This window comes from Aulonocara sp. 'chitande type north' Nkhata Bay, linkage group LG7, assembly GCF_057382095.1.
Source record: "Aulonocara sp. 'chitande type north' Nkhata Bay isolate Kocher_YH1m ecotype deep benthic linkage group LG7, A_spYH_male_GT1.1, whole genome shotgun sequence".
NCBI classification, from domain to species: Eukaryota; Metazoa; Chordata; class Actinopteri; order Cichliformes; family Cichlidae; genus Aulonocara; species Aulonocara sp. 'chitande type north' Nkhata Bay.
Genome location: NC_141350.1, coordinates 66,184,454 through 66,328,632, shown reverse-complemented (window position 1 = coordinate 66,328,632; position 144,179 = coordinate 66,184,454). Strand labels below are relative to the sequence as shown.

Genomic DNA, 144,179 nt, shown 5'->3' with positions numbered 1-144,179 from the left:
GGATTTTTATTTTGAAAACTTGGATTTTATGGCTTTAAGTGAATCCTGGTAAAGGTAACCACTGGGTGTCGGTGGTCATGTTTATATCCTGTGATGAATTTAAACATCTGTACTTTTGTATTCTGTTCATTTTTTCTAGTGGGATGCTGAGTGTCTCAGTATTTCGGTTGGATCTCAGTGGATGTTTTCACAAAAAATTGTCTTTCTTCAAGTTCTTTGAGAGGAAAACGTGTGGTTTTCTTCCAGCTGACAACTGATCTTAAAACAGAGGTTCTGATATAATAACTCCAGAAAAAATACATTGTTAGTTAATTGTTAATGGTTCAGATACACTGGAGATACACAGATACTCAATCCCATGATGCATTGAGTATTTCTTCTTCAGTCACCTTTCTCACTCACTATGTGTTAATAGACCTCTCTGCATTGAATCATACTTGCTATTAATCTCTGCCTCTCTTCCACAGCACGTTTTTTATCCTGTCTTCCTTCTCTCTCCCGACTGGTCACAGCAGATGGCCCCGCCCCTCCCTGAGCCTGGTTCTGCCGGAGGTTTCTTCCTGTTAAAAGGGAGTTTTTCCTTCCCACTGTCGCCAAAGTTCTTGCTCATAGGGGGTCATATGATTGTTGGGTTTTTCTCTGTATGTATTCTTGTAGGATCTATGTTACAATATAAAGCACCTTGAGGAAACTGTTGTTGTGATTTGGTGCTGTGTAAATAAAATTGATTTAATTGGAGTATAAGTATTCTATGTGACTAGGGAAATTTGTGGCTTTCCAGTTATTGCATTGATTTTTTTTCTGCTAGGGACCGACTGCAAGTAGTTGCAGTGACTTAGTTAAAGATTTGTTAAAGACAGCTCCACTCAGTAATGTGTGGAAAAGTTCAGGAGTACATGAATGAAAATAGCTTAATGGCTTTTGCAACTCAGTGGTGAACACAGAAGCAGGCATGGTTTTATTACTGGAGACAATGGCGTTACTAACATGGAGTTCAGAAGGCATTCTTTTCTTCGTGTTCTGGCTTCATGTCAGAGATGGTGGGTTCATTACCGTCCCAACAGTAAAGTGGAAAGAATGTCTATGTTGGAGCGTTCAGCCTCTTTACCGTGCAGAATCGGTGAGGTAATCCTGGTTTTTAACAAGCACTGACTCTACTCTCGAAGCACGAGGGTGTTTCACAGCGATGAATTGTAACTCCAGAGAGGAGACAAATTGCTGCAACAGATTATTCTCTAGAGTCCCACTCACTGGAGGTTTTTACTGTGAGTCATGTGCCGAAACCGGCGTGCTTTCAATCTGTAACACGAGGGTGGTGGCTGAAGGGGGGGGGGAGTATCATCGGGCCGATTAAAGTTGAACAAGTAATCTGTAAGTGGAATCAAAGCTCTCTAGAAGTCTCAGTTCCAAGACATTTAATGTCTTTAAATTTAAATGTTAGGGTTAGGGTCAGAGTCAGCGGGCTCAACAGTTTATTTTATATTGTGAGCTTCTATTGTTTACTTGCTTGTACACTTATTTCCTTATGACTTGTATCAATCTACTTTGGCTGGTATCAACTCCGATGTCCCCTCTGTCAGCTGAAAACTGATCACCACTCAACATGACTCAACTTGCCACAGAGGGCCAGGACCGTGAACAAGGAGAGTGTGCCCAAAGCTGTCACCTGACACAATAAGTATAATATTAGTCTGTATTTGGAACTCAAACAAGTTCATATAATGTCATAGAGTGAACTAGTTTTATTATTTTAGTATTTTCCTTTGATCCCAGTGAACATCATCCCTTGGACGTCCTCCTTGGATTTTCCAGAAAAGAGGAAGTTTATATGAATCAGAATCAGAATAATTTATTAATGATGTGGTTACAGTTGCTCTAAGATGGTAAGACCAGTAACCAACTAAACTAAATTAAGTAATACATTACTTAACAAAGCTGCAAAATATAACAAAATGGCTCTGATATGAATTTTTTTCATATTACCATTCAGATGATAATGGTGATGGTACCGTGTCAGATGATCCAGACACTCTCACTTGTGGGATGAACAAGAAACTGATGAAAACATCCAGGTTTGTTGTGTTTACAGGTGAGAGTTGCTCCATGAAGTTTACAAAGTGTCTTATTTTCCTTAACATCAGATGTGAAATGAGTTCATATGTCTGCTGTTTTCTTCCTCCCAACCACTGACATGTTGTTGTATTTTCACGAGAAACTGCAAGCTAGGCAGATCAAACCTGGACATCTAAAGAGAGAATTGTAACTGGATCACTTCCAAACACGTCCTGCCTTTTCTACAAACCTTAATTACACTGATCGGCTCTCATCTCTCCAGAATATTTCCTTCTTGTTTTTATTTGTTGACCAAAGTGTTAATACATATTATTTAGTTATTGTCTTGTTTTCGTGAGACGAAAAAGGTCCTTGACAAAAACTATTGGTCAATGAGATTAACAATGCAGTCCACACAAAGTTCATCATGAAAAAATGAGACAAAGTGTAGATGTATAAATGGTATAAACAAGGTGTAATAGTATGTATTAGAGATGGCACGATACCACTTTTTTATGTCCGATACCGATACCGATATCATAAATTTGGATATCTGCCGATACCGATATGAATCCGATATAGTGTTTTTTAATCAACAAAACTGTTTTTTAAAATATCTTGCTGCATTTTGCAAGTCTGCAAGTTCATACTCAAGTTTAAAACAACAACTACACTAAAGCTATTCTGTTATACCTGTATACAAAAAAAATATTTCATAGTTCAGCAATACTGATCAATCTAATAAACTTAAACCTACACCATCCTCACTATTCTGGTATTTTAAAGAGTACTTAGCGTAAATATTAAGAAACCTAACTAATAGGGTTCCAACTCCCAGCAACAACAAAAATAAAAAAATAAAAAATAGGGAACCACCCCTCACGCTCCACCTCATGATGCTTAATTGACGTAATCAACCTTAATTTGATGCAGTGTGAAAAAAATGCACAGAAATCAATTATTTTTCAAGAAATATTAAATAGATTCAACATCTTTCTTCAACAAAATTGCAGACTGCACAGATGGTACCTTCCCAAAGGAAAAAGTACTATAGCTTACTAGGGTGTATATATTAGACTTAATAGTCACTATATACAGTAATTGACTTCTATTCATTTTACATCAAATTAAAACTTTCGGTGTAAGATTCGGATAATTATTTATTAAAAGCTAGACATTTTAAATGAGAATAAGAAAGAAAAGTATGTCTTTGTGCCCCCTTTTCCCTGTTAACGCCCTATCGGCCCCCCTGGCTAAACTTTGCTAGATCCGCCCCTGCACAGTTACCAGCGTCAGCTACTAGAAAAAGATCCTCGAGTAGAAAGTAATATTAAATAAATTCTAACAACAGCTGATCAAGCTTAAACGTGCTGCTGTTGTTCAGCCGCTGGTTTCCTCTTTCTGGTGCAAAGTGGGCCAAAAACAAACAGGAGAGACGGACTCGCGACAGAAAAGCCGATCAGCTGATCATTAAGCAGTTTCACGATTGAAGTAGCAGCCGGAGAGCGAGAGGCAGTCGCTTGTTAAGCTTAACGCAGGAATGCTTTACAAACATTCAGAGATGGACTTACACACTTGCTTTACTTCTCTCGGGGATAACTTTGTCGGAGATGAAATGCCAGGTTGCTAGCGAAGCTCCAAATGCTATCCAGACCACCGACAGGTCCCGCATGCCACAGCTGCTCTATCACGTGATGCATACTGCTCCGACGTGCTAACGTTCTGAGGTGAGTTACGGCGTGTTGCAAGTTTTGTGAGGTGCTTTCGTGATATTTAATGGATCGGATTACATTTTTTATTTTTCTCCGATATCCGATCCAGTAATTTAGGTCAGTATCGGACCGATACCGATACGTAATATCGGATCGGTCCATCTCTAGTATGTATACATTGAGTGGATGTTGCGTGGCCTTTCGCAACCACCCAATGACCAAATTAGTTTTGTGCTTTGCTCCAGTGGGGGTGCACTGTTGTACTTGGAAGTATTTTAAACATCTGTCCATTTAAGGTCCAGTTTCAGCCACCAAACCTGCAAAGCTCCCCCAGTAAAATAACTGTACTGTATAAAGTGCAGTATATGGCCTCAGCAGGAGGTTCTGTGATCTTATTGGATGGGGTTTGCCTCTCTCTGCAGCTCCCCATTGGTCATTTGTGATGATACCTACCTTCTTTATATGTATATTTTTATACAGTACATTTGCTATTTATTTAGTGATGCCTACTTAACAAGGTGAGGACCTCTTTCTGTACTGCATTGTATGTTTCATTAAAATTCTCTCTTTGTAATTTGAATTACTTGCACAGCAAGAAAATCTAAACTGCGTTGTGTGTTTTTTCCAAACAGACGGTGACTTTTTAAAAAGCATTTTTAAGACTTTGCATCTCAGTCTCTGATTCTAACACGGCTGCTTCACCATGAAGGTTTAAGATTTAAGTTTGGGATCTAATGAGAGGCTAACCTAAATGTTAAAAACAATACATTAAAAATAAAACCATGATGTATGATCATAGCTGGAGTTATGAGATTCTCTGGAGCTGAAATCGTAACAGATGTGCAATTAAAATCAAAGAGGTCATGTGGAAAAATAAAGCTCTTTATCAAACCTTTTTTAAAGGCCTTTATAACCAAATTTAAATAGAAACATTGAAGCGAAGCATTAACTGTACTGTAAATAAAAACAGTTACTGCTGTTGAGAGAACTCGACTTCTCTCTTAAAAAGAAGCAAAAAGAAGTAAAGAAATTCCTTAAAAGTTGGATAGTGTTTCATTGTCCAACCAAGCCCTCTTACCTCAGCCTTCATCTTTTTTGGGGGTCATGACGGCCTTGGCCCGGCACGCCGTGGCTCTGCCTGCCTGCAGGCGTTTGCCCCGCGAGGGATTATCCAACCACACCCGGAAAAGACGTGTGAAATTGTGACGGGCACGAAAATAAAATGACAAAGTTTGCGAGGCAGTACATAAAGAAGCGTGTTAGCTGTTGGCACGCACACGGCTGCGTAAGCCGATATGTATCCGTGTGTGTGCAGATGCCCCGTTGGTGGTTGGGCCAACTGTGAGGCCGGTGTGAGTCAGTGGGTTTTCAGCTGCAAAGAGCTGTGATCACAGCTAATAGCAGGTGCTCTGAGTGGGAAACGTGATCAGATCAGCACGCTGCAGCTGTATGCTGTAATTGATTAGAGTGAGTTTTACGACAGTAAGACCTCAGGCATGCAATCAGTCGGTAGCTCTTAATACCAAGACTTCACCCCGTAAATACCTTGGACCTACTTTTAACTCATTGTGAAATGTAAATGATGCAAGAAAGACTGAGAGGGTGCTGACTGACGAGCGTGTGAGTCATGGCGAGACCTTGTTAGATTTTATTCATGTTTAGGAAAGAATTGTGGCAGAGGTTATGGATTTTGATATGACTCGTATCTTATGGTTAAAGTGTGTGTGTGTGTGTGTGTGTGTGTGTGTGTGTGTGTGTGTGTGTGTGTGTGTGTGTGTGTGTGTCTGTCTCTCTAGATGTTTACATTCAGTTTCAGTTCAAGGTTTAAAATTTCCCCGACAGCAGCACAACATCTCTTTGATCACAGACGAAAAGCTGTCCAAAGTTTTTATTTTCTAATTTTTAATAACTCAGACACGCTGATTGTGATTTCTTTTTTCTTTTTATTAGCATGGGGGTTAGTTGCTAGGAGAAACATTAAAGCAAATCACACACTGAGCAACTTCCTGAAGCCTTTCTCTAGAGTCATTTTTGAAGTTCTGGATTTGGCAGTGATTGTGATGTACAAATCTATAACTAAGGTCTTCCAGCTTTCAAGTGACAGCTGTGTTTATACAAATACAATCCAGCTTAAAATCACTGAAGTACATTCAAAACACCAGTTGTAGTGGGAATGCTGTGCTGTGGTCAGCTTCTTGAACAATGTTGAACAACACTTTAAGAGAAATTTGTCATGATTCGACTGTGAGCAGCAGGTAAGTCCCAAACGCAGACTCATAGGCGGAAGGTGAACTCAAAACACAGCTTTAATTGCCGAGAATGGAAAATAATACAAAATATACTGAGAAAATAATATCAACTAAACACAGGGCGAGGAACACAAGGAAATGCACAACCATCAGGAAGATCACGACACAGGACCGAGGGAGACGCTGACATAAATACACAGAAGGATAACGAGGAACGTGAGAACACACGGGGAACACAGCTGACACGAATTAACAAGACACCACAGGGGAAGTACACCGAACATGAAAACATGAGACTTTCACAATAAAACAGGAAACGGTGGAACATTACACAGGAGTGGGGGGAAAGGCAGATGAGCGAGGGGACATGAGGGAGCATGAGAGGGAGGACGGGAGAGAGACATGACACAAAGGGAGACAAAACATCATAACATGACACGAGAACAGAACACTCGGGAAAACAAGAAGGTCTAGGAGATAAACATAGATGGAATGACACACACAAGGACGGGAGCATGGGCACAGGAAAGGCACACACATACACACAGAAGGGGACACAGAGGGCAAAGACACATGGGGAGCCTCAATGTACAAAAGTTAACATGGAAACAACTCAGGATTACCAATGTAAACCATAACACAAGAGGTCATAAAAACACAAGAAACACAAAATGCTGTGTCAAAATGATCCAGAACGATGACAAAATTACCACAAAACGCAGATTTTTATACAGTTTTATCCAACGACTGGCAGAGCTGTTGGCTGCTTTGCTTTTCATGTACTGAAAGGCTCTGACAAATCAGTTGCACCATCATTGTCCCCGGAGTAGAGGGTCACAGAGACACGAAGCTATGATGAGTTTATCCTCAGGGATCAGGGAAATCACTTTGATATCAACATGATGACTCACAACACTGCAAAATACCAGTCAAGTTTCTGGCACTTTACATTGTCACCACATCACTATGTGTCATCATGCATACACGGATCTCATTTCAGTGTCTGTGTTAGTCATTTTTCTTTGCTTCCCTATGACAGCCTTTGATTTTTTTTTCTTTCTCCAACTGTTCTCATAAAGGTCAGGTGGCATGTGCTCAGAGATGACCACGAGAGCGTCCTGAAGTAGTGGCCATTGCAGTTCCTCTAATGGCCACTACTCCAAAGAAACTCTTGGGTGTTCTGACATGAGCTGGAAAAGAACTATGTTTTCCAGTGAAATTTAAATACATGGCATTAACCGGCATGGACTTTTTTTTATCTGGCCTACGATGCCGATCCATTTTTTCCCAGTCCTTATTTATATATGAGCCTTATTTATGTTAGTGATCCGTGTCACCATGCATTTGTTTTTGTAGAAAGAGCTCAACTCTATTGGAATTTTGTTTTTGAAGATTTCTATAAATACTTGTGAATTGTGGATGTTGGCATACTAACAGACTGAACTATGATGATAAATGTGTGAATTACAGCGTCTAAACACCACTGTGTCCAAGCACAGTTAAACAGCTAGCACGCCTGAGTGTTGATATAGTTGAACACTGATGCTAAATTGGATCAGGTGGGGAATGCTTTGATATACCTGGCTACCTGCACTACTCTGCCTGGTTTGCACTCAATGTCATTTACCCTTATATTGTATATTGTATAGCTTTCTTGTTATATGTAAAATTGTATTATATTATTTAATTTTTTTTACTTTAAAATATTTTACTTGCATTTTTAATCACTCTTATATTTAAATGTTCATTTTCTATTTTATCTAGGGATTGAGAGTAACGAAGTTTCTATTCTCTGTATGTCCTGTACATGTGGCAGAATTGACAATAAAGTTGACTTTGACTTTGACTTTGACTTGACTTCTAAAGCAACTTGTAACCTTTGTGATCAGACTTGTGTCCTAATCCTGCTAATGCACATTACACAATGCACAGACCAAAACTCCAACTGACTTCTTTTATTATGCTAGTACATCTGGATTTTTGCATAACGACCAAAACTAGCACCATTAACCAACAATGCACCGTGAGGTCAGTTTCATAATAATTAATATGTAAACCGTGACAACAACATTACCATCCTTCCAGCAGACAAGGGTAGGTGCACAGTTTTGCTAAACCAGGAAGACTATCATGTGAATACTTTGTTACTGCTCGGTGACAAAAACACTTATGAGCCCCTGAATCAGACCCAGGTAGCGGTTACCTGAAAAGAGCCATAGATTATCTAAAGCGGTTAGAACAGGGCAGCGCTGTTGACCGGCCCTCGTACCACAGATTGTACCCAGACGAATCTACATCAAGTCTGTACGGTTTTGACTTTGAGGTTTGAACCACGATGAAGCTTAACTGTCAGTCCTGGAATATTTTCGCAGGTTTTCAAATCACTTCTCCCGTGGGGGTGCATCAGTCTGCCAAACTTCGCTAAGAGGTTATAAAATCACAAATCATGGGAAACACGTCAGCTACAAAGCATTTAGGGGGGGAAAGTAATATGCACTGACCTACCCATTTAGCTGCCATTAGAGTTAGAAAATACCTTCAATGCTATTAGTTTTGTGACAGTAAAAGGAAAAAAGCCTTTCTTGGCCCATTTCTCTACAAAAAACAAACCTAATTACTACTACTTTTTTTTTAACTTATAGTGAATTTGTGGTGTTGAAGCTGGAATTCATGTTCACAACTTGACCCTGCAGGTGTTTCTTTTTTTACACATCATCCCTCACCTTTGACCCAACACGCAGACTCTGTTTATCCCCTCCTAATGAAGCTGTACTTGTCACAGCAGATGACAGTTAACAGCCACTAGAAGATTTAGTGCAACAGGTCTTTCCTCCTGCTCTCGTCTCTCTATAGAACATAGTTTTCGTCTCAGTAAGCCAATTACAGGAGCAGAAGAGGACAAGCTGTGTTCTGGGACTTGCCTGGAAGTGTCAACAGGTCTGTTTTGATCAGGGGATGAGAGCATCTTGGTTGCTGAGCTTAAAGGATTGGTGAAGAATGTAAATTCAGCTCTGGTCCCAGGAGGGGTCACGAAGGACAAAATGGGAGGGGTCAGCCAGGGTAAGGTTACTGAGTTGCACAAGCACCCAAGCAGGCAGTGAATGCAGCACGAAGATACTGAAGGTTTCCAAAGGAACATGCCATGGCCATTTTGCCACACGGTCATGGGCACAGTTAACAAGTTGGCATTGTTGTTGGGTTTTTTTTGTCAGGTATGAGAGCTACCCTCCACACCCTGGGCAGGTTGCTAGTCTATCACAGGGATAGCAGGGACAAAGGGAACCCTGTCCAGTTCAGAATTTCCAAATTAATCTAACTTTCTGTTGGCTAACGTAGTGTCCAAAAGAAAGTTACAAATAAATATCTAATACGAAAATTAGCCAAATTAACTTTGGTGACCCCCAACATGCCTGTGTGACCCAACCAAGTAATAAATTACACTTATCCTCCCAGGAACTGGCATCCACATATGTGGACATCACATTTTGGGTTATTTAGACCAAAATACTCAATTTTGCTCTACAGGGGCCTGATATCCACTTACGAGGACATTATACTGTTGCTGTTCTATCAAAACTTTAAACAAATATCCTCATATGTGGATCTCATCTTTCTTAAAAACAAAAGTCAGGTAAAAAAATCTGGTTATTCTTTGTTTTTACATTCATCAGGTCCCAATCAGCCCAAATATCAACGAGAAATTAAAAATGCATGCCGTGGAAGAGTTCGGGTCTTAGGAGGTTAAATAAATGTAATGTCATGATTAACTGTAATATTTTTTCACACAGTTGTGGATGAAACCTGTCTTCAAAGCCAATAGTTCGATTGCATTGTGCAATAAACAGAAAAGCCCTATTCTGAGCTCCAACATGGTGCATCTACTCTTTAACAACTCAGTCAGCCTGTTGAACTGTTGATATTTCGTCTCAGAGAGCCTTTCAGCAGCTTCAGCTTATCCTGCAGAACATCTGCAGTTTATCAAAAGTACTCATTCCTCTGTCTCTGTCTTCAGCAGTAGATGGTGAAATATGCACCCTACTCTACAGCTGGAGCTGAGGACTTGACTTTGAAACCTTAGATGCTTGCGTGGTTGTTTGTTTTACGTTTTATGAGTGGTTGGCAGAGGAACATGGAGGCCGTTAATTATGGGACAGGTTCTGTCTGTGTCCCCGGAGAACAGGACTTTCTTTCCTGTCCAGCAGCAACTTCTGTTCTCCGTCTTCTCAGCAAACCTTTAAAGTGGTTCAGCCTCTGCTCCGCTGGGCACGTGGCTTTCAAACACTCAACTGACCAGTACAAGTACTCACTGGGTCCCAATGCATGCTGAGGAAGTGAACACACTGTTATACAAATTTCCACTATGAGAACTGATGGGAGGAGATTTCTGGAAAGGTTTGAGAAACTTTTGAGTCTTTGATAAGTGTGGTGTTGTTGTTTTTTCCTTGTTACATTTCCACTATGAGTGACAATATTTCAGACACTCAGTATTAAACCAAAATTCAAGGCTACTTTCAGCCTGTTCCTTATTCACTACAGGTGTCGCAACAGCAGATCGCTTGAGAGAGGCGTCTGTCATCCCACCATCGCCATCACCCATACTGTCAAGGTCGGGCATTAACCTTTGAACTGTGATTAATCATTAATATTTACCAATTCATGTCAGTCATTCTCGATACTACTGCAGGTGAGTACTGTAGTTCTTTTGGATACAATGGCTGGTTTTCATGGTATTTTATGTCCATAAGTTTGTCCTTAAAGTTCCTCTTATCTCTTTTTCCTAACCTGTTTTTCTTCAACTCAGTGAGATTTTCATGGAGGGCAAGGGTAGGAGAATTGATAAGAACTTGGGAAAAGAGAAGAGAGTTGTGCTGAGAGTCCTTTACACCAGATGACTGCTACAAAGTGCAGAAAATAGACAACAAAATTATTTAAGGAAGTAACTTAGAGGTGAATTACAAAGTCTGTGGCACAAAACTTACTGCAAAATGTTTATTTCATCAGTGTGATGTTCAGAATTGAGCTGTGTGTTTAACATGCACTTATTGGAACATAAAGATATATCATGAAAAGGGTGTCCCCTGTGTATCCTATGCTAAAGGATGTGTTGAACCCAAGCAGAGGCAAGAACTGACTGAAAAGATTAATTCTAATCACTCTATTCTTGTTAACATAAAGCCGACATCAAACATAGAGGTCAGTGTATGTCCAAGTAACCTTTTGTTTGCTATTCATGAACTGCGCCAAGGTCCTGCAGATAAATAAAGAACTGCATATCATCAAAAGTTACTCTAGGAATGAGCAGATAAATCCAGCTTGAAAACATCTGATGAAGGAACCTCACAAAAATTTAGTAGGATTGGTAGAATCTGCATTTGCAAGGTTAAACGTTACACTTGGGTTGAAACCAAAGCTAAAGAAGCAAAAGAGCTAATATTCACCTGCTCACCAGAAATGAACCTCTGAGGGGTTTTTTTCCTGGTGACGGCTGGTAGAAGTAGTTCTGTCCTTTCAGCCTCTCAGCATCTTGTTAACATCCAGCTGAAAGACGTTAACCAGCAGGGTGTCAACAGATGACACACGGCTGCACGTCATCACCGACAGATCAGACTGTTAGCATCACCGCAAAACAGTTGAGCCCCCCCTCAGTGTTACAAAAACAAAAAAATCACAGTATCTGTTCATTTTAAACACATGAAAATCCATAAAGTAATGGTAAATTTCCTTCAATTCGCTTAGATATCAATGGTGGAAAATACTTCTGAAACTAAGAATAATGGCATTTTTAAGTTGGCGTCACAGTAATCACAGTAATCCTGTTAGAAACATGAGCTGCTCATGGATGAGTCCACATCCTGTCAGTTGTGATATTTGTGCAGGAGTGGTCACATCCAACAGGTCTGATTTTAATGTGCACATTCTGTGTGTGCAGGAAGAAAACTTGCAGAAGAAGCACTCGTGCAAACCATGTTTCAGTTAGAGTGCATCCAACCACAGCACTGGTTACTTTCTTTGGGGGCAACTCAAAGACATCACGTATTACCACACTGGTGACCAGCTGGCAGGGAAAAGGGAACACTGTTGATTTGCAATAACTTAACTTTCAAAATAAGAGCAAAGGATTTTTCACTATCAGCGTGATTGCATTCTTCTCTGATATGATAAAAATGCATTGCAAAACGTACTTGGGAAGTCATTAATAGACCTGGATTACTTGCCAAGTAAAGTGTGTGTGGAAAACAGTGACTTGAAAATAATCAGGATTATTATTATTACGTTATTCATGGAAATGCTTTAATAAAGGGTCTAATGGTGTTTTTATTTGCAGCCCTGTGAGAAAAGATGCTGCCTCTCTGTGAATGTATTTCATCAGTCTTGGCTGATGTTTCATGTGTGTTCCAGCAGTGCCAAGGTACCACTGCAGAGTTACAGGCCCCCCTCCTCCTCCTCCTCTCATTATCCCATGCAGATGTTCAGCACCGGACCCTCGCCATATCAGGTGACCACAAATCTAATTGATATCAAAACTCTGGCTGGGGAAGCCTAAGCCCCTCTGCACTCTCAGGTTACGGCCTGTTATAAACCCGGCCCGACTTCTGACAGCCATTTTCAGCGTGAAACATGCACTGTCCTCACTTCAAAGGAGGTGGGGGGAAAAGAAACAGCCTGCTGCCACCTATGAAGAGCCTCACCAAGGGCCCCGTTCTGCCTGTTTCCATATTGCTCTGACCCACTTGAGACTAAATTGGATTCATCATGCTCAGGAGTTTTTATCTGCCTGAGCTGAGAGTGCTTGTTTCAGCACGGCAAAACAAAAGCATTAATAAGCTCATCGGCAAACAGTGAGTTTAATATGGGAAAGTGATCCGCTGTCGGGTATTACAATGCAGCTGAGAGGGGGAATTGGAAGCTTAAGGAGAGGATGTGATGGTAATGACTTTAAGGCGACATAATCCTCTCCATCTGGGCCCTGCGATTGTTTGATATTTATGGTTGATGATCAGCCCTAATAGGTTTGTTGTTTTCTTATGGGATGAATATGAATGGAGGGGAGCATGGGAAGAGGGTAGTGATTTGTTTTGTTTTCATTTTGTTTTGGGTTCAGACCAGAGATCAGTTTCAGACGGAGCCGTGTCTGCTCTTTGTTTCGCTGTACAGACGCGGGGAGGGAGGGTTTTCTCAGACTGGATGGACTTTCAGACTGAAGTTTTGCACCTTCTGTCTGTCTGTGTGATGTCAGATTATGGTAGATGCCGCGCCTGATTCTCACACTGAGTGAAGCTGAGTGGAAGCAGATGGAGTTCTGTGCTGCATGTAATCCCATTTGGCTTTCAGTGTTGATGTGTTTTATGTGCAGCAGCATTCTTTGAACTGCTACTGATAAACTTAAAGGGGACCTGTTGGGCATTTCGCAAAATTCTGTCATATACACTGACCCGCCACTTCATTAGGTACACCTGTTCGACTGCTCATTAATACCGAGGTATAACCAGCCAATCGCATGGCAGCAGTTGACTGCATTTAGACATACAGATGTGGCCAGGAACACCTGCTGAAGTTCAAAACGAGCATCAGAATGGAGAAGAAAGGTGACTTAACTGACTCTGATTGCAACATTTCAGTTAGTGTCAGTGAAAGTATTTTGAGAATATTTAAATAAGTCACAAACGTGTGAATTACAAAGACCGTGGCACACAATGCACTGCAAATTGCATGAACTCTAATGCTGAAAAAATCATGTTTTATGCCTGTTGCAGTTGTAATAGTTGCTGCTGGCAGTGTTTATTTTTACTGTCATGTGTACTTTGCGTGTTTAATTACAAAGAGCAATGGGAATAGTGACATGAATGGAACAAAAGAAGAACAAAAGACAGTGCCAGAGGTTTGAGAATACCTGTAGATGGGAAGAATGGGAGTTCAGGTAAGTGGGAAATGGGGGACTGGTTGTTTTGATAACTGTTTGCTTGCCTTAGTTGGTGTCCAGAGACAGAGACAAGAGGACAGCCTGAGTTGGGCAGGTGAGCTTTCAGTGAAAGGAAAGTTTCCCAGTGCAACACTGGGAAGGTGCAAGCAGAAGGACTGAACTTGGCTAGTGAATGGAAAATTCAAGAGGTGGAATAGATAAGGTTTTCATACACATTATCTGGATACGACGCTCTGCAGACAGGAAGCTGCCCCATCCAAAGGCGGGGCCGGAAATGAAGCTACTCAGAGCCACCTAAAGAGAGAAGATGGAAAACAACCAGCCAGCCTGCCCCAAACCTTGACCCTGAAGGCAAAAAGGGTTACTAGTAAGGTGTAACTACAAAAATCCTGAGTTTAGTACGAACGCTTGAGATTTTGATTGTCGGCTCCTGTTTTTGGGGCCTTCTTTTGGCTGTTAAGAAAAAACCCCAAGAAGATTGGTGCATTTTTTAAATTTTATTTCATTTTTAATGTACCAATACTCTTGGTTGGTAAGTCAAATGTTAACTTCATACAGTAGGGACATTAAATGGCCATTGTTTATCTGTTACTGCACAGATTAGCATAGCTGTTGGTTGATGGAGCCAACAGTTTGATCAAGCTAACAACATCAAGTTTGCAAAAGGACAAAATAATTTAGTTTGGTATATTCCCCAGTTCTGCGGTCACTGAACCTAACCCTTGTTCCTAAACTTTAATGATGATCAGAAATGTTTTTCAAGAAAGTAATTATAATGTTCCTTTAACAACCAGAAGGCTTTTATGTCTGTTTTTGTGATTTTTATATTGTGATGCTATGTTGCCTTTAAATGATACACTACCTGCTGTGTTGATAGGAGTTATGTGGGTAGTTCAGCTTCACCACTAGGGGGCTGTCTAACCAAATTGTGATATATACTGTGTCGTAGAAGCAGCGGCAGGTTATGTTTACGTACATGGATGTGAGCCACGTTAAAATAAAGAAGCTTGCTAACTACTACGGATGTTTTATTGAAAACACGACATGGTACCAGGAGTGAACCAGTAAAGCAGGTCATCATGGACAGTGTTAAGCCACCAGATGCCGTCAACTGAAACGGAAATGTGGACTATGAGTGGCGAACTTTTAAACAGCGGTTTATGCTATACCTGCAAGCTGTCGGCCTAGATAGTAAGCCTGATACACGGAAGATTGCACTGCTTCTTACCGTAGCAGGTCCACAAGCGGTGGAAGTATATAACACGTTTGTGTTCGCAACTGCAGAAGACAAAGAAAAGTTTGACGAAGTAGTGAGAAAGTTTGATGAACACTGTTCGCCCAAAAAGAATGAAACATTTGAGAGGTACGTCTTTCGGTCACGTATACAACAACCTTCAGAGAGTTTTGATACGTTTCTGACTGACCTCAAGTTAAAGGCAAGAACATGCAATTTTGGACAGCTGCAAGAATCTATGATAAGAGATCAGATCGTATTTGGAATAAAAGATATAAAGATAAGAGAGAGGCCTCTGAGAGAGGCGGATCTGACTTTAGCAAGTGCTGTGAAAGTATGTCATGCCAGCGAGCTCGCCATACAACATGCAAAAACCTTCAGCGGGTCGCCGAGGGAAACAGACACGGAAAGCACAGCTGTAGCTGCAGTTAATACACGGCAGGCAGGGCGCACGTACAAAAAAGAACAGAAAGAATCAAAAGACACTTTCTTGTGCAAAAGATGTGGCACAAAACATGGAAGGAAACAATGCCCAGCTTATGGTAAAATATGCAAAAAATGCAATGGACAAAACCATTTTGCCAAGCAATGTTTTTCAAAGAATAAACAAAAAGAAAGAGTACACACAGTAGAAGAAACTGCTCTCAGTGACACGTTTTTTGTGGGAATGGTAATGCAGCAAGATACACCCATGGACCAACCTGCAGTCAGTACAGTGAAGCAGGACAAATGGACAGAGATGTTACCAGTGAACGGAGCCCTGGTAACTTTCAAACTGGACACAGGAGCCAAGGCTAATCTGGTGAATGAGCTGGATGTGAAAGCGATGAAAACGAAGCCACACATATTCCAAAATAACAGTTTACTCCAAGCATATAATGGAGAACCAATCAAAACCAAAGGTAAATGCAGGCTCCGGGTACAAGTAAAAGGAAAATATCACAGTCTGATGTTTATCATTGTGCCAGAGGGACATGAATCTCTGTTGGGAGATAAAGCATGTGAGAGACTCGGCCTAGTCAGACGGGTATACAGTATAAACAGCTCTGAGCCCAAAAGTGTGAAAGAAATCGTGGATCTGTACCCAGACATATTCAAGGGGTTTGGAGTGTTACCCTTCACCTACAAGATAAAGCTGAAAGAAGGAGCTCAGCCTGTGGTTCATGCACCTCGACGTGTTCCAGCTGCTCTTAAAGACAAGCTTAAAGAGGAACTAGAGCGGATGGAGGCACTGGAAGTTATAAGAAAAGTTGAAGAACCTACTGAATGGGTTAACTCCATGGTGTGCATTAAAAAACCAACCGGCGCTCTTAGAGTCTGCATGGATCCGAAAGACTTAAATGCTAACATACAAAGAGAGCATTACCAGATACCTACAAGAGAAGAAATAACAAGTGAAATGGCTGGTGCAAAATTTTTTAGCAAACTAGATGCGTCCCAAGGATTTTGGCAACTCAAGCTTCATGAGGACAGTACAAAATACTGCACGTTCAACACGCCATTTGGGCGTTACTGCTTCTTGAGAATGCCTTTTGGAATTTCTTCAGCTCCTGAGATATTCCACAGGACCATGGAGCATATGATCGAGGGAATCGAGGGAGTCAGAGTTTATATGGACGACATCATTTTGTGGGGATCCACACTACAGCAGCACAATGAGAGACTAGTAAAGGTTTTGGAAAGGGTGAAACGTTATGGACTTAAACTGAACAGAGTAAAATGTCAGTTTGGCGTGGGTGACATTACCTTTCTCGGTGACAAGCTGACAGCCGAAGGCATCGAGCCGGACAAGGAAAAGCTACGAGCTATACTGGAAATGCCACGTCCTGAAGATAAAAAAGGTGTGTTGAGAATCCTGGGAATGGTTAACTTTATTGGAAAATTCATCCCAAGCCTGGCGGCCAAAACAGTGCACCTGAGACAGCTTCTACACAATAGCTGCGAGTTCAGATGGAATAAAGAACTGGAAAACGAGTGGCAACAACTGAAAAAGACACTTACAACAGAGCCAGTTTTGGCGTATTTTGATCCAAAAAGAAAAACAAAAGTGTCAACAGATGCATCGAAGGCCGGGATCGGCGCAGTGTTGTTGCAGGCTTATGGAGACCACTGGAGGCCAGTGGCATATGCCTCAAGAGCAATGACAGAGACAGAATCTCGCTATGCCCAAATAGAAAAAGAGACATTGGGGCTTGTTTTTGGATTTGAAAAGTTCCACACCTATGTCTATGGTTTGCCAACATTTGTGGCAGAGACTGACCACAAGCCATTGATAGCCATAATCAAGAAAAACTTAAGTGAAATGTCTCCACGCATTCAAAGATTGATGATGAAACTACAGCGCTATGATTTCAACTTGATCTACACACCAGGTAAACACATTGTGTTAGCAGATGCACTCTCTAGGGCCACAACCCCAAACAAAGAGCAAAGCTCCACAGAGATGGATGTAAATATACATGTAAACCTGGTAGCAGAGTCACTTCCTGTGTCAGACAGAAAATCACATCAGATCAAGGCTGAAACACAAAAGGACTCTAGTCTGCAAAGAGTTATAACACTGTTGAATGGGAAATGGCCAAGAGGTGAATGCAAAACATACTACAACATAAGAGCAGAACTAAGTGTTGTGAATGGACTTCTGCTAAGACAAAACAGAGTAGTAATTCCACACTCACTGAGAGGAGACATCCTGAAAAGACTGCATGAGGGACATCTAGGCATAGAGAAATGCAAACGGAGAGCCAGAACAGCAGTCTATTGGCCAGGTATAAATGCAGACATTGAGCAAATGGTTTCCACTTGTGATACGTGTATCAAACACCAGGCAAAACAACCAAAAGAGCCTCTGACCATAACAGACATACCGGAGGAACCATGGCAGAAAGTCGGAACAGACATTTTCCACCTGGGAGGAAAAAACTACCTGCTGGTTATTGATTACTTGTCAAACTATCCAGAGATGGCATTATTGTCCAACATGTCAGCTACTTGTGTCATAACGCACATGAAATCAATATTTGCTAGACATGGGATACCACAGATTGTTCATAGTGACAATGGACCTTGCTATAGTTGTAGAGAATTCCAACTATTTGCTCAGGAATATGACTTTAAACATGTGACCTCAAGCCCCCTGCATCCACAGTCCAATGGGAAAGCAGAGAAAGGTGTGCACATTGTGAAACAGTTACTAAAGAAAGCACAAGATGGTAAGGCAGATCCTTATTTGGCACTACTGAGCTACAGAGCATCACCAGCAGAAATATTAATGGGAAGAAAACTACGGACCACTCTTCCTTACACAACAACCAGGAAACATAAACAAGTGAGAGACAAAATGAAACAGTTGCAGAAGAGACAAAAGGTCAACTTTGACAAGTCCTCAAAAAGTCTAAAACCACTCGCACCCAATGAAGCAGTCAGAGTGGAAGATGCAAACATCTGGGAAAAGAGAGCAACTGTACTGGAGGAGGTAAACCCAAGATCGTACAATGTGAAAACTGAAGATGGACTGATATTAAGGAGAAATCGGAGGAGTTTACTGTACACTCAAAAGACAATGGGACCATCGGAAGAACAGTGTGATGACAACAACACACCACCTGAACCAACAACACCCGTGAAGGACAGTGTGGAGCAAAGAGACCAGTCACCCATTGTCAGAAGATCAGCACGCTCTATCAAGCCACCTGATAGACTAAACCTTTAAGCATATATATATATGTATATGTTGGTGTATACATATATAGCTAGATATATATGCATATATCAAAAAGGAACTTTCTGCATTATTGTGTGTTCCGTAGTTTACACTGTCACAAGTGTTTGTGATGTTATTCAAGCTATGCAATGTTAGGTATGTTTCCATAGTGTTGTTCAGCAGATAACATCTAAAGAAAAGGGGATGTGTTGATAGGAGTTATGTGGGTAGTTCAGCTTCACCACTAGGGGGCTGTCTAACCAAATTGTGATATATACTGTGTCGTAGAAGCAGCGGCAGGTTATGTTTACGTACATGGATGTGAGCCACGTTAAAATAAAGAAGCTTGCTAACTACTACGGATGTTTTATTGAAAACACGACACCTGCCAGGCTTTTCAAAATGCTCTGTATAGTGGGGCATTACAAAATAATTTTACCAGAAGTATAAATGTGTGTTGATGGCAACAGATTCTCTGGTCTGCCATCATGGCCTGGAAGAAAGTAAATCAATCTAAAGTACTTTGTAATTTGGAAATGTTCAGTTTGAGTTCCAGAGTATATTTTCCTATTTTATCACTGAGGTTACTCTCAGCTGCCAGCTCATTCCTGACCCCTGTCCCACTTGTTTGATGGATGACTTTATGACACTATTTCAGTCCAGATCGTCACAGAGGGCCCGGGCATGAGTATGTGACCTTTCTCTGGGTATGTCTTGTCAGGGAAAGATGCATCAGGCCCTAGAGTTCAGTGAATGTGCAAGATCATCTTGAGCATGCAGAGTTTTTATTGGAGGACGGCGGGTTGGATATTCCACCAGCCTAGAGCTGCGTCAATGAGAAACTGCTGTTGGAAAAACAAAGAAATACTTGCTACCTTCTTTCCATGGTTCTATTTCAGTCCCAAACACTTGCATATGAGTATGAAGGCCAACTGCAGCAATCCACTTGGATTTCATTCTGATTTCCTAACGTGGTCGCCAGAGGACTGTGGCATGGCCTTTATGAGCATCTTTTCCCCTGAGCGTCCCAGTGCTGAGATGGTATCTGCTCTTGATACTGTAAGATATATCTGGGATAAACTCGTCTGGCATTGAGAGTAAAACATGACATGTGTTTTTATCATTTTCCTGTTGCCCTAGCGGGAGTCATTTTGTGTGAAGAGTGTCAGCAAAATGCCTGAAATGTAAGATGAGAGAGCAGATCAGAGCCAAGTGGTGGCATCACAAATCATCTTTCCGAGAGTCGCTTACGTGCCGTTCGTTTAGCACGACGCACACATGTTTGTGGTGGATGATTTGCTGAGTGCATTTTCCAAAACATCTCATTTGGTAAAGGGGTTATTTAAACAGAAAAGATGCTGGAAGGTACCAACTGGCAAATAGTAGAGTCTGTTTTCTCTTTTTTCTTTGAAATTTTCTTCATTTTTAAAGGGTCTTTAAACTTTTTCCATATAATCTTTCATAAAGATATAACATTACAATGGTGGCTCATTGGTGTTTGGCAAAAACTTCAGTCTTGGAAGTTAAAAGCTGTTGCAGATCAAATTTGACCCAACACATTCATCAGCACCTTAACACGGGTTCTTGGTGTTCCCTGTCATTGGAGCATGTTCATTTGGACCTCGCCACTGCTGACCAGGACTACCCAACATGCTTTGCTGTTTTCAGTGGTGCTCTCGCCCAAATCTGACACACAGACTAAAAAATCTGTTTACTTACCTTCTCATATAACACAGATCCTGATACTTATGAGGCAGGCAAGCTGCAACCTCACATCTGGGATCAAAAGTCTAAGCCAATGCTGAACTGGTAAAAACTGCAGTTCCTTTAATGACCATTAGGGGCTCCAAAGTCAGTCGGTCCCAATAGATCCCCGTGTTAATATGTCCAAGATGACAGCAGAAATAGGCAGGTTTACAGCTGTTGGTGTACAAAAAAGGTCTTGGCTGCTAAAACCAATTAACTCATTTATAACAACTATCAAATCAAATTAAATCAAATTTTATTTCTATAGCACATAAAATACAACAAAGTTGACCAAAGTGCTTCACAGTCGGTCAGAGCAATAGCATAAGACAGAATTTAAAAAAAAAAGAAACAGTTAAAAGGCGGGCAGGAAACAATGTGACAATTTTTTGAAACAAAAATTAGCCACGAAATAACAAACTAGTTTGAATCAAAAGCCAGACTAAAATAATAAGTTTTAAGACGCAATTTAAAAGACTGGATGGACTCGGAGGAATGAATATAAGGAGGGAGGTTATTCCAGAGTCTGGGAGCTACGACAGCAAAGGCCCAATCACCTCTGGACTTCAGACGAGACCTCGGTTGCATCAGGAGCATTTGATTGGAAGATCTAAGTATGAAGCTGGGAGCCAAATTATTTAGAAGTTTAAAGGTAAACAAAAGAATTTTGAAATTGATACGATAATCATGGCTATATGGGTGTTAATGTTTATATAACTAATTTATGGTAAATGGACTGATTCCTATACAACACTTTGAGTAATTTATGTCAAATTAAGGTTTAAAATTCTGCATTGGCGACTTAAATGTGAGGTGCTGCACGTTAAAAGGGTACAAACAGATATCACTGCACTTCTGCCTTTCATTACCTGCATTAAAACAAATGTAATTTTTGTTTTATCAAATTTTATTTTTCAAATATGCGAAATGAGCCATTACGTAATTAAATGTGCACACATTTTGCTTACATAACGAGAAAAGGAATTTCAATATAACAAGCAGCTTCTATTTATATTATTTAAAAGTTACATTTTGTTTTAAGTCTGATTTCTGCTGTCCAAACTTGTGTATTTTATTACATATTAAATATATCAGAAGATTACAGATGCTAACCACCACTACACAGTTCAGTGGTTGCCCAAATATGGCCATGGCTGGTTTAAAGAAGACACCAAGATTGCAGCAGTGAAAATCTTCCTAACTGTAATTCACAAACCAGTAGGTGACTTCAGAGGGACTACATCCAACAGTTTATTGTTATAATCTGTAAAGTGGGAGCCAGTCTATGAAAAGGAGACTTTTCGTGGACTACTACATGCTACTGAGCATGCAAAGCTTTGGAGAATTTGGATATTGAAGATGGAGTTCCCAGGCTTTCTTAGATTGCACAGATGGAACACGGACTGCAGACAGGTTGGATAAATGGTGATTATTCTTTATTGGGTGGGTGGGGGGGGGGGGGGGGGGGGGGGGGATCTAACTTGATCATTTCCATCTGAAATCTTCATCAGGTTTTTTTTCATTTGTTTCCTCTCTGTATTCCTAACCTTTCTCTATGTTTGTCGGCCTGTCTGTGTTTGTGGGCGGGACTCATTGTGGGTTCCAATCTCTGGCTGAATACACCTGCAGCAATCAACCACCTGTTCCAGATGAGCTCATCATCAGGCCAGTACTTACGGTGGTGGCTAAGGTTCATTCTTTGCTGGATTGTTGAGCTATGCTGATAGTAAAGCCCTGGCTCTCTAGTCTAGTCTATGCTATGCTCCTTGCAGCTAATCTCATTGTTCTTTCCTTTGTGTAAAATCCTCCTTGGATTTTCCCCTCGCTGGATTGCTTGAACTGCCCTTTTCCCTGGATTGCTGGAGCCCCTGTTTCCTCCATCACAACCCATATATATCATCTGGTGTTTCACTGTAAATAAATGTAGTAAAGTTGACCTCTGCCATTGAGTCCATGCCACCCAGTCTTCCTGACATAGAGGACCTTCTACAACTCTCTCCACAAGCTGGCTTACATTAGCAGTGTCAGGTAAACTACCTCTCATGTAAAAGAAGTTTAGCTCTTCTCTGAAAACCTGAGTTGGATGTTTAAAACCTATTTTTAAAACTATTTTAAAGATGTTTAGACTTTGTTGTATCCTTTGTTTAACCCAGTTGACTGAAGCGGCGAGAAACGTATCAGTGCATTTCCTGAGTTGTCTGGTATGTTGGTAAATGCGTTCACTAATGCTCAGTAAGACCACAGACATGCTGGGAATGTATCTCACATACACACACGCACACGCAGTCTTCACTCTGGGATGAGGAGACTTAGATGCACAGAGGAAAGATATTCAGTCAAATGTGAAACCGGTAGAGTGGAACATTTGTCTCCTCCTACTGGTAGTGAGCATTATCGCACAAACACACTACTGACCCGCTTATGTTTGCGTCTAACAAAGAAAAGCTACACCAACAATGTGACTGCTAATTTTTTTTCTCTTCTTTTTTAAAAATCTGGAGCGAACAGACTGTATAGAGAGACGCATAGAGAGACGCCACTGTGCCGTCATGCAGTGTTTCTGGACTTTTTGATATAACAAACTCAACAAATATTAACGATTCATTCACCAAAACTGACAATAAAGTTGCTCTTTTACAATTTAAGTGCTCACACAATGTTGTTTTTAGAAAATGGAATTCTTTGACAAGTAATACGCTGGTTTGTCACCCTGTCTTCCATCAAGATTAAAGCCCAGCCATTCAGGATGGGCTCAGAGTAGAGCTGCTTCACAGTTGAGGTGGTTTCAGAGAAGTATGACTCCGAGGGACCTTCTAGCTGAGATGTTTCAGGTGTGTCATACTGGGGGGGAAACCCTGGACACACTGGAGACCCCACTATTCCTCCTGCCCCCACAGAGGAGTTGGAAGAGGCTGGGAGTGGGAGGTCTCTTACTGCTTCAATTTCTGCCCCCTCAGTCTATGCCAAGATGAGCAGCAGAGAGAGAATGGATGGGTGGATAATTCCATTCAGAAGTAGTACTTCCAGAAGTGCTTCAAACAGCATTACAGCCCAAACATGGTTGGGATTTAAAGTTCCAGTTAACGGAGACAGTGATCGGGTAGAATTGCCTTAGCTTTAGGCCTTAATATAAGTTACATATCTAATTTTATTTCTAAAGTTTTTCAAGTTTGATAGAGTGTTGTGAAAGCATCAAAATACCGCATGACATGACATGTAATACGCCAGTAGACGGAGATCAGGAAATGTGCGGCAGCCCAGTTTGACACCAAGGTTAGTCACCGTGGGTTTAACATACAGCTGCAGACTGCCCGGGCCCAAGAGAGGAGCAGACATCCCTGCATCTGAACACAATAACCTAAGTTTTACTTTCATTGAAAAAAAAAATTTTTAATGCTTTGCTTTGATATCCTTCAGACACTCCAATAGTGGTTTAGCTGATCGGACATTACTTATTTTACGGGCATGTTTTTTTAATGTTTCAGCACCAGTGGAAGAAGGCAAAGAGGAACAACGATGTGTCGATGGCCAGTGGTACCCCTCAGCCTCCTAGTGGTAGATACACCTATTATGTCAATTTGAAAGTCCTGCCTCATTCTCAAATCATCATGTTCACAAGACTTGACCTCTGACCTTGAGGTCAAGGTCACTGATCTCTCAGATATTTAGTAGATACACCCATGGTATCAATTTGAAACACCTACGTCACTTCATTCACTCACAAACTTTTTTCATTCACAAACTTGGATGTATACGTCACCTACCTTGCAGAGTGATGACCCCATCAGCCTTTTATAGCTGAGGGTAAAACAGGATTGGCCAAAGAATTGATCCTCGTGGGATTCCACTTGACAGAAGGACTGAGGGAGATGCAGAGTCACCAAGGTGGACTGAGGTCCTAGCGTCAAATCACAACAACAGCCACCTTTGCTTTAAATTTCCATCCATCCATCCATCCTCATCCGCTTTATCCGGGGCTGGGTCGTGGGGGCAGCAGCCTAAGCAAAGAGGCCCAGACCTCCCTCTCCCCAGCCACCTCCTCCAGCTTATCCGGGGGAACACCAAGGCGTTCCCAGGCCAGCCGAGAGATGTAATCTCTCCAGCGTGTCCTGGGTCTGCCCCGGGGCCTCCTCCCGGTGGGACATGCCTGGAACACCTCACCCAGGAGGCGCCCAGGGGGCATCCTTGTCAGATGCCCGAACCACCTCAGCTGGCTCCTTTCGATGTGGAGCAGCAGCTGCTCTACTCTGAGCCCCTCCCGGATGGCTGAACTTCTCACCCTATCTCTAAGGGAGAGGCCAGCCACCCTTCGGAGGAAGCTCATTTCTGCCGCTTGTATCCGCGATCTCGTTCTTTCGGTCACTACCCACAGCTCGTGGCCATAGGTGAGGGTAGGGACGTAGATCGACCGGTAAATTGAGAGCTTCGCTTTTACACTCAGCTCCCTCTTCACCACGACGGACCGGTGCAGCGTCCGCATTACTGCAGCTGCAGCCCCAATCCGTCTGTCGATCTCCAGCTCCCTTCTCCCATCACTCGCGAACAAGACCCCGAGATACTTGAACTCCTCCACTTGGGGCAGGAACTCATCCCCGACCCGGAGTGGGCACTCCACCCTTTTCCGGCTGAGAACCAGGGCCTCAGATTTGGAGGTGCTGATCCTCATTCCCGCTGCTTCACACTCGGCTGTGAACCGTTCCAGTGCGAGCTGGAGGCCCTCACCCGATGGAGCCAACAGAACCACATCATCCGCAAAAATCAGAGATGAGATTCTGAGGCCACCAAAGCGAAAGCCCTCCGCCACTTGGCTGCGCCTAGAAATCCTGTCCATAAAAATTTTAATTTAAATTTTTTAACTCTAATACAGAGGTGACAATGATTTAAGATTCAGTGTATCTTGGGATCAGTAACCAACTAAAATGAAGCAAATGAGCATAAAATCACCCATAAAATATTAACAGTAATCATTTCTAATGTTTTGATCTAATTAAATGTCATGAGCACTGACAGATGCATCTTTGTTTTGGCTTTAAATTCTCTCTTAGATCCCAACTTTTCTCCACATCAGTTATACATTATGCCATCACTGACATGCTTGTGTTTCTGCTGTGCGTCTGTGAGTGTGTACTTGGAGGAGGTAGAAGTGTGTCTCTGTGGAGGTGGACGGGCGTCTTGGTTTTTTTTTCATTTGCCCTGATCTCCAACATTTGTTCCTGCAGCTGAACATGTGCAGGACAATTTCTCGATTCTTCCAGCAGTGGACAGCTGCAGCATGAATTACACTAAAGCTGCTGCTTTGGGAGGGATTAGGTTGTGCACACTGTGTGTGTTTGTGCGTGTGTGTGTGTGTGTCTCCTGGGACGTGTTAACTCTGTGTAGTCGGAGCTTCTCCAGGCCAGGACCAGGCCCAGGATCGCTGTGTTTACTGTTACTTTTATCATTTTCTTTTGGGTTTTTTTTTTCAAAATAAGGGCCTGTTCAATATAAAAATATTTCATTGTTTATAACTGCAGAGTTTATTCTTGAAACTTGTGAATGAGAGGTGCAACTTTCACACAGACGGGAGACTTCAGAACAACTTTCTCTTTTTCTATTTACTGCTGCAATGATTTTGCTTCCTCTTTGGGATTAGTTTGATACATTGTGACAAATCACAGATAATATCATGGTTATGCAAATAGACGGTGGAAGCTGGCTGCCTGCTGGTTGAGTGTTTCAGATTAATCTGAAAGTCTATGGATGACGACTTTGAAGTATGGCCTTTCAGCAGCAGCGGGCTGCCACTGAGCTCAGAATTCGCTTTGGTCAGACGTTCACTATGCATCTTCTTTTTTTTTTTTGCTACAGAGAATATATTGATCTCCACAGGAAGACTCTAAACCCCCTGAAAATCGTGCTGGGTAACAGGACACTGTGCGGCAGAGAGGGGATTTCTGCCACTCTGAGAGCCTCTTGTGCGTTAATGGTCTGCTAAATCTGTAGAATCTAAGTGTTGTGCCAAGTTGGAATCCTTTTATTGATAGTTTGAAGAGGCAGAGCGGGAGGCCATGCCTGTGCCAGAGGTTTAAAGTTCAAGCGTGGTCTGAAGCCAAGATTGCTATACTGGAAAAGACCTCTGACCTCTGAGGGGGACAATGTAGGGTTGAATCGGACTTTCCTGAGTTTGTGTATATTTATCTGTGAACTGCTTTGTGTATAGTTGTTTTCATCACAGAGTCTTATTTGTTACTGTTGAACAACAAGTTTATTAAGTCAAGTGGTTACATCATAAGCAAGGCGCATATAGAACATCTCACCAAAGCAGGTTCTTGGAATGAGGCAACTCTTTGCCATCATCGGGTTGAGGTCATTTAAAAACTCTTTGCTGGCTGGTTGCTTATGATGGATGAGATTCAACCAGAGTGAATCTGAATGTTGTGGTTCGTGGACTTGGAGAAGTTACTTCGCCGGTCGGTTATAGGCACAGCCGTGGCTTTGTAATGCCAGCAGTAACCCGGACTCATTCCCTGTGAGCGCTGAGCGGCACCACGGCCGCCCTTGATCAGAGATTCTGTTCGTGTGGACAGAAGCGTCGGCAAAGCCTCCTGTTTGGTGCTCTCAGGATCACATCGATGTTAGTAAAGATTGATAGAAGTTAAAGGTCAAAATGCATGTATGAGAAAAGACATCTTGGGGGTTTTTTCGGGTGTGTACAAAGATACAAATTGTACTTTGAAATAGCATTGATAATTCTCCCCCAAAAAACCTTCAACAAACTGGCGTCAAACAGGCTTGAAAACATTAATGTTAACATGGTGGCTATATGTCCTGCTCTAATGTACCACAAACTTTTTTCAGTAGTTGCATAATCAGACAATAAATGATTGTACGGCACAAGACAAAAAGCTGACTAAAGCATCAACTGTTACATGGCTCTGTTTGAAATACATTAGTTAAAGGGAACTGTTATTCCATCTGCAGTATTTTTATTGTCTCTGTGGCTCTGTTTTGGGACCTTCCCATCCAAAAGTGCACATACATGTAGAAAAAAAATGAAAAAAGGTGCAGATGGCGGCAGCAGCAGCGGGACCCATTCACAGCAGAGGACAGAGCCTGACATATCAGAAACTGCATGGAATAAATGAAGTGGGTTGCAAAATAGCTTGCACAGTAGCACCCTAGTAGCATATGAGACTGTCAATAGGATAAGCAGCAGGATGATCCAATACCAGCTTTCACTGAGATCTGTGAGGATGAGTCTGACCCTGTGGCCAGAAGAACTAATGTGATGCTTAATTTACAGCCATATTTTTCGCTCATAACATGACAAGTTTGCTGATAAAGTGCCGTGTTCAGATGGATAAAAAAAAGTCCAGAGTTAGCTTCAGCTGTCACCTCTAAAAATACTTTAACATACTGAAGAGGCAAAGCTTCTCTGCCCTGATTCTAACATCACTTTTACAGTTTAATGGCACAAATGTTGCCCAGAATTTTGCAGTTTTCTTAAAGCAGTTTGTTTCCTTGTGGAGAATAACTGCATTGGGCCCACAGCACTTTTGATATCAATCCTCTTCTCTAACCAGGCCTCCACTGAAAATAATACCATCCATCTTAAGTGACACTATTAGCCTGATTGAGACACAGTATGACTGTTTGTTTCCTTTAACAGGTGAGAAAAATGGTATTGATCAGCAGTGAAAGCTTTGTCTTGGGGCTAATTTGTCTTTCAAAGTTCAAAACCATCTCTGTGTGTCACCAACACACACATATTGTCCAATGATGGGCGATCGTGGCTCAAGAGTTGGGAGTTCGCCTTGTAATCGGAAGGTTGCCGGTTTGAGCCCCGGCTTGGACAGTCTCGGTTGTTGTGTCCTTGGGCAAGACACTTCACCCGTTGCCTACTGGTGGTGGTCAGAGGGCCCGGTGGCGCCAGTGTCCGGCAGCCTCGCCTCTGTCAGTGCGCCCCAGGGTGGCTGTGGCTACAATGTAGCTTGCCATCACCAGTGTGTGAATGTGTGTGTGAATGGGTGAATGACTGGATATGTAAAGCGCTTTGGGGTCCTTAGGGACTAGTAAAGCGCTATATAAATACAGGCCATTTACCATTTACCAATGATAACACACTCTTTAACAAGGTGTTTTTATGCATTGGGCAAGTGGTAGCCTCGTGTGCCGCCACGAGGCTGAGTTTACAAGTGACCACACAAGCAAGCCACGGAGGGGCCCCAGTCTTTACTGAAAGCCTCTTGGGGGGCCTTTATACGGCCTCTGAAAACACAGAGAGGATAGGTAGATACGAGGATTAAGTAGACCAGGTGGAGTAGTGTTGGTGCCTTTAGGTAAAGGTTAAAGTTTAACAGATGAACAACTGCCACAATTTTACATGTTTAAACTCAGCAGATCATCATTGCTATAATGACCTTTCCTCCTTTGTTGAGAGAAGTATATGTGACCCTTTTTGCAGCTTAGACCAGCGTAAATTTTTTCTGATAAATATCTATTTCAAATTGTCAAAACCTACAAAAATAAGTGTGCCGCACATAATCAATTTCAATCAGCTTAAAATTGAATACCCCATATGACTCCAGTATTTCATACAGCAGTGTATCAGTAGCAGTGTATATGCTAATATAATATGTCAGTTTATTAAAATTATTTCAGTTTTATTTATTTGTAAAGTGCCAAATAACAACACCTGTCGCCTCAAGGTAATTTACATTGTACGGTAAAGGCCCTGCAATAATACATAGAAAATCCCAACACTCACATAACCCTCTGAGGGTTATCTATGGAGGAACACGGCCTCAAGACCAGACAATACTTCAAACCAGGCATTTGCATTGCACACCAAATCATGTCTACCACTGGCGAGTGGAGCTTTTTACTCGAAAATCCTTTGAACTGAATGCACTTTCTGTTTCTCCTGTAACAGCTTCAGTGTTAGACTAAACAGGAAGATAGTTTAAAGAAAAGCCTTCTTAATATTAAGAAAGCCTCTGTGGATTTGAAACGGGGATAGCCAGCATCTGAGGGAGTTCCAGCTGTAACTTATACATTAGCATGATAGGAGGAGCAATTACAAAATAACTGGAGCAAGTCTATAAAAAACCTTGCCTGGTTTAAATTTGTCTGAACTCCTACTCAAGGTTGTCTTCTTGAGCATGCCCAGACAGCTTCCAGTGTGGCTGCTATATTCAGATCCCTTTGTGGAAGTCTAACATTTACTCTGTGGTTTCAGCACAGATCCCAAACTCATGCAGAGAGCAAACCAACTTCTGCTCCATTTCCAAGCCTGAAGTCATGTCAGTTGAGACCAGGATCATACACACGGAGTTTCCTGATATGGATCCCACGTTTCCAGAGGCTGGGATCAGATAGTTAATCAAACTTTAGTATTGTTTACAATTTTGGCTTCAGGTGATTATTTAGTGGATAATTCTGATCATGTTTATAACTGAGTATCCATACCAGATGGTTTTGTTAAATACCAAATCAAGTTAAAATTGATTTATCTTCTTAGAAATTAAGATTAACAGAATTTTAAAGATTGTGTTTGGGAACATGTGATATGAGACTGCATATATACTCCTAAACATTTAAATTCCATTCGTATTGCTGAAGATAGTTTGCTCCAGGTTTTGGATTTTGACTTTTAATGTAAAATCAGTGGCTAAACTTCAAAACCTGCATCAAGTTTGAATCTAATTCATTGTGTTTTTGGGCTAAAGTGGCTCTCTGCAGACTATCTCTGAAAAGCACAAGCAGAAGCAGCAGCAGAAGTGAAGTGACAGCTCCAGGTGGTCATGGGGGGCTACAGAGAGGACAAGAGGCAGAACAGCAACTGTTGGCCCAAGGCCGGCAGATAAATAATAAACCAACTGTGAGCTGAGTGTTGCTTGTCAAGACGAACAGAGAACAAGAAGCGATGCAGACGGAGGAGGAGGGCAGCAGCTTAAACCTCTGCACTTGCGGTTTGGCACAGATTGATCAGGCCGGGATTTTTGATTAAACAGATGTCACCATGAATATATCAACTTTTGAGTAAGACGATATGGATGTTGGTGGTGGAATCTTTGGATCAGCCACAGTCACACTACTGCAGAAATTCTACACATAGAGAGATCTTTCCCTTTGGTGGTGCATTTGGTGCCCCAATTCAATTTGCCCTGGGTCCTCAAGGTTTGCTTTATCCAGTGGACAATGTCATGTGACTACAGTTAGACCATTTCTGTGACTTTAAACAGTATTAAAAAAACTAAGTGTTTCATTAGTACAGAAGATGGAAAAATAAAATCAGTTTCTTTGAGATTCAAAGCGATAAGATGCAGTCTAATCCAGATGAGCTCTGTCCTCATAGGAAAACTGGGACCTTCTCTTATACAGCAGTGTGCCAAATGAGCAAGAGACACAGTGATGGAGTGAGATGTAGTAAGAATGACATTCAGCAACAGCCAACAAGAAAAGGTGCATCTTAGTATCTTTTATCAACTCTGAGGTCAGGAATTGAATCAGCTATCAACTGGATCAAAGGATACCACCGACTGACATATGACTGGGTGCGTTACCAATGCAACGAGGTGCTGGAACCTCTACTGACGACCAGCCTGCCGTCACAGAGTGATGGCTGATGAGCAAATCCCTTTATATGTGTGTGGAACAACTAAGCTGTAGTGCCTCTTCACCTCACTGTACAATACCTTGTGCAATACTTTTTGTAAATAGTCAACAGTGCAATAGACTCAATACTTGAAATGTGCAATTCACTTGTATTTTTATTTTTTATTCCTATTTATTCTATTTATCCCCTTTGTATATTTTATTTATATTTGTCTCTGTATTTATATATATGTGTGTGTGTGTGTGTGTGTGTGTGTGTGTGTGTGTGTGTGTGTGTGTATATATATATATATATATATATATATATATATATATATATAACAATTCTGTAACTGTAACTTCGGTCGTTGCTGTGCTTTTTGGAAGTCGAATTTCCCAGAGGAACCCACCCGAGGGATTAATAAAGTTCTATCTTATCTTATCTTATCTTAACAATAGGCGCAGGTGCTAGGACCAAGCAGACCTGGGGACCGTGCCAGAGACTTTAAAGTTCCCATGGTATCAGTATCATGACTCGTGAGTACTTTCAGTTTTAGATAGATCTACTGTGCAAAAAGGAAAAAACATAATGATGAAAACAGAAATAGTTGTAATATCATAAACTTTTAATAAATATTAAAACACTTATTAAATCTCTTGCAGTTAGTGGGCTTTATGCAGAACTGTTGCTCAGAGAGAGATGACCAGGAAGGCCAAGCTTCTGGTTTACTGGTTGAAACGTTTTCTGGCCTCTTTTTAGAGACCAAAACAATTACACTGAGGGCAGAACACGAGTTTAATTCATAGTTTAGCTGAGCTCATTGTCAGAGAAAGGGAAGAACTTAGAGATCCACTGGACCTTCATTTAGAGGATTTCTGGGCCAGCTTAGAGGAGACCTCAAGTAGTAGGAAAACTGTCTGCAGAGGTTACACACTTGCTGACCACAATTTAACGTGCATCGCTTCAACTGCGAATCAAGGCAAATATTCAGTCAACCAATCACATGGCAGCAACTCTATGCATTTAGATGTCAAGGTGACCTGCTGAGGTTTAAATCAAGCATCAGAATGGGGAAGAAAGGTGGTTTAAGTGACTTTGAACATGGTGTGGTTGTTTGCAGGTCTGAGTGTTTCAGAAACTGCTGATCTTCTAGGATTTTCCCTCGCAGCCATCTCTGTTTACAGAGAGTGGTCCAAAAAAGAGAAAATGCCAGAAAATAAGAAAAAAGAAATCTCTGGGAAATCTGTGACATTTGAATGGTAGGGTTATAATTCAGTTTTGTGTTTGTTAAATGATCTCTGCTCTGCTGTGTCACTGTGTGAGACGCATCCTATAAATATACAACTTGGACTTCCAGTTATCTTTATCCAGAACATCATCAAAAGTGTGTGTGTGTGTGTGTGTGTGTGTGTGTGTGTGTGTGTGTGTGTGTGTGTGTGTGTGTGTGTGTGTGTCAGCTGGACAAATCCAGTCAGGAACCAGTCTGGACAGGACGGTGTCCACACAGAGATCATGTTTTATTCATCAGACATATTTGCTCATGTATCTTGTCGTCTCTTTTTGCACACATTAAATGCAGCACATGTTTTTTTAGTTAAAGCATTTGCTTTTATTTAGCAGGAAGTGAATAACTTAAGATTGTCAGCACCTACTACACTCACGCTGTCACAGCTTCAGTAGACGCTCACATTGTACAGCAAACTGTGGTTACTATGGAACAAACAGAACACGTTCCTACAGAAAACCTGGAATTTTCTCTGGGAAACCTGCCATCTACAATATCTGTCTGCAGTAGAAACTTCCTACTCCCCATAACGTTCAAATTAATAGCCCTAGCATTAGTTCACAAGGCTTTTACTGTGAAACATTAGCAAACTGCTCGACTACCCCCCTCACCCCCGAAAGTTCACAGCAGATGGCCCCGCCCCTCCTGAGCCCAGTTCTGCTGGAGGTCTTTTCCTGTTAAAAGGGAGCTGACTGTTGTTGTGATTTGTCATTATATGAATATTCTTTTTTTTTGGGGGGGGGGGGGGCATCCACTGCTGGAGATGAGGCTTTTTTTAACTGACTGCTTTGTTTTAGTTCAGGAAATATAGTGTGTATATATTTTTGAAGTAATACGCTGAGAAAAACAACCTATAAAAACGAGAATCATTAACTAAAGAAGCATATCATATTTTCTCTTTCTTTGTGGCTCAGAGAAGGAGCTGTGAATCTAGGCTTCATTTTTATTGATTTGTCCTGTTTATTTACCTGCTGTTACAAAGAGAGTTTATATCCCTGAAATATACAAAGTATTCCCTATAAGCTGGCAGGCATGAGTCACCTCATTTGCAAGAGAGATTGACAGCTGCTGCTTTTGAAGCTTTGATTTGACAGCCGATCACGTGTTGGTGATATAGAAGGCTTGACGCTCAAATTGTGACACGTTCCATTGAAGCAGCTGGGTGACGTGGAGCCCAGGGGTTACAGGGGAGCGGGGGGTTCGGGCAGCTCTGTTTGTGTTATAGAGGTTGTTACCCCCACACCACCTTCCACTTTACCCCCCTTCCTCCAGATGCCCTACGATGACAGAGGCCCCCGCCATCGGCCGCACCAGGACACTTGGCATTGATGTGAGTTGTCGGTTCTCCCCGAGACCGGAGCGTGCCAGGCGACAGCTGCAGGGCTCAGGGTCTCAGTGCATAACAACCCCCTCGATCAAAAAACATCCCCGCCATCCCCCCAAACTCCTCCATAACACTCCATCCATGCCAGGCCACGTGGGGCAATGTCCTCCTCAATGCAGCCATTGTTGTGCTCAGGGCTGGCTAAGCCCTCCATATCACAGGGATGAAACCCCCTCCTCACATGCACACACACATAGTGTTGGTCATGAGTGTGCTGGTGTGTTAACACGAGGCCAAAGATGATGGACTGGACTTTGATAGCTCAACAGCTGCCGGGGTGGGGGGCAGGCAATTCACTATTCAAAATACACAAAATTGTGCAGAACGATAATATGTTGACTTTAAAGTCCAGACGTTTACATGTGGAAGTCTTACATAAAGTACAGTGCGCTCTATAATGACTCATCTCAGACTACTCTAGCTCATCATCTCTACCCCCACCTGGTAGAGGTTTATGGTTACCCATCCCTAAACCTGGTTCTGATGCTCTTTTCCTGTTAAAAAGGAGCTCTTCTTCCCAACTTTCACCAAGTGTTTGCTCATAGTAGATCATCTGATAGTTCGTATCTTTTGGCGTTTTATTTCATTTTCAAGCTTTGTCACTTTCTTAAATGTATTTCAAAATCCATTAGCTAATGATCATAGCTTGTAATATACTTGAGAAGGCTGCTTTTTAATAATACAGCTTCTGCCCTTGAAGAATTGGACAATAAGACAGCTTTTGTATCCACAAAAGATTATACTGTATACTGGCCAGGATATAGTTGGACAGCTGCGTGTGGAGAAAGCCAGCCAGCAACAACGGCCTGAAAAGGCAAAAGCACAAATAACCAAACGCTGAACCACTGTGTGTGTGTGTACCATGTTTACAAATCTTTTTGGGGACCAAAAATTGGAAGTTTACTATACCTGTGGGGACCAACAGCCCTTATGGGGACAAACTCTCCATCCCCACGAGTTTGAAGACAGTTTTGATGCTCAAAATGTGCTTTTGGTGTCAGGGTTATTAGGTTAGGCATTGATTTTTGATGGTTAGCGTTATGTCAATTAGATGTCCCCACAAAGATATGAAAACATGAGTGTGTGCGGGGATGGGTTTGCGCAGCATGCTGGGCAGAACCAGCGACCAGCTTATGTTACAGGGGTAAACAGAGCTTTTAATCATAGCACCTGTGCATTTTCTGCACGGAGAAGTAGGCTGAATTTTACGAAAGTTTTTAATAAAGCTTTGGTACTATATCTAAAAAGGGATTTTACCAAAGCGGAATAAAATGAATGGATGGATGGGACTTCATCTTGGCACAGGATGTGCTTTCCTCGTGCCCGGAGAGAAACGTGAACCCGTAACTTCGTTAAGCGGCAAAAACTGCAGTTCCTCTAATATCCACTAACCTGTCCCTTGTTTTTTGTTTAGTTTTTTATTAGGGGTGGGGGGGGGGGGTCTATTGTTGCACTCTGGAGCTTTTTAAAAGAATTATATGACAAATGATTATGGCTTAATGTTAAGATAACTATGAGCCATGAGCCTTTCCAACACACCTTTTAGAAAGCACTTCCTCCTCACTGGTTCAGAACGAACCTCCACAAACCAGCGGATGATGTCAGAGTGGTTATGTTCCATGTTCGGTCAGTAATCCTCTACAGACGTTTGGAGCAAACTGCTGTTTCTTTAAGTGAATGAAACTCACACAAAGAATCTTGACTGATCAGCACTGATCTTAAGTATGTGGGAAGGTTGTTACGCAACTGCCCTCTTCCTGAGGACACCACCTGACCTCTGACCCCAGGATAGGATTTGATGAGCCCAGTGACGCTGTGGCATGTCACACTATGTGTCACATATCTCAGGTATCACATGTCCAACTGCCGCTGGGGGGAGCACGGTTACTCTGAGCATGTGCAGATCTCTGAAATATGTCTACAGGTTTCCTTCACTGGATCCTTTATGATGTGTTTAAATTCATCAGGCATGATGAAAATGTAGGTCTCACTGTCAATTATTCAATGCCACGAAGACAGGAAAGAGTGTAGAGGTAGTTGGTCCAGATTGCTTACTTTACTAGGCTGTTTAGCACAGTCTTGGAACGTGAGAGGAAGTCTGGGGAACTGAGAAGTGTACTGGCACTGATTTTCAAGAAAAAGGTTAATGTGCAGAGCTTTAATAACAGCAAAGGGTTACACTGAATGAGCCAAACCATCAAGATACAGGAAAGAATTGTTGAAACTAGGTTAAGGAGAGAGGTGATGATCAGTGAGCAGCATATCTTTATGCAGAAATTTCACTTCCTGTTTGCGGCTCGAGAAAAAGCATGTGACAGTACCAAGCGAGCAACAGTGGCACTGCGTGAGGAAGAGAATTATGTGGTACGAGTGACAGATGGGTTCAAAGTCTCCTACATTTATCACTTAAAGCATTTATGACAAAGCTAACGGTAGCGAGGACCTGATGTTGTGCATTTTCTCTTGTTCTGAAGTGAATCTTTTCAACTCTGAGATGGCCGAGTGGAGGGCATCTGGTGAACTGACTCGGAATGTGCTGAAGTAAATTTAACATGCATTCTTTTTAATGACCAGCAGGGGGCTATGATTTACTCTCTGCTCTGACACTGAGAACACACTGTTACCAGATCCTCAACACCACCCAGAGGACCTGAAACCCACCTCATCAGCACCTTTACACACACACACACACACACACACACACACACACACTTGCAGAGTGCTGAGGCAAGTCCCAGTGAAGAATGTGCTTATGTGAGGAATCAGTCGTTGGGCATAAAAAATGATGAAGGCAGTTTGTGTTTTAAAACCTGATCCACATCTTCATGACACCTTCATACTCTTAATTTTTTTTGATCAGAAAATCCTCCACAAAATGAATTCAGATATGCTCAGAGGCGATCACCAGCATTCATACATTTCTATAAGTGTCAAGCATTCGATGTCGATTACTTTGAGGAAGGTTACACTTCCCCTCCTGCTGGTTACACATGTTTCTTAAATAATCACACAATTGTGTTTCTGTTTGTTGTGCTTGGTCTCTCAATCTTCATCTTTACTTTACTACTTTACTTTAACAAGCTTATGATGAAGGTCCTGACGATGATTGTAATGCAAACAGGGTATCATACAGCTGATCCTGCTGTTTTCCTTTCTGGAGGCTCCACATCATCACTTTGCTTGAAACTCAATCGTCCTCTTTACTTTCCTCTCTGTCCCCTCACGCTCCAGCTGAGCCCAACAAAAAGCTGGACCTCCCTGAGCTTGGTTCTGCTGCAGATCTCTTCCTTTTAGAAAGGACTTCCTCCTCACTTTCACCATACTTTCTCATAGTGGATCATTTCATTGTTGGAGTTCTGTCTTTAGTATTGTAGAGGTTTTACCTTGTAAAATATACATTTCTTTATCTTAATACATAATAAAGGTATTTCTTTCATTTTTGGAGTTTGTTTTAGCCATTAAAATATAATACGATGAATATGCTGTCAGAATTTGCTGTCACTTCCCAGGAGAAGCACTTTCTTTTAACACCAGTGTAAACTGTCCAGCAGATGACAACACTGAGCGAGAACTGGACTTAAAAAGTCTTCTAGTGCTGCGGTTCCTACACTAGAGGGAGCTGCTGGCTCATTATTATTTTTTCTTCTTCTTAGGGTCGTGTACGTGCATAAGAAGAAAAACTATCTCTTGAAAATGCTGAGACCATTTTGCATGCCTTGACCTTCTTTCAGGTTGATTATTTCAGCAGTCTCTTCCACTGCCCCAACCAAAATTTCATTCTTTTGCTTCATTTTGTTCAGACTCTGCCACCAGGGTTTGAAAAGTGACCTTGTGACCTCTTTTAGCCTCCTGTGCCGGCTCACAGCATTTTTCAGAATTGAATTTAAGACTTAATATCAACTTTAACGCTTTTATGAGCCAGCCTGTGTGATCTGTTCCTGAGGTGAGCCCCAAAACTATGAAATTACCTGCCTGAGCAAATCCAAAACACAGTCTCAGTGACCCCTTTAAAAACTCTTCAGGAAAACACACTTCAATCCGTCAGCCAGATTCTTGATTTTTTTCATCTAGTTAAATTTCCATCATTTCTGTATTTAAATACCTGCTTGTGTTTATGTGTTTATCTGTAGGACTTTTTGTCGTGGTTGCCCTGAGCTTATTTAAACATGAGACTGTGATGGGGAAAAAATTATATCCAATAACTGGCAAGTATTTTTAATAGTTAATTAATTTTAATTAATTTTAATTGTGTGGAGACAGCAAAATGTGGATTGTGAAGTTGTGTTAACAAAATTACCCTCCATTATTTTTATCTTGCCTCTGAAAAGTTTTTACCTACAGTAAGTTGAGTCATGACGGATGCTTTAGAGACATGATCAGTGTCGTTTCTTAACGGGTTAAAAGGGTAAGACGGCGCTGGCACGGCTGGCAGCCTTAACCCAATTTCCCTCGGGATGAATAAAGTATGATCAATCAATAATAATGGATTGCATTTATATAGCGCTTTTCTAGGCACCCAAAGCGCTTTACAATTCCACTATTCATTCACTCTCACATTCACACACTGATGCAGGCAAACTATAGTTGTAGCCACAGCTGCCCTGGGGCAGACTGACAGAAGCGAGGCTGCCATATCGCGTCATCGGCCCCTCTGGCCAACACCAGTAGGGGGTAGGTGAAGTGTCTTGCCCAAGGACACAATGACCAGGACAGAGAGAGCTGGGGGATCGAACCGGCAACCTTGCGGTTACAGATGAGCCTCCCAACCACCTGAACCACAGTCGCCCTCAACACAGAGTGGATGTGATGCGGTCACAGCAGTGAAGGTTTAGCTCTTCTCTGACACTCTGATCTATTGATCACTCTGTGGTTATTCTTGTGACTCTGATCAATAATTAATGGGCGTCTGGAAACTGTGAAACCACCAAACTGCTGCCAACAGACCTGCACTTACAGTTCACTTTGATTTCTCCACCTGAGCACCTGACAATTTTGCTCCTGAGGGGTTTTTAGATGAACCGAGATGACGTCTCAATGTTGTCAGGAGTATAAAACTTTTGAAGTGGAGACACTCGCCCAGAATGGAAGTAAAAACAAGTTGCAGGACTCTTAATGTGAAAGTCAGGAGGGGACAGAAGTGTGCAGCAGGATGAACTGCGACTTCAGACTGACTCAAATTTCAGATTGATACGAGGCAGACAAGCTATTTAGAGAGCCAACATGATGTGATATTTTTTGCCTCCCCCAAAAGTTATTTTTACTTCATGTCACCTTTCATAGGCAGGGGCACAAAATGAGTCAGGAGTTTTATTCTTAAAATTGTTTAGCAGTGTTTAACAGTGTGTGTGTAACATAGTTAATATTTTAGTTTAAATATCCTTAAGCATTAAGGGTCTTTGATGTAGTCTGTGTTTTTAAAAAATGAGGTTCAGGCTGAAGAGTTTCTTGAGAAAGCCAAACTAAATGAGCTTCACTTGAAAATAACAAATCTTACATGGAAACCGTCTGGAGCTGGTGTCTGACTGTTGCCCTAAAATCAAACTAACATGTTTTTCATCAGGTCTTTAGCGCTCTTTATTCATTTACATTGTTCAGGGTGGTGGAGCTTACACATAGCATAGCATTGCACATATCCATCCCTCCGTCCATTCAATTTCTTCCACTTGTCGAATTCAGCCTACCCCAGCTGTCATAGTGTGAGCGGCAGGGCACATTCTGGACAGATCACCAGTCTATCGCAGGGTTAACACAAAGAGTCTTTGGACTGTGGGAGGAAGGAGAGAACACAATGTGTACAACAGATCAGCTTTCTAAGAATTTTGTGTGATAGGTTGAAGGATTACTGAATATAAAAGGGTTCAGTTAATACTAATTCATATCAGTTGATATAAGGACAAAGATAATGTAAATATGGTAAGAAAATGGTTAAGAGGTTATTATTTTTCACGTTATATTAATTGCTTTCATGTTATTTAAGAGAACTGTACTCTATACATCACTGATCGGCTAGTAAGCCTTTTCTGGGATCGATTAGTAGCGTCTCTATTCTCCACTAGGGGGCTTTCGCGCGTTCTCCTCACTGCAATAAACGACTGCACGAGAGACGCAAGTCGTAATCACTCTCGTGATTCTTTTCCCCGTTTTAAGGTAGAAGCGATTAAAAGTTGATACATTTTCAATTTGTATTGTGTTAAGGTATTTAAGAGGTAACCCTTCATTGTTTTGTAAGCTTTAGAAGCATTATATTACAGTTTTGTGCACATAGACGTGGCAGTTTTGAGCCTGAGTTTTATACTGTGTAATGGCCATTAAGATAAGGCAAGGCAAGTTTATTTATATAGCACAATTCAACAACAAGGTGATTCAAAGTGCTTTACAGAGACATTAAAAAACAAATAAAAAGCATGATTTAAAATTGATTAAAAAAAACAGTATATAAAATCAAAACAGATAAAATCAGAACAGTAGATAAAATCAGTAGTTAAATTTAAGTTTTGAAATTTAAGCTTAAAGTGTGGATTTGGTGTTTTATTCAAATGCAGCTGAGAACAGGTGAGTCTTCAACCTGGATTTAAATAAACTGAGTGTTTCAGCTGATCTGAGGCTTTCTGGGAGTTTGTTCCAGATATAAGGAGCATAAAAGCTGAATGCAGCTTCTCCGTGTCTGGTTCTGACTCTGGGAACTGATAAAAGACCGGATCCAGATGACCTGAGGGATCTGGAAGGTTCATACTGGGTCAGGAGGTCACTGATGTATTTTGGTCCTAAACCATTAAGAGCTTTATAGACCAGCATCAGAACTTTAAAGTCTATCCTCTGACGGACAGGCAGCCAGTGTAAGGACCTCAGAGCTGGACTGATGTGGTCCACTTTTTTGGTCTTAGTGAGGACTCGAGCAGCAGAGTTCTGAGTGAGCTGTAGTTGTCTGACTGATTTTTTTAGGTAGACCTGTAAAGATGCTGTTACAGTAATCAAGCCTGCTAAAGATGAATGCATGGACTAGTTTTTCCAGGTCCTGTTGAGACATCAGATCTTTTATCCTTGAAATATTCTTGAGGTGATAGTAAGCTGATTTTGTTATTGTCCTAATGTGTTTTTGGTTTAGGTCTGCATCCATCACTACACCCAAATTTCTCGCCTGGTTAACGTCAGGAGCTAAAAACACCACTACTGTCAGCCATTTTGTTGGAAAACCTGTTCAGGTATATGTATAGTAAGCACTTTATTATTTTGGTTTATTATTTAGCTTTTCCTTCCACCATGTGACATTTAGCAGTACAAAATGTGAAACATTTCTGTTCATTTTCACTGCAATAAACGACTGCATGAGAGACGCAGTCATAATCACTCTCATGATTCTTTTCCCCCTGTTTCCCCTGGGGTGTAACATTTGGAGGCACCACTGGGATAGCTGCTTAGATGTCTGGTGTCCACAATCTGCACATCGTAGTCCAAGCCAGCCAAATCCCCCCATACAACCCAGGCAAACTGCAGTGAGGAAGGTGTTGCTATTGAGGCGAACTGGTAGCTGTGTTTTAGCGCATGTTTCCTGAGGCCAGCCAGAGATCATCAGGGGCTGCAAAAACGACTCAGCTCAGCGTCACCACACCACATTTTTTGAGTGGGGGAGAGTGTGACAGGTTGAAGGATTACTGAATATAAAAGGGTTCAGTTAATACTAATTTATATCAGTTGATATAAGGACAAAAATAATGTAAATATGGTAAGAAAATGGTTAAGAGGTTATTATTTTTCATGTTATATTAATGGATTTCATGTTATTTAAGAGAACTGCAATCTATACATCACTGGTCGGCTAGTAAGCCTTTTCTGGGATCGATTAGTAGCGTCTCTATTCTCCACTAGGGAGTAGGGATGGGTATTGATAAGATTTTCACGATTCCATTTTCGATTCTTTTTAATGATTCGATTCTTTATCGATTCTTTTTTTTTTTTAAGAAGGAGAACACTAAGGTCGATTAGCTTAGAACTTTGTTTTATATCTTCTCTTTGAACAAGATAGAAATTTAGGAGTAACATGGCCTTACAAACCCAACAGTGAGATCTTAAGAGATCCAGCCTACGGCTCTTCAATGGGGTGTCACAGGGTCCCCAGGAAAAAAAATTGTAAATGTAAAATAATAAAATAAATATTCTTTTGTAGCAATAACAAAGTATAACATAAATTGTTCTGTGGCAATTACACAAGAATATCCAGTAATGTCCCTGCCTACAATTAAACACATTCACTTAGCGAAAATCGGGGGCATCTGCTGTGGCAAATGGGTGCAAGCCTTCTACCACAAACTGAATCACTGCTCGGTGACATTCGTCTATCCTGGCCTGAAAGGAGACGCTACCGGTAGACTGCAGTGAGAACTGCCAGCATCTGAGCCAGACTCTGTCTCTCTCATCATGGTCACTAAATGCACAGTAATGGCAGGTTTGTAATAAGGCAGATCGCGCTAACATAATATGCACTGGTAGTTGATTATTTATCTGCCGCATTAACGGGAGAGGACGTGCAAACGTTACCGCTGCTGCTGGGTTGAGATTCACGAGTCCGGAGCGGAATTAAAAACACGACATTCATTTAAGGTCATCGTGTGTTTTGTGAGCAAATGCTTTTGCATATTCGTAGTGTTTCCTCCCTTAAATGAAATATCTACTTTGCAAGTTGCCCTGTTGTCATCCGTTCTCATAAAGTATAATCAAACTTTTGAGCGTTTGAGCCGCTTAGGCGCCGTGTTTCCTGCCAGGTAAATGACGCTCCGCAACGTGGTGACGTCATTCGGGGCGACTGGAATCGATAAGGGAATCGTTTGCAAAAATGGCAAACAATTCCAAGGAACTGAAACAGTGGGAACCGGTTCTCAACAAGAACCGGTTTTCGATACCCATCCCTACTAGGGAGCTTTTGCGAGTTCTCCTCACTGCAATAAACGACTGCATGAGAGACGCAAGTCATAATCACTCTCGTGATTCTTTCCCCCCTGTTTTCAGTGTAACATTTGCACCTCTTTTTGTCTTTTCCAGTTGTGGAGATAATGTTGTTGATGGGTTGGGATGACGATGGTGAGATAATGGTGAGCCGTAATTGGTCAGCAGCTTTACCTCTAAGTGGGTTTTTATCAGCTTACTGAAGGTTTAAAGTCTTGGTGGATCTGGATCAGATAGTAGAGTGAAACCTTGGACTGTGTGTCTCTTTGTGTGTGTCTGGTTTAGCTTCATGACTTTAAAGAGTGTCAATAAAATGTAATTTATGTGAATGCTTGAGTGTGGGGTTTTTTGTCAGTCAGCTGATTATCTGAGTGTGTGTGTGTTGGGGCATTATGTCTTGTTAGCTGCTCTCTCTCTCCCTTTCTCTCTTTGAGCAGCCAAACTGAGCCTGTGCTTTTTTTTTTTCTTCTTTTTCTCTCTCTACAGCAGCTGTGATTGGTTGCTGGGGAGTCTGTCTCCAGAAATTGCTCTAATCCTCTCTGATAAAACAGAGCCTCCATCCAATCCCCTGCTCCAATCCCTCCCCACTCATCTCTCTATATCTCTCTCTCTCTCTCTCTCCCTCTCTCTCTCTCTCTCTCTCTCTCTCTCTCTCTCTCTCTCTCTCTCTCTCTGTGACACTCTCTTCCACGAGGAAGAGGAGTTTTTAATCCAAGTGGATTACACCACAAATTGGGCGACAGGGAAGGCAAGTGGCTGCAGTGTCTACTGCAGACAACCAGCTTTATGTTTTCTTTAATATCTGCAAGGTGGTGAAATGAACCCACTCACTGTTCCTGGTTCCATAAGGAGTAACCTGGAGGAACTTGCTACAGTAGTCTTTCCTGTGGACAGTAGGATGGATTTTTAACTCTTTGTCTGGGTGTGCAATGACTTTGAGTTTCTCTGGATCTTTTAGAAGTTGCTCTGATGAAGATGAGAGGCTGAAGCAAACAGAGAAGATGCTGGCAGCAGGACCAGTTTATTCAGACGTGATGGAAAGAGTTCAGGGTCAAAAGTCTGTAACTATAAATGTCACCGTTTCCTGTCTTTAGCCAACATGAGGAAACCATTTCCTACAAACTCTTTATCATCTTCTTGAACATTCAGAGCTTCTCCCAGTTTGAGAATCTTCCTTTAAAGTCTCTTTAAAGGAGCTCCATGTCCGGACTTCAGGGATACAGGATGGACAGCATTAATGTTTTGGGAATGAGGACCCTCTTGAGGCTAATGGGAATTTTTTGCCTTTTGATCACAGCTGAGGCTCAGATGAAGATCCCACCTGAGACGTAAGTGCACAATGTTTACGTCTCATAACCTCTGCAGAGGGTTAAAAATGTTTTTTTAAAGGCCTGCATTATTGTAAGACTGTAGATATCGTTAGAAACCTATGGATGGGAAAGTTGAATGTCATTCGCAGTTATGGTAACATGACTGACATGTTAATATGAACGCATATAGAATATAGTAAGCGTGTAGCTTGTAGAAAATAGTCCTGAATGGGCTTATTCCAGCTTCTGATAGTCAACTCCCAGAGTGCACTGCGCTTTTATGGAAGTCCCGAGAGAATAACTGTGTTTCAGCAGGCTGTTTTCCCTCAGGACTCCCTGAAATTTGCTCTCCACTGTCTTTGATTTTTGCAGGTGTGACAGTTAAAAGTGATGTAACACTTCTAAAAACTCAGATTTAGGAAACCCAAAAGCTTATTTTAACTCAGCTGTTCAACATGGGTCACACGAACTGGAGTACAGCATCCAGTTTGGCCAAAAAAACAGTTACTTTGCTATTAGGTTCTAAGCTGTTTAGGTTTTTTGTGTGGTTTATCAAGTTTTTCTTTTGTTAAAATAAGAAATACATTGCATTGCACATTTTTGACTACATGTCCCTGCTCTCCTCTGTGTGTGGGACCTGTGGGAGGCAACTGGAAAAATGAGCAAGGAGCGGAAATAACCTTCTTTGGAAAATGCCTGGTCTCACTCTTGGAGAGAGGTTGAGGAGCTCATAATAGAACTACTTTGGAAGAAGTGATTGGAGAAGGTTCAGACATCTGACTAGGATGCTAATTGGGTGGGTCCTAGGTGAGAAGTTTCAGACATATCCAGGGCAGAACCAGGACTCTGCCTTTCAACTGACTTTTCAGCAGCTTGAAAAGGTTTGGGAATTTCTGCATTGATTGTTGATCCTGCAACCCAGGTGAGCAGGACAATATGGATGAATCGAGGGTTTCCAGTACATTTTTCATCATACGAATAATCTCCACTATGGTAGACTTCTATCCCCTGATTTTTTTTCTGATTTTGACTTTCTGGTTTAAATTATTGTTAATATGTGCAGAGGAGGTCAGGAGAGAACTGCAAGACTGATTGTCTACATCTGTAAAACATGCTGGAGGCTTTGTTTGGTTTGGGGCCGCGTTTCAGTCAGTGGTGTCTGAGATCTTTCCAGAATTTATGGAGAACACAGATTTTGATCGACCAACACAATCTGGAAAGTGTCTGATTGACAGTGGCTTCATTTTTTTATTATGACAATTATTCCAAACACTGCCAGCGCAATAAAAACACCTGGATAGAAAAACACACTTTAAGCCATGGATTGGCCTCCGCAGGGTCTGGACCTCAAGAGAGCCTGAAAATAGGCAGCCAACATCCAAAGAGCTTTGAACACCCTTCAGAGAACAATTCCTGAAGACTACTTAAGGAAATATATAAGAAAGCTGCCTAAGAGAGTTCAGGCTGTTGAAGAATAAAGCTGGTCGTACCAAATATTGATTTTCAAGCTCATTAAAATTGTAGCAACTTTGCTTGTCTCTTATGTACTGTTTGTGACATGCAAAGCTCTTGCAGTGTGTTTATCTACCCAACATGTTTGTGGTTTTGTGTTGTCTGTTTTGCTGCCGTTGAAGCTCATTATCATGAATCTGTGAGGCAGTTAGAGAGCAGCAGCTCCCTGCAGCTGCAGTCCTGCACGGCTACAGCTTCCTCACACGCTCCCTCCGCATCACCATCTGTGGGCCAGCATGGCTCGCTGGCCACGGTCACCTTTCCAAGCCTGACCCACATTCTCCACCAAACCGCCATAGGCCTGGACAAACAGGGCCACGTCACCTGGCTACAAATGCACCTAAACCCATGCAAATCCACCTCAGCCGCTGTGACATACAGAGCTAAAGAGGCAGGACTTTGTACCAGTGACACTCAGTGAGCAATAACTGAGGTAACGGGATACTGTCAGACTTTCAAGCAGGCCGTCACAGATGGCAGCATCAACAAAATGAAATAAGAAGCTGCAGAGTTCACTTTCACTGGCAGTTCTGATGTAGAAGATCAGGCATGTATTTCACACACAATAATAATATTTTATTTTATTTTGCATGTAAAGTATCGATCTATTGAATGTTTTGTTTTTCATCCAGATAGTTGTAGTTGTCACCTTTTACCAGCCTGCTGCTGCTTGGTTGCTTGCTCATACACCCATGCATGGATCAAAGTAGGAAGATGCTGTGCTGATGTAGTGACCAGTTCTGCCTCATTACTGGTCACATTACCACTTGACCAAAAGTGCTTCACTAGATTAAACTGATTGTTTTTTTGCCCCTTTTGTAAAGTTTGTGTTTCATATGTGGGAGCGGCTCGTTTGTTGATGTTGGTGATTAATGGTGTCTGTTGGCTGATATGAGCTAGTATTGCTAACTGTGATTCTATAAGATGGCAGATGAGGTTCACAGAGGCAGGAGCGAGTATAAAAGTCTTGTGCCTTGAACCCAACCTGCACACAGTCTACAGGCTGTTAGAAGCAGCCAAGAAACTAGAGGAAAGTCTTATTCTTTTGGTTGTGTTATAAACACTTAATATAAAGCAATAAAACAAGTATTTAATGCAAGTGCTGCATAGTGTACAGTTAACTGTAGCTTGTCTCCAGGCTTAATCATAAAGCTGTCTTATCGGCTGTATTAGACAGTACATTAACCCGATTTTTTTGCCATACATCACCACGATGAGTTAGATAAGCAGTTAAAAAAAAACTTTGACATCGCTCCAGGTCGCTGTCTGGACTGCTGACCTTTGACCTGGTTGTGAAATGAAATGATGGCTGTGTATTTTCTGTCAGTCAGTCTGCTGGGCAGATCACCCTCGGCACAGGGGATTAGCTGAATAGACTTCAGAGGTGATCTTGATGGAGGATTTATTTTGGGAGCATTTTTAGATTGAATTGGAGACGGATGGGAGACCGTTGCTTTCATATATGCTGCAGCATTTTAGGACTGTTAAACCTAACAGTGAATATAAAGTGATCAGCTGGTACTGTTAGAACTCTAAATGTGAGAAAATAAATTGCTCTATAGGGCTCTGCCCCCTCAGACTTATACTGGAAGCTGTTTTCACAGGTGGACTGCAGCCCAGAACATTTCTACACGTTACCCAACATCGACGCAGGCGAGAACAAGTAACTGTCCAGTAACTGCACAGCGGTATGGCGTGGACAGACCTGAACCGAAGAGCGTGCTTCTAGTTCTTTTTTGGACCGACCTGGTTTTGCCAACATTGCCTGGAGTTCATGACCCATACAATCAGACTTTCAGTAGCAGGAATACCAACCCAGTATCTCAGTTGCTTCCATTCATACCTCTGAACACATGAAATACACTTTAATATTCTTATTTAGAGTTTAAAGGCTCCCATGCCTGGCAGTACTTATTTTAATGTATTTTTACATTTTTATTTATTTATTTTTTTGGAAAAGGCTAGTAAGTAAAATTATGATGTTTTAAACAATGTGTCAGAAAAACAAGGAAACTCGGGGCAGATGAGTTTACAGGGATGTAATGAGCACTACCCATTCTTTGTTATTGACATCTCCCAGATGTTTGACATGTGACATTTTACGTTTATAGGCAGTGTAGGTGATTCATTTATTATTTATTTTTTCAGACCTGGCACAATTTGTATCGAAAATGAAAACATTTTTATGTTATAACAGGTAGAAAAATGTCAGAGTAATCATTGCTACCTGTTCAGTGCGAAGCTCTGGGAGGAGTGTTGAATAAATGAAGTTTATCCATCCATCCATTTGCTTCCGCTTATCCTTTTCAGGGTCGCGGGGGGCGCTGGAGCCTATCCCAGCTGTCATAGGGCGAGAGGCGGGGTACACCCTGGACAGGTCGCCAGTCCGTCGCAGGGCCAACACACAGGGACAAACAACCATTCGCACTCACATTCATTCGCACCTAGTGGCAATTTGGATTAATCAATTAACCTATCCCCTCAAGCTGCATGTCTTTGGACGGTGGGAGGAAGCCGGAGTACCCGGAGGGAACCCACGCAAACACGGGGAGAACATGCAAACTCCACACAGAAAGACCCCGGCCTGATGTTGGAATTGAACTCAGGACCTTCTTGCTGTGCGGCAACAGTGCTAACCACCGTGCCACCGTGCTGCCTTAAATGAAGTTTATAGTTTCGATCAATGATATCAGTCAAATGATTTGGAACACAAGGGTGCTGACAAAAACACAGAAGGTGGAGATAGAGGGGGCAGAGATGAAATGGTAAGATTTTTCTTGGGAGTCACTTGGATGGACAGGCTTAGAAATGAGTATATCTGCGGGACAGCTCAGGTTAGAGACAAAGTTGAAGAGTTGGGGCTGAGATGGTTTGGATATGTGCAGAGGAGGGATAGTGGATACGATGGAAAAAGGATCATGTAGATAAAGCTGCCAGGCAGGAGGAAAAGGGAAAGACCTCAGAAGATTCAAGCATGTGTTGAAGGAGGACAGAATGAGCGACTGAAGTGTTTCAAAGGCAGCAAATAAAGGATTAAATACAGCAACTAAAGTAAAACGTAAATCTGCAGAGAGCTGAAGGACAGAGAGATTCATCAAGGATTGCTGCTTTAAGTTAAACAGTTTGGAAAACTAAAGGCAGACGCTTATCAAGGCATGAACACCAAAGGCATAGTGGACTCTAATGCACAACCAGAAAGAGGCTGAACTGATCAAACTCAAGACCTTTATTGTTTACAAGAAGCACTGATTTTAAAACACAGAATAACTTCCATGGGGGAATTTCTCTAGGATAGAGGACACTGGCAAAAGCGGAATTCCTGAGTTTCCGGAGATGCAGTTAGACGAAGGTTCACTGGGAGAGAGGAGAGCAGTATTAGATCCAGAAGGCTGGGTTCGGGAGAAGTAAGGACTGAAGGTGCAGGCTTACACGTGAGGGTTGTTGGTAAGGTCCAGGAGGGTGCCAAACACCCAGGGAAGGTCACAAGGAAGGGTTTGAATACCACACTGAAAAAAAGACAATTGGGCAAAGACTGGATGTGTGAGCTGGTTCTTAAATACTTGGAGACAGGAAAATAAGCAACAAGTGTGCCACCATCTCCTGCTGGTGTGCAGGAGATGGTGGCAACTCCACCCAAAGGTAGAGCTCCACCTGCCCAACCCAGCCAAGGCCTGAGAAAGAAAACAGGAGCGAGACAGAAACACAAGCAAACCAGTGCCTACCATGACTCCAGCTCAGTCTTCCAGCAGTGTTCATCATCTCTCTGAGCTCAGATTGAATTATTTGGGTTGTTCTGCTGACTATTACATTTTAAAATACGTAACTATAAGATGTTATCCAGCCAGCCTACTGATAACATGTTCTGGGGTCAAACTTCTATTCTATTCATGGTGGTCAAAATCTGCCATTTTTGATGTGTAAAAGAGTAAAGAGAAAATGGAGAGAAGAGTTCCTTACACGGGTAAACATGATTCAAACAAAATTATTGTTATTTTTAAAATTTTATACTGTCAAGAGTTCCGGGATTAAAGAAAAAACAGATAAAAATCTAAGAAAAAAGGGCAAAGCATCGAGCACTTAAATCACATGATCACTGATGGCATCGGGAGTTTTAACAAACTACAGTTTTGGCAGCTCTTTGCCGCTGAGAGTTGCTCATATATACACTGAACAAAAATATAAACGCAACACTTTTGTTTTTGCTCCCATTCCCCATGGGATGGACGTAGAGACCTAAAATTCATTCCAGATACACAATATAACCATCCCTCCCAAACAGTGGTCACAAATCAGTCCAAATGTGTGGTAGTGGCCACATCTGCTATATTGAGATAATCCATCCCACCTCACAGGTGTGCCACATCAGGATGCTGATCTGACATCATGAGTAGTGCACAGGTGTACCTCAGACTGCCCACAACAAAAGGCCACCCTGGAATGTGCAGTTTTGTCTCACAGCAAAATGCCACAGATGCCACAAGCAATGAGGGAGCGTGCAATTAGCATGCTGACAGCAGGAATGTCAACCAGATCTGTCGCCCGTGCATTGAATGTTCATTTCTCAACCATTAGCCGTCTCCACAGGCGTTTCAGAGAATATGGCAGCACATCCAACCGGCCTCACAACCGCAGACCTCGTGTAACCACACCAGCCCAGGACCTCCACATCCAGCAGGTTCACCTCCAAGATCGTCTGAGACCAGCCACCCAGACAGCTGCTGGAACAATTGGTTTGCACAACCAAACAATTTCTGCACAAACTGTCAGAAACCGTCTCAGGGACGCTCAACTGCATGCCCGTCGTCCTCATCGGGGTCTTGACCTGACTCCAGCTCGTCGCCGTAACAGACTTGTGTGGGCAAATGCTCACATTCGATGGCATCTGGCACGTTGGAGAGGTGTGCGCTTCACGGATGAATCATGGTTCACATTGTTCAGGGCAGATGGCAGCTGAGAATGTCCCAGTTCTTGCATGGCCAGCATACTCACCAGACATGTCACCCATTGAGCATGTTCGGGATGTGCTTGACCGGCGTATACGACAGCGTGTACCAGTTCCCACGAATATCCAACAACCTCGCACAGCCATTGAAGTGGAGTGGACCAACATTCCACAGGCCACAATTGACAATCTGATAGACTCCATGCGACGATGTGTTGCACTGCATGAGGCAAATGGTGGTCACACCAGATACTGACCGGTTCTGGGTCCCCAGACCCCCAATAGCGCAAAAAACTGCACATTCCAGGGTGGCCTTTTGTTGTGGGCAGTCTGAGGTACACCTGTGCACTACTCATGATGTCAGATCAGCATCCTGATGTGGCACACCTGTGAGGTGGGATGGATTATCTCAATATAGCAGATGTGGCCACTACCACACATTTGGACTGATTTGTGACCACTGTTTGGGAGGGATGGTTATATTGTGTATCTGGAATGAATTTTAGGTCTCTACGTCCATCCCATGGGGAATGGGAGCAGTAACAAAGGTGTTGCGTTTATATTTTTGTTCAGTGTAATAAGACGTGTGCATGATGGTACATAGCATTTCATAGTTTAAATGATTCATCAAAGGAATCTAGCACCCAGAATTTAAATGAACAGTAATTAGTTACATCTGTAGCAGAGCAGTGTGTCTTACATGGGTTATTGTCAAACCTGTTACAAGCCCACAGTGTATTTACTGTGTGTGTGTGTGTCTGCACTGAACTTAGAGGATTAATGTCCAGAACAGATGGAGCGTTACCCTCCTTTTCAACACATGCTGGGTAAACTCTCTCTCTCCTCTGTCTGTCTGTGTGAAGTGCTGTGACTGAGGCACTTCACACTGTCCTCATTATGTGTAATTATTCATCACCTGGACCTGGAATATTCTGATGATGTTTTCCCTCAGAATGGTTAAAGTGAACGTTGTTCTCCTCATCTCCAGATTGATGTTTTTGCTTTCCAATTCCAGGGGTAACTTTGAATAATTCATAGTTCAAAATGGGCCTTCAGGTCATCCTGTGTCTGAAACAAACTGTGTAGGCAGTGTTTCTGGATCATGTGCATCTATGACATGATGGAGCTTTAACCAGCCTGTGTGCATGGCCTTAGTTCACAATCAGTGATCATCAGCTTTGAGACATGGCTGAAATGCAGAAACCATGACAAAGCTTTCACTGGTTTTCACAGATGGTTATAGTACTTCACTCTTCTACATCTCTCCTGACCTCCTCTGTACATATTTTATTATATTATATTTCTATATCATATGATAGAAACATTATAGTGTCTGTTGTGTTAATTGTCCGTTTTGCTGTTGCGACACAAACCAAAACTTTAACTTGCAGCTTTGTTGCATTGCTGTGGGTCTGTGCTGAGTGGACCCCTGCAGCTCTCTGCTGTGACCCAGATGAGGAGCAGATTATCTAAATCTCTTTCATCACTGTCATATTTAAGGGCCTTTTTCTGCTGTAATGCACCGCTGCTGAGCCAAGCGTTGTCATGGAAACACACGGTCAAGCTTACGCTAAACACCTGACAGCGCAAGAACGTAACAACAGAACTTTTCATCCTGAGGTAAAGTGGTGGTATAGCATAAACAAAGGGTCCCTGCCTTTCTGCTACATAGACCATTGATGAGAAGTGCTCCAAGCTCAGTACGAGTCCAGTTTGTCTGAGTGCACCAATGATTTTTAGCATGCAGTGGCTAACAGCAAATTTTAAACATGGGCTTCTTTCATGACCGTTTCGCTGCGATGCTTTCCTCAACTAATATTTTAATGTTTAATCAAAGAAGTTAGAGGACAGCGTGTATGTAACAGATGGAGATCAAAAGGTCCAGCACACTGCGTTATTCAAACCCAGCTGGCATCGATAGCAGCTCAGACAGGTGCTACAAATCAGGCCAGCCAACCCAGGTGGTCAAACGCGATCCACAAGAATCAGGAAACCAAGCAGGATGAATCATATTATAAAGGAATAAAAACTGATAAACCTCATATATTCAAATCGGTAAGTACACAGAGTGAAACTTAACACAAAATAATATGTGGCATGACACTATATACACACTGCTCCGACAAATTGAGAGAACACTGGAAAAAAAAATCATGCTGCATATCGATACAGATATGGACTGCATGATGTGTTGGGAATAAAAGGATGTCACATTGTTTCAGTAGTTTCTACGGCCTGCATGCTTGTATGCATGCCTGACCCGGGCCGTGCTCGTAATGAGATGATGGATGGTGTCCTAGAGGATCTTCTCCCTAATTTTAATGCAGCCACACGTCTCAAAAAGTTGGAATAGGGCCATGTTTCCCACTGTGTAGTATCCACTCTACTTTTAACTCTACTTCTGGGAGAGGACAGTTTTCCCATTCTTGTCTGATAGAGGATCCTAGCTCTCAGCAGCCCTGGCTTGTCTTTGTTCTATTTTTGCTTTCTTGGTGCTCCAAATGTTCTCACACACTGCAGGCAGGAAAGTTCAGCAACCAAACTCTTCTACTATGAAGCCATGCTGTTCGAGTAGATGAAGTATGCGGTATAAGATTATCTTTCTGAAATATACAAGGCACCTCTGACAAAGACATCATCTGTAAAAAAGTGTATATTTCTGTCAGCATTGATTTCACCTTTCCAGATTTTCGAGCTGCCAGTTCCAGACACTGACGCACCTCCGTACCATCAGAGAGGCGGACTGAGCTGAATACCGATAATGAGCCGGCTGGTCCGTGTCCTTGTTGCCTGCAGTGTTCTTGTTTTCAGCTAATGCTTGGCTTAATTGTTCTAAAATTCACGCTTTCCCTTGATAAACAGTTTGATTACATTCTCACATTGTATGGAAGTTTCAGAGTCCAACAACGTTGGTGAAACTTTCTTTGAAGTGGATGTAACAGTGGCTAATAGCAAAAACAGCAGAACTTGATGAGCTTCTCGGAGTCATTGGCTTGTATTAAGCTCGTTTCACAATGTTTTACAGTCCAAATAGACATGGACACATTGACAGCTGAGGTAAACAACAGCCTAAGAGCCAACACTCTACAGCCAGAGCTGTTTGTCTTACAGCAGCCATCTTAGTTAGGATAATACATGAAGTTCATTTAACTGCAATCTACTGATATCTAGTGGTGAGATTTTCTTTTCTTTTCTTTTTGCTTGTTTGTTTTATTTTGTTTTGTTTCCTTATCTTTTGTTTGCGTCTCTTCTTGTGGTTTTCTAACAGTCTGTAATGTGAGTCCTTGATATTGTCTGTTGTCTTTCTGTCTTGCAGGGTGCAGCAGTGGGCGTTGAGATTCTCTGCAGAACTTCGAGAGTGTGCAACCAAATACTCTGGATCTCTGCTGCTGCAGAAGGTAAATGAAGCCAGAACTGGTAAAAGCAAATTTCAAATTCAAAAGTCGTCCTAAAAAAATGTTCTAGGATTTGTCATTTCGACAAGCCTCAGACTTTTACCAAACATTTGCACAAGGCTGCAAGAAAGCATAAATACTGACTGAGCAATGGTTTGGCCAACGTGTCCAAAACTGAGAGGTTCTATTTCAGCCTTTCATACTTCTGGAGCGTTCACTCTCTGTAGGTTCTACAAAGAAGTCTCATAAACCATTGAGGTTTGTATTTGTCTTTTCTGGTGTTGTATTCATTTGGGTTGAATTTTCTTTTAATAATTAAAACATGGCCAAAGTCTGCTTTAGATGTGAGTTTCTTACCCTCAAACTGGTCCTGAGGCTTCTGACTGTTTGAACTGGAAACAAAGAGCAATTGGAAGAGTTCGGATGTGCATTCGTGTATGTTGGTGAGTGTGCCTATCATTGTGTGTGTGTGTGAGTCTGTGTGCACACTTATGCTTGTTTGCCAGGACAAACACACCCAGGGATCATGATAATGCCCAGATTGAGGACTGAGCCCTCTTTACCAGCGTCAGGATTTGCGGCCTGTTCTGATTTTAGACATTCATCCATTTATCTGTCAGATTTAGAGCCGTCAGAGGCAGTCAGCAGTTTGTATGCTTTTAAACACACATCCACCTCCTGCAAAATACACAACATGCGTGTATAGGAACCAAAATAACCCCCAGATAACATTGTTTTCTGCCTTGCGGGTTTCATGTTGTTTTCATGTACGTTTTCTCTGGCCATGAATGAGAGATAAAATACAGCAATTGTTGGAGGATTGCTATATGAGCAAATCTATGAATGTATCAGTGCTAAAATGAATGTTAAATGATGTTAAAAGGCTGACCCTCAAGATCATCTTGTATAATAACCACCCCATAAACTCTATGGGATTACTTTATGTGCCTCCTTATCCTTCTCACCTCAGTGACATCTGGAAGATAACACAAAGAAATAAAAATAATTAAACACAGATTCAAACCACATTTATCCACCATAAATTAAAAAAACAATGAAATGCCAATTTCAGCAATAGTAGTGCTAAGCACATTAATAATGGTGAGTTGTGTTTGTGTGTTGTTCACACTTAAAGTCTGGTTCGCTTGCAGAGACGAGCAGGGTAGAGCTACTTGAAAGGATTCAGGCCACGACTGGGACCAAAAAATGATTGAAACATCCCCAACTGGCTGATCAAGAAACCTTTTTTTCAGGGAGTTTAAGCCCACCTTACATCATCAGCATCACTCTGTGCATTTCAGCAGTGTGGGGGAAGACAGGAAGCCAGAATATCCTGAAATAAATCCAGTTTTGGAAACTAGCATTTAAAACTAAGAGCACATGCAGCTCAGTGCCCTAGCACAGATTTATTAGGAGAAAAATGATGCTACGGGTAATTACGGTGCTTACAAGGATGTTTTTGGTAGTGTTTGCATCCATGTGTCATCATTCTGTAAACATCATAGCTTAAAAAGGTTTGAATGATCTTGTGATAAAACTGTAGGGGTGTAGAGTGGGGTCATGTTAGCAGTCCATTAAAATCTGGCTTACATCCATCGAGGTTTTCGAAGTCAACTTAATGATTTATTGGTCACAATTTAACAAAACCAATTTACGAAACACTGCAATAAATGTCATACATGTAATAATCCACATAAATGATAGAAAATAATTGCACTTAAAATGATGTCAAGTATATTTACTTTGTTTTTAAGAAGGCACATTTTAATAAAGCCTGCACTTTGCACTTGTTTTTACTGCACTACAAACTTCTTAAAGTACATTTGGTTTGCACTCTCTGAATGCTTCTACTTTTCAACATTGTTTTAATTCTTGCGTTGGATCCCTGTTTTGTAAAGCTCGGTGCTAGGACCAGTTCTGTTAACAGTATACGTTAGGGGTGGGCAACTCCAGGCCTCGAGGGCCGGTGTCCTGCAGGTTTTAGATCTCACCCTGGGTCAGCACACCTGAATCAAATGATTAATTCAATACCAGGCCTCTGGAGAACTTCAAGACATGTTGAGGATAGGGATGGGTATTGATAAGATTTTAATGATTCCGATTCCATTTTCGATTCTGTTTAACGATTCGATTCTTTATCGATTCTCTTATCGATTCTTATTTTTAAAAAAGGAGAACACTAAGGTCGATTAGCTTAGAACTTTGTTTTTTACCTTCTCTTTGAACAAGATAGAAATTTAGGAGTAACATGGCCTTACAAACCCAACAGTGAGATCTTAAGAGATCCAGCCTACGGCTCTTCAATGGGGTGTCACAGGGTCCCCAGGAAAAAAAATGTAAATGTAAAATAATAAAATAAATATTCTCCTGTAGCAATAACAAAGTATAACATAAATTATTCTGTAGCAATTACACAAGAATATCCAGTAATGTCCCTGCCTACAATTAAACACATTCACTTACCAAAGTGAAATCGGGGACATCTGCTGTGGCAAATGGGTGCAAGCCTTTTACCACAAACTCAGTCACTGCTCGGTGACATTCGTCTATCCTGGCCTGAAAGGAGACGCTACCGGTAGACTGCAGTGAGAACTGCCAGCATCTGAGCCAGACTCTGTCTCTCTCATCATGGTCACCTAAACGCACAGTAATGGCAGGTTTTGTAATAAGGCAGATCGCGCTAACATAATATGCACTGTTAGTTGATTATTTACCTGCCGCATTAACGGGAGAGGACGTGCAAACGTTACCACTGCTGCTGGGTTGAGATTCACGAGTCCGGAGCGAATTAAAAACACGACATTCATTTAAGGTTATCGCGTGTTTTGTGAGCAAATGTTTTTGCATATTCGTAGTGTTTCCTCCCTTAAATGAAATATCTACTTTGCAAGTATTGCAAGTTGCCCTGTTGTCATCCGTTCTCGTAAAGTATAACCAAGCTTTTGAGCGTTTGAGCCGCTTAGGCGCCATGTTTCCTGCCAGGTAAATGACGCTCCGCAACGTGGTGACGTCATTCGGGGCGACTGGACTCGATAAGGGAATCGTTTGCAAAAATGGCAAACAATTCCAAGGAATTGAAACAGTGGGAACCGGTTCTCAGCAAGAACCGGGTTTCGATACCCATCCCTAGTTGAGGATGTCATTTAGCTGTTTGAATCAGCTGTGTTGGATCAAGGACACAGCTAAAACTCGCAGGACACCGGCCCTCGAGGCCTGGAGTTGCCCACCCATGTTATACATGGTTTCCCTTGGCAGTATCTTCAGAAGGCATAGCATACATGTGGCAGTATAATGTCCTCGTAAGTGGATATCAGGCCCTTGTAGAGCAAAATTTAGTATTTTGGTCTAGACAACCCAAAATGGGATGTCCGCATATGTGGACATCAGGTCCTAGGAGGTTAAAGACCTCATAGTACCGTATCACACCAAAGGAAAGTACTGTTGCTGCACAGCAAGAAGGTCCTGAGTTCAATCCCACCATCAGGCCAGGGTCTTTTTGTGTGGAGTTTGTATGTTCTCCCCGTGTACTCTGGCATAATGGTGCGAATGGTTGAATGGTTGTCTGTCTCTGTGTGTTAGCTCTGCGACAGACTGGCGACCTGTCCAGGGTGTCCTCTGGATAAGCGGAAGTGAATGGATGGATGGATATCATTAATCTCTGGCTCTCTTCCACAGCATGTCTTTTGTCTTGTCTTCCTCCCCTCACCTCTAACTGGTCGTGGCAGATGGCTGCCTCTCCCTAGCCTGGTTCTGCTGCACGTTTCTTCCTGTTAAAAGGGTTTTTTTTCTTCCCACTGTTGCAGAGTGCTTGTTCATAGGAGGTCATATGATTGTTGGGGTTTTCTCTGTATTATTGTAGGGTCTTTACCTCACAATATAAAGTGCTTTGAGATGATTGTTGTTGAGATTTGGTGCTATAGAAATAAAATTGAATTGAATTGACCTCTCAGTGATGGGTCACTCTGCAGCAACCCATCATAATCAAAGGTACACTAGGTTACATTTCCACTGAGGCCCCTTCCTCTAAGATGCAAAACAACCACTGAGAAATCCTTTTTGTGACTCCATAGAGCTCTGTGCTCATTATACTGTACAGCAAGTGTGCAGGACTGAGATAAAATATTTTCACAGAGGTTGGACTCAATGTTTGGCTCTGCTTGTGTATTTGCTTCAGTTTGGGCAGCTTGAACTAATTGGAATTAGGGAGTGACTTAATGAAGAGATTCAGAGTGTAAATACCCAGACTGGGCTGACCCTCCGCACACTCAGCTGGTTTATCCACCTCGAGCTTCTTGATCCAAAGAAAGTGACCTTGTTGGGAATATCCTGAAATGTCGTAATAACTGATGACATGCTGCAAGTTTGTCTTTCTAGAGTTAATGTTTATTTAATGTACAGATTCAATGCTTTTCTTTGTTGTTACCAGAACGGTATGGATATTTTGGTGGCTGCAGCTCAGGAGTTAGAGCCTTGGCTGCTCCAAGGTGCTCTCTAATGCATTCATCTAAGCGTGGATGAGTTTAAATGTTAGATAGAAAAGCAGTTAGATGTTGAAGAAAGTGCTTGTAGGAATGTGAGTGCGTGGGTGAATGGGGGATGATGTGTAAAGTGCATTGAAATAAATATTAAATATGTTATATGTGTTGTTATTGTATATTTAAAAAAAACTTCTGCTGTTCTTGACTCTGTCTTTGTTTTTGTCTCAGAAATTGAAGGATGTGGAGCCAATCATTAAGATCGTAGAGGTGGATGGACAAGACCTGGTGAAGGACTACTCTGATGAAATCGAACGAATGTTGGGAAGTAAGATGAAGTCGGTGATGGTGAGGATCATTAAAAGGAGGTTTTTCAGGACTATTCCTGGGAGACCGAACTAATTTGAACCCATGATTTTTAAAATAATGTGATTCCTGCTTTTGCATCTTCATTACAAGATTGTGTTTTTTAGTACATGCTGTTATAATTTGTGTCATTAGTTTGCTGCCTAACAAAATACAGCAGAATGATCCGTTAGACAGTTTTCTTTGTGGCATGAACAATATCACTGTGATCACTTTGTATAAAGTGTGCAGCTGGAGCAGTTGAAGTAGAAGTAGTTGGGTCTGACTGGTCTTATGGAAAAATGTGTGATGGTCCTAAATGTATTTCAACTGGAAGAATGTTTCATGGCTGTGCATCAAGCTGGAAGCTCAGAAAACCGAGCTTTAAAAAAGCCTCTGTTATTTATGCATTCAAATCATGTTCTGTTTCTAACTGTCATGATAGGCTGTGTGGCAGCCAGGAAGGAAAAAGGACCCAAAATGCAGGACTCTCAAAGACGGGACTGGAACTGAAAACACAACTTTAATGCTGGAAAAATCTCCTTATAAATAACTCCCACAAAAACAAAACAAAACTCAGAACAGAGGAATTGCACCACTGGAACACTACAAACACACAGCATGTAGACCGTATGACGCAACAAAGACCAAAGGCCAACACAGGGCTTAAATACGCAGTGGCGTAATCAGAGAATGGAAAACAGGAGGGAGACACAGCTGGGAGAAATTAGGGCTAACTGAATACGCTGACATAGGACTGGAACTATCAAAATAAAACAGGAAACAATTTACAAAGACGCAGACTTGACAGAGACAGACAGACTTGACAGAAAATATAATACAAAATCAAACCAGCACAACTCAAGAATCAGAACATAAATCATAATCTAGAAAAACACCAAAATATAACAAACAGAAAAAGCTGCGTCAAAATGACCCAGAACTGTGACACTAGCCTTGATAAAAATCATTTTGGTGCTTAAATGTTGCCTTTGTTGATGAATTCTTTTGTGTTGAACTCTGCGCTACAGTAACTAATTCACTTTTTCCCAACGCAGCTAAATCCAGCTGTGCATATTCCTTTAAAGCCATTCATATCTGAATTTTTCTTAAAGGAAGTGCCACAACTCATGGAGCCACAACTCATATTGTTGTGGCTCTAAGGAGTCCTGATAATATTGATAATAAAAACGAAAAGAATCTGCTCACCAAAGTCCTTTTCTTTCTATACTCTTTTGAGACTGTATAATAATAATAATAATAATAATAATAATAATAATAATTTCTTAGCTCATTGTAGCTAATGAACATTTCATAATTTTTCGCTGGTTTGCTTTTCTGTGCATGTGCAGTGCAGTCTTTTAGTCTCCGTTTTATTTCTCTCCTCTTTTTCTTGTGCCAGAGGTTAGCAGAATCTGCAGAAGACTCAGATTTGTACCATGAATTCAATGCAACATTAAAGGTCAGTGCAACTCTTTGGTTTTGATGATAACTGATTCACTGGCTAGTTTGGAATCACCCAGGACGTATTCTGTATTCTGCATGTTTAAATTAATGCTGATGGACGATAAAACCTCCAAGTCTGTCATGTGTCAGTGTTTGGTGCATTTGTACTTTCCTTGTCTTTAGCTGAATGCTATCATTAGCTGACTGTGCGTGGATCAGAGTTGACAGCAGGCTGTGAGGCCGGAGCACATTGGAGGTTTAAACCTCAGCTGACTCCTGAAATTAGATTAGGTCAAACTTCACTGATCCTATAGGAAACTGGGTCGCAAAGAAACGCACAATAAGCATCAGGGAAGTTAAGTATTTCTGGATTCTTCCATCTGTGGGTTTGTATTTCTGATATTCTGCCGTAAACTTATGTGAATGAAACAAATGTAATTTGTTCTGTACACATTTTCATATTGTGAAGCCAGAGATGTTTAACCCTTTAAAGCCGGTCGGAGTGGGCACGCTCCTTTTGCGTAACTATTTTTAAATCCCAGTAGCACTGCAACCATGTAAGCTAGCGCAATAATTTTTTTTTGCATATGAAGCCGGATGAGTTGTACTTACATCTTATGCCATCAGCTTGTCCTAGGTCACGGTTTCCTTCCACATAAAGCTTTGCAAAAACTGCATAAAAAGCACTTGCAGCAACAAAAGCATAATATTCCAGAAACACGCTTTGCTGATCCGATCAGCTGTTTGTAACACTTCCTACGTCCATCAGCGCGAACTATCGCATGTCCGCCATGACCTGCCCGAAACCGGAAGTGACGTCATTTTGCGGAAATGTAGTTTTTACCATCAGGGCCTTATGAGCCTATACTGGTGGGGGTTTTTTTTAATAATTTGCATTATAATATTTATTTTTGTTTTTCCTGCAGTATATAAAAATTGGTGTATTTCAAAGATAAAACTATGAAGACACTTAAAATAAATTTCCTGTGGTGGGAAACTATTTTGTGCAACTTTTTTGTATTTGCAGTTTTGAGGGTTAAGCCTCTTAAATTTCTCTAACTAGAAATATATGTTAAAAAAACAAAAACGATTTTCAATTTTTTTTGTAGTTTATTGCACTTTTTTGCAATTTATGTAATTAGTATGCACTTAATGCATACATATTATTAAAATTTGGACTGTAGTGGTTGTATTGCTGTATAGCAACTTGAAATGCTCCCAAAAATGTCACTACAGCATGTAAAAATATAATATAAGCTCTGGCGGACTTGGTTCTATGGTAGGTCTTAAAGGGTTAAACAGTATATTCAAAGACAAGCACCTAATGATAGAGTTTGTGATGTTGTACATGGTAGAAGTCCTAAGTCAATTCAGCTTCATTTAAGCAACACTAAATAAAAGTTATACCAGAGCACCTTATATCATAAGGTCCAAATAATAACCCAACAATACCATTACCATCACTTGGTAACAGAAGAGGGGAAAAACTCATTTTTGACAGGAAGGGATGCAGGAAGGTCCTGTACAAGGAGAGAGCGGACAGAAAGAAAAACCACAAGATAAAAGCTTAATGATATACAGTATTGGTGAGAGAGTACACAAGAGGCACTCATGCATTATGGGACGTTTAGGACCTTAATGAGCCCGTAGCGGCAGAGGCGCCCTGATCCAGTCAAACCTTATTAAAAAGGAAATGTGAGATGCAACGTGTTTTTATAGCTACTGTCAACATCAAAAACTTTTTCTCAGCCTTTGTTGCCAAAAACCTGACAGTTTTCAAGCTCTCCCTGAGGGGTCAAAAACACAAAAACACATTAGACCAGATTCTAACTCCTCAATAATCTGAATGAACTGAAAATCAGGATTTCTGTGTGAAAAACAAAACAAACTGAATTTCCTGTTGCTGCCTCTCCCAGTTTGATTACTACAATTCGATGATGATCAACACTGCGGATGAGGATGGGAACTATGTGGATCTGGGTGGAGAATTTCCCCTCGAGGAGAATGAACATTTTAATAAACTGCCTGTCAACACTCAGATGAGCAACATCCAGGTTCCCACCAATGTGTACAACAAAGGTCAGAGGTGCTTCATGGCTGACTCCCTCAACATAGGTCATGGCTCTTTAAAAGGAAGCTCTAAATCAGCATGTTTTTCCTCTGTGTGCAGATCCTAACATCCTCAATGCCATCTACAACACAGAGGCTTTAAACGACGTCTTCATCGGTAACTTCCAGAAGGATCCTACACTCACCTGGCAGTACTTTGGCAGCTCCACGGGTTTCTTCAGGATCTACCCTGGTGAGTTCAGCCATAAAGTGTCCTGCTCGTTTCCAGCTCCATGATTTTATTTTTGGCTCTAATAGAGTAGCTTTGCATTATTTCACAATTCAAAATAATCCTTATGGTATCATTTACTCTTTTTCATGCATCTGTTGCCACTGATGGTGCCTCTGTTCTGTTCTGGGCTCTTGCTGTGGAAATACCAGTCTTTGTTTGACCCTTATGGTCCTGACTGAAATAAAACAAGTGAAATTAGACAGTTTGACATCATTTTGGAATGATCATATAATACAATTCCATACAATCCACACAAACTTCCCTGTTTGTCTTTCAATATTTCTTATATCCTTGTATCCATGTACGTTTTTTCTTATTGATATCACAGGTGTCACTCTGTGAACTGACTCCTTGTCTTTTGGTCAGGTATTAAATGGACTCCAGACTCCAACGGTGTTGTAGCCTTCGACTGCAGGAACAGAAACTGGTGAGTTTGTTCTACCAATCATTTGTCTTTGCCTTCTGAGGTACAGCTCATTTGAATTTTTTTGTATTTATGGTAAATGGTAAAGTTCAGTGGTGATAATCATGTGGGGGACACATTACTCCAGAACCCGAGAACCTCAAAAGCTTAATGGGCTCAGGTTTTCCTGCTTTTTATCTCTGAGAGGCTTTGAAGTGACAGAGTCACACTACTCACTGGGGCTCTGCTATTTTTGGAACAGTAAAATAATCATTTCTGAGGTTATGTGCTTAAGCATAACAAGGGCTATATTTCACCTTGGCTGTTTGGTTTGATGACCCACTGAAGCCTGCTTGATTAGGGTTGTGTCTCACTCGAATGATATTAAATACTTAAATGTCCTGCAGGCAAACACTGAGGCAGCTGGGTTGCTAAGTTTAGCATGTTAATTTTAAAGGTGTCAACTCACCAGCAGCAGAGAAAGAGAAACACAGAATCCACTAATGAGGGAGGCTGGAAGCACCTCAGTCAAAGTGTGAATTTAATCTTTTTACAGATGCAAGAAGAAGAAGACTTCATTATATTTCACTGCCTTCAGCTCCCCACACAAATAAAGCTGCTTCAGTTAAAGACATAAATGCTTCTGCCTGAACGTAAACCAGCCAAACATGGTGCTTACTCTTCCAGTGGGAGATAGAAAAGCTTCCAAATTTCTGAACACTTGTAGAATCATCATCTTTAAGAGTAAAACCTCATTATCAGGGATGTACCAACTGTGCTACTGTGTATAGACTTATCTATATAACAGCAGGAATTAGTACAATGCAAAAATGGAATAAATCCCTCCATGAGGCTGAATTTGAGTCAGTCTAAGTGGCCACTCCGCTGGCTTTGCATTGGTTGAGCAGAGGCCAGCCAGACACTGATCCTCTGGAAAAGACGATAAGCTGCTCCTTAGCCGGGTCACGGCAGCCCACATGGCACCATATGTGACTGCTCATGCATTTCTAAATAATACCAGAGAACTGCATATGTCCCTGAATGCCTCATCGCTCCACATTACTGCAGCTGAGCTGCCATACATCTGCAGGGACTTACATTGAGAGAGACTGTGAAACATGCAGATTGAGTTTGTGATGATAGATGATACGTTTTTATCTGCAGGGGCAATTCCTGGATTTTCTAAAAGCAGCTCATAAAGAACCTGTTGAGAATGTTCGCTGGAAATCAGACATTTCTGCCAGAAATTAATAACAAACTCCTTACGTTGATTAGAATTCACCAAACTATAAAGATTTGATTTTTACACAAATCCCCAGTTCCCCTGTATGAAGCTAACAATCTGTTAACCATAAATATATTTTATTCTGTTCAGTGCTGGACAGTCACAGTCTAAAGGTTTAAATTCACCTTTGCAAAGTAAAGGAGTACAGGAGAACCAGATTTCTGTGAGTTATATGATGAGGCCACTTTTCTTTTCTTTCTTTCTTTTTTTCTTCTTCAAAAATTGGCCCAGGAGCATCCACACAGTTTTTCCCAGAGACGAGAAGATCTGCAGTTCATGGTTCCCTCTAATATCTCTGTCCATGTTTGAGAGTGACAGCTTAAAGTATGATTTACTGCTCAGCTTTTAATTGTTATGTGTTATCATAATTAGTTAAGTTGGACATTTTGCAGACAGCTTAAAGTGGCCATTAGGGGAAGTGCAGTTTTCGGTTCTTCTATATTGGCTGTACTTTGCAGGCTCGAAGGTTGCCTGATGCTCCTGTTCACATTTGACCTTTGGCTGCTGGAACTGTTGCAGTTAGATTGTTTTAATGGATGTTGAAGGACACTCTAAGATTCCTCACAGTGTTACTGGAGGCCAGTGTAATCCAGAGTAAGTATTGGATTAGACATCATGTCTCCAAGGTTTATGGGCCGACTACAATCATTTCAATTTTGTCTGAATTTAGAAGCAGGAAATTCGAGGTCAGCCACTCCTTTGTCTTTAAGACATTCTTGTGGTTTAAGTAACTGGTGTGTGTCATCTTGCTTGGTGGATAGATACAGCTAGGTATCATCTGCATAGCAATGATAATGTACGCTCAAAAAAAATCTGTTGTTGGATGAACACAATTTAATCGTGGCACCTTTTTCCACGTGATTTAACCAAGTACAATAACCCATTTTTGACCATGTCAAACCAACACATTTGGCATTTGGTGGTTTAATGTAATCAGATTACGTTGGATCAACGTAGTATACTTACATTGACTTGAAGTGATTTATTGAAGTATTTAAAGTGAAATTTGTTTTAATTCATTCGACACAAGTTAAAAACTTTAGGAGAACACAATGAAATCTTGTTGTTTGAACAACTACTTTGGTAATCAAGGCAATTAGTCTTGCTTAATGAACCAATATGGCGGTTGATGATTTCATAGAGACAAACAACCATTTGCACTGACATTCATGGATAATTTAGAATCACCAATTAACGTAACTCTAATTACACACTGCAAACCAGCCAGATTGTGGATTTGAACCCAGGCCCTTCTTGCTGTGAGGCAACAGCAGTAACCATCACACCTCCAAGCTGTCACTCCAGGCTTAACAAAAGTAGGAAAGATATGTTTACAAGGCTTGATGCAGAATTTTCTGTACGTTTTTGTCCTTGACAGGTTGAACCACAATAAATAGCAATAGCATACACGTGGTGTGGGTGTAGTTGTCTGCCTCTTAAAACTCCAGCGATTTTCCTGCAGTTTGACCTCTAATATGATCTTGTGAATTTCGTGATTCCAGACAACTAACCACTCTTACTAGATCGTATCAGGTCATCTCAACAAGAACAAATTAAGTTGCTGAAGTTCATGCAGATGCTATATGATTTAATCACGTTCACCATAGAAACATGAAATTATTTAGTTCAAATTACAAGTTTGAATCTTGTACACGTAACAACCAACCAATTTCATTTTTCTGAGTGTATCCTAATAATATATAATATATGTATACAGGTATAATGTCAATGGCACTGCTCCACTACTCTGTGGAGTTTGGACCAATGTTATTGATCCCAACAGCCATTGGCTGTCTCCACTTCCTGTGTACAGGTACATCCAGGCTGCCACGTCTCCCAAAGACATCATCATCATGGTGGACATTAGCGGCAGTATGAAGGGACTGAAGATGACCATTGCCAAACACACCATCAACACCATTCTGGATACACTGGGAGAGAACGACTTTGTCAACGTCATTGCTGTGAGACATGCGCACATCTACTTAAAAACTATTACAGTGTTGTGACTCTGAGCAGCGTTTAAGTGAAAAATGGCAGGAAAACAACAGTCATGACCAAAAGTTTCACAAGTGGCATAAATTTGGAGTTTCATACATTTTTTCAATTTAAATTATTTTTACTGGTATCTAGAGTTAAAAAATAACCATAATTATTTCCTTTCTTTTTAAGACTTATTGGATAATAAATCACATTTATGCAAAGAGATGGTATTTACAGTGATGGTAATCCATGCCTGCTTCATTAGCGCTACAGGCTCATAAGTTCTCATATCGTGCATATCCTGAAGCCCTGAAAGGATTCAGATGCAGTACTCAGAAAACTACATACAAAGTACCAGAGACAAACACTATCCAAATGAAATGGAAAGGAACTAAACAAGAACAAGGAAGAACTCCTAACATAGAAATGTCACAAGTTATAACCAAATAACTATAAGATCATCAAATTAACGTGTTGGAACCAACACGTTAATTTGATGTTGGATTAAGACCTGGCTGGTCAGGAAACCCCTCACATCTTAAAAACTGTAATCACTTCTCAGTTTCATTATGAAAAGCATGTGTTGTGCTGGTGTGAGTACTTTTTAAGTCTGGGTAACATCAACATCATTGTGAATTTATAGCTTTATCACTAAAACATTAAAGGTTCAATTACTGGATTAGTTAATGGAACCACTGACTGCCTGTTTTTGCTCATGAGCCTGCCTCGTCTGTGTTTCTTTCCCTGTCTGCAGTACACAGACTACGTTCGCTACGTGGAGCCGTGTTTCAGAGGAACTCTGGTCCAGGCCGACTTGGACAACAGAGAGGTGAGACCATTATCTGCTTCATGGAAGCCTAAAGAGCCCAGGAGGCATCTTAGCAGCCATCACACAGACGCAAACACAGAGGAAAACCCCGAGTGTCATTATCAGATCAGCCTCTTAGCCTAATTCTTAAAGTGGCATCAGAAACCACAGCAGGTCAAGCTGGAGCTAGAGAGCCTCTGTGCTTGTGAGAGTTTCAGTGTTAAGGCTGAAGGTACCGTATTTTTCAAAACTACCTCAAACACAAGATCAAAATTAGTCACCTAAGTAATAAATGATTGAAACTTGGTTGTAGTTGACTGACAGGATAAAGGGAGGCACATATATTCAAATTAAATTAAATCAGAATTTCTTTGAATCTGGGCAATAAAAATGAATGTCTGTCTGTATACAAAGCCTCTTTGTACTCGTTTCCTGTCTCAGCACTTTAAGGTGTTGGTGGAGGAGCTGCATGTCAAAGGCGAAGCAAAGATCAAGAATGCCATGAAGGAGTCCTTCAAAATCCTGAACGAGGTTAGTGTCCGCTCAGCCCGCTTTTTACCACTCTCCTAACTTATATTGATTTTATCTGCTCCATCTTGGCCTGATTTCTAAATAACATGGCCGTGTCTACCATTTTTTTTAACAACACTTACATTTACCTACCAATGAAAATATCAACTCCCCTAAACCACAGGTGGAGTTTCTAAAGAACATCAAAGTAAACATTCCCATCATTTTTTATCCCTCAACCATCAAAGGCTCGTGGGGTATTTTTGTCACCCCGCCGAGTAATTCTGAGTGACCTCGACAAAGTCAAGGTCAGAGGTCAAGTCTTCTGACAATCACCTTGGATTTTTCACATTTTTACCTTTGGTGCATTGAGTAACACTGCTGGCTGCTGCTGGTTTTTTAATTATTTCACTGAGAGTAACCTGAGGTGTTCAGACCCAGCAGAAAACTGTGGTGTCAAACTGGACTGTGAATCTAAGATAAGGAGATAAATTCTCTTATTAAAACTAGTTTTTTAATGGTTGAGGCTTTTAGTGAGTTTACTTTATCTTTTTTATGTTTTTGAACATCTTGTCCATGCTTTTATGACAAGATGTTTGGACTACTGTAATGCACTTATTGTTTTCTCTGTTGGGTACAATACTTTGTTAAACTGTTGTTTGGATATTCATGGTTTAAAACAATTTTAAGCTGGTTTAATGTTCACAACAAGCTTCCTGGAGAGCGGGAAGACTCAAAAAGATTTTCTTTACAGTAAAGTTGCTGTTTCCTTGGCTTAAAAGGGGCTTAAATCTAAAAAATGATATCTAGCATCACAAAGTGCTTTTTTATTCTCTTTTCAAAGAGTAGAGATCGATGATGGAGTTGTTGCTGTGTCTAAGTTGTGCATTTGTGTGCAGGCGAGGGCGAACGGTCAGGGCAGCATGTGTAACCAGGCCATCATGCTGATCACAGACGGCGCCATGGAGGACTTTCAGTCCGTCTTTGAGGAGTTCAACTGGCCTGAGCGCAGGGTGAGGACCGCGAGCTGAGAGCTTTTCCATATTAGAAATGAATTAACTCTACATCATAGCCTGTTTCACCTCATTACTTACTATTATTACACCATTAATATCACCATATTTGTTTCTTAAAAAGTTACTGTTACAATAATATGTAAATATATGAATATATTTTATAGTGACGTCACTTAAATGTCTCTATATACTGTAACCTTTGAATGTATTTTGTCTGTTGTTAGACAGTTCTATATACAATTGTTGTATCAGCGTATTACTTGTGTATTACTTTGGTAATTTATTGATTATTACCTCTTTATTGTCAAAGTATCAAATCAAATTAAATCACTTTTATTGTCACATCACATGTGCAGGTACATTGGTACAGCACATGTGAGTGAAATTCTTGTGTGCGAGCTTCACAAGCAACAGAGTTGTGCAAAATACAATAATGTAAACAAGCAAAATACAAGAATGGCTACATCTGAAACTAATAAATATATGTACAATATATAATAGTATATGCATTTCTGGATGTGTATACTAAATATTTTCCTACGTGTGTGTGTGTGTGTGTGTGTGTGTGTGTGTGTGTGTGTGTGTGTGTGTGTGTGTGTGTACACATATTTTACAAATTAAATAGAGTAAACAATAAATAAAATATATAAAATAAAATATACAGAGTTGAGACATGTGCAAAACAGTGGCGTTACTGTACAGTATGGAGTGCATAATGTTAAAGTTCCAGTAGTGAAGCTGAGGTGTCTATGACGTGTTCAGCAGTCTGATGGCCTGATGGAAAAAGCTGTCTCTCAGTCTGCTGGTACGGGACCGGATGCTGCAGAACCTCCTTCCTGATGGAAGTAGTCTGAACAGTTTATGGCTGGGGTGACTGGAGTCCTTGATGATCCTCCCCGCTTTCCTCAGGCAGCGCTTCCTGTAGATGTCTTGGAGGGAGGGAAGCTCACCTCCAATTATCCGTTCAGAGCACCGCACTACTCGCTGGAGAGCTTTACAGTTGTAGGCGGTGCTGTTGCCATACCAGGTGGTGATGCATCCAGTGAGGATGCTCTCAATGGCACAGTGATAGAAGGTCCTGAGGATGCGGGGGCTCATGCCGAATCTTTTCAGTCTCCTGAGAAAGAAGAGGCGCTGCTGCGCCTTCTTCACTGTTTTGTTTGTGTGTACTGACCACGTAAGATCCTCAGCCAGATGTACTCCAAGGAACCGGAAGCTGCTCACTCTCTCCACAGCAGCGCCGTTGATGGTGATGGGGGTGTGTACTTCTCTGCACCTCCGGAAGTCCACTATCAACTCCTTTGTCTTATCACCTCATTCTTACTCAAACTGAGTAAGAATGAGGTGCTCTAAACCCGACTTCCTGTGTTTAACTACAGTTGCCTGCACAAAAACATTAGCAGGTAACTTTGTAAACGGGCAAACACGGACATAAACAGGTGTGCCACTGTGTTCAGGTGCGAGTCTTCACCTACCTGATTGGCAGAGAGATGACCTTTGCTCAAAACACCAAGTGGATCGCCTGCAACAACAAAGGTCGGTCCTGTGTGTGATACTTTCCTGCTTTTTCTTCATGCAGACACTAATATGCTCACATGTGTTTTTTCAGGTTATTACACACACATCGCCACACTGGCAGATGTGCAGGAGAACGTCATGGAGTACCTGCACGTGCTCAGTCGGCCAATGGTCATCAACCATGACCACGATATCATCTGGACAGAGGCCTACATGGACACTGTGGTGAGCCTGCCTGGCCAATCAAAGGGCTTAAAGAAGCCATTAAACATATTTACAGTATACACTACCATTCTATTTAAATCTGTTGTGAAGGGCTCATTTAAATCAGAACAATGTCATTATTGTCATGTGTGTTTTTTCTCCTCGTCTCCATGAACCCATTATCCCATGATCCTCTGGGCCTTCATCTCCATCACCCCAACAGCTTCCAAACACAGAGGAGGTAAAAAAAAAAAAAAAAAGAAGTTGCAGTTTTAGATTAATAGTTAGTTCTTCATCTGTTGGACTTGTGTGAAGCTCCTACAGGTTCTACCATCAGTATATAACATGGAGTTTATTTTTGGCATTTCTTTTATCAGAAGATCCAAAGGATCAGCACAAAGTTCAGCTTTTTAAGCTGCAATGGTTCAGAGCTGCAGAAACCCAGCTTACAAATACTACAACACACCTGTGTGACGATATCTGAGAACTGCATGGACATGTTTGGATCTCAGGTTTTAGGCCATGTTCTTCCTCCTGTGCAACAGGAGAAGCCTTTCAAATAGCCATTAGCTGCCATGCCTGAGCATGAAATGCTCTGTAGGTAAGGGTGAGGATTTTAAACAGCATTGTAAGTGCTACAGGGAGCTTGTGAAGTAACATCAAAGTGGAGTTGTATGAGACGGTCTGTTTGATGTAGTAAATTAGCATTTTTAAAATTGCGTCCAGGCAACCCAGGGTGTCGACTTACTGAGTGCAGAAAAAGAGAGTTACAGAAGTCTATACAAGAAGAGACAAAACACAAACAAGCACCTTTCCTTGATGATTTTAGTGAGTCGGAAAAAACAGCATTTGGAGAACTCTGTGTGTCGAAGGACAAGGACTGATCAACACGAAGTCTTAGATCAGGTACACTGACAGGAACAGTTGAGGGCAAAGGCCTAGATTATTCTAGATCAGAACGGGCATATTTTCTGGTACAGAAACTAGAACCTCTGTCTTATCAGCTCTGAGCTTCAGAAAATTAGACTTTTTAGATTCTTTTATCTTTATTTTGTTCATGTAGAAGATCATCCATTCATCCATCCCATATTCCCACATTCAAATAAATAGATATATGGGTTGACTTTTAAAAAGGTGGCTTTTTCTCAGTTTCCTGAAAGTTGCTGGAGGCCTCCCTGAAGTGTTCTCAAACTGATTGTAGTGCTCATATCATCATGGCAGGTCCGCATCAGGACCACACCACCACCTGGAGTTCAAGCTCAGATGTGCACATAATGTGAAATCAACGCACCGACAAATAACATTGTCTGCAAAACACCTTTAAAATTAAGAAATGACCCAAAATGCCAACATACTATATAAAAACAAAAATGTAAAACCTGTACGGTCCCGTCTGTCAGAGTCTATCCAGCGACACGTTGTGTAATGTGGACAGTAATACTGTGTGCACCTGTTACAGATTTGTTGTTCATTATATTGAGTGTTTGTCTCTGTACTTCAGATAATCACACTTTGTGCCCAATGTTCTCCCGTCTCTCAGCTTTTCACCACCAAGGCTCAGAGTCTGCTGCTCATGACCTCAGTGGCCATGCCGGTCTTCAGCAAGAAGAAGGAGACGGTCAGTGTCAGCTCTGATACACATCAGCCTGACGATGAAGAGCAGCACGTCTGTACAGTCAATGAAAACAGAAATAAATCGATAAATAGTTCAGATGACTTGTCATGCCGTACGTTTACTATGACATTTTAAATTCTGCTTTGCTTTGGAAAATGTGAAAGAGAGCAACTATTTTGTACTTTTGAACACTAAACACTGCTGCAGAAATAGCCTGCTGTTGAAAATGCATATCTTTTGTTATATTGAAATTGCACAGGCATTAAAAGTGTAGTTAAACTTTACAGTGACAGAAAAGGAAGTTTCACTGGGACACGCCACTGAAGGTCAAAGTGGGCTGAATGTGTCTGAAAGAAGCACAAACCAAAAGGCTGGTGCTTGATTATAACTCTGAGTTTTGACTGTGCGTCTGTCTCCAGCTGTCCCATGGCATCCTGCTCGGTGTGGTCGGCTCCGACATCCCGCTGATGGAGGTGATGAAGCTGGCACCCCGATACATGGTGAGCTCTGGGCGGTTTACTCTGTTTCTGCTTTATTTTATTTCCAAAATAAACGCTTTAAATATTTTCTGCTCTCCTCTCAGCTGGGAGCTCACGGCTACGCCTTCCTCATCAACAACAACGGCTACATCCTGTCTCACCCCGACCTTCGACCTCTGGTGAGCTGTGTTTCAAGGCCACTTTGGAAGACACATTTAGCTCACGGGCTCCGTGGCAGCTGCTCTGATTTACTTGAGCTAAATTTAAAGTAATAAAAGTTTAGCAAAGAGGTGCATTAAGAGGGAACGGTATCAAATATTTATGAGAAGGGTTGTACAGTATTACACACACACACACACACACACACACTCAGTAACAGTGCCTCTTCTGTCCTGCAGTACAAAGACGGAAAGAAACTGAAGCCGAAGCCAAACTATAACAGTGTGGATCTGTCAGAGGTGGAGTGGGAGGACACAGACGAGCTGGTAAACACAAACAGATTATTTCAGGACACAATTATTGATGGGTTTGTTCGGATATCATCATGTGAATGTCAAAAGTTCCAAAAGCAGGAAAAGGGAAACATCAATAATGTCACACGTGCAGCATATTTTCAGCTCCGTAACATCAATCGCCTCCCCCCTTTCCTCACTCCTCATGCCACTGCCATTCTCGTCCATAATCTCATTATCTCTCGAATTGATTACTGTAATTCAATACCTCTCTGATCTAGTACAGATGAACTTCCCATCCTGCCTCAGATCTTCTCTTTCTCTCTCTGTTCCTTCCACTCGTCTGATTACAGTGGGGGGCGGGGCTTTTAGTTGCTCTGCCCCTCGACTCTGGAATTCCTCACCCTCTGACCTCTTTTTAAGTCCAGCCTCAAAACTCACCTGTTTAAAATTGCTTATGTTTAAACCTCTGCACGCTTTTAACTTTTATCTGTTACTCTTATTATTTTGTATTTGTTGTACAGTGTCCTTGGGAGCTCTGAAAGGCGCTATTTTTAAATAAAATGTATTATTATTAAATAATAATAATACATTTTATTGAGGTGGTTCGGGCATCTGACAAGGATGCCCCCTGGGCGCCTCCTGGGTGAGGTGTTCCAGGCATGTCCCACCGGGAGGAGGCCCCGGGGCAGACCCAGGACACGCTGGAGAGATTATATCTCTCGGCTGGCCTGGGAACGCCTTGGTGTTCCCCCGGATAAGCTGGAGGAGGTGGCTGGGGAGAGGGAGGTCTGGGCGTCTTTGCTTAGGCTGCTGCCCCCACGACCCGGCCTCGGATAAAGCGGATGAAGATGGATGGATGGATGTATTATTATTACTATTATTATTATTAAATCCCCTCGCGTTTAGTAATCCCTGATTTCTCTCTGCATGAGAGAATTTCTAAAGTGGTTCAGTAGCATCAGTGTCTTTTTTTTCTTTAGGCAGAAAAACATTTAAAATATATCTCAGAGTTTATTTTAAACTCCTTTCTCTACTTTCAGCTGAGGACGGCCATGGTGAAAGGAGAGACGGGCACTCTCAGCCTGAACATCAGAGCGTCGGTGGATAAAGGGGTAATACTGATGTCTCAGTCAGTCGATCGTAGAGTTTGCTTATTAAATGTGCCGATAAACTGCAGCATCACTGATAAAATGATTCTTTGTGCCACAGAAAAGGCCGCTGTACCTCACCAACGAATATTTCTACACCAACATTGACAACACGCCTTTCAGGTAAACGCGCAGTGCTTTGTGCTTTGTCCATCAGTCCTCTCGTGCCCTGTCTGACAGTTTGTTCTTCTGGTTGTTCACGCGTAGCACAGTGACATCATCACTCGCTGAATTTTCAGTCAAACTTGTCAGTCAGCTGTGAAAGCCTGTAAGGTCTAGCTATACGCTGTTCATGCATCCTGACTTAATGTTTAGTCAGGGTAAAAGAAGGAAAACTTATAATATATCACATAATTTACACAACATCAAATTTAGGTCGAATGTTATTCCCTGCTGCTTAATTTTGGATTTTATTCTACTGGAACATTAATGAAGGGCGCACAACTCCAGCTTTTACGAAGGAATGGTCAAAGTCGGATCCCCTGTAGAAGATAGCAGCAGAAATTCATCTCACAAGCCTGTAGTATGTGCTTATGGTCTTTAAAGAAAAGAAGAGATAATCAAAAATACAGAGGGATGGATCAAAAAGTTTTTTATTGTATATTAGTACAGAAAATATGTCCTGTAATGTTTGAGCTTCATCCAGGAGGCCTCTAGAGGGCAGCAGGGCACACTGTACGGTGCAGAAATCAAATTAGTGTCACCGTCTCCCCACCTGTCTCCGCAGCTTCGGCATGGCACTGACCAAAGGTCACGGGAAGCTCATGTTTATGGGAAATGTATCTGTGGAAGAAGGTGAGGTTTCCCACAACTGCCCTCAGCACAGACTTGAAATCGTGTGCTGTGTGGAGCCTGTTAACTACATGCTCTGCAACACATTTCTTAAACTAACGTGAAGTAAACTTCTGTGTTTTCATTTGAACCGACTAAACTTTTTCTACCTTGCTTCTCAGGGCTGCATGATCTGACCTCACCAGATCTCACCATCGCCTCTGAGTGGTAAAAACCGTCCTTGATGATGATTTAAGACAAACGTTTTCAGCCATTTCATTTATCTGTTCTGACACTGACACTGATCAGACAGCCTACAAATATATTAATGTTATTGGCCTGAAACCCTGTCAAACGTCCTGCAGAATACGGAGGTTCTGTGAACCTGGTTTAATAGATCTGGTTTCCTCAGGACTTACTGTGAGACAGACATCGACCCTGCTCACCGAAAGTACTCACAGCTGCAGGCCGCCATCCGCTACCTGCTGGGGAAGGAGCCTGACCTCGAGTGTAGGTTTTTGACACTCAAGCTTTAGTTTGTTCCCCTTTTCTGTGTTCAGTTAGAAGCTCTGGTCCAGGTTGACCTTGAATCTGCTTTCATTCAACTGAAGCTTTCCCATTAACCAGGTGACGAGGTGCTGCTGTCGCAGACGCTGTTCGACGCCGTGGTCACAGCTCCGCTTGAGGCCTACTGGAACACCCTGATGCTGAACGACAGGTCAGGCAGGAGACATGACATGCCCTGACGTTTTATTGGTTATGAGATGTCCTAAAACCTAAACAGATAAAACCAAAAATATCTGGAAGATCAATTGAGGTGTTTTACTTGTAAAAACTTTTGGGGCTTTTCTTGGAACGTGTGACGTTTGTCCGATTTTTGCTCCTGATAAAGAGCTGATTTCCCTTTTAATCTTGTGTTACTGTTGTTTGTATGCAGGGTGGAGCCAGGGGTTGAGACGGCTTTCCTCGGTACTCGATCCGGCCTGATGAGGGTTGTGAGATATGCAGGAGTGGAGACCAGAGTGGCAAAGTAAGACCCAAAATGAACAGAAACACAAGAAATACCTGAATACTGGAAAACATGATGGCAATTTACTTTATTTTTTAATGGCAGCAACTCAGTTATGTAATGTGCAAGCATAGTAGTGATGGGATTTACGGCTATTTTTAGAGAGCCGGCTCTTTCGGCTCCGAACCGGCTCTCCAGGTTATTTTGTTGCTTTAATTAATTTATTATTAACAATAATATAAAATTATGCACAAAAGGAATTACTAATGTAAAAAACAAAAGTGGTTTTATTTATATATGTTTATGTATAAATATATGCGGTGGCCCCTAGAGACAAAGCACGTCCAAACTCCAAAACACATCTAGCATGAACTGAACTTCAAAACAGAGCTACCTAGATCACTTAAATGACACAATTGAAAGCATATTTGTATTGTTTGTGTATTTATACACAATCACTCATATATATTCAAATAATTTAAAAAAAAAGTTCATTTACCTGTTACTACCACACACCAAATCCGGTCGTTGGTGCTTCCTGGCTTGTGTAGCCACTAGGTAACAAAAGCTCAACACTGCGCCTGCATCCTGGAGCACTTCTGTTGTGTTTTGTACGTGTTTTGGAGTTTTTACGTGTTTTGGAGTTTTTACGTGCTTTGTCTGTAGGGGTCACCGTAAATATACTTTTATTTATTCACTCCACATAAAATGTAATAAATAAATCATATAATACAAAAACCAACTATTCATATTTCAACTTTTAACTATTTAAATTTTCAGCTTTTTCCTTTTACAAATTTAAAGTGAAACAACACAAAACACTGCAAACCACAACACAATTAAATATAAATTATAATATGAAAACAAAAAGAACATGCACATTCTCTGTCATATGGACCTGCATGAATAAACTTTCTGAATCCTTTATCATCAGCAACTGAAAATAGTTGTGGATGATTACTATACCTTTCTAATGTGATGTTGTCGTCCCTGGCTCTCTTTCTCTCTCTCTCCCTCCCGCTCTGTTCCTGAGCTACTGAGTGTAACTACCGCCTCGGCTCTAAGAGCCATTTCATCACTAAAGCATAGGGTTTACCTAAACACAGATTCCCTACTTTTCCTGCTCCCAGGAGTTTTGAGCAACAGATTATTTGCTGCAGAGATGAGCCGTTCCCAAAATCATGAACAGAATACTAATGTCTCCCCATTTGCCCTACCAGAAAGGAAAACGCCAAATATTGAGATTTCTGTGACCAAGAATATGAGAAAAACGTGTTCAGCAAATAGGACTTCTCACTCCCGCTAACCTGACACTAAGTGCTCTTATTTACAGTGTATGATCACTGGTTTAATTTGCTATTTACAGAATATTTACAAGTGGCTCACAGCTATATAGAAGCCTGATACCAGCATCTACAAACTCTAGTTCTGATTTCCACTCAGTCTATTTCCTCCAAACTCGCAGTTTAAACAGGAAACTTGATGCTGGCTGATTGTTGGGTGCAGATAGGGGTGAAGAGAGGAAAGAGGTGGATGTGACCCGTGTCACCATCAAACACACACACACACACACACACACACACACACACACACACACACACACACACACACACACACACACACACACACACACTGCTAGGAGGAGCCAGAACCTGCAGCAGTTAAATATACAGGAAGTGTTTTCTTAGCTGATGCAATCTTCTGCGTAATATTAAAGGATTAGACAATCAGTCAAGCTCTGTGTTCAGGCAGGGCCTGATCTTCGTAAACACTGATTATGTTACCGCAGTGCTGCAGTCCACAGCTTCAGATGTTCCCATGCAGGTTATAACTGTATATTTCTCTCCTTTTCCACAGTGGGACGTTTTTAGGTTTTTAGAGCACTTTTATCCTAACTCAGACAGCAGAAATGAAACTAATATCCTGAACACTCACATTATCAGTGTCTTTTACTCTTAGGCCACTATGTGGACTCTTTCCTTCTGTCTGCATGGTTCTGTTCGTGCAGATATTCCAGCGATTTTCCTGTTTTAAGCAGCCATGTTTGTATTACAGTTCAAACTTATCTTGCATCTGCAGTGTTACAGTGGCCTGAGCACGCACTTGTGGCTCATTCGGATGCTTTATAGCTGTACTCAAACCTGCATCTAACCTCCTGTGCCATCACTCATTTTAAATTGGTCGTATAGCTCATCTCACTGCACAGCTGCTATCATTAACCTGTACGTGTGCACAGTTTATTAGAACATATATTGATCGACTTTATCTACAATAACTCGAATGATAATAACTGTAAGGTTAATCAGAGCCTTTTTTACAAGCTCTGTAATGATCACAGTTATCTCCAACAAGAGAAACAAAAGTAAAAGAAATAAAAACAAAACAAAGCATTATAACATCTTCAAGGTGATATTGCTTTTCTGCAGGTGTGCTGCATCGGTGCCTTTTGAGAAACAGCCAACGTCTCCACATTTCCAATATTTGCTATTAATTATTTAAATCTATTAAAATTCAGTTGTGACATTAAGAATATTTCATGCAAGAAAGTCAATAAAGATAAATTGAGTGGACCAGATTATTAACATCTACGTCATCAAACCTTCTCCTGGTGTCAAAAAGCTGCTGTTAGGTTTACCAAAGAGGCTCAGGGGCAGTTTTGGAACTGATAGCCCACGACAAACGGAAGCCTGATGCATGCTCATTCATATACGAAGATGCAGTCGTTCATTTCAATAATTAGCACAACGCAGTGAGGGACTCAGATTATTGAGGGACTCAGATTGTTGAGGGAGTGATTATAACAAAAATATTCCAGTGTAGGTTTGACTCGTGCTTCTCTCTGAAAACAGTGCAGCAGTTCAGATACATGAGAGGAAGCTGAAGAAGAATCAGTTTGGTTTTCTGTGAGGATGAACTCGTTAAATAAAAACTGCTGTGTGAGGTCCTGAGGACTGCCCCTCAGGTGGAGCACTGGATTTATCTAGAGGTGAGCTGCGTTACTACAAACTATTCTCCCGGATAAACCTGAAATCTGTGTGGAACAGCTGACCTATGTGATGTGTAGAAGAACACCAAACATTATTTACCACCAGATTTGAGATACAAGTGGGGCAGGCCAGGAAAGCCCTTCATAGTGTGTGAACTGAAGCTAGAGATTTGGGATTATCTGTTATCTGTTTCACCGTGTGGTTTTACTAGAGGTGTGAGGCCATGAAGAAATGTCATGTATTGAATCTTTTCATGCTTTATTTCTAAAGGGACCTACTTAAATTGAATACAAATGCTGCTGTTTATTTGCTGTATATGGAGAAGTGGGCTGATAAAGAGAGATGTAGGATGATTGGCTTCTGGTGTAGATCATCGAATGGCAGTAGGAATAAATGATCCTTTCGATAAAGATATTTTTGAATCACAGTGGATTGTGAAGCTGAAGCAAATGGTTGGTTATACAGGATTTTCTCATTTGTGGGGACAAACCAGAGTGGTGAATGGCAGGTACATAAAAACAGCAGATGAGATGAGATCCACTGATATCCTGAGGCAAAATTAGAAATCTGACATGCCTCACAAAATCATAGAATATTTAAGTAAGAGCGCCAACTGAAAAATTACTTGTGTTGTTTAGATTTTTTCATTTGGTGTTACTTCGAAAGGTGTAGATGTGGGGCTGTAGGTATTCCCATGTTATGGGCAGATTTTATGCGTTCAACATGCTAATCATTTATGCAGACTCTGCAAATAAGTGTCACTGTTTATGTGAATGTAAGTAAATTAAGCTGAAAAGACAGAAATATCTCACTGTGTAGTTTAGGTTGAGACCAAATGCATATAAGATGTAGAATCTGTTTAACTCAAGCCATTATAATTAAATTCCATTCAATTCAATTTTATTTACACAGCACCAAATCACAACAACAGTTTCCTCAAGGTGCTTTATATGGTAAGGGAGACCCTACAATAATGCAGAGAAAACCCAAACAGTCATATGACCCCTATGAACAAGTGCTTTGGCCACAGTGGGAAGGAAAAACTCCCTTTTAACAGGAAGAAACCTGCAGCAAAACCAGGCTCAGGGAGGGGCGGGGCCATCTGCTGTGACCGGTTAGGGGTGAGGCGAGAAAGACGGGACAAAAGACATGCTGTGGAAGAGAGAGATTAATAACAACTAATGATTAAATACAGAGAGGTGTAAGTGGAAAAGGGGACTGAAGAAGAAAAATCTAGAAGCCCAGACCTGTTGTAGTGTAACTAAGGGAGCATTCAGTCACCTGATTAAAACCTAACAGGTCCTAGCAGGTCATAAGGTTGGTGGTTCGATTCCTGTCTGCTCTAGTGCTTGTGCAATGGATGAATGAGGCAAGTTGTGTAAATCTTTGAGTGCTCATATAGAGAAGAAAAATCCAATATAAAAACCAGTCCATTTACCTTTTACATGGTATAAATAATAAAAAAATGACTGGCAATGTGCACATTTACTCACGTGACACAGTTACAGTGTAACTCCAACAGGTGGTCTGGACCTGACAGCAAATATATCTTACGTGCTTCTGCAAAGAGTTCAGGTTTATGTGGCGAAATACTTTCTGCTTTCAGAACAGCACCTTTTGTGTTGCTCTCCTAGCTGCAGCTTTTCAACACTGTTTGTGCTCATTATTAGCTAGACAATTCATCTGTACTATTAGCATAAAGAAAATTATGTTATAACACTAACTGCTGGAACCATATCTTCTCCCTCCCTCCTTCTTTCTTTAAAAATAATAATGTCACACTTCAGAGCACGATCCCAGCTGATACACTCCAGCTGGTTTAAGAATTGTTGTTATAGCTGCTTCCTGCTGTGGACTATCAGAGTGTGTAACCTTTGTGAGTTCTTTGAAGTGAGTGAAGTAAAAAAATGTTCATCAGTAGCACGAAGAACAGGTTTGTGTTTGAAACAGAAGATGATTAGAAATAAATAGTAAAATTAGAGCTTCCAGTTGCACACTGACCAGTTCAGTCAATGAGCCTAGGAGTGAATTTCAAAGTAAAATGTTATCTGAGGATGATTGCTCACTTTGCAGGAAGTTCCTGACTCCAGCTGATAAAGATAATCTGTTCACCATCGATCACTTCCCGCTGTGGTACCGCCTGGCTGTAGAAAACACTCCTGGAAAATTCTACTACTACCCAGTGAATGACAAAGGTTTGTTTGTGACGAACCCCTGAACACGTCTGCAGAACAAAAAGTAACTCGTTATCATTGAATTACTGATAAGGTGATCTGTAGTTAATGTTGGGCGAAATGTTTTGCCCCTCAGGAGTGAAGTACATCATAGCGACGACATCGGTGACCGTGTCAACCGAGGGAAAGACGGCCATGGCTGGAGGTGAGTTTCAAACAAGTGGTGGAAGAGCTATGATGTTCACCTTCTTCATCTTCATCACAAAAACACAGCATGCACTGTCATTATCGCGTTTTCCTCTTGCTTTAGTTGCTTACTGTTTCCTTTATTAATCCGTGACAGCCAAAGCAGATCAGCGTCTAACAGGGAGCTGGAGTTAGCTGTGGAGACCAAACATGTTTATTTCTGTTGGAAAATAAGACATTTTAACATGGGAGTCTATGTGGGCGGAGTCACTTTAGAAGCCAGCTGCGAGTGGCACTTTGAGGAACAGCAGTGGCCATATGCTGACCATTTTCAGTTCTTCTTGAGTCGGGCAAGAGCAAAAGATAATGATGAAGACATTGAAGGTCATACAGTGGTCAGCAAGAATCCTCACTCAAATCGCTTTGTGTGGGATTTTTACACCACGTGACATGAAGCATGTGGTGACGCTGCCTGCAACAGCAGCGGCTATCGTCTAATTAAACTGTAACATGCAGTGGAAATGAAGTTCAAGGTAACTCCTCCCCGGTCGAAAGCAAAGGAGAACACGACTCTCAGAACTCTGTAAGGAAGTAGTCCTCTCACTCACATTTAAGAACAGCGATTTAGAGGTTGTGAAATGGACCAAAAACACTTCTTTAAAAAGAAAAAATACCCAGTTTAGATAAATAAAGAGTTTATTACCTTCAGCATGATTAACAGTCCTTGAGTTCAATTACACTTCAATTTATTTCATGTGCTTATCACATGTGAGCTGATCTCCTCACGCTCTTTCTTTACTTCACAATGTTGGAGATAATAGTCATCGCTGTTTCGTTGTGCTGGATTAGAAGCTGTTGCAGCTCTAAGCTTGCCCTCTAGGTGGCAGTACAGCTCTAGTATTGTTTGAATGCAGTTAACCTGTGATGAAGCTTAAAGCAGCGTTTACCTGACAGCAGCAGAACTCTGATGTGGTTCAAAGTGTTTGTTGTTCTGAGGAGATTCAGCGGGGGCATCCACCTAACACAGGTACAAAGAATTACTCTGCAGAATGGGGAATGTAAAACACGCACAGCTGATTAAGAGAAAAGTAATTTTTTGCAGCTCACATCAAGAGAAATGTCACACATTCACAGACGTTTGTACTTTTTGACTTTGTGCTTCTTGGGCTTAGATCCAAAGACGGGAACTAAATGTAGATTCATATTTCTAAAGAAGAAACACACATGAAGGGAAAGTCAAGGTGCAGAAGTGCCAAACAGCAGCTTGAGAGAAGTTTCAAAGCTGGCTGAGGGATGCAGCGCAGGGAATAACAATTCACAGAGCATCCATACATTAAAAGAAGTACTGCAGAATCACAGCTTCACTGGATTTAGTCCGCTCCATTAAGCTGCACAATCAGTCCCCACCCGGAGAGTTTCGCCCAGTGAGCTGCAGGGTTTCTCTCTGCAGACCTCGTCTCATCAGTGATGAGAGCTGAAGTACAGTGTGTTAGAAACTGCTGATTCGATAACTGTGCACGAAGCCGCTGGCCTCTTTGGGCGGCGTTTCCTCCAGTGAGGTCGGGGATGACGTCTGCCCGTCTTCCAGGTCGGTGTCAGCTCCAGACTCAGCCATCAGGGGCTGCCCGCGGCTCTTCATCTCTTTCTGGTAGCGGGCTACCAGCGAGGCGTAGACGCACCCGTAAGTCGCTGCCACCACCATCATGACGCACACTGTGCCGCACACAACGGCCGCAACTACCTGCGTGCCCTGTGCCCGGCGGACGCTCGCGGGTCTGTAGCGCTGACGGATGCAATCATCGGCACCTCCGACCCGGCCGGGCGGGCAAGGAGGCCGGGTGGCGCCTTCCTTGGTTGAAGTCTGGAGGCAGTAGCTGAACATCTCTGCTGGCACGCTGCGGATGTCCCTGCCCTTCAAATCCTCCGGGAGGCTGCACTGCATCACATCTACCTGCCCATCTATAAAACAGATGGAGAGGGGACACAAAAACAAGGGGAAAGAAGGAGGAAGGGAGAAAGAAGGGAACCAGGAGAGACAGGGAAGGATTGAAAGATATAGAGGTCATTGTACTCTTAGATGTCTTTGCTCAGCATACATCCATCCTGCAGAGCGGAGATTAATTGCTTAGATTATACACCCCAGACTCGCTCTGGTAAAGTCTTAAAGTATTTGAGATATGGAGAGGCCTGCTAACAGCCCTGCTCACCCCTGTAAATCAACCACTCCATCCAGTGCTTGAAGTCTCTCAGCTTGCAATCGCATTTCCAAGGGTTTCCTACCAGCAGGAGGTGCTGTAGCCCCACCAGGGGTTCAAATGTGACTCTGTCCAGGGTGACAAGCCGGTTGCTGGCCAGAGACAGCCAGGTGAGTCTCTGAAGCCCATCCAGCAGGCCCTTGGGCAGCCACAGGAGGCCGTTGGAGGACAGATCGAGTTCCTGCAGCTGCCATAGCCCCTTGAAAACCTCCTTGCTCAATCCAATACTCCCCTGACTTCCATTGAAGGCCTCGACTGTCACTGTGCTGCTATTGAGTTTACTGAGGTAGTTGGTGGACAGGTTTAAGCGGCGCAGGCTGTTCAGGCCTAGGAAAGCTCCTGGCTGCACGGTTGAAAAGTGGTTCTGGGAAAGATCCAGTACCTCCAGGCTGCTGAGGTTGGACAGCTCAGCTTTGCCCAGGAAGGTGAGATTGTTCTGGGGTAGGTGGAGTGCCAGAGAGTCCTGGGCGAGCAGCCCAAGGATAGGCGTCAGAGAGAGGAGTCCAACAGCAGTGCAGTCAGTCGTATTGCCATAGCAGGTGCAGACACCAGGACAGCCTGTGACGGAACCCAGAAGTCCCAGCAGAACCAACACCAGAGTGGACAGAGCCACGCAGACTGGAAGACATGAGAAACGAACAGAATAACAGCGTCTTTTACACTGCCAAAACTATCAGTACATCGTTTAGAAACATTTAAACCTCATGCATTAACTCTGTGAAGCTATATTCGGTTTAATGTTGTAAACTTGCAAGCCTACTTCCCTCAGTTCACCTAAATTAGCTTTTTAATGAATCATAGTAGATTTTCCTCTGTTATAAGCAGATCACTTGATCACTGAAGCTCAGAAAGAGAGCGATGTAGAGAACAGTGTGCTCCACATCTCTTCATAAGAACAGGAGCCTAAATGAAGGCATCAGATTAATTCCTGCAGTGATTCATGTTGACGTCTCAGTCACCAGTGCTGGAGTCTCTCAGGTTTGTCGGCACACTTAATTTTAGCTTTCTGGTAGGTAAACTATACATTATATTTAGGTGAAGATATAGGTTTTGTATAGTATATGAAGTGGACTCACCCAGTCTCTCCAGATGACTTCGTCCATACTGGTGCTGGTTCTTCATGTCTGCCACATCAAATCCACTGAAACCTCAGGCTGCCATCCAGCTGTTCTTTCTCTCGGCCGGGTCACGCAAACTTTCAGCTTTGGAGAGTGTCCTGAAAAAAATGTACATGCAGAGCTAAACATGAATTGGAGTTGCAGATTGTGAACTACTATTGAGATCTTTTACAAAAAATAGTTGCAAATATTATTAATCAGCACAAGACTGTAGCCTAAAGGATTAGGTACATGATTAGTTTCAGAAACACAAAAAAAATATTTTATGATATGAGTCAAAGAGTATAAGTAAAAGTTATAATACTACCATAATGTTTAGTTTCAAAATGTACTTAAAGAACTTAACGTAACTTAAGTTCATAAGAATGTATATTTCTTTAATGCTGAAACATGAAGATGAGCTAAACCTTTACAATAAATAAATAAATAAAGTCTGATATTTCCATCCAAAAGTAAGGTAAAAGTGCAAAGAAATACTGCAGTATAAGTATTGTGTGTATATAGTATATGGGCATTGTAATAGTACCATTACTAAGGCTACTGAAACAAATGTAGGGTTCAGAGTGAAAGGAAAAGGTTCATGTATCCTGTGTGTATGCGCCCCTCCCCCTACACACAGAGTGGAGAACAAATTTTATCCAAAATATGAAAATCACTCATTCAAATGACTTCAAACTCGGCACTCCACTTACTCGGGCTCCCAGCCGCACACACAGATAGTTTGAAGAGAATTGATGAGTGGTTTTGGAACTAGATAAAGAAAATATGAAACTACATACAGACATACTCATAGCGTCCAGTGACCGTCCTAGCCATGTCTGTTAGGTAAGACGAGAAGGTGAACTGGACTTTAATTTGGGAACTTTGGACGACTGGGGGAAAAAGCCGCCCTTTTAGAATAACAGGTCATCTTTGTGATGCTTTATCTTTATTCAGGTCTTTATTCCAGGGCTTCAAACTGATTGTTTCCTTTCTACAAGCCTGTTTAATTTAAATCACAAAGAGTGCAGCTCAGTATGGAAGATTAAGTGGAGTATGTCAGATTAAAAACTGCAGACTTGTGCTGTAATGGGCAGCTTTTTTGCACGCCCTCAATCCTTTTCATTCTTCTCCTTTCTTGCTCAGAGAAAACGCACAATGCGCTTCATGCTGAAGTGGAATAATCCTCTGTGTTTTCATCCACCAACATCGGAGGAAAAGTCATTGCCAACTTTTGTCTTCTTAACGCCCACTCGCAGTTCCTGTACGCTGTGGATACAGTACAGCATTGTTTCACACATGCAATCAAGAAAACTGTTTACATTTTTTGACGATTCTCTCTTTTTTATAAAAAAAAAAAAAAAATCGTTGACTTTACTTCTCTTGATATCTTTGGATGTTTGGGGCACTTCTGATATGCAGAGGAAAGTGTGCAGGGGGAGATAAAGCTGCAGTGGAAAAAGAAAAGTGCTGTCACTCCACCATCCATCTTTAACTGCTGTAAAGAGCTGGAGAAACGCTGCCTCAAGGTCTTTCTTTTGTTGCAGGTCCTTCTTTTGTTAACTTGGCACAAAGATGTCCGTCACTCTGCTGTGAACTGTGTGAGGCAGAAAGTCGCCTTCGGGGCACAACTGACATTAGAAAACAGGGGAAATTACAATGCAGGTATAGAAGCGAGATAATGGCTCCCTCAAAGAATATTTGACGTCACTTTACATCATCAAGAGACCAGGGGAAAAAAATCAGGGCCTTCATCCCAGGATGATATTGACAGGCACATCCTCTGTGTATGAATAGAAGATAATGTACTGTAAGTACTGGTGCTCAGAGTGTCTGCAGGATTAGACTGTCCTCATCAGAAGCCGTCACCTCAACAAAACCAAAGCAGAGGCAGAGTAACCCCAGTCTGTTGGCTTTTCTGTTCTGCACACTGTGAAGGGGAGTGAAATGAGAATCCTGCAACCAGACTTTGAGGGACAGCTGTCATTTGCATTTGATCTTCAGAGTTGCCCTTAAGAGGATGAGCATGCAGAATCACCTCTGATGCTTTCTGATGTTGGTGCTGGATCCGAAGTATTTGTAGAAAGAACAAAATCTCACATTGTATAAATCCTTCAGGCAGAGCTGAACTCGATGTCTTTATCCAGATCCCTTTACTTTGGGATTAAAGTACCAGTGAGCACCCTCGGTGCTCTACACTCGCCCACCGCTGCACACTCAAACACATGCGCAGCTGCGAGCCGAGGACCAAAAACAAACGTAGGGGCTGGTGTGTCATCTTCTGTTTATCAATCTGTGAAGTTGCTCCTGGCTGCTTTTCTGCTGTTTCTCTCCTCAGTCGTTCGCTCCTTGTAGCTCGCCCTCCTCTCTGCCCTACTTGGTGTCTCCTTCTTTGGACTTTTAAGGACACCCCTGAGCGCCAGAGGCTGCTGGGTGAAATCAAATTTTCCCAGTGGGTTTATTCATAAAAAAAAATACAGTCTCTGAGACAGTCAAGGAAAGACTGCTGGTTTTTTTCTGATGGAGGCTTTTGATGCTAGCTCTGGTAAATACCTGAGTTAGTCTATTGTATGAATCAAAATGTCTATATAATGGAAGCAAATATTTAAAATATAAATAGGATAAAGCTTTAGTTGCATGTTATTTTGCAGATTTTAAACTCCAAATCAGCGGTCCCCAACCTTTTTTGCACCACGGGCCGGTTTATGTCGGACGATGTATTCACGGACCGGCCTTTAAGGTGTCACAGATAAATACAACAAATGAAACCAGTATTGGTACCAAAAAAGGAAGATTTATTCATAACACACGGGAAAAGACCCAGGGAAACCGAGTTAAAGATAAAAACGATTAAAAAATAACGATAAAAACTTCACACCCGAGCCTCAAATCTTGTAGCCCGGTACCAAACGACTCATAGTCCAGTACTGGTCCGTGGCCCAGGGGTTGGAGACCGCTGCTCTAAATTAAAAAATAAATAAATAAATACTAATCAGCAGTGTACAATGAGTTAAAGTCATCTATAGCTACAATGCTAAACCGATGAATATATTAATGGATCAAAATTGATGTTCCAGGAATGTGTATTAAAGTTCACCCTTATTTCTTCCATGGGAAGTGGGAGGGTAAGTAGCAGCAAGGTGCTGCTAATCAAATTACGTGAGTAACTGATCATCAGCAAGTGTGAGCAGCTCTATTAAAGCACAAGTTTTGTCAGTTTGCTGATTTAAAGTATTTAAGTGTTCTGTGTTAAAACATTCTCAGCAAATTCACCCGGTGCAATGGTCAGAGAACAACCCAAAAGCTCCATCTCAGACTCTACAGGTTAGCTCAGTGAGCATGTTAAATGTCGAAGTTCATGACAGTACAGTTAGAAAGAGACTGAACAAGTATGGCTTGTTTGGAAAGGTTGCCAGGAGAAAACTCTTCTCTCTAAAAAGGACAGCACAGCTTAGGTTTGCAAAGCTGCATCTCAACAAACGAAAAGACTTTGGAAAAGATGTTCTCTGGACCAAAGTGGAGCTGTTTGGCAGTAATGCACAAACAGCTTATACTAACTGTCCACACGGTGATAAGGGCCTGATGATTTGGGTTTGTTGTGCAGCCACAGGATCCAGGCACCTTGACTGAGTCAGGTGTTCTCAAGCTAAACGTGAGGCCAACTGTCCAACAGCTAAAGCTTTGTCCAAAATGGATCACACTACAGGGCAATAATCTCGGATGCTGTGGTGGACCCTTCAGAGAGCTGTGCATAACTAAATGTGGCAAACCTCAGTGAACTGAAGAGTGGACCAAATTCCTCCACAGGGATGTGAGAGATTGATAAAGTCGCGCAGAAAACAGTTTCTGCAACTTGTTGCTGCTAAAGTACAAAGTCCTGTGAAATCCTCCTTTTCACATGACTACTACTGATTCTATCAGGATGCTGAAACATCTTCCTTATTAAGAATTATTATGACTTTTTCTTAAATACAGAGGAAATATTTGTTTCCCCACTTTGTTTGGCATTGAAACCATATTTTACAATCTTTAGTCTCTGGTGTAGTGCTACTTCTATGCCAATTTTCTACACTGCATTTATTTCAGAGCAAATATTCTGATTTCCTGTGGGACATCTCTGCCTTGTTCTTGGTCTCCTTCTCTTTTCCGCACCATTTAAAAAATCCTGGAGACGCCCCAGAGACTGAGACTTGCAGTGCCAGTATGGCCTCTGAGGATCTGCAGAGAAAGTATTTCATCCTCTCCTGTGCTTTCCTACGTTCTGATAGGTTAGAAGTGTAAAAGTGCACTTTGCATGCTCTTCTACACCGAGCCCGGAGAAGCATGTTTTTGATATACATGTGTATATATTTTCTGGGGCCATAAAGTACTAAAGTTTAATATCCAGCTCTACTAATCACACAATATTGGGTTGTAGAAGTCTTTGAAATAATTGCGTTCCTGTGGTTTGAGCTATACTGTAATATTCTTTGTGGGTTTTATGTCTCCTCAACGTTCAAACGTTTCCCACCCCAGAAGCCCATATTCCTCCTCATTCTGCAGGACACAGCATGGATCCTCCCACAGTAACGTCCCAGTAAAAGCTTTCCCAGTTATAAAAACTGAAGCAAAATGTTCCTCCGTTCCTCCTGTGTTTCAACTTTATGGAGGTTTTGTGAGCAAACGGCTGTTGAGTTGAAGCAGCTTGTCAAATGCACCATCAGCCAGATTAGACGCCACCCACACAGATGCGAGGGGTCGCAGATTAAAACCCCAGTTTCAATCCCTGAGCAGGGCAGATGCCTGTGCAGGAGTCCAGATGTTGTTTAAACATCTGATCCCAGAAAACACCTCCTCCCGCCCCGCCCGCCCGACCCGACCAGCCTCTGACCCGCGCTGTCTCGGTTTTTATTATCGTGCTATTACCACACACACATCTGCTGTTTTTATTTGGCCTGTCAGTTAAATCACTTTCACAGCGGTAAACAATATACAGCCGATCTCCTCATACACACTGAGCCACTCTGGTAACAGCTAGCATCATGCAGCCATGATTTTCTTTTTGGAGAATGTCACCTTGTTGGTTGTTTCTCTGCAGCAGTCTAAGTTCCACACTGAGTGGGTCTTCCTATGTGTATACCAAGGAAGTGAGTTCCTTGGTTTATTTAAGTTGATGCACGAGCTTAGTTATTATAATCCTAAATGGTTGCTTTGTAGTTGGGTTAGTTTAATCAGACATACTGGCGATTGGTAGCTGTAATACAACCAGTTTTATACCCATTTATTAGTGTAAAATTGCTTGTTGTGAACAATGACACAAAAATCCAAATATTTACTTAATGTTGGTGAATAACAGTGTAATGCTTGACAGGATTTGTCTTTATTTCAGTACCATGGTTAGCTCCTGGGGTAGATTAGCAACAAGCACTGTAGCCTCTGCCGGTCTTTTGCTGTGAATCGCTGCTCGCTAACACATTCAAATAAGTTTAGCATTGTTTTAACACATGTGCTGTCCTGGGGTCATTTTTGAACCCTGAGTACAGCAGGTGTATGGCAATCGGGAGGACATTATGAGGGTTAATTAACTGCTTTTTATCACTAGTTTAAACAAGAAACAGACAAATAGTGACTAGTGAACACCCTGGAGTTCTACCTGGGCTTTAATAGGTTAATTCCAGTGTGTTCAAATAAATATTTTCTTATCATTTAGCAGGTTACATTTGTATTAATGGACTGACCTTAAAACCATTCCCCCCGACTCTGAGATTAGTGGGGTTCAAGAAGCGAGCGTCAGTGAGGTTTGAATTAGGCCGCGATGTTTTCACAATGCAGGTGACGTGTGTGAATTATTGGGGATAATTCAGAGGATTTTGCTTTGTTTCAACCATTAATGAATGAAAGTCACTTGAATGACTGACTGAAAGCATTATGTTATATGCATGTGCTAAATTACTGGGTGAAATTGATGTTTCAGTTATCCTTCCTGACATTTGCTGAAGGTAAAAGGCTGCAGGGCTCTGTGACATTTTACCTTTAGTTATTAACTTATCCCCAAGCTGTAACACCACAGTGTTTCTTACAGACACTCAGTGCTCCAAAAATCTGTTGTTGAATTAAGGTGAACTGGAGTTTCCCCCTCAGCTCCACGTCTCTCTGATCAAATTAGGTTTTTGTCCCGCTGTAACTGCCAGCAGTGGTTCTGGTCATTAAATCAGACCTTGAGGCTTCAAAAACATTTCCTCAAAAACCTCTTGATCGTTAATGCTGCTCTTATTTCTTTATATCATCTTTTTATTGACTGTGCAGTGATTCTAACAACAGCCTTCTCACTTAAAGTTCTCTCTTTAAGCCTTTCATTATCTGCTCAGGCTGAAATGGTGTAAGACAAATCAGCAAACAGCTTTCCACTTATGTGGAAAAGTGGAGGGTTATTATCTCGATTTAAAACTCCACTGTTCCGATTTTGTCATTGAAGTGCTGCCATGTGACGTTCCCTGCTTCATCTGCAGTGCATTGCCATGCTTTTCTGGGCTCTAACTTGGCATCCGGCGAGCTGCTTAATGGCCTCTGACAGGCAGTCTCTCCCCCCCCCCCCCCCCCCCACCCCCCCCCCCCACCCCCCCGTGGCTGCACTTTTCCTCCAAACAGCCTGAGAATGAGGCATCCGAGCGTTGGGTCCAAAAGGCCGAGAGCACAAACACACTGCAGCATCCACACTGAGGCGGGCAGGGAGACAACAGGGAGCAAGTAAACAACACGCACACATACACACACTGAATACATGCCAAAAGCGTGCGCGCACGCACGCACACACACACACACACACACACACACACACACACACACACACACAAGCTCACTCCCACACGCGTTTAGTCTCTCTTTCTATTAAAAGCATCAGCTTGTACTCTGCATGGCCTGAAGTATGTGGACACCCAAAGATTTCAGCCGTGTGTGTTGGATGAACGGGGGACTCCAAAGTCTGGACATTAACGGGCGTCACTAACATCCTGGTTTCCCATTCAAGCTCGTAAAAATTTGTGAAGTCAAACACTGATGCATGGTGATGAGGTCTGGCTCACAGGCAGGTTTCTGTGCAGATCTCCACACCACACTGGAAAAATCATTCCTTTATGGCAATTTCCCAGTGTGTGGGGGGAGATGTCATATTGAAACAGGAATAGGGGCAAACTGTGGAAACCCAAAGTACTCATTACATGCCCTACAGCTGCAACAGTAAGTCAAGATGCTATTTTAATCTGTGGGATACGGGACACGTTTGTCCAGTTTCACAATGGATTAAAAATGGAAATAATCATCATGAATGAAATGAAAAGTTGCAGGTCTGGCAGAGAGATGAAACAGGCTGAAACAAACACTAAGTTAAAGTTACAGTGGACGAGTGTCCACTTATTTCTGCTCACCTATTGTTCACCCTCATGCACACAAGAGCGGCTCACCATCTGCTGCAGTTTCAGCCTCCAAAGAGAGAAAGAGGAGAGGAACTGTTCTTTTTCTCCTTCATCTGCAGCATTCGGTAAAGGAGCAGCTCTAAAGGCAGCGATTTCTGGATTCTGATTGAACCAGCTTTCTCTCTTCAAGGGCACAAAGTGGTTTCGGTTTAAAAGCCAGAGGCTCGAGTCTTTGTTCAAACCAGAATCTGGAGTTTTATTCCGGATCAAACACAGCTCACATTCGTTCTCCTCGTCTTCGTTCACGTTGCTCGCTGTCTTGGCTTCCTCCGATCGTTGTGCGCTCTGTCCAGCACACACCCAGCCCACCGACTGAGGACGGGCGAGCCTCTGTGTGTAAAAAAAGAGGGAGAGAGAGAGGGCTAGGGAAGCCACATGCTGCTGCTAATGCTGCGTGTGTGCGCGTGGGTGTGTGTGTGTTGGTGCGCTGGAGCACCCGTCCTCTCTGTGTTGCATCGAGTGTGTAATGTGCATTAAAGCTGTTTGACAGAAATAGTAACAGCAGAGTGCGTTGCAGCTGCAGGCTGAGCTCTGAATGAAGAGAGTCGGAGAGAAAGTAATCGGTAGTATTTCTTCACGGTACCTTAACTGCTGCATGTGCCAGGGCGGCAAATTTACAACGTGCTAGAGAGACTAAAACAATCTAATTTGTCAGAAGTATTAGTGTTTATATGAGACATCTTAAGATGGATTTATGGAGACGATACAAAAACTTTGACTTCAGGTAACTGCTGATGCAGAGCACTGATCCCATATCAGTGTTAAATTAATAAGGCAGACCCCAATCTGGTCCACTGGACGGCTATGGAAATGTGTGTGAGGGCATAAACTTTTAACTGTTTTATGGCAATTCCTGCTGATAAGGAGCTCCCCCACTGACGTTAAAGTAAATAAGAACTAGATGAATAATTAAATGACAGAAAATTCTTGTTTTTCACAATCTACAAGATAAATTTCTAATTTTAACAGTGTGGTTTCAGTAAAAAATGGACAATGGACTGTGAAAAAAACCAAAATGTTCCATTTTATAATTACAAGAAAGTATGTGCAATGAGCTAACAGGACCTTGTCTGTAATTTTACACATTCATTTCTTACAATTTATGCCCAAAGAGTCATGCTTGACAGACTTTTAATGTACTACAGCAGCATTTCTTTGTCATGTAGGGAAAAAAATGAGATTTATTATTGAAATTGCACTTTTTTTTCCTTCAATTTAAATATATCAGGGATTTACTGCGCAGTGAGTTTGACATCCCTGGAATAAACTTTATTTATCATTTTGAGGAAAATGCTGGGACTCATCCTCTTATGTTTGAGGCAACGTTAGGCTCAACTTAAACACTTCTCTCCTCACTTAGCAACAAAGTATACCAAAGGTGTATCACATTCAAGAATATAAATGTACTGAATTTCTCTTTGTTAGTAAAAGAAAAAAGAAAAGAAAGGAAAATTACTTAATAATTAGACAATCATACACAGAGTGGAGCAGAGAGACACAGGTGGCATAAAATAATGTGTCGATGACAACTTGTCACATCAGCTTAATTAAAGTTTCCACCCACAGACTGTCTGTGGTTACATGGGACATAATGAGTTAACGAGCTAAGTCAAAACCTTTTGTACACAGTCAGAGAGAAGCTCTTGGTGTATGTGACGATGTGGAATACCTCCAAACTGTTCATCCTTGCAGTTAGCATCCTCCGTGCTATGTTAGCTCTCCGATGCCAGATGCTGAAATATGCATTTCTAAAAATATGTCAGTTTTCTGTTAATCTCCAACCTCTGCGAGGGAAAATATGTATGACCCGACCAGTTGGTGCTGGTGATTGCACTTGTCTAAATGCACTTGCTAACTAACCACCAAGGATTAACTTTAAAAACAGTGATACCAACCAAAAATTGAGAATGTTCACCTTTTAATATAAAAATTTAAGCTGAAACTAGTGCATTTTAAATGGAACAACTTTTACTTTCAAAGTCAGAGTCATTATACAGACTACAATCAACCACGGCAACCTGTTAGCAATAAAAGCAATCACAAGGAGCAGCACCATATACCTCTTTTCCACCAATTTCACCCCGCAAGCAACCTTCTGGAACCACCTGTCAGGCACTCGGGTCTCACCTCTGATTGGTTGTCTCTGTTTGTCTCGGGCCATAGCCTGACTGTTACTGGGGCTCTGCAGCCTGCTTTGCAACCCCGCTCCCCCTTTTCAAGCTGTGTGACTTCATCAGTGTTATATCTGCTGCTGCTATCAGTGCCTGCTGTGGTCTGTGTTGGGGGGGTTTGCCTCTCTGCTCGTGTATGTGTGTGGAAGAGCAGGGAGGTCTCGGAACAGACACATGCTGACAAGTATAAATTAGTGAAATGGAAAGAGAAGGAAATAACCACCCTCTTTGTACTAACGTGGTCCTGACTGAACTAAAAATAATGAGTCTTACTGAAGCACAGTGAAAGATGAAATAGCAGATGTAAGTAAAGATAAAGAAAGAAAACAGAGCAGGCCACTCGGGGCTCTTACTGCATCGTCAGATTTGCATTTCACATTCATAAAAATGGGTTAGATAAACTATATTGATCACTGTGGTGAAATCATCTTACCTCAGCAACACTGTAGCACGATCCAGAAACTACAAATGCAGTTATCAAAAACAATAAGAGAAATTTTCAAAGATTGCTACTGTAGGTAGAAATTCATATGTACAGGCCAGTAAAGGTATGCATAAGTATATGGAATATTAAAGAATAAGATTAACACTATAAACAGAGCTGACAATAAATTGGATCATAAAATTTTTATGTTCTGAGTGGTGCTCTCAGTTTTTCAGCACACTCAACACAAATGAGAAGTTGGTGGTCTATTAAAATAAAACGCAGGCTTCAGCTACAGATTAAAATACTCAGAGACAAAGGGAGAATAACTGTTACATGAATCCCTCAGTATTTGTGTGTATTTTTACTTTATGTCAAGAAGCATGAATAAATGTGGTGCTTGTTTTGTCCCGTCCTTGCAGACTGCAGCAGAAACAGTTCAGCTGCAGCTCTGAAGGGCGGCGATAAGGACGCTGCTGACAGGAAAGGAGAAAAAAACTGAGAAATGAAATCAAACGGCTGAGCAAAGCCGCAGACCACTGAGTCTGCAGAGAGGCTATTTTAGAGGAATGACTGAGAGTGATGCCTTAAGAGGTTTAAAAGACCCAAAGGTCAGGACACTCCCCAAACACAAATGCAGTGTCACATTTCCCCCTTCTGCTACGAGCCTGCTATTACACACTGATCTCGGGGGGTGTCCCAGTACTGTACTCTCTTAAAGTACAGACAGAATTTCCTTGCTGTCCAAAGGCTGCATCATCAACCTGCAGCCAGCAACCTTTGAACTGGCAGAAGCTGATTGTTTTTTGGGACTAGCAGAAACAAATTTTAGGCACAATATTGACGTGACATCATCCTTTAATCCCTTAAGATTACAGTTATGTTCACATCTGTGCCTTTATATGGATACTTTCACATATTTGTCTACCCAAATGTGACATTTTAGTGTAAAATGCATGTAAGAAATATGATCTTGTTCCTATTAGGAGCTGTTGTTGTTTAGCCTGTGGCTAAATGAAGTCTAACATTACGCCTATCTGCAATTTTCTCTTTATCAGCAGGGCTCTGTTCATTATTAGCTTGCTGGTGCCTGTTTCCCCATCCAACAGTGACAGATCAACTTCATCCGTCCAATAATTCTAATCTTTTGCCACTGTTTTTGGACGGATGTTCACATTTAGGACAGAGAAGACAGATGGTTTGAAAGAGGAGTGAAAGAAGCCATCTATGTCCACTGTGAGCGACCGTCTTTGAACAGAGGCGGTGGTTTACGACACCAACTGTCTGCCATCTATAATCCGCCCACTCAGATCCTGGGCTATCTGACCTCAGTAAGTCACATGATAGAGGGGGCTAGGTCTCACAATGGGTTCACCCGAAACCTTGACTGATTGTGACCTACACCCGTTTTCACCGCTTGTTTGATTAGGTAGAGGATCAATAGGGGGTCCGTGACCCTCTTGGGGACCAGTGTTGGTCAAGTTACTTGAAAAAAGTAATCAGTAACTAATTACTGATTACTTCCCCAAAAAAGTAATCCCGTTACTTTACTGATTACTTATTTTCAAAGGTAATTAATTACTTAGTTACTTTTTAAAAACACGATTTACAACCTGAATAGATGATAAAGCGATAGATCTTTCAGCCCAATTCTACTTTTTCTACATAATCCATCATACAAAATGTAATCAAATGGAAAAGTCTCTTTTTAAAACTTGTTTTATTAGTTTTAATCTTTTAACTTTATGCATGAAGCAAAAATTTAATTATCTGCAACATTCTCTGACTGGAAGAAATTAGTTTAACATTTAAACCTATTTTCTGCACATTCCAGCACATAAAATAAAATATTTTGTGTGTTTACACTCAGTCTTTCAAATAGATGCAAGTAAAACACAGCAGAAAATAAATAAAGTCAAAGACTCAGCGGTCCTGTTGCTCTATTTTCACCTGTAAAGCAGGAGTGCGGTAGGCGGAGGTTTACCCTGGTGCAGGTGTGCCGCGGTCAGTTGAAGAATCCGCAAGTTTCTCTGTGAGTTTCCCATTACGTCGTAGCTACTCGGTGCTTGCTCGGAAGTTTAGGGTTTTTTTTCGCTGTAAAAAGAAGTTTTCTTCCCACGCACAGCGGACACTAATGTTTTTGTCACTTTTTATGGAATCAAACTCAAAGTAAGGTCAGTACTTCCACGCTTTAAACGCTGCACGCTCATACTCTCTCCCACAATCGATATATGATCCATTGTTGATCTGCACACAGCTGTTGTCACTAACGGCGCACTCGCTTACGTCACTATCGTGAGACATTCTGGCAAAAAATCAAGGTTTTAGTAACGCAGTAACGCAGCGTTCCTACGGGAAAGTAACGGTAATCTAATTACCGTTTTTGCAATAGTAATCCCTTACTTTACTCGTTACTTGAAAAAAGTATAAACAGAGATGGGCAGACTGCCCATCTCTGTTGGGGACACTCCCATAGGGCTTAAAATCTGGGACTCTCCACCATTTGACCCTAGAATTGAAGAAGCTTCTCGGATGAGAGGTGAAACGTCTTCAAGCAACTTAAAGAAGTCCAGACGCTTTTTTCCCCAAGCTCTTTAGCAGTGTTGGGACTAAGGCGTTATTAAGTAACGCGTTACAGTAACTACGTTATTATTGTGGTAACGAGCACGGTAACTAGTTATTATGCCAAAACCGGGAACGCGTTACTCGTTACTGGGAGTTAGATAGGCTCATTATTCGTTACTTCGTGTGGTGGCTATCACGGAGCTTCCACAGATTCAGTAACATTAGCAAGTGGTGGAGGCCAGCAGGTGGATGAGGGAAAGGGGAGGCAGGAGGAGGAGAGACCCGAGGCGGCTGCCGGTCCGAGTGTGAACTGAACTTCAGGTAAGAAGTTATGACCTGCAGTCTCTCTGGGTCAGATATAAACCAAGTTTAGGTGGAGTTTATTTTCGTTACGCTGACTTTTTACAGTCAGTTACAATAACTCTTACTGCCTACTAGCTAGCATGACGGAGTTTCTACAGCTGGGTGGGTGCTATGATGTTATTGATGTTGAACTTTATTTTGTTCATAAGGTTAATTATTATGATGCCAACCATCCCGTAAAAAACAGAATCGTCTCGTACTCAGAGAAAATATTAGCGTTTCTTATTGAGCTGAAAAGGAACACAGTTTGTCTCGTAATTCAGCTACAATGAAAAAGACACAAAGGTGGAGTTATTCTGTGTGGGGGGCACAAAGAAATACTTTTCTTTCTTATTCTCATTTAAAATGTCTCGCTTTTAAAAAATAATTATCTGAATCTTACAACAAACAATTGATAGATTGATGCATATATACCATCAGAACAGTGAACATCACTGTCACAACAGTGTTTGTTTTCATTCAAAGGCTTTATGATTTTTATTATAATGGCGGGCCAGTCTCTAGTCAAAATGCCCGGGCCAATTTTCTGTCCCAGTCCAGCCCTGTATGCAGCTCATCTGCAGTCTGGTGTTGCCTACATCTTCCTATTCGGAAGGCAGAATTTCAGAGTTCTGAGTACAATCGAAAGCACCACGACTGCAGTTTTTGTGTTGGATGTAAAAGGCGCACATGACGCTGTGACGTAGGCTAGAATCATGGCGGTCAGGCGTGGGATTTCTCTCGTGGAAATATGCACATTATTTTTTCCTTTCTATTGGTAGGTGGCACAGTGCACTTGTGGCAAGTAAGCAAGCTAGAAGACTGGCAAAGTTATGGAAGCAACACATTAACAAGAGAATTCTGAGTAAAACCAAACTTACTTTTCCTAGTAACTAGTTACTTTGAAAGTAACAAGTAACTTGAAGTAACTGAGTTACTTTTGATAGAAGTAACTAGTAATGTAACTAAGTTACTAATTTAAAGTAACTTACCCAACACTGCTCTTTAGACTACGAAGACCTGGATGACTGAGAATCTTCACAGACATACTACCAAAGATACTTCTGTCAGTCAGATTATTCTGAAGAGGTCAATGATTCATTTGCCAGCAGCTGCAGAGTCTGGAGTTAAGATACTTAGCAAGTCCACTGGCAACGTTACCTGTAACATGAAAAACCAAACAGCCTTCCTGCACATGACTTCTTTGAGCTCTGTTTTCAGTCTCCACCACTCTCTGTGGGGAATATCTAAATGAGCTTTTTATCTGCAAAATACTCGTTTCATTCTAGTCTTTCCATTTCTGGCTGCCAAGAGAGTGTAAAGGGGCTTTTTATGCCTCTTACTCTGGAAACTAATAAGAGCAAAAATGAGGGTAAAATGGTGTCCAGACAGCTAATCAATGTGCTACTGCACTACTGCAGCATCAGAGCAGAGTCTGCAGTCGGTGGAAGGCTCAATAACTAGCAGCTCAATAACAAGCAATGACCACAAATAAAAGCTTTTACGGCTGCTCGGCTTTTCCAATAATACCAGAACACAAGAGGCTTGACGTGCCGCCTCGTATCTCTCATCTGTAGGCTGCAGACCAGCTGCCTGCGCGAAGAAGAGTTTTCATTATGAAAGTGACAAAAACAGTTTCAGATATTAAGTTGCTGTGAGGTGAAACGACTCCCACAGGTCCTGTAACGGGGAGGTTACCAAGTAATATACGGAGGGCGGAGGTGCCAGGTCTGACTGGATGTTGGAGTCTTGCTTCAATTTTTGTCAAAATCCAGTATTGACTGGGCTCATTTATCCAGAATAAATAAGGGAGGGTTCAGGACCACCTATCCAGCCCTAAATGTATCAAAAAGGAAAACTTTGATCTTATGAGTAGAGAGGGTGTGTGTCTCCTGAAAGCAAGCTGGGAGCTGGCCCCACAGGAGAGGTGTCTGCCTCCCATTCTACTTTGAAATGCCCCGTGCTGGCACGAATGGTAACGAGATCATTCACTCTGACAACAAAGCAGAAGTTGATCCAGTTTTCTTTTCCTCATTTTCGATGTTGTTGTTTCGATTGATTTCCTTTGTTTCTCGTGTCCATCTGTTCCCGTCAACTATAACGTGTTCCTCCTGTCCACCTTGTAGACACTCATTCATTACTGCTCATTAAAGGCCTTCAGCAGTGCCTCTCTCGGCGCCTTAGACTTTGTTTGAAATATCTTCACAATAACCCAGCATGTGAGCTTAAATCCATTCAGATCTGTGCACACTTACTGACTCTCATTTATGGTGACGGTAACATCTTCGAGTGTCCTTGTTGTTAGTTATAGAGCACTAAGAAGAATATTTTGCAGGTTGATAGTGTTTTTGTTCAAGTCTTATTCTCACTTTCCTTGTCCATTAGCTGTGTAATTGTTCTCATCCATCAAGCTTTTTCTTCTCTCACAGCACTTTTACCTTTGAAATGGATGGTGGTAATTAAAACACAGACCAAGAGTTTAAGACAGATGAAAGCAGCTTTTTAATTTTAGTTATCAGCTTTTACTTTCACTATAAAAATGACGACTCCTGGAAAAGTATTTAAAAAAAAACCCTATAGTTAAAGCACTGAAAGAATGAAGGGTAAAGCAATATGAAATGTCATGACTCACAAAACGTAATTTTTCAAAAGAAGAGTTTAAAAGTGTTTTCAGTGATGGCAGGGTTTGAAACTTTCATCTCTTCAGTCATGACAAAGGAATCCTTTCAGATCAGTTTGTACCAGTTTTAACCTCAAAGCAAAAAGGAACGAGTCATCCTGGAGACTCGTGCTGAGAGAGGAGGCAGATCTGATTAATAACTTTGGGTTAGAAATCTCTGGGCTTAATTAATAATATTTGAAATCAATTCTGCAGGGAACAAACAATCAGAGCAGTGTCGTCCAAAATGCGTTCATTGCCTCATGCTTTTAGATTAGCCGAAGGCCTTAGAGGGATGTTTTACTGATGCCAAAGAACAAGAAATTACCACAGACTACCTACAATTTAGCATGTGACATACACCATCTAAGGCTTTACCTGCTTTAGATGCTTTGGTTTGGTTCTACTGCGTGACAGAAATGAAAAAACATCAGCTTAAACCAGCTCAAAAGCAAACAAACACAAACTAAATTACAGTGCATTATATGACTACTGTACTTATATGTACTTACAGGGATGGCTACAGTGTCCAAGATCAGTGATTGGCTGTCAGGTTGGCACATTTTTAACTCACTCACACTTCTGTAGGCTTCATTCACTGAACACAGCCAATCCAGTGTGAGCATGATCATCTTGAATGTTATATTATATCCACCGAAGAGGGGCCTGAAAACTGAAGGCTCTGCCTCCCATTCTACTTTTAAATACTCTAGGAACAACAAGTAGGCCTGCAGAGCGAGAGCGAAGTGCTCTAATAGGGTGATATGGTACTACAAGGTCATTAAGATAAGATGGGGCCTGATTATTTAAGACCTTGTATGTGAGGCGCAGGATTTTAAATTCTGGATTTAACAGGAAGCCAAAACAGGAGAAATCTGCTCTCTCTTTCCTGTCAGGACTCTTGCTGCAGCATTTTGGATTAACTGAAGACTTTTCAGGGAGTTTTTAGGACTTCCTGATAATAATGAATTACAGTCGTCCAGCGTAGAAGTAATAAATAAATGAAATAATTTTTCAGCATCACTCTGAGACAGGATGCTTCTAATTTTAGCAATACTGCAAAAATTAAAGAAAGCAGTCTTACATATTTGTTTAATATACATGTTGAAAGATAAAGGATTCATCTAAACTATGAATCATGTAGAGCTACTCTAGAAAAGCACTAGATGAATCTGCTTTGAGTTACAGTTTGTACACACTAATTGAACCAATGTTATTCATGCGAAGGTTTCAGCAAGTGGTCAACTGGGTTTTAGTGAAGTCTTTAGACACATCAGCCCAGATTTAACTTGACACGGATTCTCAACAGAATATAAACTGTTCCCCGTTCAACATGCTCCTAAATGCTTGCTGTGTACTACAGTCTGATGCTCACAGTAATGAAGCTGCTACAGAGCATTACCCAGAGATGTGTCATTACCCAGCCTGCAGGGAGCACACACACCATCAGGCTCATCAGTGTTTACATCCCTTCATTGGCGTCAGGACACGACAGAGGTGAACCGAGGGTCGAATTGATTTCCTGTCCACCTCCCTTTCCTCCACAAACACAGCAAAATGTTCAGCGCCGCCTCTGCAGAGTCCATCTTACCCTGCGTCTGTCTTAATGCTGCGCGTGTCTCTGTGTGTTTTCTATTTTTAGCTGTCGGGCTGCAGATGTCCTTGGATTGGCTGGAAAAGCGGTTCTGGGCCATCGCCAAGCAGGTGACCGCAGGACTCACTTTCACACAAACACACATTGTCTGATTTCTTTCATTTTTGAGGTCATTTCATTGACCTGTGTTTATTGTCTAGAGGTTGACAGGAAGTTTAAGTGACTTTTCCCTTAAAAAGCGGGCTGAAGCTGACTACAGAAACACAAACCAGTTAAAGGTGTTGGTGGAGATTGTGTTTTAAGTGTACCTTAGAACATCACAGCCAGGCATTTGCTTCCTACCAAAACCTTTGAAATGTTTCTAATTCCTTATTTTGTAACCTTTGCTGTTTACATGTAGAGATTTTCTCTCATAATCTCTCAGTTAGGGGTCACCATATGAATTTGTCAGAATAATGTGACAGGCAGCAGCATCTGTTCAAATCAAGCACTTTAAGTTACGAGTTAATGTCAAACCAAATGCAGGGTCCGCTTAGAGAGACCATCCACCTTGCAGTGGTTCTTCCGAGCAGAAATAGAAACTGCAACAGTTCAAGATAGTGGATTTGATGTCTGTCAGACTGCAGGATGACAAATGCCACACCGGGGCTGAGGATTTCTTAATATCAGAGATGGAACTTTCAAAATAAGAGCATGGAGGACAGCAGAGCGTATTGGAGGAGTGAAAAAGACAAAGAAAAAAGACACTAAAATCAGTTGCTAAATATATTTGAGTCTCATGCCAGCCCACATCCTACCACACATTTAACTGGTATATCTGATATACTGTAGTTGGTATAGTTAGCTGCTTTATTTGTTGCACATGTACAACCGTCTTTGCAACCCACTTTTTCCTTTTGTGCAGTTTCTAAATAAAGGGTTAAGTGCTCTTTATATTTAACATAGCATTCTGACTTCGAATGGGCTTTGTATTTGACTTTTATTAATTAATTAAATATCTCTAAAAAAAAACCCAGTTGGCTTATGAAACTGGTATTTGTAAATGTGTGTATATGAGAACGATGAACTGGAGCAACAAACTGCAAAGACAAACACCTGCCAGTCAAGACTAAGGGCCAACTCAGCAGCTCAACTCAAGCTGACATTAACATTAGCTCAAAGGCTTTAATTGCCTTTTTTCTAAAGTGGATAAAACATGCGGATGTATTTTAATTTCTTTGTTTCTTTCTTATTTCCTGCCCTGATTTGGTGAAATGAAACATGCACTTCCTGTTACAGAACTCTTATTCACACCATCATTTTCAATGGATGGAGCAGCTGGGATTTCAAAGACCACGGCACTAGTTTTCTGTCAAATTCTGCTAAATTGACCCTGAACACAGAGACTTCCTCAACATGCACCTGGGGCCCGTTCTTCGTACGTCGCTCACTACATCCAAGATCAAATGACACATCCAAGATCAAACCATCGCGCTAACCGTGAGCTCGCTAATCCGGTTCTCCGAACACACCTTCCGTTGACGATTAGTACAGCTGGACGCAGTAATGTGACATCACTGGGTGTCGTAAAAGGGGCTACGCATCGATAGTAGAAACATTGATCGGCAACCCTCTGATTGGTCGGCGAAAATGTCGAAGGAGCGCGCTCGGCTCGGTATTTTTCGGCAGCAGAGCAAGAACTCCTGAGTGAGGGATTTCAGGAGTTTCAGAGTTTAATCAGAACGCAAGGGAACACTGCAAAGGCTGCAAAAGCAAGGAGAGAGGGCTGGCAGAAAGTTGCTGACAAATTAAACTCGTAAGTAATTTAATAATAATAATAATAATATATTGGATTTATATAGCGCTTTTCAAGGCACCCAAAGCGCTTTACAATGCCACTATTCAGTCACTCTCACATTCACACACTGGTGGAGGCAGCTACGGTTGTAGCCACAGCTGCCCTGGGGCAGACTGACAGAAGCGAGGCTGCCATATCGCGCCATCGGCCCCTCTGGCCAACACCAGTAGGCGGTAGGGTAGATTTATTATATTACACTATATTATCCAATATTATATTACATTATATTATATTGTTATATTATATCCTCTTTCACATTAGAGCCACGACAGGACCCACTAGAACATGGGAACAAGTAAAAGTGAAATATAAGAATATTCTACAGAATGGTAATATTTATCACTTATATTGCTTTTCGTCTCTTGGAAAGAGACCCTGGAATAATCTGTTTGTTTGTTTATAACAGCAACCAAGAAAAGGGCAGAGCAAAAAAAGACAGGTGGTGGTCCTGCACCCCCTCGTCAACAAGTTGGTTAAGTAAATAATATCCTCACGGGAAAATCGATATCTCTCAATGAGCACACTGTCGCGCTGAGCTAAAGGATCCTGTCTGTCCCGCAATATACGCTGAATTCTGAGGACTCTCCTTATCAATCTTGCACCTTCCGCAATGGGTTGCTCGCGTAAACGGACAGGACATGGCTGCGACAGACTTCCCAAATCCACCTTGGCTTTTATAGCCGTGGTCTCTCATCTTGATTACACGAAGTAATTTACAATTACTACTCTGAAATATGAATTACATCTGTAATAATCACATACATGTAATAGAATGTTAATAGTACATTTCCCTTTTTTAGGAAATGACCCGTATGTATCTGTGTGACATCAATAAAAGGATCAAGTGCTGCATTATCTTCAGTTACATTGATGTTATTTATTTATCGCTGTTGCTTTCGTATAAATGAAGCGGACATACCTGCGTGGCCGCGATCTAATCCTGTTTACATAAAGTAAACCTGCTCCCGAGCAGGTTTACGCTTACGGCTCTGTTGCTATGACAGCAAGTCCCGGATGAGCTTCGGGGAACCGAACGATCCAAGATCACGCGAAATCGTCAACAATCTAATCCAGCTAACTTACTTAGCGAGGTACGAAGAACAGGCCCCTGGTGGGAGTCTGGCATTGATCGGATATTGATGTTACAGCACTGATAACTTCATTGCAGAATAGAATTGAAGACTAACCGATTCACAGTTGTGTTACTTTTCTATGTCCTCTGATATAAAAACTAAGATCTGACTGAATATACAGTATCAGAGGACAAACAGAGGCTTGTTTTTAGCATCCTAATTCCCTGCTGAACTGTATTCTGGCTGTGACCTTGTACAAACTGTCTGCTGTTGCAGGTTTGATCTGAAACAGTGCAGACTTTTGAGAATATTTAAAGCCAGAGGTGCTAAAATGTAAATAAGCTATCAAGCCATCCAAGTTTTATATCTCCGCCCCCTGTGGGATCATAAACATCTTCGTGGTGGAGATGCAGCTTCGTCTGCAGTTGGGCCAGAGTCTTCCAGGTAGTTAACAAGCAGCACCAAATGTCACCAAGTTTCCAAGGACACAGAAGAGATTCTTGCTTGTGACTGTTCAGTTATAATCCTCCAGATTCAGAGGTCATTTTTTCAATTTTCCTTTTTGTTCATTAGAGAGCAAAAATCATTAAGTGTAGGCGATAATTCTCTCCGACCTTTCATTAGGATTAAACCAAAATGTGCATATAGAATAAAGTCAATAAGATCAGAAGCTAGTGGATTTCATTCTTAATAATACATCAGAAATGGATTGTGCTCTTTAGTTAGTCCTGTTGGGTCATTTAGTCTAAAGAGGTCCCATTTTTGCTCATTTCCTTCTCCATGTGTCTCTTCTTGGACTTATTAAGCTTTTGCACAGAAATATCAGAAAGTGGGTGATGTTGGTACTACAGCAGACCACCATCGTAAATGACGTCTGTTTATCCCAACACAAAACAGAGTGTTGATTTCTTTTCAAGAAAGACCCTTAAGTAAATTATAACAATGAGCTTTGGTTGTAATGAACTGTGGTGCAGATAATCCCTCAGATGGTTGAACCAAACAAGAGATGTAGGCCCAACTCCAGTCTGGCCCTCCAACCTCTCCCTGAGCTGTGAAAAGGACTGAACATTAAATGTTTCAAAGCAACCAGCATTGTGGAAATGGGCTGTAAAGCGCTCGCTCCAACACCAAGTCTGCTTCTTGCCAACCGCACTCTGAAGGTGCTGCAGCCTTTTCATGTAAAATATCGAGGTGTGATTAGATCAGGATTGTGACCGAAGTAAATAAAAGTGGCTTTCTCTTCAACTTGATTATTCATCTGGTTTCTGACTGTATTTATCCTGTAGCTTTGAGAAAATCCCCACAAAAAATTGACCTGACAGCACCTGGCATGGTGAGGAATAGTGTCTCCAATCAGAGGAACAGGAGCTACAGGAGATAACAGGACCAAATCCCAGCCACACATTATCTAATAGTTAATGGTTTTGATCTTGATCGTCTCTGTAATAGATGTAAGAAGGTGCTAATTACAAAACCTTTTTCCCATCTGATAAAGAGAAGGAAAGATTGCTGCTGTATTTCTACCTAGTGACTCCAAGCAGAGGTATTTTTGTCATGGACTGGAACGACTGCAGAGCACAAGAAGAGCCCCTTATAATTTAGGAAACAGACTTTATTTTTTTCCCCCTGATGGTGAAGATCTAATAGAAGCAAACTGAGCTCTGCAGGTTTCCTTCCTGCTGTGTAATAAGCTGAAAATTGGCTACAAACTTTTGATCCTGTTGAAAAAGTTGTCCCCAGAAGGCCGGCTAGTATTACACTCTCTCCGCAGGTCTTTGACCTTGCAAACGTCCCCCCCTGCAGTTAAGTGAAGCAGAAGCAGAGCTGCAGATGTCCCGTGGAGGTTGATGGTGTAGATAATGTTATTAATAGGAGCTGACAGCTGTGACGGGCTGGATTAATGTATTTACAGGATAGCTTCAGTGCCGACACTAACTCATCCGACCGACTCAACACATTTACATTCTCTTGCAGCTGATTTACAGTTTCTGAGCTTCGTAACGTGTCATTCCCTTTCAGTAAAAACCTCTCAGCCTCGGTGGAGTTTAAAGTTTGGGGATTAGAGGTTCTCGTCTTCAAAACAGGATGTAAAAGTATGCCTTCTTGCATTTTTATAGCAGAAAACTGATCCTGGCGAGTGGAAACTGAAGCTGTTGGTGCTCTTAAACCAAATGATGGTGTGTGACCCAAAATAAAACCACATCTTATGCAAGTAGATGCTCTTTGTGACCGTTTAAGCAGATTAAAGGGATCATTTAAGGAAGCTCGATTCAAAAATCTGAATTTAAAAACTGCAGCAGCGTGAGGGTGAAAGCTGCTGTCATCCGTCCTCACCTGCATCGTATAAATTTTCTGTGTTTATCACAGAAACGGATTCACAGCCGAGCTTTAGTTTTCTGCAGGATGCCAACATAAATGTTGCTTAATGTTTCTCATTATCTCTAATTTCTTATAATAATTACATTTTAATTTATGCATCACTCTTTTCACTGTCTGTTTCATCTTGCAGCCCAACGACACAGATGTAAGTAAACATTAATTATATTAATTATGTTGTTTTTACTGGTTTATTACTTTCCATAAAAAGAAGCATTCAGACTAAATTCTCTAAAATCTCCACACTTTCCTTTTCCTTCCCTTCCTCCAGTGTTCAGACATTGAAGGTGTGTGTCCTCTCAGCTGTGACAGTGATGTAAGTGCACAGCAGTTGTTTCTTGTTTGTTGCTCATCACTAAAAATCATCCTCTGTGTTAGAAGATCCTAAAGAGACCCGTTTCTTTCTGCTTCTTCCTGTTCAGGATCTGAGCTGTTACCTGGTCGACAACAACGGCTTTGTCGTGCTGTCCAAAGAGAGGAGAGAGGTAAGATCCACCACTCTTTACCACTATGCTTGTGGGGCAGTTCGTTTTAAAGGGACACTTCACCTCTGAATCAAATCTCTGTATTCTTCCTCTGGCCCTTTGGACTATTTATCCATCTGGATCATTTTGTTCAGGAGCCATCAGTCTGCTTTGTGATGCTCAAAGTCCACCAAAGAAATACACAGACTAAAACGTCAGCAGCAGAAACTATGATCCAAATAAAATAAACCTTCTTGTGAGGAATTTCATGGCGCAAACTTTTCTCTGATTGCTCTGTCAACCAAACTTTACGTCCTTTCACAAAGTCACATCCACACTTCAGTTTACTTCAGCAGAAAAAGATGGAAAATATCAAATGACCGCATCAGTTCCCTGTTTTCTAAATGACTGTTACACATTGTTTGGATATATAAAAATTGTTGGTGGGTATTTTGAAGTCAGAATTTTGTGTGCTTAAAATTTAAATATACCCAGCAACTGTATCTGTGCCCTTGCCTACAGTTTTAGATCTGCACTGCAGAGTCATTTTGGCCTGCGATGATTTCGAGCAGTGACTTTATAATAGCAGGGATGCGTTGACAAACATCTGAGGATGCACTGTCACTCTCTCCTATAGACTGTGTGCTTTCACAATGACGTTTGGAGCACGAGTACTCTCTCTCTCAGTAATAGTGCCTACCTGCTTCTCAACACGTAGCATTAGACAAATCATCCGGGTTAACAGACAGTTAAAGGGAGGGTGAAAGACAGGACGCTGGGGGCAGCTAAATGCTGCATTGCCCGAGAAGCTTGAGTTGTGTACGATATTCAGTATAGTATAGTGTTGGTTTGTTTGTTTTTTAACCTCCTAAGACCCAAGCTCTCTCATGGCATGCATTTTTAATTTTTCTTTGCTATTTGGGCTGATTGGGACCTAAAAAATGTAAAAACAAAGAATTACAAGATTTGTTTTTTGTCTTTGAGAAAAATGTGATGTCCACATATGTGGACACAAGGTCCTAGGAGGTAAAATACCACCAAATCACAACATTTGCTCCAAGGCACTTTATACTTTTAGGTAAAGACCCTACAGTAATACAGAGAAAACCCCAATAATGCCCCCCCTGTGAGCAAGTGCTTGGCAACAGTGGGAAGGAAAAACTCCTTTTTAACAGGAAGGAAACTCCAGCAGACAGCTTGGAGGTTTGGGGAGGAAGATGAGTATGTGAAAAAAGTCAAAAAGTATCTTTACACCGAATTTATAGAGGCTGTAAATATGTAGTGTGTTTGGTATAAGAGTATTTGAAATAATCCCCAAGGACATTTTTTGAAACAGATTTTTGTTTGTTTGTTTGTTTGTTTGTTCTAAACCTTGTTTCCTATCTTGTTTTTCTAATGTTGACTTTAAATCCTGATGTTGTGTATGAAGGGAAAATGTGAAAAAAAAAAACAAGGCTCTGGCTCTTCAAGGGGTTTCTTGCTGTTAAATGGGAGTTTTTCCTTCCCACTGTCACCAAGTGCTTGCTAATATTGAGTCGTTTGATTGTTGAAGTTTCTCTCTATTTTTGTAGTGTCTTTATTTTACATTACAAAGCACCTTGAGGTGACCATTATTATAGATTTGGAGTTATATAAATAAAATTGAATTGAACTGACCAAGAAAAACTGGGTTTTGAATCCTCTGTTTAACCTGCTTGGAGTCAAGAAGTTGTGTTTATTTTTGATTTTTAAATTTTTAAAATGCGATCATTGTCGTGGATGTGTTGTCCGTCTGTCAGACCTGCAGTCAGAGTCAGGAGGTGATTTCTCAGCCTGACGCAGCTCTCTGGACCATTTAATGTGTGCTCATAATCAACATCTGGATGCCTCACAGGATTTGAGGACAGTTTGGGTCTTAATCTGTGTGCGTGTGTGATGCATTAACAGTAAACATCACAGCTGCTGCGCCTGCCTCCTTCGTCTGACCTGTGAAGCAGGATAGATCTGACTTCGCCAGGCTGAGATCACACTTGTGTTTACGTGTGGGTTTAAGTCCATCTCATCTCTTCTCAGAGAAAAGCCCTGCAAGTAGAATTTTCTTGCAAACAAGGAAAACTTACTTACTTCCCTGAAGCATGCTCACTGTGTTTTCTGTCCTACGTCATTAAAACTCAAACCTCCACTTCCATCAAGGCCAGTGTTAAAGTAAGTGGGAAAAACTCTTGGATCAGCCCTTTATGGTTGCACCATGAGTGCGCACTTGCATCATCACAAACTTTCAGAAGAGGAACAGTAAGACAATCACACATATTTACAGTACTGATGAAAAACATCAGAGGAAAAGGGAGGGTTGGAAATTGTACTTCATGTTTCTCAAATGAGAATGACTGCAATCTTTGCCTTGAGTGATTGTGCTGCAGATATTTCAGCTCCAGTTGTGTTTTAAGGACAACACTGTAATTAAACACAAAGGATTTATTTTTTAATGTTGACAGTTTAGTTTTAAAAGGAAGTTTTGCCACTCGACAGGCCTATGGGCAGTCATTTTAATATCTCTGTCTAAATCAGTGGGGATTCTTAACTTATGTATGGAATTGCTTTTCAAATCTGATATTTTTTAAACTGCATCAAGACTTCTGAGTTAGTCCTAAAATACGTTTTAAAAGTTGTTTGTTGTTTTTCCACAAGCCACACGACTTGGCGGCATCATGGCGTCATTAATGGTACAACCCAGAGTGCTAATGCAATCAGCATCTCTACTAATCCCACAAGAAAACATAACTGTCGCTCTGCTAATTCACACAAAGAATGCAGCAAATTAAGAAATGCAAAAAGAGTAGATTAGTCTGCAACCACACAGCTGAAAGTCTCATGAACCTCTGCAGTGTTACTGCATCAGCACAGCTGCCTTTTTTAGCTTTTTCAAAATTACTCCACAGATTGATGGCAGAGCCAGACAGCAGACATTTATTATATTTTTTATATAGTTTTTGTTGTGTTTCAGTTTTAAAATCTGTAGCAGTATTTTTTCCATTAATATTTATTTATATAACAGAACCAAAACATTAGAACTGTTACATAATGATGTGATGTGGTAATTTGCAGACCTCATGTTGGTGCAACTTCATTACAGCTTGGAAGATCAGGTGGTTGCTCGTTGATTGCAATGAATTTTTGTTGTTGTTATAAACTGATTGCAAGTAGTTGCAATGCCCAGAAGTTGAATGTGCAGCAGCCTCAACCTCTGGGTGATCACTTTTAATCAATCAGCAATTTCACAGGTTGAGGGCAATAACCTTTGTTCAGACAATCACAGTCCAGCTCGAACTGACTGCAATCAGTCTCAGATAGATTGGCAACAAATAATTGCTGTCTTAATTATAAATGCAATCATATTGACATGACTTGTTTGTGTTGTGTCTCTTTGCAACTGGGGATTTCACTCTGGTTGTATTTTGGTTATACAGTATTGTGTGAAACATACTGTATGTCTGCGAAGGTTCTCAGTCATCCAGGTCATCGTAGTCTAAGGAGCTTGGAAAGAAAAGCGTCTGGACTCTTTTAATTTTCTTGAAGACGTTTCATCCGAGAAGCTTCAGGTCTAAGAGTAAATGGTGGCAAGTCTCAGATTTTAAGCCCCATAGGATTGTCCTCCAAGGGGGTCATGTACCCCCTATTGATCCTCTACCTAATCACACGAGCCAAGGTGTGAAAACGGGTGTGGGTCACAATCAGCCAAGGTTTCAGGTGAGCCCACTGGGCCATTTCCTGAGGTCAAATGACCCAAGATGTGAGTGGGCGTTACTGTTAAGCCACTCCTCATTTCTTTATATTTTGCTGGGAAAATGGGAACTAGGAATTAGGTTTATTGCTCCCTGAAATGGTGACCAGTTTGGGCAGCATGGTTGGTAGCCCTGTTACCTCACAGAAGGTCCTGGGTGCAAATCCATCACCTGGCTGAAGCCTTTCTGTTTGGAGTTTGCATGTTCTCCACATGTCTGTGTTGGTTCTCTCTAGGTACTCCTGCTTCCTCCTCGCAGAATTATTGCTTAAGACCATTTCAAAAATGTACCAAGAAGTCTGGCTCCTTGGAAGCAAAATATAAAGAAATGAGGGGCAAGACTTTTGCACAGTACTTTATTGCTATGTGAAAGTGAAGTTTTAAAACTTGTTTAGAAAGAACAAGGAGCTGAGCCTCACTCCTGAAAAACAACCCCACATCATAATCTCCTCTCCATGAAAATGTACACTTGGCACAGTGCAGTCAGATGAGTTTCGTTCTCCTAGCAACCACCAAACCCAGACTAGTCCATCGGATTGCCAAATGGAGAAGCATGACTCTTCACTCCAGAGAACACTGTTTTACATCACTGCATCCAACACTTTGCATTGCACTTGGTGATGTATGGCTTGGATGCAGCTGCTCAGCCATGGAAAGGTATTCCATAAAGCTCTATTCTTAAACTAATCTCATGAGGTTTGGAGGGTTGTAGTGACTGGCTCTGCAAAAAGTTGGCGACCGCTGAGCACTATACACTTCAGCACCACTTTGTTATAATACCACTAGAAGTTGACTGTGAAATATTTAGCATCAAGGAAATTTCCCAGCTGAACTCCATCTTATCACGGTACCATTCTGGAATTCAATGACAGCAACCAGTTCTTTCATGAATGTTTGTAAAAGAAGTCTGCCTAGGTACTTGATTTTAAAAACCTGTGGCCATGGAAGATATTGGAACACCTGAATTTAATTATTTGGAGTGAGTCAATACTTTTGGCAATATAGTGCGTGTTACCATAAGGTGATGTCATCCAGTAAAGAAATGTGAGGACTGCGAGTTTGCTGTCCATCTGACAGCTGCTCGTTAACTCTGGATTAACCCAGCCTGTTAAGAGCCACATTACTGAGGATTAATCCTGAACCTACCAAACTTCCATACATGCACAAACTCAACATATACACACTCTGGTACAGAGCGGTCATGTTCCAATCCCACATCTGCTGCTTCGCTTAAAGTATTTCAGCTTTTTAACTTGCCTCCAGTACAGCTGTACATGGGCACGCCTGATGTTTGTGTTACACGACAGTCTTAGTGATCTTAAGGCCAGATGATCCGTACTTAATGTATGCTGACCTTCTGGCTGCCAGAAGCACTTTGAGTTTGAGGTTACAGGGGACAAAATTTTCTATGTGTGCTGCAATAAGAGAAATAATTTAAGGTTACCTTTAGCGCCTTGACTTAAATGAGATCAGTCAGCTTGCAGTGTCTTTGGATCACTTCAGTAACTTAGTCAGCAGTCCAACTGATGTTAAAAGGATTTCATAACCTATGTTTATTTAGTCTCTACTCCAAACAAGCTTCACCCTAGCTCCCTCTTTAGAAACACCAGTTCTCAGATCAGTCTTATTAAGTTTAAGAAATTTAAACTCATTTTCATAAATTCAAATCATAAAATTGATTTTTATTATTTTTTTCATTAAATATTTCTATTTTAAAAATTACATTAATCAATGTATAAACTGAAAGGTGACACTTTAAGTAATCACCAGACCCTGTGAGTCCCTGCTGCAAGACATTCCTTACTGATACATTCAAACGAACCATATTTCAATAATAAAAACCCAATCCAGCCTTCAGCTTTTCCCCTAATTTCTCAATATTCACTCAAAATACCCAAATATTTGTAAGATTATACTCTTGAACATAACATCTATTTTAAGGGTATGAAAACCTGAGATCTACGATCTGGGAGTGATTTGTGGAAAACAACATAAATTTGGTTTAGTCAGCATTGCGTAGATATGTCTGTGTAGGTCAGGGGTGGGCAACTCCAGGCCTCGAGGGCCGGTGTCCTGCAGGTTTTAGATGTGTCCTTGAGCCAACACAGCTGATTTAAATGGCTAAATTACCTCCTCAACATGTCTTGAAGTTCTCCAGAGGCCTGGTAATGAACCAATCATTTCATTCAGGTGTGTTGACCCAGGGTGAGATCTAAAACCTGCAGGACACCGGCCCTCGAGGCCTGGACTTCGACACCCCTGGAAAGGCTTGAAAAAAGAAGGCGACTGGATGTCTTTAGGTTTGGAAAGATGTTACATTTCTCATTTAAAAGGCTTCAGAAGTCCAGACACCTACTTTTTTCAAGCTCTTAAGATTACCATTAAGAACCCATTTTAAATTTCAAAATAATACCCTCAGCTGCTGAAAGGCAACTTGTAGCTCCTCAGCATTTCATTCAGAGAAGAGCCAACTAAGCAGCGTATGGTGTCATCAGCATAAAGGTGCTCTTTTTATCTGTAGGCATATTATTTCCTATTTCCTATTTTATTAATGAAAAAAAATTAAATGGGGCCTAAAATTAAGCCTTGGGTCACTCTATTTAAAATCTTCAGGAAACTTGATTTAAACACATCTGTACAAAAGCCAAAGTGAGTTACTTTATCTTAAATTATCAAAATTAATTTCTTCAAACTGGCCATGAACAATCTGTAGGCAAGGGATGAGAGTTTTAGGGCTGCTTCTAATGTTTCATGTTTCAGCAGTCTGTAGTTGTGTAGCAGTTGCATTGCATTTCTATTCACCATGTATGAACACATATCTGATTTCATAAATGGTGTCCGGGGGACAGGAAATGGGAAGTCTTGACCCAGATATCTGTGACTGACGTAGCCACCGTGAGATCACGATTGGTCAGTGAAGTCTCTTAATGAAGCAAGATGTCTACAAATAGAGCCTGTAATCTCACAGACGTAAGTCTTCTTGCAGCCAGAGTAGTCGGCCACTGCTGGTCATTAGAAAGAATGCAGATTTAATGCCTTTTCCACCTTGGCTGCACTTTTCAGACCTGAAAGGTGTGTCACTCCCTTATAATGTCTTTATAAAGCCTGTACAAAGAATAAAGGTGGTATCTCGGTCATGCTGCAGGAGATCTTTGAAAGCAAAATGGAGATGCAGAGCGAGTGTGAGGGTGGAAGCATGTGCCTTGTTGTTTAATTCTAAACCTCTAAAAATGGTTATATCACACAGCCTGTGATGTTTGGATTCAGATAGGACAGTGATGGAGAAATTGTCTTGTTATGTTTATTAAAGTGTGCTGTTAGGCTAATTATTACATCATTCTATTTGTGTTTAATGCCCTCTGTATATGTATATGTGTGTATTTGTATTATACTGTTCTACATTCCTGTCCAGGAAGTGCAGATGGAAGCTGACTACAAGCTAAACATGAGGTTAATGTTTTTGTGGATTGTCCCTCACAAAAAGAACGGAACTAAAACACATAGTGAACAAGTGCCCATGGAGGTGAGAAGCTTTTAGGTTGAGCTGTTGCAAATGCAATGCCACTGGATGTTTTTGTTCAACTGGTGCAATATCTGATGAGTAGCAGTGAGATATTTGCTGTTAAATGAAAACTAGACGTTCTAGTAGAGCTGTGTTCAAGTATGATTAAAAGGAGAAACATCAGCTACATGCAGCAGCAAAATATTCTGTAACCCTAAAGCCAGAATCAGCTCATTCTTCACTATTTGCATGCCTCCTGCATTCCCAGTGGTCTTACTAAGCAGATATTATGATGAAGCACTTCCTCAATGTTTTGCTGAGCTCTGGGATTTGCAGGAAGTTTGTGGAAACGCCCCGAATCCACCCCGATGCCGAAGCCGCTGTGCAGGGCATGGTAAATATTTAATCAGCAGAGAAATTAAGTCAGTGCTGACTATAAGAAATGGGTCAGCAAGAGAAGGTGTAGTGAGCAGGGTGACAAAGCAAAACAGAAGGCTTGTTTTGGGTGGTGCTGGCCATGTGTGGAGGAAACGTCCGAGTGATGATCAATGATCCTGTCTGAGAACCTGCTGTGAGAGTACAGTGTTCAACCTCGGGGCTGAAAGCAGGTTAGACTGAAAAGTACAACTATAAGGTGTGATAATGTGATGAAATGAACACGTCTTGGAGTCTGTAGCCTGCTAGCGACCCTGTAAGGGGAAACATAATTACTGGAAACTACTTACAACTAAAAAAGTAGAAACTGACTGAATGAAACTGTTGGACTGTACATACTTTGGACATTTTAGAACATTAGTCTCTCAGAATTAAACTTTATGACACCAAAACAGCCCAAATACCTCAGAAGACCTCAAAGGTCCTGGGATATTAGTCACGCATGATCTGATATCCTCGTGTCGGTGTTGTACCCACATCATCATAATAAATGTTCCAGGTTCAACATTGCAAGTGACCAATCACATTGTTGTGATGTCATACTTTTGCGACCGGAAAAAAACGCCTTAAAAAATCTACATAAATTGCGAGAAACCGCCTCTGTCCACCGATCCAGCAATTTGAATTCTTTGCATTTCAGGATACTGTTCTTTAATAAACGTTAAGCATTATACATATCGTCCATACAACATTGGAATTTCATAAATGAATGAATCGCTTGGCTTGCAAAAGTATGACGTCACAACAATGTGATTGGTCACTTGCAATGTTGAACCTGGAACAACATTTATTATGATGATGTGGGAACAACACCAACACAAGGATATCAGATCATCCTATTAGGTCACCAAGACATGACATATGAGATATTGGATACTAGGCTTGTTTTTACAGCCCATCTCAAGCTGGATTGCATTGAATAACGAATTAGGTTAAGGAATTTGGAGGCCAAGTCATACACCTGTTGTTACATTTCGGCAGGTTTCCTAACTGCTTCCTGTGTTTTCCTCTCTTGGACCATGTTTGGAAGCTTCGCATATATCCGTACATTTTCTTCCAAATATCTGAGGCTAAGCATACATTTGAGATTATACTGTGATTATACTGTAACTATGAACTAAACTGTTTTTATGTGTTGATTTTTAATGCCACAGAGTTGGACAGTCTAACATGGGAGTCTGTGGGGACTGACTCAGTTTATGTTCCAGCCTCTAGTGGACATTAGAGGAACTGCAATTTTGACACTTTTCACAGTGGGTTCATTTTTTCGTCATGTAGGTTGTTCCTTAGTTTTCTCACACACACACACACACACACACACACACACACACACACACACACACACACACACAGATAGATATATATATATTTGAAAGCATTCAGGGTTCACACTTAGGATCCAAGCATGCTGTTGTTCTTCTGATAAACCTTACACCATGCCGGCTTTTAACTTATTGTGAACGCCTTACTTGTAACTCACAGATTTGCAGGTTCTCCAGAAAAATTTTGTCTGAAAAACATTTAATTTTTCTTTAAATCAAAGTTTCTGCTTTTTTGTTTAGACAATGATTTCATGAATCCTGATCTTTACTGGTGGATATTTTCTCAGCCTGTTAAATATAATGAGCCAGTTTTGGTTGAAGCCCTTCAGAGGCAGCATGGAAACCTGAACCTGCCTGGTTGCCTTTGCTGCTGCGCGCCCGCCGAGCTCCTGGCACTCGTTGTGCTTTTGTTTAGTTCAGTGTGTTTACACTCTGCTGCAACTGCTGCTGCCAGGAAAACAGAGGGTCAACTTTGGTGTGTAAGCAGCATCCAACTGCCAACACTCAGCAACCTGTGAATCCTCCGAGGCTGCTGGGAGAATCCGTCCAGACAGAGATGAAGTGTGGGCAGAGAGCAGCTTGTAAACGTGAACAGAGCCGCTGAGACAAAATGCTCTGAATAATTCAGAGACTCTGGTCCTGCTGCTGCTGCTGAGCGCCGGAAAGAGCCGACACACTGCAGACTCTCAGGCTGAACGCAGCAGTGACTTTAAATGTGTCTGAAACATTCCTTATCTTCATGTAAACCTGCTGACTGATCATGTTCTATTTACATGCTATCTTAGAATAGATGAGACTGCCAAGAGAGTAATGTTTTCCACAAACTCAGGAAAGTTGAGTGTAGGAAATTTAATTTGAGGCTACTTTTTAAGGATGTGCATGCACTTAGATTACCAGCTAAATGGCTACTGGTTGACATTTATGTAGAGTCATTTGGCCTGAGCACATGACCAAGAATTTCATTTTATGGCAACAGCGCCCTCTGGTGACTATAGTAATAATAACAGGAGTAACAGAGGAGGGAAGGGTGGATGGATGGGTCAGCATGATAACTTTACCGTTTCACACCCAAGTAAGTTATTGTGTAATTTTGGCTGCAAGATTACAAAATAATTCTCATTTTTAGGAACCATTTTTATTTTCTCTCCAGCCCACAGTGGTCTGGGAGTTATGGTACTATGAACTGGGCATGGCAAAATCTAAGAGGAGCTGATTTTTCTACCTGTGTTCAAACAGCAGTACCCAGTGAATGTTTTGTGCTACTGGGATACAAAAAAGATAAAAAATAAACATAACGTTTCATTTCTATTCTTACCAGAATAGTTAGAATTTTGTCTCCAGCAAAAACTGTCATGGAGTTAAAGTCATTTAAAAGGTGCTTGTCAAGAGACTGTTGTTCCCTCATTTCTTCTTTCAAACCAATGTAGCTGTTTGAGATTCACGATCACTTATTATTATGAAACAGCAGCTTGCACATAGACATGGTAGTGTTGTTTCACCAAATGAAACTAACACAAAAAATCCAAAATAAAATAATCAAAACTGAATCTCAACATTAAAACAAAGTGTGAAAGATGATTCAGTGGTCTCACGGCCTGAGGAAAGAAACTGTTCTGAAGTTTTGCGATAAAGCAGAAACTGTATTTCTTGACCAATGATGAGCAGGCTCTGGCTGCTGTGGGTTTTACCTTTTAGTGTCCTTTGGGTCCTGCAGAGATGCCTCACAGGTATCACTGGTGCTCAGCAGACGGGTGACACTTTTATTACCATCCAGTTTTAGTCCATGAACTCCCCATTCCAGTTTGCTGTTAGTTTTACAGCTCTGTAAAAGTACTCCACACTGTAAATGATCCTTAATTTTCATGTTGCTGAATTCTAATAACAAAAGCCTGCTGGCTTCATGTTGTTTTTCACAGATTGGTCGCTTCTTTGGCGAGGTAGACGGGTCCATCATGGCTTCGTTGCTCAAGATGGGAATGTTTAAAAAGTATGACTAACTCAAGACACATTTTCCACTCATGTTTCTTTTTATTGTAAAATATGTTGGTAACTATGAAGAATAGAACACGCTTTTTTCCTGTCACAATTCAAATTGAGTTTTCTTTTTTCCAGAGTGTCGTTGTTCGACTACCAGGCAATGTGCAAGACCGGCCACCATCACGCCAGCAGCGCGCGACCTCTGCTCAGCGTGAGTCTCATTACTATTTAGCTACTGATGACAACAGAGGCTTGTCTCTTATACTATTGATATTATCTGTTGTAAATTTCTTATATACCAACACATGGTTAACATCAGAAGATTAAAGAAATCTTCTGATGGTTTTTAAGATCTTATTCTACCAAAAGTTCTCATTTCTTGTTTTACCTTTTGCAGCCATTCTACGTCATCATGGCTTTGATGAGATGGTTCTTCTCCAACGCGCTGATGTAAGTGCTAAAGAGCAACATCACATTATCACAATGTCCTACGCTGACGGGATTGTGCAAGCAAATGTAAATCAATGCTTAGAATCAAATAAAGGATTATTTTGAACTTTTGATCATGCAAAGCTGCTCTGGTAGAGTACAAGAATAAAAGAAGGAGCTGGAAATGGACAGATTAGGCACACGAATCTGTGGGGTCACTCAATCTGTGACAGACAAAAAAATATATATTATCGTATATTTTGTACTGTATACAGTTTCCAACTTCATTGTAGTGTTGTAAAGGTATAACATAGGATGAAATCTACATCTCTCAGTCACTATTAATGTGCTTCTGTTCTTATTATATTAGAAACGTCTTCATAATGATGTTAACAGCAAACACACTGTAAGTCCAGGGAGACTTCTGTCCGCTTCATGTCTTCAGGGTGTGGATAATGAGCCAGTGTGCGTGGTTCACATTTTTAATATGCATAAATCATTTTAACTGCAAACTGAACCTCCACCACTGAGAGATTTTTAAAGCTTAAAAATAAATCAAATAGTGGTACTTAAAGACTGCTGGACTCAAACTTTTAAATCACCGAACCAAAAGACTTTTACTGACTGAAACCTGCAGAGTTAAATTTTGCTTTGTGCCTCAGTTGTTTCACAGTTTACCTCACAGCACTTACTGCTGCTGGATGTCAGGTGCTTTTTTGTCTTTAACAAGGTGTTTTTGTGTCTCTGTCAGGTTCCTGCTGGACTTTAACCTCTGTGGTCTCTGGCACTCTGATTATTTTGTGGATGGTAAGCTCAGACTGACCTGACTGGTCAAGTTCTCTGACAGTGCACTTAATCACCATCAAATCTGGGAAGTCTTTGTATCTCGGGAAGTTAAATCTTATGAGGAGCGCTGGTTTGGGATTGCCTCTTTTTTCGAGGCAGCCTCAAGAGGTCATTAGTGGAGCTGCACGTTTTAGCAAATTGGTTTCATTTTCAGTCCCACAGGTCGATGCTTGCTCAGGACATTACAGTAGAGATCAGTCTGATTACAGTGGATCTAACATGGCACAACCCTGTGAAGGGGAACAACAACCACTCTCAATGTATCCCTACAACCAGTACTGGTAACTGGGGATCACAGCACCATGAGCTCCACCTCTGACTGCTGCCTGATCCTGAAAGTAACAGCAGACCATGGGAGCCAAAGGAAGGCAGGGCCATTTGGGTTAGGCCGGATACAGTCTGCTTGGTTAGAACAGGCCCCTTGTTTTTCTCTTCATAGGGAATCGCATCCTGACCTCCTGCTCAATCGATAGTTTGGACCTTACTGGTGCCAAACTGCCTCAGACAGCATAGCTCATGGGGTTACTTGAGCAGAAAAAATCCTTTACCCACCCCGCCACCATAACGGCAAATCATCCTCTCATGTAGGACCATGACCTGACAAAAAGAGTAATCCATGTGATGGGTGTCTGGGCTCCACCTTAGAGATGGGGTAAAGAGCTCTGTCTCCTCCCAATTAACCTGAGTCCATTCAGGTGGTTCAGCATCTGACCAGGATTTTCCTGGATGCCTCGTGGCTGATGAAGCGTGTCCAGCTAAGTGGAGGAACTATGTCTCTCAGCTGGCTCAGCAGCACCTCAGCATTTACCCCAAAGAGCTACAGGAGGTGGCTGGATACATTTTCTGTTATTTATACAGAGTTATGTGCCTAACTTTATCATTGCACCTCATATTAGTGGAGGAATATTTGTAGGTGGCAGCATGCTGTAGCTGTCTGGAAAAATATGTAGAGCAATTCAAGAGGTTTTCGTGCTCCTCTCAGGATGAACTCAGTGTCTTTGGTGATCCTTTCCATCGTTATCACATTAGTGAGCACAGGTGTCAGTGTCGTGTCTCCAGAGGCTGAAACTTTACAGAACAAAATTATGAAAGAAAAGGATTAGAAAAGTTTTGTTTTCATTTGGTCTCATTAATAAATTACTCATCTTCATCATCATCTCTCCATCACCATCCTCACCTTCATCACCTCCGTGTGCCGTCTGTGTCGTCACTGTGATCCATCTTCATCTGTTCAGCCAAAGCTGGCTATCACACATGTGAGTACAGCACATCTGTGGGCATCTTGTGCTCATCAAAAAGTGGGACTAGCCATCTCAGGTGTAGCGATGCTGTGTAACGTGTGTACGTGTGTGTGTGGTGTCCACAGCTCATAAGCAGAAGAAGTTGGACGCGCTGCAACCCTGCGACACAGCTTACCCAGGCTTCATGTACGACCCGTCTGTCAGAGAGGCCAACAGCCTCAACAAGTGTGGACGCTGCCAGAAGTATGACACACACACACACACACACACACTTTAAAAATCAAAACAAGCTTCATTCATAGTTTGTTAATCTGGTCTTAAATCGAGGAAGTTTCAACTTAAGCATAATTGAATGATTGGCAGTGACTGACTGCGGCCTTCTTTGCGTTTCAGGATGTTTGTGGTGCAGCAGATTCCTGACAGTAACCTGGTTCTGGTCGTGACTCAGGCCTACTGTGACTGCTCCCGTCAGTATGGAGCCATTCTGCTGGAGCCCAAAGAGATCAAATATATCCTTCACATTCTCAGCAGCAAAATGCTGCCCCCTGCTGGATGCTTACAGCCACAAATACTGCAGGGAGGGCAAGACTGCATTCAGCCTGGAAAATCACATTTGTGCTGTAATCTCCTTATTTTCCCTCAGATCAGTGATGCAGTTCACTGGCACTCCACAGCCAATGATGAGAACATTAATAGATTATCTGAGCAGTCTCACAACATCTGTTTGCTCTTAGCTGAGGCTTTGAAACTTCAGATTTACGTCATGCTTTGTTTCTACAAAATTTCGTCCCCATTATATATTTATTTCACAGCGAGCTTCCAGTTTTCCTTAATATCTGTGAACATAACGCCACAGTGAAGTGCAACAGGATGAGATCCCAGAAGGTGCGGCGGCGCCCTCAGTCATGCCACGCCTACCACCCAAAGGTCAGTGCTGAGCCCCACTGCTGACTGTGAACGCAAAAGAACTGCAAGACTATTTAACAAACACAAACGTGGTGATTTTAAAGGCAAATAAAGAATCTCACACAGAAAACTAGCAACAACACATAAGCTGTGTGTGTCTGTGTGTGAAATAAAGGGGAAGCAGGTCTCAGGGTCAATCGGGTACTGATGCACCTCTGTCCTGCAGCACATCCAACAAATCCTTGAGTCAGCTGAAAAGCAGAACATCACCTCTTTTGTTAAGAGTGATTTTTTTAAGGGATTCAAATTCTTCACTTTAAACGTTCCACTAATCATTTAACAGTCGTTGTTGCAGCTTGTGTATAATCTCTAACATCAGTCCCGTCACACTTGATGGCTGTTTAAAGCAGATGTATTGGGCACAAATCCAGCTCCTTATTTTTATTCTTGGACTCCCCTAGAAGAGGTTTGCATGATGGGTCATAGCTTGTAATAATCTACTGCTTACACTGGACTGTGGTGCATCATTTATCAGGATGTCAGGATGATCTCCAAAGGAACACTCAGACTGTGGGTTAAATATCTCAGACTCTGCATCAGTTGGTTCAGAACTAAAGAAGCCAAACCAAAAATATGTTGCCTTATTTTCTAGCACTCAAGTCTGAAGTAAGCTGTTTTTAGCTCCTCCTCCCTTTAACCCAGCTGTCGTTTGATTGGCTGCCCCATGTAAATAGAAAGTTTGAGTGCATCTAAGAAAAGCAAAAAAAGAGAGAAAAAGAGAAAAACTGTGATACTGTAGGTCTACTCGCTTTAAGTATGCACAGGTTAGCATATGATGTATGCTAAAATGAGTCCAGAGTATGGACAGAAAAATCAACTTCACTGACCGTTCATACATCAAGTCATCTGCTGTTCATTCTGTAAAGCTAACTAAAGATTGTGTGGTGAAACAGGTGAACGCTGATGTACTCAGAGAAACTGCTATGAAAGGACTGAGCATCACATTTGTTTCGTCCTACAGGAGAACGCTAAGGACTGCGGCGGGGCGGCAGCCATCTCCCTGTCGCTCTCTCTCTTCTCTGCCTCTCTGCTCATCTCATTGGTCGCTGAGTTCTAAACCAAAATGAACCCACTAATCAAGATGAACATGACAGTGAGGCGGAGACTTAAACATCCAGCAGGTAGCCAAAGGACTTTTTTTTTTTTTTTTTTTTAAACTTGAATAAGAGACAAACTTGGACGGAGAAACTGTCTCAGCTGCTGATCGGCCTCACTTTGCAGCACAAATAAAGGGCTACACAAGGTTTTCTTTAAAACCTGTAATAGACTAAACGGACTCTGGATCAGCTTTGCAGTGGCTCTGCAGCTGGAGGAGAAATGATAAGGGGGGGACCCCCTCCTGGACAGTGCAGCCTGTGCGTGGAGACGCGTTGCCATTACACCCGAACAAGAATGTAGCACCTTTGTAGCTTTTTGATACAGAACTGATGTGTAAACGTAGAGTTTTACAGCCTCGATTTACCAAAACTCTCAAATTCAGACAAAAAAAAAAAAAAAAAAAAAAAAAAAAAAAAAAAGCAGAACTTTAAACACTCAAAGACTTTCTCAGCAGCTTTAAGGGTCAAAGGTTAACAGAAGATGCCGCACGCCATATGCAAGGAAACGCTGTGACTCACTGAGGAGCGCGGCGCCAGCCTGTTAAAGATGAAGATGGAGAGAAAGTGACGTCTCGCTGATTTTGTTGGCTGAGACAGAAGCGGTGTCGCAGCTTTAGGTGGATATGAAGCTACAGCATTCAGGGATTAGTTTTTATAGATAAAGTACTGGGACTGTTCGGAATGTCAACACAATAAAAAAAAAACATTTTTCACTTTACACAGCAGCATGTTTGTGGTTTTTTCACATTTACAAAGAAAACTAAAGCGCCTTGAGGCGACTGTTGTTGTGATTTGGCTCTATAAATAAAATTGAATTGAACTTGTGTTTTCATCTTCAGGGGCTCGACTGTCTGAGCTCGTACAAACATTGTATTCTCAGAGTCACCGTCATTGTATATTTTCTGTCATTAACTGGAAATTCCAACCTTGATCTTCTTCCCAAAACTGGTGTGACACTGATTTGCTGATTAAAACAACACTGGTGAAATGCAGACCTTATTTTCTTACAGAGCTCATGGGCTCTTACCTCTGCACCGCTGATCAGCTGCTATGTGAAGCAGGTGTAAATGCACAACAGCGCTGCAAGAGATCATGTTACGCTCATGTTAGCTTCTCTTCATTGGTTCCCTGTTAAATTCTGAATTTCACATCCTTCTCCTCAAATACAAAGTCCTGACTGATCAGACTCACATCTTAAAGACCTCAGAGCGCCTCATTATCAGGACAGAGCGCGTCGCTCTCACGCTGCAGGCTTACATTACACTACACTCTTCGAGTTTTTAAAAGTAGGATGGGAGGCAGAGCCTTCAGCTGTCCCACTTTTAAGATCAGGCTCGTCTGTGACAGAGTAGTTAGGGCTGGATCAGGTGACCCTGAATCATCCCTTAGCTACGCACCTCCACTGGCTCCCAGTGAAAGCCCGTATGTCCTATAAAATCCTCCTCACATGCCAATCCCTTCGTGCTCTTGCTCCCCAGGACTCATCAGACATTCTTCTCCCCACGCTGGACTCTACCTTCCTCAGTACAAATGCTCACTCTCCATCAAGCACTCCAGACAGCGGTCCTTTGGGAGCAGGGCTTTCACTCTGAAACATGCGCCCCTCTGAGATCTGTGATCCTCCATCTCAAAAAGCAGCTGAAATGTCACATGCTCACTGAAGCCTTTTTTCTGTGTCTAAAGAAACCTCGGGTACTTTGAAGGGTGCTCTATAAATCCAAGTTATGATTCTTGTTACTACTCTACAACATTATTATTGGTTATTATTGCAATAGGCTCAGTAGTTCTTATCTACTCCCCATGTGTTTATATATAAGGCTGCCTTTCCGTATGCCCGACACCAGCGGGTTCTTCCTCGCTGAAGCTGTACGAGTTCCCCCTCTAACATTGTAGGGGCTCCATCTTCCAATATAAAGCTTATTAATAACCTGAAAATCCATCTTAAAAATGAAAAATCAGTTTACACAAATCAGGACATGAAGTATCTATCTCCTGTGCTGGGAGACTTCCAGGAGGCGCTCGTCTCATTTGGATGCTAACAGGCTTCAAAGTATTCGTTAGCGAGATAAGCTTAATTAGTTTCAGTCCCTTCAGGGATGCTGCCGATGAAAATTTAAAACATAAAATAAGACGAGCCTTTAACTCTGAGGGGAACGGCTCGCGTTGGGGCTGAAATGCGACGCCTGCAGCCATCACTGACGGTCTGTGTTTCAGTATTTTAGGGGGATTTTTACTTTAAATCAGCATAACTTACACGAAATGTTCCATTTTTTATTTTCTGTTAACATCACACAAAAATCAATATGATCAAAACGTTTGTACAAAAAGAAATCCGAAGTGACGGATGCTGCTGAGGTGTTTCGGTCCGACGACTCTTCGTGTCAGTATGAAGAGTAACTGCTGTCCACAAAAAGAAAAGTTTAAAAACGATCCAGTGTTTTTAGTCTGGACACAGAAAATAATCCTCATTATCAGCAAGGCATCGGTCAGGAAGGGGTCTCCCCTTTAGAAGAATAAATAAAGGAAGAGTCAGTCTGTATGCACTGTTTAAATGCGCATCGTGTACATTCTAGACTCCTGTTTGAGTCTTAAAGGCATTCTGGAGCAAATTCCTGCCCAGATGTTGGAAAGAAGGAACCTCTGGACAAATTCTACAAGCAGAGGCTGACCAGAGACTGGTGGATCTGAGGAGGTGGTATCTGAGGTGCTCCCAACATTGCCCGTTTGCCCACTTCCTTACTTTATTTTAGCATCTAATTAAAATCAAATCCGCGTGGACGTGATGCCAGAGCAGAATATCAATACAGTTATATATTAAAATACAATTTTTAACAAGTAGTAGGAAATTATAACCACCAACCTTCATTTTTCTTCATATTAGTTATACAGGTCACCAACTATTTACATTTTAAAGACAGAGCACTAACGAGCAGTGCAGCTGTCTCAGATTGTGCGGTATGGATCCTCTGCAGGACGGACAAGTAAAGTTAAAGTTGACTGAATAAAAAGCACAATTTTATTGAAATCTGTGAAATCACCTGGTGAAATCTTGTATTTTTATGTTTAAGTTCATGAACATGTTAATTTCACCTTATCTTAAACGTGTTAAACTAGAGAAAGTTTCTTGAAGGTAGAACAAATCGGGGTGAATGGCCACGTGCTCCTCCTAAACCCAGTACCTCCCCCAGACCTCCCAGACTCTGTCAGACCTTTTTTTTTTTTATTTTGCAGCTGGTACGTGTTGGGTGTTTTTTGGACTCTAGATGGCCTGCCGTTTGTCCTGAGTTGAATTTTTGTCTTCCGCCTCCCCTCCTCTCTCCTGGTTCCAGTCTCGGAGGCCCTGCGGCAGGCTCGTGTCCTCCTCGAAGCTCCCGGTCCCCTCCACAAACTCCTCATACGTTGACTTCTCCTCAAACGGCCGAGGGCCCAGCAGCTCCAGCATGTCAGCCTTGTTCAACACCTCCCTTTCTAGCAGGCGCTTCCCCACCTGAGGATCACAGCAGAGGTGGAGCTTAACTGGTTTGTTTCAGACAGAGGATGAACTGAAGCCCCACATCTGGGCTTCAGTTCATCCTTACTTGAACTATGAATCATGGAAAGAATACTCTGCGTTTATCTGAGGTTGTGTTTTTGCGTATTAGACAGTCTCACCAGCTCCAACAGGTCCTTCTTGTCCTGGATGAGCTGCAGGGTGCGCTCGTACGCTCGATTTATCAGCTCTCTGACCTCCTCGTCAATGATCTCTGCTGTCGCCTCACTGTACGGCTTCTCCATGACTACCTCGCCCTGTCGGGGGAGGTCAAACGACACCTGTCCCACCTTCTCGCTCATCCCAAACTGCACCACCTGCAAATCAGGGTGCAGAGCGATGCGTTACGGCACAAACAGCACTCTTCTGCTGGTGGGAATCAAACAGGGAGTGTGTTTTTAGTCACATGTGCGTACCTGAGCGTAGGCAGACTGCGTGACCTTCTTCAGGTCGTCCTGAGCTCCGGTGGTGATCCGTCCGAAGAAAACCTGCTCAGCCACACGCCCTCCCAGCATCATGCACATCCTGTCGAACAGCTGCTCTTTGGTGTACAGGTACTGTTCCCTAGGCAGGTACTGAGCGTAACCCAGACCCTTCCCCCGCGGGATGATCGACACCTGGATACAAACCATGTGGGGTTAACCCACAGCTTCCATCTACACCTGTAACTGGTGGAGATTTACAGAGCAGCTGGAGTCATAACAGAAACGACACAGCCCAAGCACGCACAGAGCTCCTACCTTGAGCAGAGGGTCAGCGTGCTGCAGGAACCACCCGACGATGGCGTGACCAGCCTCGTGATAGGCGACGGTCTTCTTTTCTGTGGGCTGCAGGACTTGAGTCTTCTTCTCCAGACCTGAAAGCAAACAACCCGGGAGTCAGACTGTAAGGACGTCAGATACAAACTGTCCCGTTTACCACACAAAGACCATTACAAGAAACAACCGTACACAGCCGTCACGTACTAGGTGATGTCACACTCACCTCCAATGACCCGGTCGATGGCTTGTTCAAAGTGTTTGCTGTTGACGGATGGGTTCAGGTGTCTGGCTGCGATCAGAGCTGCTTCGTTGCAGACACTAGCGATGTCAGCTCCTGATTCATTCAAACGGGAAAAAACAGTCATCAAATATAATGATTCAAAATAAAAGAACATTTTTGCGATAGTGCCGTTACATTGTTGTTATTCGATCCAACTGTTACAAACCAGTGAATCCCGGTGTGGAAGCTGCCATCTTCCTTGAAAGACCGTCTTTGTCCAGATTGGGATCCAGTTTGATTGGTCGCAGGTGGACTTTAAAGATGGACGCCCTGCCTTTGATGTCCGGCGGACCTGACAGAAGACAGGAGAGAATTCTTCCTCTGCATTCCAACTAAAACTTATTCTGCGGAGCTTCAACATGAGCATGATTTTACAGGGCACCGCATGCGTCCTCCAGCAGGCTGATCACATTGGAAAACCCAGATATCCCTCGTAGGTACATTTCGCTGCCATGTTTACACTTAATCAGGTTTCTAAATGGCATGTTCGGAGAATGCCAAGAGCAAATCAACACCTCACACCAACTGGCAGCACTGTGGTTAGTGGGAGAATGATTTGGGCACTTTCCAATACTTTAAGATGTGGAGACTGCAGTAAGGCAGTAAAGACTCTGCTTACCTATGTAGATCTGTCTGTCGAAGCGTCCTGGCCTCAGCAGAGCAGGATCCAGGATGTCCGGTCTGTTAGTTCCAGCCAGGACCACCACATTCGTGGCGGTGTTAAAACCTGTAGAAAAAGATGAAGACACTTAAATCTAATGGGGGGCTGGGGGGGATAGTATGTTCCACTTCAAAAATGCAGCTTGCCTACCATCCATCTCCACCAGCAGCTGGTTCAGGGTGTTCTCCTGCTCACTCTGACCCCCAAAGTTCCCCCCTCCTCTCTTCCTCCCCACTGCGTCGATCTCATCAATGAAGAGGATGCAGGGGGCATTCTTCCTCGCCATGGCAAACATGTCCCTCACCTTCATGAGGAGAGAGAACAGTCAAACATTCAGTGTCTGAACAGAGTCATCTCAGATGCTCCAGGATCTGCTCCGGGTTCATTCACTTACTCGGGCCGGACCGACGCCCACAAACATCTCGAGGAACTCGGAGCCGTTGACGGTGATGAAGGGGACGTTGGCCTCTCCAGCTGTAGCTTTGGCCAGAAGAGTCTTTCCCGTACCAGGAGGTCCGGACAGCACGGCTCCCTGAGATAAAAACAGCATCAGTTAAGAGTGATTGAGAGAAGTTCACATCCAAGACAAACTGCCCCTCAAAAAAACGGCACTAATTTATAAATGCCTCGTCTTTAGCCTGTATCTTTACGAATAATGACTGATTTCATTTCAGGTTTCGTTTTTGGATTTTTCTTTTCGGATCCTACAACAGGATTAAAACTGTTAAGAGTCCAGAATTTCCAACACACAGCAGGGAAAACAGCTCAGTGTTTTTACACTAATAATGTGCTCAAATAAAAGTACTTTATCTTCAGAATGGAACAAAACTCTGAAAAATGGACTACAGTAAAAGCTTTATTAATAAAATGTGCAGCAGGGACTCATCAATGTGAAATAAACTCTTCATAAGCATTTCTACACATATCTGAGCAAAGCAATGCAGACAAACAAGATTGTAAGCAAAGTCATAAATAAAACAGATGATCAAATGCAGTCAAAGTTATTGGTATCGCAGAAACTAGGGGTGGGAGATCTATTGAATACACTTGATGTATCGAGAGGTTAAAACGACTTTATTGTAACCATCAAATAAAGGCTGCCATGGAAATATTAAGTTGTCTAGACCTAATTCATGCATGTTTATATACTACCAGATATAAACAAGGAAAATATGGCGATAGTGGGAGTTTCACAGGGAGGATGTCAAACAAAATATTTTCCAAAACATGCTGTAAATCTCGTGATGCAAAAGGCAGCAGTACCACAAAAATTCCACCAGATGAAAAGTCCGTGTCTGCAAAGCTCGGATTTTTACCTTGGGGATCTTAGCTCCGAGGTCCTGGTACTGCTGCGGGTTCTTCAGGAAGTTCACAAACTCCATTATCTCCAGCTTGGCCTCCTCACAACCAGCCACATCCTTGAACTTCACTTCGATGTTGTCCTTCATCATCTTGGCTGTTGACTCGCTCATGCTAAATGGATTCCTACCACCTCCAGCGCCTCCTCCCATTGGTCCCCGCCGCAGCGTGAAGAGCAGGAAGCCAATCAGCAGCACGGTCGGGATCATGCTCAACAGGAAAGAGCTGAAGGAAGAAAAAGCAGCATTAGGAAAGCTACTTTTTCACAAATGTTATTATAGAAACTGAGGTTGTTAGGCCCTTTTTAATAAAGATTTTACCCCTGATTAAAGTCTCTGGCTGACATAATGCATGCTGCGTTTGTGTGTCCAAACCCACCCATCACTCTCAGAGCTGTAGATGACAGCAGGTCGGTGCGTTGACTCCATTCCGAGTTCCAGAACTGCCGTCTCGAGGTTTCTCTCAAATGTGTCGACGCTGCCGATGTTGAACCAGACGTAACTCTGAGGGACAAAAAACATCATGCATCATTCAACTAGAGAAAGGTAGCCTGAACTGTGCGACTTACCTGTTCCTAGGCCATTTGGGTTTTTAATCTATGCAAAATAAAAATAGTCTTTGTGCAACTTTGACATTTTTAATGAGTTAAAAACCTCAGGGAATGTCTGACAGAGTAATTAATACTGACTTGTACTGTATGTAGCAGCACCTCACTGTGACACTTTTTATACATCTGAAGATTCCACTTTAAGCCCAAATCATCAGCCTTTCCACTGTGCTGTCAGTTAGTATGAGGCTTTTGTGCGAATATGCTCTGTTCAGTTTTCTCCAAATGTGCCAAACATCTCCACTTTGGTCTACACTGGACGGTCGGATGATGGGGCGAATTTGATGGTTGTTTTCACATGACTACTAGTGGTCAATGGTTACTCTGGTTACATTTGTTTTACTTTTTAAACTTCACTAGCTGCCCAAACTCTTTCAGGCTTTCTCTAAACGTACATAACACCCAGATTGTGCCTTTAAAAAAAAAAAAAAAATCCTTAAACAAGAAACTTTTAGTTTTTTTAATGTAAACATGTAAAGAAATTTAACTGAATTTGGCTAATTAAACAAATTAACTGACCACAAGCAATACTTTGAAGAGCCACTAGGGGTTGTGACAGCTGGATAAAAATCTATTTCAAAATCAGTTTGAGCATTGGTTTGCTTTGCCTTACCGCATCAGTGTCGGCTCCCGGCACCAGAATGACTCTGACGTACTGCTTGTTGACGACCTCCAGTCGATCCACCTGGAAAGAGCATGAAACTGTTAACCTGCAGAAACATCAGTACAGGGCTCCAGAGTGCGACCAATTTGGTCACAAATGTGACCACATTTTTCAATGGTGTGACTAAAAAAAAAAAAAGAAAAAAAAAAAAAAAAAAATCCTAGGTCGCACTGGTGCAACCAAAAAAAGAACTCTGAAAGTCTCAGTGTGGTCAACAACAGACACACATTATGCCCATATCGTGGTCTAAACCAATCAGAGATAGTCAGGGGCGGGACCTGTCTGATTGGCCATGGTCCAGATATTACTGTGGTCCTTCGTGTGTACGTTTGAAAGTACAGGCAGATGGAGGGAGGTGAGTAGCTTGAATAAAGCGATATCGATTCATTAAATCCTGAATCGACTTTTAAATATAAATGTATTTTGCCAGAAACTCAGGTTAAAGCTCACAAAAGTATTTCAACAACTACCAAACAGTAAATGAAAGCAGGTAACAGATTCCACACAAAGACGTAAACACAGCAGACCCGACGCATCAGAATCAGCTTTCTTTTTCTCGGCTTTCTCACCCGACGGCACGTAGACGGACATGCCGTCGTGGCTGAAAGCCGACAGCTCACTGATTCTGATGCGTCGGGTCCGCGCTTTGTGTTTACGTCTTCTTTGCGCTCGATTCTGAGCTGCAGGTTTTGTCTCTCTCCAACCAAAATTCACTGAACCAGCAGCAAAAGAAGATCAAAACTACACTTCACATTTGATAAATGTCATCATTAATTCACTCTTACTTTGCTGTTTTGCTCCCACCACGATAAAGAGAAGGAAAAAAAACAAAAAAACAACACAATTCATGCACACTTATTACCCACCAGTCTACCGTTGTTTACAGCGCTGTCGGCCGCAGTCTTTCTTGCTTTTTTTTTTACTCAAATGACCTCGGACAAAAAAGCCTAATTTCTGCTGTTCAACACTAAAATTATGCAAAAATTGCAGAATATTTTTAAGGTCATCTGCTATAAAAAGCCAGGCCAGGAAAATCTCCTTCTTGTTTTTCTGTGTTTTATTCTCAGTTACTTTGTCACAAAGGCATCTGCTGTGATGCTTACACCTCCAAGTCTCACAACTGTCAGTACTGATAAATGATCAGAATTATAATATTTCTGATATTAAGCCACCTTTTCATTTCATCACACAGACAGAGGATTGGAGGCAATGTTTGAGTTTGAGCGCCGAGACACCTTACAAAGATGCACTCTGATAATAGGGGTTCACCAAATTCAACTTGACTCTTAACTTAAACTCTGCTTTGGATTGAACGGTCCAGTGTTTACTGAAATGTAATTACAGCATTCTGTGTGTTTTGCTATTTTTGCAATCTGTGGGCACTGTGTGAACACTTGGTTAAAGGGACGGGAGTAAAAACAGCTTCCTTCATGTTGGTGGCTGGTTAGAGCCACTCTGTGACTTTGACTGGTACCATGTCATCTGTCAGCAACCACTACAATCAGGACTAAATATCCCTGCAGTCTGGGAGCAAACATCCTCACCTTGCCTCTGCCCAGGTAGCGGTGGACAAAGTCCTTCCAGCTGATCTCTCTGCCGGTGTCTCTGAAGTAGAAATACAGCAGAGCCGAGCTCAGTCCGGCCACCGTGATCGCCACGTAACGGAAATCCTTCTCATCCCAGGGGAAGTCGCCCTGCAGACCAACACAGGCACAGGAGGAAAGTTACCTGCAGGTTATTATTTGTTAATGCGATGACACGCTAATGAAAGAGGAAAGGATGACGCTGATTTGAGGAAAAATTGGTCAGCTGCAAGAAATAAGAGATGAGTAAGAACAGCGTTGGGCTGCTCGCCCGTTACGTAAAATAAATATATTGAAAACTGAGGCTGTATTCATAATTCTGTTACACTTATTTTGTAAAATAAAAACTGAATGGTTCTTTCAATGTTTACCACATACCTTCTGCATTCGCCTCCACCAGTCCTTTCCTCCTCCTCCTCTCTTCCCTCCTCCTCCTCCGGTTGGTCCTTTTTTTCCATCTGAAATTCAGAAATGTCATTTTAGCTACAGTTCCTTTTCTAGTTTCTCAGTTTTTATCCATGAAATATCAGGATATTCTTTTGTAAACTGGATTACTTATTTCAGTTTGACATGCATTTGATCTGAAGTTACAGCCCCATCCCGGATCCTGCTCACTGGCTCAAGTTGAGGAAGCTACTCGGGTAAATTTTTAGGGTTTTTTCATAATAAAATAAAAAAAATATATATATATATTCTGATGGCCACCAAACACATTTTGGCCTTGCAAAGGAAAATGACCAGCAGGGGGTGCTGGAGTTGATTCCAGCTGTCATAAGGCAAGAGGCAGGGTACACCTGTACAGGTCATCAACTTGTCACAGGGCTGACACAGGTTTGCGTGAGTCTCGAGAAGCGGATTCCTCATATTGAACATCAGCATTTGAAATGTCTAATTTAAAATGCGTTATACCACAGGTGTATTTAGCCATTTAGTTTTGTTTTTCACATTCTTGGTAATAAAAAAAAAAATAATGTGAATAACTATTCACAATAATATCAAATGAAACAAACTTTGTGAGTTTTTTTAAATAGTTATTGATGTTTGAGAAAAACAGAAAAGCAGATCCCACCTTTGGGCTCTGTGGCGTAGAGTCGTCGCTGAGCTAACTGGAATCTGCGACAGGACAGGAAGTTAGCTGGAGTCAGAGTTATGTTCTGAAAAAGACCACACAGTCACCGCTGGTACACTGGACACCATCTACAAGCAACAACCTGCTGAAGAATGGCTTTTAGCAACTATAAACCTCTAATCAGTGGAGGTCACATTCATTCAGTGGGTCCATCCTTGACTCATTAGGGAATGAGTCAAGGACATATACTATATATTTGTATTATATATATTATAGCTAACTAATACATTCCTGGTTCTTGGGGAGAAAATGTAACAGTAACTCAAATAACCACTTTTTACAACCAACATTCAGTATGCAGAAGGGCATCTCTGAACGCACAACATGTTGAAGCGGCAGCAACAGAAGACCACCAGGTGCCACTCCTGTCGTCTAACAATAGGGCTGTAATTCGGGATTTACGGGGTGGCTTAAGTGGTAGAGCAGATCATCTTCTGATTGGAAGGTTGGTGGTTCGATCCTTGGCTTCAGTCTGCTTGCCAAATACCCTTGGGAAAGATACTAACTCCAAGTTGCCCTCAGATTCGTTCATCAGAGTGTGAATGTGTGTGAATGTTTATTAGTTTGCACTTGAGTTTAGAAGTGCTTGTGTGAATGAGACATGTTGTATATATAGTTGCTTTGAGTACTCCAGGAGAGTAGAAATAAGTATATAAGAATCAGACCATTTAATTCACACAGGCTCACCAAAACTGGATAACAGAAGACTACAAAAATGTTGGCTGGCCCGATGACCCACGGTTTCTGCTGTGACATTCAGAGTGTAGGGCCAGAATCTAATTCAAACAACATGAAAGCTTGGATCTATCCTCACTTGTATCAATGACTCAGGCTGCTGGTGGAGTAACAGAGTGGCGAATATGTTGTTGGCAGACTTTGGGTACCAACTGACTACAACTTAACAACTTTACCTGAGTATTGCTGCTGACCATATCATCGCTTTATGACCACCGTGTACTCATCTTCTCACGGCTGTTTCCAAGCAGGAAAATGCACCACGTCACGAAACTCAAACCATCTCATGCTAATTTCTTAAGCTCATCCGGGAGGTCTAACCCAGTGGGAGCAAGATGTACCGAATGAAGTGCCCGTGAGCGAATAAAATGTTAAACTCATGAGGTTTTTCTTTTCTATTCTTTACGCTCTCCTGCATAGTAAGGCAATTGAGCTGAAGTTGGCCAATTAGAAGACATTGAGCTCATATGATGTTTAGCTGCTGAAATGGATTTTCTCAGGGACTAACAAAAAAGGTACAAGTATAAAATAAATATGACTTCACGATGAAAGCTTGAACTAATTTGCTTTTAAGCAAAAAAAGAAAAAAAAAGACTTTAAACAATTGTTTCAACTAAACTTGGCAGGCAGTCGTCCTCGCTAGTAGCTACTCGTGCCTCGAGTTTATTTAGTTAATTAAATTTCTAAAACACACAGAAAGGAAACTTGCGTTGACTAAGTTTCTGGTGGATTTTTATATTTCTGTAAAAAAATGATAATTTTAAAAACTCTTTCGCAGACACCTTCCGTCACTTACCGGGCCGGTGGAGTTTCTGTATCCGGCTCTGAAGAGCTGTCCTACGGTCACAGCTGACAGCCTGGCCCGGGCTCCTCCAGCACGGCAGAAAGGCAGAGCGGCCGCCGAGAGAAGCCTCAGTAGCCGAGACATCCCCGCTGTGCCGCGTACCCAGATTTTCAGGCCACAAAACACAACTTTTTTATTTAGTTGGTCTTACTTCTGTCCCTGGGATCCTTCATGTAACGCCTGCAAGTGTTATTAAGTAACAGCGTGAGATGTCAACCGGAGGATGATGTAAAGGCCCTTGAGGCTTCCCATAAAATGCCTGTCAGAAATTGTTACTGAAGGAAATATATTTAGCAATAATGAAACAGTCATATTCCTCATTTTCAAATGTACTACAGCAATATTACTATTTTGAATTTATTCAACAAAATCACATTTATTTGTGTTAAATATAAATTTATTACAATCAGGCATCATACAGGTCCTCATAGCACAGCATGTCACTTATTGGCTTAGAGAGAAAGCCTGGCTCGAGTGCTGTTACCAAAACATGCAATGACTTCGCTTCTTTCCTCATGACATTATTTAATACAGTCCCGATCAAAGGTTTAGGACCACATGCCTTTAAAAAGCCAAAATGTGGATTCATTGTCATTTTGTGTCAGGTAGTCACACTGTCATGAGTCATGACTGATGGCAAAGGAGAAAGAAAAGTTCCCTTTTTGAATGTGGTCGGCTTGTTGAACTGCATAAGCGGGGTCTTTTGCAGCGCGCTATAGCTGCTGAGGTGGGACGCAGTAAGACAGTCATTTGCAATTTCTTAAATGATCCTGAGGGTTATGGAACAAAAAAAATCAAGTGGAAGACCCAAAATTTCACCAGCACTGAGCCGGAGGATCCAATTGGCTGTCCATGAAGACAGTGGAAGATCCTCGATCCAAATTAAGGCCGTTACTGATGCTGACTGCATCCCCATAACCACCAGACGGCATCTGAGACTGAAGGGCTTCAAAAACAAAAATGTCTTCAAAGGTGTCGTCTCCTTGAACGCCACGTTTGGTGCTCTCTTGCATGGGACACTGAAAGGTGGAAGAAAGTTTTATTCACTGATAAGAAAAAATTTAACCTTGATGGTCCTGATGGCAGATGTTTTCTACGCGCAGCGGTGGAGGGGGCACCATAGTGGTCTGGGGTGCTTTTACTTTCAGTGGAACAATGGAGCTTCAGGAGATGCAGGGGCGTCAAACGGCCGCTGGGTATGTCCAGATGTTGCAGAGACCATCCCTCATGACTGAGGGCCCTCGTCTGTGTGGTAACGATTGAGTTTTTCAACAGGACAATGCGCCAGTACACAATGCCTGCAGAACAAGGGACACTTCCAGGAGAATAACATCACTGTTTTGGACCATCCTGCTTGTTCCCCTGATCTAAATCCAATTGAGAACCTTTGGGGAAGGAAGGCAAGGGAATTTCACAAAAATGGACAACAGTTCCAGACAGTAGATGCCCTTCGTGTGGCCGTCATCACCACTTGGAAAAATGTTCCCAATCACCTCATGGAAATGCTTGCAACAAGCATCCCGCAATGAATTATTGAAGTGATCAACAATAACAGTGGAGCTACTTATTACTGAGTTCATGTTTGGAACCCGTTTACAGGGTTTTTTTGGTGGTGTGGTCCTAAACTCTTGATCAGCTGTAAAACAGCCTGTTTCAGTTTAAGCATTGTTTTCAATAAATTGCAGGCTCAAAAAATGTTTGGTCTCTCTCCCATTTCTTCTTATTGCATGTTGAAGCTCTACTTGGAACCTTGTTAAGAGCCAGCCATGCAAAATAAGATTTATTTGCCATTTTTCAAGTTGTCTTAGACTTTTGATCGAGACTGTGTTACATAAAAATTCTGTTCAATTTAATATTCAGTAAATTATATATATTTTAATTTTAAATCAATCTAAATAAAATATTTGGTCACTTTAAGCAAAAAGCTGTGCTTCTGTTGATTTGAAAAAAGTGTTAAGTTTCAGGTGCAACTAACTATTAATTGATCTTGTTATTCAAAGTGTTAATAAGTTACTGTTTGGTATATTAAATATTAGAAAAAGGGACAAATATTGCTCTTTAGCCACTGATTTTAAGAAAATCAGCAAATGCAAAGAAAAAACTAAAGCCAGCAAATGTTTTGTTTGCCTTCTTTTAAAATAATTTCAAATTATTGCCTAATAGAAATGGACTTTTCACTATACTAAAGGAACACTTAAAGAATAATAATAAATAGAGCAAGTGTGTGTGTACTATTGCTTTAAACATAATTCATAGAGATATTAAAGATAAAGAAAAATTAAATTCATTCATGTCACACAATAAGAAGAAGGGACACCCGCAGAGAATCATCAGGTATTTGTACAGAGTGGCAAGTGACCTATAATGCAGACTGTAATGGAGGTTTTAATGTTGTTTTTGATTGGTGTAAATACACTCATGAAGTGAAACTCAACAAATAACAAATGTAGCACACAATAACACCTGAGTAAAATATAAAAGAAGAGAAACCTAAGTCATGAATCTATAAAACAGCAGAAATCCATCTCTCTGCAGCTTTCAGCTTCCTCTGTAAGTGCTGTAGGAGAAGCGACTCATCAGTAGAGGGATGTGAAACCTCTGCTCCGGCTCACTGATGGTGAACACAACCTGGAAACACACAAACGCACACACAAATGATTACAGCAAGATGAAAAATGCCTTTTAATGTTTGATACAAAAATGATTTCAACAAAAACATTGGTTGTTGTAGACCCCACTGTCTTTGATGTCACAGTGTTTATTGGACATGAAGATGTGAATAATGCTGTGACATTATTATAAACACTTTGTTGAAGTAAGTATAAGTAAGTAAGAATGTTTTTAAAATTTAAATTTTCCTGTTGCTCATTTGTTGATAATGACATTTGTGTGTTTTAGGAGATTTGGCGACCCCTTGTGGTGAACAAACTAACTGCTACCAAACTGTTTCTGTTCCCAAATAAATGTGTTGTCTTTACATCTTGTCCTACCCGTGACACTTATAAGGATCTATTCACATGTGTGCGTTACTATATACCTAAATCAGACCAGTTTATTTCTTTCAGATATAGGATAGTGACACCTCATGACCCACCTCCACATAGGGGTAGAAAGAGGGCTGACCAAGGCCTTCCCAGTATGAACCCGTCTCAAAGCGGAGCTTGTACATGCCAGGAGTAAAAGTTTCTTGGTTCATGAGTCCTGGGCAGCGGCCATCTTGGTTTGTTGTCCTAAAAATTAATAATTAATAAATTATTAATTAGTTCTATGTGCAGGTTTTCGTCAGCTCACCTGGAAGAAAAGCTCTTCCCTGATTTATTTAGTTGTCAAAAGAAATCCCCCACCCCCCCATTTCTGGCCTTTTCAGTTTCTGATTTTATCCAGCTTCAGGCTTTGAATAATAAACACGTTAAGCGGAGATTAAGCTACGTGTAAGAATGTATGAAAGCCTACCCGACACTCAGCATGGCCCAGATCATCAGCTTGGAGTCCAGTCGGTGCAGGCTGAGGGCCATCCTGGCTGCCGGGACGCCGTCGGTAGCGTTCAGCACGTGAGTGGTCAGAGGGCTGGACTCCGCCATGATCTGCTGGATGGCAGGGGACAGGTCAGATTTAAATGTGGGACCTTTAGTTACAGTAATCGACGTCATGACACCATCGTATGGAAGAATGTTCAATCTGTGAGGCCGTTCTGAAGGCAAAAGGGGATCCAAGCCAGTACCCAGTAGCAAATTGTGACCAGTGAAGATATAGAAACAATGATTTCCCTCTTAATACCAGTCTATGGTGGTCATCTGATGCTCATCTACATCTAACACCTCCATGTACAGCAATCACAGTCCTCTTGACACCAAATAGGACAGAAAAAAGAGCAATGCAACAATAACCTTAAGCTTTATTAATATGGTCAATGATATTATGTCTGCTAACTAAAAAAAGAAACTATCAGGAATCCTCCTCTGTCTAATATAACTGTTTGTGTCTTGTTTTTTTAGATTAATAAAAGTACAAGGATAAAAACCTTTTTGTCTCTTCAAAACTTCTAAAAAAATAGCCAGAGGTGCTTTCATGATCGCTGCCCACCACTTATGCAATAGTTTGCAACTGGTCACAGAGTGAAAGAGCAGGATTGTTAGCAGTGAGTCTGCACTTAGTGATCTGTCCGAGAGAGATTTCTGTTCAGAGACAGGTTGGCTCCCACCAGGCAATGCGCACAATCGGCTTGCGATCAGAAGCAGTTACCTCGGTCAGCCTCTGCGTGTGCAGTGATTACCAAAATTCTTTTTAAAAAAGAAATCAATCACCCAGCAATCCTCCCATCTTATTTTTATAGTGTGGCTGGAGTACAAAGCAGCGTTTTCTATACTGCAGCCAGACACCAAAGGGAGCTGAAGATGCTTTAGCTTCACTTTTGAGAAGCTGTGACATTCTCATCTTTATTTACAGCGATTCAGAATGAATTTACACTTCAGCTCTTCGACATCAGAGTGTTTAATGTAGCAGTCCAACGTTTGAGTGTCACACCTACACTTTCTCAATATGTCCCATTTTAGCAAATGATCATAAGGACAGATTTTGCTATAGACTCTGGTCTGACACCTGCAAATTACAGCTCCGTGCTCCAAGTTTAATAAACTACTCAGAAGACAAGGATTATGATGTCATGATATTACCTGTCAGTCATGTGACCATGTATCTCATGTTTATTTTCCTCAGCGATCACTTTAATGTAAACAAAAATGACTATGAGTTTCATGTGACACCTTCTGTGTGTTAAGACACTGAGTCCATATCAAGAGGTCTCAACACAAACAATTATTGGAAACTTTCTTGAGGAATTAACGATAAATATGCTTCAAAATAGGAATAAAGAATATTATAAGCCTAAAGAGTTCACATATGAAGCTTACATATCATTATAAGATGACCAGAGGACACATACCACTTCTAAGTGGAGACAAGAGCAGCACATACATGCACTGGTGACACTTTAAAACACTGAAGTGCATCAGTGTGAAACAGAAACACCTCAGGCCTCATTGCTGTAGTCTATAATAGGAGAAGCCTTACCTGTGTGAGAGCTCTCCCCTCTGTTGCAACCAGTTCATTCAATATTCCAAACTCCTCCAACCAGCTGTGGTATCACTACACACTCCTCCCTCATACACCTACCCACCATGCACTTTAAACAGACCCAGTCTCAAAGGTTGTCCTGATTCTAATAAATCATTAAAACCAGCCAAGAGAGTGCAGCTTTCCTTCAGTCAACAACACGTGATTCATTTAATCACTGGGATTGTTTTGCATGATTAGGCTCATTGTAATGTCAGACATCCCCTACTGTGCACCTCTGACTACGATTTCTTCTGATACCATTTGACTGGAAGAGACTGGAACAATCCCCACTGCCAGCTAGCATTTTAGTTCACAGGCAGAGATTAAATGCAGAAGCTTTAGTTGCTATTGTTACTGGCAGGTTAGGAATAACAGATACTGGGTGAGGCATGGGTAAATTCACAAGTTTGAATACAGTGTTTACCCACATGCAACATAAAAGATGGATGTAAAGCAGGCTTTTGCAAGTGCTGTTCAATGCTGCAGGTTTTGGTATCGATCAGATGCCAATCACATACAGGGCGATATCGATGCCGATATCAATTCTTTTAGCCTATAAAGGAAAATCATGTTAGAGGATGAAGTGTATTGTGTATTTTGTTGTACAGTTATTTTATTTTCAACTTTAATTTATATATTTATCTTTATCTTATTCTTCCCAGTTAAATTTACCCTTCATTCTAATTTGTGTTGTACAGTTATTTCATTTTTAACCTTAATTTATATTTTATTCCTTCCTAGTTAAATTTACCCTTTTTAATTTTTCATATTTATTTCCTATCTTATTCATAGCCTTTTCCTTTTTTGTTCTCTTTAGGTCACGAGCAGTTGTCCAAGCATTTCACTACATATCGTACTGTGTATGACTGTGTACGTGACAAATAAAATTTGAATTTGAATTTGAATTTGAAGTGCGTCATGATTTACATGTATGAAATGATGATTCATCATCAGTTTGCAAATTCTAAACACATTTTAATGATCACAAAATCACTGTGAGACTTTTACTCTCCATAATCTTAAGTTAATACAACAAATCATAGCTTTCAACTTTCTGTGTGTTTTCAAACTGTCCTCTAAGTTCAGTACGAGCTACGATCGTCCAGGATATGCTCGCTAGCTAGCAACCAGTGTTGCCAACTCCTCAGTAAGGAAAATCGCTATTGGTTGTCCTAAAAGTCGCTAGAAGTCGCTAAACGACGTCATCACCTAATTTGCATAATTGGTCATGCTAATCTAATTGTAACCTATGTTGTTGGAGAGAGAAATAACATCGTGGAAGAGACATAAAGTGAGTAAAAAACGTCCTAAATGCATTTAGAGTTTATTTAGAACTACAAATTAAATTTCTTTTAGCAATTATTGGTTTTTTTAATGTCACAATTCCAAACCTGCTCCTTTACCCGGGCTTGGACCGGTAAAAGTGACCCGAAATAGGCGCTCTGGTGGAGTTACTTTGTGTGTGTGTGTTTATAAGTAGTTTTAAAAATTGTGATCCACAAAACAGCATAAGAGTAAAAGAGTAAAAGAACTGACTGCGTTACAGCACCCGCTGCTTGTTGAGAGTAAAAGCGATACGCGCTTTCACGTCTTTTTTTAGCTAAGGGGTCTGAAAACTCGCTAAATATAGCAACAAAGTCGCTAAGTTGGCAACACTGCTAGCAACCTGTCAGACCCAGTTTCATTGATCCTTTTGCACTAGTTTCAGCCCGATACCAATACCAGCATTGGCATTAATGCTATCGACATTTGGATCAATCCGCCCACCTCTAGCTTTTGCTTCTTTTGTTTTGAAACACCAATCTGACAAGTTGCTAGCTAGCGAGCATAGCTCCTTTCACAACCACCAGTCTCCCCCTGCAGGACACGAAGAAGAATGCAGGTTTAAATTCCACTTCCATGATGGTTTTACCTTTCAGACCTGTCTTTGTGTCTGACATGGATGAAGGATTCATTTTTTAAATTGCTGCAGTGACTCGTCCAATGATATACGGTATATGGTATATCCTTTCATCCAACTCTGCCAAAGGTTTGGATTATTCCCTATGGATAAAATGTGGGAGGTGCTTACCTTTGATTTTTGTTGTTTTTATTTTAATGTGATGCAGTTCAAAATGATTGTCTTTTGTTAAGAGTTCCTGTAGGTGGCGCTTAATGTTTCTGCCTCTACTTATGCAGTTACCCTCGTTTTTCTGAAGATTTTTCATGAAGCTCATTTTTAAACTTGACCTCAAGTACTCTGGTTGTTTATTAGCAGCATCAGATTCAGAGAGCAACTGGTTTTGTCCAGCTATGTTGAACTGTTTCTGATTTTAGCTGGCTAAATGGTAATACTGATCTCTACCCAAACCTGACCACTCACCTGCCCTCTGAAGGGGAGACCTAATTTCCATACAGTAAACTTAAAAACAAAGGAGAGCATTCCAACATATCAAATGATTTGATATGTTGAATTACTACAGATAAAATTCATAAACTCATAAAAAAAGAATCACACCAGGTCCAAATGCACCTCGTTTATGAAAAATACCTTTATTACACTCACAGTTAAATAGGTTACATTCAGCACTGAACAAACACAAAAGCACTGACAGGAGAAGCTACAGCGACGTCAAATCAAGGATTTCCAAAATGAGTCTGCGTCCAAACTCACTGGATTTCTTATTAAAACATTTAGTGTCACTTTGTTTTTAAAGTCTGAAATAAGGTTTCAGTATAAAGAGCTACTACTGTACACATGAATGTGTTCAAGTGTCACCTTTTAAACTGACAAATATTTAGAGCGTATTTACACTGACGGTTGTTCCTTTTAAAAGGTTCAGCAACTGTTTGGTGTCTGTGCTTGCCATTAAACCAATAATAAACATTATTTCATAAAATGAAAGCCACAACAGAAACCAGCAACACTGTAGTGGGAACAACAGTAATGTGTTATATATTGAATATTTTATGTGTAACTGGTCTGTCTTAATTGGCAGTGGTGTATCAAATTGTAAAAACGGGCCATCAAATGTTCAGTAGCATGTCTTTTCAGTAGGGTCATCTATTTTTTTCTATTACCAGTTGAGTCTTTCAAAAATTCTTATTAGCATCAAAAGTACAGTTTCTGTAGCTGTAGGTGTGTCTGTCACTTCTTAGGTTTCATGTATCAATCTGGTCCTTATCAGGTCTTAAAATGACTTAAACACAACCTAAGATGAACACCAACATATGACATATTACACCGTGTCATTATTTACTGATAAAAATTGAAGCCAAACTGCAGAAGCAGTGTATGTACCCTACTAAGTTGCTTTTAGGACCTAATTTAGGAGCAAAATGTTGCAGCAATGGTTTTCTGGGCGACTCGTGTCTCACGTCATTGTGGAGGAACTTGTCTTTACAGCGCTGCTGTTGTTCATTCATGTTTTCAGCATTCATTCATGCACAGCTCTCTTAAACCAACCACAGCGTTTCAGTTGAGATGAGGTCTAGACTTTGGGCCACTGCAGCACCTTGATTTTTTTTTGCTTCTTCAGCCAATCTGTTGGCGATTTGCTGCTGTGTGTGGGATCATCGTCCAGTTACATGACCCAGTTTGGGCAAAGCTTTAGCTGCGGGACACACGGCCGCATGTGTGACTTTAGAGCAGTTTGGTGTACAGAGGATTTCATGGTCGACTCAGTGACTGCAAGCTTCCCAAATCATCGTCCCTCCACCACTGTGCTGACAGTTGATGTAAGGTGTTTGTGCTGATGTGCTGTGTTTGGTTTTCTCCAAATGTGCTGCTGTATATTATGAAGAAACAAAGCAAACTTAACATATGCTGCCATGTTGTTTTTAGAGGGAAGAAGTAGCCTCCTAGGAACCCTTCGTAGTCACACTCACTTGTTCAGTCTTTTTTTTTCAGTTGATCTGACTTTGGGGTAAA

The 144,179-nt window shown here is 41.6% G+C and overlaps 4 protein-coding genes across 17 annotated transcripts; 1 reads left to right on the top strand and 3 right to left on the bottom strand.

The window, feature by feature from the left end:
• The first annotated feature begins 43,512 nt into the window (after positions 1-43,512).
• On the top strand, positions 43,513-123,990 carry LOC147326709 (voltage-dependent calcium channel subunit alpha-2/delta-4-like). 7 transcript variants are annotated; one of them, XM_086302075.1, is made up of 40 exons: positions 43,513-44,130; positions 53,883-53,964; positions 58,668-58,784; positions 60,184-60,243; positions 62,144-62,306; positions 62,398-62,529; positions 62,935-62,995; positions 66,070-66,220; positions 66,994-67,068; positions 67,489-67,578; positions 68,457-68,570; positions 70,031-70,109; positions 70,183-70,316; positions 70,519-70,536; positions 71,836-71,913; positions 72,330-72,410; positions 72,494-72,568; positions 72,788-72,874; positions 73,885-73,956; positions 74,054-74,115; positions 74,720-74,787; positions 74,946-74,991; positions 75,176-75,273; positions 75,391-75,481; positions 75,701-75,793; positions 80,833-80,954; positions 81,070-81,138; positions 101,726-101,787; positions 107,097-107,111; positions 107,235-107,279; positions 107,386-107,448; positions 118,363-118,433; positions 118,559-118,634; positions 118,821-118,873; positions 119,604-119,659; positions 120,934-120,954; positions 121,065-121,182; positions 121,333-121,453; positions 121,789-121,866; positions 122,867-123,990. In XM_086302075.1, exons 1-40 carry the CDS (start codon positions 44,003-44,005, stop codon positions 122,960-122,962), a joined length of 3,321 nt encoding a protein of 1,106 aa, XP_086158201.1. In that variant the 5' UTR covers positions 43,513-44,002; the 3' UTR covers positions 122,963-123,990. The 7 variants fall into 7 exon arrangements, 5 of the variants coding, with proteins under 5 accessions (XP_086158201.1, XP_086158202.1, XP_086158203.1 ...); XM_086302078.1 differs by lacking the exon at positions 43,513-44,130 and adding an exon at positions 46,141-46,171 and having other exon boundaries at positions 58,668-58,764; XM_086302076.1 differs by lacking the exon at positions 70,519-70,536.
• Positions 81,759-92,374, bottom strand: LOC147326710 (leucine-rich repeat-containing protein 52-like). 2 transcript variants are annotated; one of them, XM_086302082.1, is made up of 4 exons: positions 91,875-92,374; positions 84,451-84,590; positions 83,327-83,992; positions 81,759-83,078 (listed from the first exon to the last, which is right to left on the bottom strand). In XM_086302082.1, the coding sequence occupies exons 2-4, from the start codon at positions 84,494-84,496 to the stop codon at positions 82,609-82,611; spliced, it is 1,182 nt and encodes a 393-aa protein (XP_086158208.1). In that variant the 5' UTR covers positions 84,497-84,590; positions 91,875-92,374; the 3' UTR covers positions 81,759-82,608. The 2 variants fall into 2 exon arrangements, with proteins under 2 accessions (XP_086158208.1, XP_086158209.1); XM_086302083.1 differs by having other exon boundaries at positions 91,911-92,374.
• On the bottom strand, positions 123,873-135,359 carry LOC147326708 (mitochondrial inner membrane m-AAA protease component AFG3L1-like). Its single transcript, XM_086302081.1, has 16 exons — positions 135,107-135,359; positions 133,516-133,600; positions 132,825-132,904; positions 132,408-132,557; positions 130,813-130,884; positions 129,971-130,095; positions 129,550-129,817; positions 128,628-128,765; positions 128,384-128,537; positions 128,192-128,299; positions 127,739-127,864; positions 127,516-127,626; positions 127,272-127,387; positions 126,948-127,148; positions 126,654-126,848; positions 123,873-126,489 (listed from the first exon to the last, which is right to left on the bottom strand). The coding sequence occupies exons 1-16, from the start codon at positions 135,236-135,238 to the stop codon at positions 126,262-126,264; spliced, it is 2,289 nt and encodes a 762-aa protein (XP_086158207.1). The 5' UTR covers positions 135,239-135,359; the 3' UTR covers positions 123,873-126,261.
• A 2,162-nt stretch (positions 135,360-137,521) lies between these two features.
• LOC147326707 (5-hydroxyisourate hydrolase-like) lies at positions 137,522-142,317 on the bottom strand. 7 transcript variants are annotated; one of them, XM_086302043.1, is made up of 4 exons: positions 142,182-142,317; positions 138,608-138,741; positions 138,249-138,384; positions 137,522-137,782 (listed from the first exon to the last, which is right to left on the bottom strand). In XM_086302043.1, exons 2-4 carry the CDS (start codon positions 138,733-138,735, stop codon positions 137,693-137,695), a joined length of 354 nt encoding a protein of 117 aa, XP_086158169.1. In that variant the 5' UTR covers positions 138,736-138,741; positions 142,182-142,317; the 3' UTR covers positions 137,522-137,692. The 7 variants fall into 7 exon arrangements, with proteins under 7 accessions (XP_086158169.1, XP_086158170.1, XP_086158171.1 ...); XM_086302044.1 differs by having other exon boundaries at positions 138,608-138,738; positions 142,182-142,302; XM_086302045.1 differs by lacking the exon at positions 142,182-142,317 and adding an exon at positions 142,037-142,060 and having other exon boundaries at positions 138,608-138,738.
• Positions 142,318-144,179: the final 1,862 nt, after the last annotated feature.

Bases quoted from the DNA above. Each gene is read 5' to 3' on its own strand.
- LOC147326710 (XM_086302082.1), bottom strand. From the start codon at position 84,496: ATGAAGAACCAGCACCAGTATGGACGAAGTCATCTGGAGAGACTGG. The intron at 83,993-84,450 runs GTGAGTCCACTT...CATGTCTTCCAG, and splicing joins AAGTCATCTGGAGAGACTGG to TCTGCGTGGCTCTGTCCACT. The intron at 83,079-83,326 runs GTGAGCAGGGCT...TCTGTTTTATAG, and splicing joins GGAGTGGTTGATTTACAGGG to ATGGGCAGGTAGATGTGATG.
- LOC147326707 (XM_086302039.1), bottom strand. The intron at 138,385-138,607 runs GTAGGCTTTCAT...ATTAATTTTTAG, and splicing joins TGGGCCATGCTGAGTGTCGG to GACAACAAACCAAGATGGCC. The intron at 137,783-138,248 runs GTGGGTCATGAG...GTGTGTTTCCAG, and splicing joins CTTTCTACCCCTATGTGGAG to GTTGTGTTCACCATCAGTGA.
- LOC147326708 (XM_086302081.1), bottom strand. From the start codon at position 135,238: ATGTCTCGGCTACTGAGGCTTCTCTCGGCGGCCGCTCTGCCTTTCTGC. The intron at 132,905-133,515 runs GTGGGATCTGCT...TCTGAATTTCAG, and splicing joins CTACGCCACAGAGCCCAAAG to ATGGAAAAAAAGGACCAACC. The intron at 126,490-126,653 runs GTGAGACTGTCT...TGTGATCCTCAG, and splicing joins AGAAGGACCTGTTGGAGCTG to GTGGGGAAGCGCCTGCTAGA.
- LOC147326709 (XM_086302075.1), top strand. From the start codon at position 44,003: ATGTCCGGACTTCAGGGATACAGGATGGACAGCATTAATGTTTTGGGA. The intron at 53,965-58,667 runs GTAAATGAAGCC...TTTTTGTCTCAG, and splicing joins GATCTCTGCTGCTGCAGAAG to AAATTGAAGGATGTGGAGCC. The intron at 74,116-74,719 runs GTAAACGCGCAG...CTGTCTCCGCAG, and splicing joins ATTGACAACACGCCTTTCAG to CTTCGGCATGGCACTGACCA.